At 38.3% G+C, this 144,179-nt stretch overlaps 1 protein-coding gene across 1 annotated transcript; it reads left to right on the top strand.

The window, feature by feature from the left end:
- The first annotated feature begins 38,226 nt into the window (after window positions 1–38,226).
- Window positions 38,227–119,502, top strand: CPXM2 (carboxypeptidase X, M14 family member 2). Its single transcript, XM_085299096.1, has 13 exons — window positions 38,227–38,722; window positions 65,732–65,841; window positions 71,706–71,845; window positions 85,885–85,969; window positions 86,530–86,680; window positions 94,680–94,768; window positions 100,491–100,614; window positions 102,800–102,996; window positions 103,897–104,073; window positions 104,733–105,030; window positions 110,016–110,155; window positions 111,264–111,363; window positions 117,764–119,502. Exons 1-13 carry the CDS (start codon window positions 38,377–38,379, stop codon window positions 118,015–118,017), a joined length of 2,211 nt encoding a protein of 736 aa, XP_085155222.1. The 5' UTR covers window positions 38,227–38,376; the 3' UTR covers window positions 118,018–119,502.
- Window positions 119,503–144,179: the final 24,677 nt, after the last annotated feature.

Raw genomic sequence — 144,179 nt, 5'->3', positions numbered from 1 at the left:
TAAAGCAGATGCTGCCTCCAGAAATATGTAAGCGCAGAAAACAACGTGTATGATAATTTCACTTTGTGTATTGTTAAACTGTTCCTCACATACAGGACTATAGGACTGAGCATTATATTTACAATTATGGTGGCTTAGCGTCTTTTGCTATAAGACAGATCCAGCTCTGGGTAACTTTGTCGGGCCGTTAGGACAAGGATAAAGTGATATGAGTCAGAGATCCATGGTCATGTGTAAGAAGCCATCGCAATCATCTCCTGTAAGGTCCTGTCTGACCTGAAGAGGCCAGCAAGGAGGTTCTGCCTTGCTGCTCACATTCGGATACAGTGCACACGGGGGGAGCTCTTTGGGAAGCTTTTAGGCTGGCATTTCCTAACTTCTGAGGCTTTTAATCAGAATGTTATTTCAGTATGAGTGTCATATAGCCACACTATCCTTGGAATTTAGGTAGTTATAAAGATCCTGATCAAAAGGTCACTGGAACCTCTGGAAGAATTTTCTTTGCTTTAAAAGAACAAGATTCTTGACTCCTTCACATAACCCACTTCTCCAAGAGCCTACTGGTGAGAGACTGCTCTCCTCCTTGGCTCAGCTCTTACAGTAGTTGCCACCTGCGGCTACTCTGCTTGCCATTTTTGACAATTTTCAGAGCCTTTGGTATGTTGGTCCTCACTCAACTACCCGATGAACCCAGAAATTATGGAGTGCTGGCGACTGGGCAAGTGCTTGGGAGACAGCTTGCTTGAAAAGGCTGGGTGAGATTTCCACCTTCTGTTTCATCCGAATCCCACTCGTCATTTGAAAAAGTTTTGATCAGGCTGTAAAATCAGTTGTGCTCCAGGTGGTCCTGGAGCTGGGAACGGACATGTGTTTCCTCACAGCATTAAGTGCTTACGAAATGGAAACGCTGCAGAGGCTGCCAGTTGTCGTTTGTTCAACGAGCAGAACGGTCAGCAGTGATTATAATGCACCACCACACCTTGGGTTTAATCCGTGAACCACAAGCAGAGCCCCTGCAATAAATATAAATAAAGCTGAGAAAGGGCTGCTGATACATAAATAAATAAAACCATCTGCTAAAAATTGATCTCACCTCCCTTTCAAGAGCCCCCCCCCACAAACAGACAGTAGCTGCCAAATGCATGTGTGCTGCTTGCCTCTCTGTCTAGAGAGCCATGGTGGATAGCATTTCCAGACTGGCATGAGTGGATCCTTCGCGGGTCACTGGCTCGGTGAGTGGACCCTTTTCAGTTCAGTGCTCGAGCCTAAGTCATAACACACTCCTGGGTGAATTGTGGCAGAAGTCTGGCAATCAAAAATGAGCAATGGGATACATGTGCTGACAACAGACTGTATGCCATGACTATTGCAATAGAAAGTTTGATAGGCTTTAAATTTTCTCTTAAAATTTCTAGTGGCCAGCTCCAGTCTCAAGTTCTGGGGTTTTTTTTGTTTGTTTTTTTCCAGAAGACTTTTTTATATGTTGCTAGTAGATGCAGTGTTACTTAGACAGAGACACCTTGACAGGTTAACCAAGGTTATTTAAGCCAGCAGGAATATAAGGTCTGATGAGAATGAGGTCTGTGTGCATTGAAGACCCATTAACTTGGCTATAGGTTTGGATTATTCTACACCAGCAAATTGTTTGCATCCTTTGGCTATGTAAATACTTTAAATTTTTATGGATGTCACATAGAATGAGAAGAGACAATCAAAGAAACTGCTAACCCAAGCTAGGTAATTAGAAGGAGTTTTCAGATTTTTGTGATTGAGAAGCACAAGACCCTTTGTTAAAAAAAAAAGTTCACCCTGAGTCCTTGACCAAGATATTCCCAGATACTTGGGTGCTGAGGAGGACTTACAAGACTGCCCAAGCATGATGAAGAACTGGGTGGAGTACACATAAGTGGCAAATAGATGTGACAGAGAGCATAAAGAATTTTTTGATGGAGCATTTCAACCTCTTCCCTGAATGAGAACATGGCCCAGGGCAGGCAGATCTGCCTGGCTGAACATTTGCTGGAGGATAAGGAGATGAAAACAGAAAATAACTGTGTGGATGTGTTATGCCCTCTCCTTGGGCCTTTCCATCTGCAGGGCTGAGGGCCATGCCCATGCCTAGAGGATGAGTGATACATGCCCTGGGTAGGATTACCCACCTCATAGCCTCCTTGCCCTTCCTTTCCTGTCCACACTTCAGCCTGCTGCACAGAATAGATTATACAGCCAGGATGGAGATCAGAGCATTTGTAGCAGTCAAAAAGGTATTTTATAGCAAAGTCAGCACACATATAGACTGTCTTAAGAGAAAAAGCTATCTACCATAAGTATCTGTGATCAAAGGCATTTTTAAGATCCAAAATATTCAGAAGTAGCCAATATAAACAAGAGAGAAAAAATACCTGTCCTTTTTCCAGCCTGATGTGCAATTTGAACGAGGCTTGCACACCTCTGCAGTGGGCCCGTGCCAGCTTGGGCTTGGCACCTGGACCAGCTGGGGGGAGCAGGTCATCACGGTGAACCCCGAGGTCCTGGGTGCTGAGGGCTTTGCAGTACCCGCCAGCTGGGTCACAGCTGTACGACTGCTGAAGGGTTTTCAGCCCCTGAATTTTCAGGCTGAAAGATGAGGCTAACTTCATGAAAAGGCTTCAGCCACTCTTCAGCCCCTCTGTCCTTCAGGAGAGAGGTTAAAGAATGACTGAACTAAAATACTTCTGCAGGGCAGCTCTTCCCTTCTACAAGCAATTCCCACCATAAACTTCTGAATAATAGAACATGGGATAGCAAAAAGTCTCATATCAGCTCTGTTTAATGAAAGCGTAATTTTAGTGGCAAGTATAAATTTTAGTGGCAATAGTTCCCCTTTTCTACTAAGTACCACAGCCCTAAACACATAGCCATAGCCTCCCCCCTTTTAAGTACTAAAAATTTCTGTTTGAGAGGGAACAGTCAAATGTTTTCAGGCTGTTTTGTTGCATTTGTCATCTTGCTGGTTATGGTATTTGAAGCCAGTATTTGTTTCAGAGGCAAAGAAAGTTAGTTTTCCATCAGTTCCTCTGCTTGTTTCTGGCACTTGGTCTGCTGGAATTAAACTACATTTCTCTCTTTGTTTATAAGCTGTTCTCTTTTTCAGCTTCAAACTGTAATACAACCTACTATAACTGACTACTATATAAACTATTATACTAAATTAAAACTGTTTGTTTATGAATTTCATTGTGAAACTGATATTAGATTTGGGGAAACCGTTTTGTTTCAGTCCTAAGGATTCTTTTCTATTGAAATTTCAGTATTTGGAGAAATCTGTCACTGTTCCTATCTTTGTAAGAGTTGCAGACAGGGTTTGGTTTTCCATTTACAAGGAAGCAGCTTTATTTCATCAGGTTAATATTGCCTCATTTAGATTTGATCTTGCTTGTGTTTAACTCTGAAGTCTCCTGAGATTATTTGAGACCCACCATGGTTTTATCTTAACTGTGATTGAACAGTGCTTGATATCTTTTCCAATTACTATTTTCCTCATTATAATTTTGCCTATCACCCTCAATGTACTGGCCATTAGTAGGAGGAATTAGACGTAATTAGTATATCAAATAAGTATTTTTCAGATGTCAAACAGCAAGAGCAATAGGTCTGCAAATCACCTCTGAGTACAACCTAACTGAAAGCACATGCTAACTTCTGGTCTTCTGAGAGTGAAGGAGGAGAGTGCTTTCATCAGAACCATGTACTTTCCGCACATTGAGATATTTATAGGTTCAGCTTTCTCATTTAGTCATTCTGTTTTTCATCCAGTGAGTGCTGTGCCTTTTCAGCTAAGGAAGAGATATGTTCTGCATCTGTTATTTTTTGGCTATTGTTACCATTAATAAGAGTCTTGTATTTTTATTTTCAAGGACAATTTATTGTACTATATCTCCACGCGACGTGGCTGATAGGAACCAGCTTAATCAACCGCTCATGGAAGAAAATGCATCTAGAATTTTAACTAGACTAAGCAAATGTGAATTACTTCACTGCTTTTAAGCAGAATGCATATATCCAAATTAAAGAAATGACTTTGCAAGTTTATTTGGTACTGTTGACACTAGACCAATTTCATTCATCCATCCACATCCACATCCATCCTATCGGATTTTACTGACATTATCAAGTACAAGGCTAATGCCTCTTGCTGATCCTCAGCTTTAGCAGTCTTTACTGTCATGCATTACCTCTGGGCTTGTCTGTGAAAATCAAGGAAGGTACCTTAACTTTTACAAAAGATGTATTTCAGGCAATCAATTGGACATCTCATTTGGTAAAGGTAATGCTTCAGACTTCCGATAGCAAGAAGTCATGTTTCAGATGACTTTTTTTTCCTAAAGAACAAATTAAGAAGAATTTCATGTTCTAGTCTGGGTTGGGAGATGCCAGTTTTGCTGAGTAGTAGATATGGTGGGGGACCTCCCCAGTTGTACCCTGGTATATCTCACACTTACGCAAGAAAACAGGGAAACTCCAGAGTCACACAAGAAATCCTATGCTTTTGGTTGGTTCAGGTTTAATTAGAAGAAAAAATATTACATATTGCACGTGCACTGCTGCTAATCCCATGTATTGAAAAATGTAAATCCAATTCCATGAAATGTGAGATTAATTAAAATATTTAGGCTTCCTCTGATTCTTGGAGTTTGAGCTTTTAAGACATCAGAAGTTTCTTATTTCATTTTCATATTTGCCTTCCCAGCCATGTGGGCCAGAAACTGCCTTTTTTAAAAATAAAGTTGAGATTCTTGCATATTAAATAAGTTGAGCTGATGGGCCTCCAAAAAAAACATTCATTACTGTGTGAGTGTAATAAAATCTTTCCACGGTGGCATTGCATGCTTAGTCTTGTTCCTTGTGGGCAGGCTCAAGTGTTTGGAGGACGTTGCTTTTGGGTGGCCGGCTGATCTCTGTCCCTCTCACAGGGGTCCAGGGCAGTGCCGGAGGCCAACGCGTTTAACACAACCCAGTGGATTCTCCTCATTATTGCTGCAAATCTACAGTTGAGTTGGTTTCCTATGTTCCTCAGAACGCAAGTGTCTGCATTCATCTGTTTTCAAGATATACTTTTCTACTTTATGCTTCTGACCTTAAAATAATGCTTTTCTATGCTTTTACCATGACAAACACTATACGAATAAAAATGCAGTTTTCTCTAACACCTGAGAGTCTCGGGAAATATCAAAGCCGTGCTGAGCTAACCAAAGAGGAACTGCCAACATAACAAAATAAAGTAGGCCTCCAGCAGCTTAGCACCACGTGTTTTCATTTCATAGATTTAGAATGGTTTCTATTAAAAAACCAGCATTTGCCCAGTTACATAATACTATCATTTTGTGGACAGCAGTACTGTAACTGTCCTTATAAAATATGGTATTATTTCAGTTCATTTTCCAAGAACAACTTTTTCGCTTTACGCCTGTTAAGTCTAAGCAAGCAGAATGAAGCTGGTAATTAGTTTACAATGAAATAGGTACACATTTTATAAAACAGTAGTTCAGCACTAGTCGTACAGGTGAGGTGAGATGTGCAGGAAAGCACTGGCATGCTTAGAGTTGCTGTAATGTTGCGTTGGACCCCATCGACAGGGAAAGTAAAGCAACAACATAACTCAAACTATACCGGTGCGCAGGGTCTGCGACACAGCCCAGGAGGGGTCCGGGGCCTGCAGCTGCTCTCCTGTTTGCATTTCCTCGCACTCTGGGTTATGCGAGCTCTTCACCTCTCTCCAAAAGAGCGGGCTTCTCTACAGGACAGATGTTTGTTAGCACCGGTGGATTTCGTCATGAAAAAATTCCCTGTGCTGCAACTGAAGCTCACAAAGAGGCAATTTTCTCCAGGCTGCAAAGGTGACTACCGTGCGCTATCTGGAAACGACAGGCTAGAGTTTCCGCAGACTCTTTAAATAAAATCCAGCCTCTCCAGATTATCAACACTAAGGCCTGCAAAATGCTGCCTTGGCACTGGCCAGGGAACTTCAAACCCCAAACCTTTTATCGTTGCACACTGCTGTCACAGTCAGTGACATCCCAGCGATATTCCGGTTTCCGGAGGACGGAGGGGCTGAGGAGTGGCGTGCTGAGAGTCCCAGAAGGGTATACGTAGGTCATCTGGATCGACATTGCTGAGCTGATTTCAATGGACGCACAGAGATTTATGTCATCTGAAGATCAAGGCTTGGAAATGTTCCCGTCTCTTAAGAAAAAAAAACACGGCTCATTGTGCTCTTTTCCTCCTCTTCTTCTTTTCTCTCACACTTTATTTGTCCCAAATTTTTGTTGCAACCTTCTCCTTCCCCTCTTTGGTATCATTTTCGACAATCAATTGCATGATCTTTATTTTTGGTTTTGTACTGCTACATAAAGTCTTCTACCTGGTATATTTCCAAACCCCGATGAACATGAAAAATGAAATGAAGTCAGATATTTGGTGAAAATTTTCAAATTTCATGTAAAAAAATAAAGAAAGAGGACACATTAAAAAAAAGTAGAAGAAACAACATTTCAGCAAATAACTGTGAAATCTCCCATCTCTTTGCCCTAATTCACAGTCGGAGCATTTGTTAAGTCCCTCTTCAAAATAGTCTTCTGTGGATCTCCCTGGTTTGCAGAGCTGTCATTTTGCATCTGAAAACAAAGGCAGGCCCTGGAGTTTGTGTTTCCATTGGACCAGTTCCACTGATTTCAATGGTACTACTTGAGCAAAACACCACTGTTTATTGAAGATTAAAAAAAGAGAGGAAAATTCAGATATAAAATCTGAATTCAGATCTATTTTTCTCTGGGAAAATACTTATAATGTCTGAATAGATACTGTTTGGCGCTTGAGAGTGCTACGGAGAATAGTCTGTACTACCAAGAAACAGTAATTTAACTCAACACAAAATAGCAAATGTCTACAAATTGACGACTTACGGCTGTGTACCGTTCAAGACAAGAACCATACCATGTTGGCCTGAGTTTTTAATATATGATTTCTTGCCACTATCATTCTAGATGAGTTAAATAGAACAGTGGAGTTCTGAGGATATTGTCTCTGTGCTAATAATCACAGTATTACTAAGTGGTAATTGTTTTAAAATGTAAGATAAAGATTCCTGACACACAGCCAACTACAAAATTACCTTCTTGTTAATGCTTTAGCCTGAGAAGAAAAAAAATGACTTGGGACTCATTAAATCATTAAGAAATATAACAGGATTTTTCTTCCTTTGCATATGTTTGCTTCTTCTGTCTCATCATTCTTAGGATTAAAAATAATAATAATAATCACAGGGTCATTTGGCTGTCATTTATGATCTTGAAAAGTTTTTCTTGATCTCAATATAATGACTTCACTTAGCTTTCCTGGAATCAACATGGCATTTGATTCTGTAAATTTTTATTAGAGAAGAGCCACATTTAAGATTAATCATCTTACTTTTTTCTTCAATAATAATAATGGATTGTGGGCTTTTTTCTTATATGAGGAGGAGATTTCTGTCCCAAAGAACATGATGGGAGATTTGTCACTGACCGTAACGCTGACACCACGAATTCTAGATGCTGACCCCTCTCACGTACTGCCCAGCACAGCTACAGCACGAGGACCCAGTACGAGACACGGGGCCACGGGACTGTCACAGGGCCGCCTTGGGATCCCCAGGCTCCAGGGAGCGATGGCAGAACGATGACCCACCTGCTTGTGCTGACGGGTTGCTCCTCTGGGGTCGGGGACCGCAAGGCGGTGAGGGGCAGGGTCAAGCAAGGGAAGGTTCTGGGGAAAGTGTCACCAACCCAATACCAGAATAATTTGTGTACCTTGATAACCACTTCCTGAGGGACCTCCCCAGCAGCACAGAGTGCATTTCCTCACCTGGGCTGGATGAAGCGATCAACCATCACGAGCCAAAGCTGCACAGAATTACTAGTACCCCTGAAATCTCTCTGCTGGGTCGATCTCTGTTTTTCTTCACTTAAAGAATGTATCTGGATGTGCTATTGTTACTGGAACAACCTCTGGAAAGCATATGGTGACTCCAAGCAACAAAACATATTTTATTAATGTACCATGGGTGATTACCAAGACATGGTTGCAAATTTGGAAAAATCTGTTCTTATTTAAATGTTATAAATGAGGCTTTAGGAATGACTCAGATTTGCAAAAACTGTTTTAAAATATTTCTAAGTGTGGTTTTTTTCATGCTGATGGAGATGAACAATAACATCATGGAAGCAGCACTGCAGAAAAATGAGTACATGAGGGAAAATAAGGAAATCTGAAGCAGAAACCACAGTCTCATGGTTAAGGGAAAAAAGAAAGTATTTGCTGCAAGTTGTAAGGGAAATGTAACTGTTGGATTGACATTCTAAGTCTGTTGTTGGGGTACTTTGAGAGTAAATGTTATTATACCAAGAAAAAAGAGACTGTCGGGTCCTGACAAAACTAGATGCCAGAGATTTGATTCATCGAGCCCTGAGTAATTCTTAGGTGTAAATAGAAGCCCCCAAACCTACTCCTACGTATTACTGAAAACTTTCACTGTTTTGTTTTCTCAGCTGGATGAAAGTTGCATCACAGTTTGTCTAAAGAAAGAGCTTTTTATGTCAGATAACATATTCCCCAGTAAGTCGCAAGAGACCAGTCTGTATAGCAGAAAATGCAATAAACTGAGATCAAGGGTAATCCTTACTCTGAGAATACAATGGTAAACACAGTATATTTTCTAACCTAGAAAATCTCTAGCTTCCTTGGACATACTGAGTGATTAAGCCACAACCTTTTTTGCCTTCTAAAACAAGAAAAGGGTTCTTTAAGAAAAGAAAGAAATAGTTCCACTAATTTGGTTATTTTGGGTCTGTCCTTGGGGTGTTATTTACTTGTGCTGCTGCAACTACACCAGCAACATTTGAATTTAGTGATGTTCATACACAAAAAGTATTCTGAGAGCTCTAAATATCTTTCACAAATGTACTGGTGACATTTTTCGTGGCACTTGTGATATTTTGCCTTAGTCCTCCTTCCATCTCCCCAAATATTTACATTCAAGTGCTCTTTGGGATCTGTTGCATATATTTCAGACGCATCTTTTCTGCATTTGATGGGAACAGCAAAGAAGAAAAGGTAATTCAGCCAGGAAAGTCCAGCTCCTCAAAGAGAATGGTAAATAAGGCAACTCAATTACCCTATTGTACCTTGGCAAGATTTTGAATACTTCTGGCTTGGTATTTTCCCAAAAAGTCAAAATTGTCCAGACATAATAATGAAAAATACAAAACAATCCATTTCATTTCTAACTAGAGCAGATCAGAAAACATGCTTGCATTTATTTTTCTTCTCTAAGTCTCAAGTGCCTCAACTCTGTATTTTGTTTTTGTGAGACTCAAGTCAAAGGAAGAAAGAAAAGTAGCCAAATATTAAATAAACGTTTCTCAGAAAAGACGTGACTGTGATAGTCAATCATGATAAGTCAATCTGAGGTACTCCCTGGATTATCTTTTTTTTATACCAAGAGGAAAAAAAAACACAATGATTTTTTAGAGATTTTCAAAAAAATAATTTTAAAAAATGCAATACATGTTCACCTTTTACAATTCTATCCAAACTCTGTAATTGTTAAAGACGTCTTAAACATTCTCTGGTAAGTTGACACCAAAATTGGATGACTAATGTTTTTTTCCAATTAAAATGTGGCTTTACTTAAAAATGGATGTACCCATTAAAACTTTTCCACCATTTTTCTTTTTAAGATTGATTCTCCTGCTGTGAAGAGAGCTGTGCACCCATAGGCCTGAGTCAGAATTCTGTCCGTATATTTTCCAGTAAAGTGCTTCTGTAAGACATATCAGTTGTATCTTTACAGTGCTTCTGTAAAGAATACATCAGCTGAAAAGAACTTCATTGTGGGTGTTTCTGAAAAAACAATTGAGACAAATCACCAAGGTTAAGGCACAGTGACCTTCTAACTGAATACACTAAAATTAGAGATGATTTCTTATCCACACACCTAAAATTCCAAGTTGGCAAGGATTTGCTGTCTTCACCGTTGTATTCAAAGCACATATACTGCTTGTTTGTATCAAAGGCTAAAGACCGAACGCGTTGCAGCTAGCACGTTGAAGTCGGTATCTTGCTATGCCTGCTTCAGTAGCAATCTATGCCACCGTGTACTGACAAGTTGATTTCCACTCCCAGCGAAAGCAAGAAATTAATGTTTGAACATGGCACTCTCTGAAAAGGCAGCTGCCTCTTTCTTGTAACATCTTCAACCTTTTTTTCTTTTTTTCTGAACCTGAGATTTACTCATTAATGCCTTAACTTAGCCATTGGAAAAATATACTGAATTACATAGTTAAAGCATTCCAAACAGAAAAGGGGAGAGAGAGCAAGAAAATAGAGACAGAGGGGAAAATTCCTTTGCCTAAGCCTTACTCATAAACTGAAGTCGAGGGCGCTTGCTGTCTCACACCATCAGACCTTCCCGTCAAGTATTTCAGCGAGATCCGCAGACTTTCTCCCCAGCCGCAGGAGAGGCCAGCTCAGTATCAAGGCACGCGAGGCCTCCTGGCCAGCCACTGTGGTCTCTGCTGAGCTCTCGGGCTGGAGCGGGTGATCGGTGAGTCCGTTTCACGCCAGGATAAAACCTCTTGGCCCAGCAAGTCCTAATGCAGCAGTTTGCTCCGAGGGCCTGGGAGAGGCAGGTTTCAGGGAGGCGCGGCAGGGCACGGCACTGCTCCAGCTCACCTCAGTTACCCGGGACCAGCAGCCTCGTGGTTGCTTCCTGCTGCACCTCGGCCGAGAGGGAGCCAAGACCCTGTATGTAGGTGCCGCTTGCAGAGCTGCAGCCCTCTCCCCACTGTGAAAAAAGTCCTTTGAATTCTTGGGGGTTTCACAAATAGCGCGAAGTAAGGGGAAAAAAGAGAAGGCAAAAAAATATGCTGGCTGATAAGGACAACCACAGCAGCACAAAGTTGACAGGAGATGTAAAGTAAGATTTCCCTCAACTGCAAAAACCTATGGCACTTTGACAAAAGTTGCTATTTTCTTTCATGCTTGCTGATGCTAGAGAGTCCCTAGGGCCTACTGGGGCTCCTGGCTGATGAGCTCATGATACTTACACTTCTAATAATCAGAAGTTATTCCCATGTGGATGGGCTGATAGACAGACTGACAGAATCTACCTGCAGGGTAGAAATTGCTGTGAAACCATAACAGCAGCACTGAGAGACTGATTTAGTGAGCTGCTGTGTTTTTCACTACTCCCCCGGAGTCCTGTCCACAGGGATAGGATTATTCTGTGCTGGTGCAGAAAAAGAGGTGGGCTGAGAAACTGAGCTACAAATGAACCACTTTTTTACTTTTTATTTTTCCCATGGAAGTTGGAAGGACTCACCTGGGTCCTTCAGTTGGAAAAGCTCAAAGTAGTGAGATTATTTAACTTCTTGATATTAGTTTGTGGACTTCTGATGCTTAAGTCACCTGGCCCAGACTTCTGCCCAGTATAGCCACAGTAGAGTGGCTGCCATGAAATCGCTCGATCTGAGGGACTGTCAGCTGCTGTGGGGCTCCCGGCAGTGCCCTCTGGTAGTCTTTGAACCATCATAGATCTTTAGAGGAGCAGAAAACCGCCAGCTCTTCCCATTTTGGACACAAGGAGATAGTACCAGTCTAGGCTCTGGAGCCTAACCAACTTATGGACAAGGGGGTGGCAGTGCTCTTTTCTCCTTACCTCTATCTTTGCATTTAGCCCTGGCTTCTGGAAGCAGCTAGTTTCTATTCCTCAATTTATTCCTTGTAATTTTCACCATTTTCAGCATGTGGTATTATTGTTCACACTACTGCTTCTTCAGCTATGGCGCTTGCTTTTTATCCCCTGAATTCCCCTGGGCTTTACATCCTAGGGGCAGCTGTACACTTTGTGCTGGTAAATTTAAATTATATTTCTAACTCTATTTGTATGGAAGATTAGTAGCGAAGTAGGCTGAAGAGAGGCAGTAAGTCAATCAATGAATTAACCTCCTGGTTAAATGCCTTAGCATGTGACAGGACAAATGCATCATGATCCTTCTTTGTTTTAGAACCGTAAATTTCAATCAGGGAGATTAGTGCAGTTGGTAATGGCCTAGTATGTTTGCCTTAAAAATGATACCCTAGATGTTGGCCAGCAGACAAGGATTCAGCCTCTAGAGGCTCAACAATACGCTCACAATATGAAAAATGTGCTCTTATCAAGGAGTGGAGACTCCAGGCTCAGTATTGATTCAAATTTATGAGCATATTTCAAAGGCAGCAGAGGGTTTATTTAGTGCAGACGACTGGCTGAAAACAATATTTAGCTTGCTTCGTAGGGCTGGGCAGAGAGGTAATACAGCAAGCACCAAATTTTCAGCCTCCTTTGGTATACGTGCAAAACTGCATATGTAGAATTGCTCTCACGTTCTATAAGGGAGAAAACCAAAACCCTTCCATCTGAATGACAGACCGGACAGATCACCCCGCATCCCTTGAAGGGGCAGCTCTGGCACAGAAGCACCCCTTGGAGACAACCTGCAGTGTCAAGGAATTAGCTGTGTGACAGCTAATATCCGGGCAACTCTGCAGCTCTGTGCCTGGGAGGAGAGCAGACCCTGGTTCCCCGGAGAGAGCTAGATAAGCTTCTCGCTCATTAACGAGGACTGCAGAGGATCTGGTCCCTTTCCATGCATTCTTGAGGAAGTGACATTTTATGACAATAACTAATTTTGACTAGAGATTTACTGTAAATGTCCTGGTCTCCTTGTGGACTAGCCAACTTTGACGGGGTCTTTTTCTGAAGACATGTTCTTTCATAATTGCCCATCATGGATTAAAACTTGTGCCATCCTCTAATTCTATCGTGACTAAAGTAGGCTCATACCTTTTAACATAGCTGTGTATATATTATCTCACAGGTTAATGTGGCAAGAAAAAAAACTCAAAACCACCAGCTCAACTCCCCTCCCCCTTTTTTTTTAATATTCATTGACTGTCTTAGACTTCTTGTTTCTACTTTAAGCCAAAGATGACGCATTTTTTATGGGAATGATTCCTAGACTTAAATGTTGCTTGAAGCTTGCACATCCTTATATACATTTTTAAAGCTTAAGAGAGATATTTTAGATTTTTTCTAAAAATTAGAACCTTCTCTTCTATTTTTTATGACCTTCAGCTATTGCTTTCTCCAAACTCTTTGGCCTTCTAGATGTGCCTTATTTCTCTCTATTAGATCATATACAAATTTAACCATGATAAAATAGTGGAGTTAAGTTCTCTCAGGAATTAATCTGAGTATTTTTTTTTTTCATTCTCTGATTTGCATTTTTAATGAAGATATATAACCTTATGATAGTTTTTAAATATGAAAAGCATTATATATGTTTAAAAAATCTGTTAAAAAGATCTGTACTTTGTTAAATATGATGGCTAAAAGTTCACATGTCTTAAACTCAACTCTTTATATAATTCATACTGACAAAATTTAGAAAGGTGACCTTGATATCTGAGCCTGTCTTGGACAGATAAATCTAAATGGGGTTTAGTAATAGCATCAGAAGTCTTCCTCCTTCCTCAAGATAACAGGAGGGGAAAAGGAGAAACAAAAATAGAAGCTACTGAAAAGAATGTATATAATTCTCCCAAGAGAATTGTAGAGAGAAATTATGTAGAAATAAATAAATGAGGGAGCAACCATGGGAATAATGACATGGTCCTTTAAAATCATAACAAAGTTTTCAAGAACCGAATCTTGACACCATTTAGAAAGAGATGACTATTGCATTTAAGTAGGATTGAAGCAGTTACAGTATAAAACTGGAGATAAGTAAAAAGAGATAATAACTTAAAGGCATAAGGAACCTTCCTGGAGAAACAGATTTCAGTTTGGCCATGGTCTGAGCCCTGGCACATGCAGAGAAAATTGTTTGAAGGACTCCCAATCTAGGGTGTCCCCAAAGCTGTAGGTCTGCCATTGGTATTCCTCAGTATCCAAAAAAAAAGGCAACAAAACCCTCAAAGGCAGCAGACAGTATTTTTAATGCTCAAAAGTCATTAAATCTATAAGTGAATTTAAAAAGATTATAATTAGAATTTTAAAAGAATTTTAAAAATTGGAGCCAGACTTGACAACACAGCAATTCAGTGCGCAAAGGTCCCATGTCAATTAGCAATGTTAAGACAGAAATAGTAGATGACACCAGGAGAAGAGTAAATACTGTATATTCTTTAAAAGTAATATGGTAATAAAGAAAAATGACGTGGGTGATACTGAGCTTGGACAGAGCTGAGCAGAGTGTCCTACTCTGTGCTTTCTGTGAGACCTCTGCCAAAGACAAAGCTTTTGTTTGTGGTCCTGTCACCCAGACCTCCGTTACTGCACGGGTTAACACACAGTTCCCTGGTAAGCCTTGTAACGTGCATGTTTGTCAGCTTCTCCGCAGCTCAGAAAGCGCCACTCAAAACTGGCTTCTTGGTTTGTAGGGGAAATCCACTGCTGCTTAAAGGACCTTTTACTGAAGAAGTTGCACATAAGCTGGATTTTGAGGGCTTGTACTTGTCCTGCATAGGAGAAAAACTGTAACTCTCTTTACATCGTAGGAAATAAGGGGAGAAAATATAAAAGAAAAGTAATGGTTTGGACTTTAACTTAGATTCAACATCTGATAAAACAATGTAAATACAGACTTTTGGAAAAACAGAACATTTGAAGTAAAAAGGGAATTGACGTTTCTAGGTTACTCTACATTAGTTTAGTGTTATTAAAAGTATTTATTTACATTGTTTACGATTAGAAAAATAATTTGGCATCTTGTTAAAGGCATATTTTCTTTGCTCTAGGTATGTGAGTAGTTAATACAGACCAAATCCCCTTCCCCGCAAATTATTTGTGGCAATCCAACAGCAATTTAGAGGAGTAGACAAATGAAATTAAAAACATGGCACAAAACATTAAGCTTCTTATTTAACAATTTCATAGCAGAGGTGTTTGCTGCTCTTATGTGGGGTTCATAAGCATGACAGGAGAATGCAACAACTCTGTGAAGCAGAAAGTACAACGTGTGTGTCTTTTGAGATAGGACCATTCTTCTAACCTAACAAAAAATTACAGCATAAAGATTCTCTAAACTGAACTATGCAAAGATGTTTATATTGTGTATTATACTATATTTAGCTGATAGACCCTGAAGAAAGAATTTCTCACTTAAAGGGAGACCAATTATATAACCTTTGTATTTGGAGGATCCATCTGGAGAATTTTAATCACTCAGACAGCATGAATGATTCATGTCAGCTCGGCTTACAATCAATTGCAACATGTAAGCAGCTCTCTCATCGGCACAGGCCAGCAAAAAAGGCACCTTGATAGAAACAGTGCTGCTTACAGTGTATAGTATTATGCATATTAAGATTTCTGTTTCTCCTGATATTCATCAGGAAATCAGGATACCAATAGCACCAATCCTGACAATATATAGCAGCAGGGACAACTTTAGCACAAGCTAAGATTTATTACACTTAGAAACAGTGTAATATATTTTCCAATCTAATAACACTGACTTTTACCGATTGATTTTTAAAACATTTTGTCCAATAAGCTGTGCTCTTTTATGCAGCAGACCAATGCTCTAAACCTATTTAGCATCTTTAGTGAAATCATCCTCTTACTCAAGACAGAACATAAAACCCAAAAGAACTCACAGGAGGCAGAGCTGACTGGAGCACCTTGCAAAGGAGGCAAATGCATTATTTGAGGTTTGTTCTGAAGGAGCTAGAATAAAGGTATTCTAGGGTCATCTGTCATGTAAGATAGATCTTGGCATCCTCCAGGCTGTAAATTACAAAGAAGCATTGCCTTTTAGTCCATTTTGGACAGAAAAACATAGTCAGATGAGGAAGGTAAAGAGGGAGATGAGATGTATAGGAGAAAGGCATTGGAGGGAGAAATTGCAGTTTGGATGGAAATACAAAAGGAAAAAGAAGATGAAAGACATTAGCAGAAGCGTTACTGAATGCGTGTGCTATCTGTACTCTATGGAGATTTTATATGTAGCTGTGTAGTTCTCACTGTCATTAATAGCCACCAGACTCCAAGAAAAGCTTTGTATGTTTTTTCATTGACTTTCCAGCCAAAGAGAACAAGATCTCTTTTCTAAACATAGAATGAATCATCCTGTAAAATTTGCAAAGATGGTGTCACTGCAAACAAGTGACTCTAAATCTTCATTTTGTTAAGTAGAATATACCCAAAATTTCTCATTATAAGGCATCTCCTCTAGGCTTTGAATAACTTACATATTACTTGTCCACATTTGATTTTTTTTAAAGCTTTACTTCTTTCCCTTTCTTTGTTGAACTTCTATTTTGCTGCACAAACTGAAATTAAAACCGGAGATCATGTGACTCCCAATGCCCATTAAAATTAGGAGTTTGCATTACTTTTGAAAATCCCAGATTAAGAGCTCCCAGTTTTTACCAGGGCTTATTGTGCTGCTTTGGCTGATTCACCTTTCTCTTCTGATTTTCTATTTGTAAAAGAGTGATAACATCCAGTCATCTCAGCAATGTGGTCTGAGATTCACTGATTTATAGCTCTTTATCTTATTAAATGCCGTGAAAGATACTAACTGTTACTGCTACTGCTTAACAATAAACTACTATGTTTTTTTGCATTCTATTGCCCTGTTCTGTTAATGGCTTTGTTTGTTACTGAACATACCATAAAGGGTAATCTGTATAGGGCAAAGAGCCCTTTTCACTCTCGGTAATGTAAAGTTGCTGCAGCCTTTTGTTCTGAAGCATTCAAGTAAGTTTCCCCAAAAGACTAAGTTATATTCCCTGTATTTATAAAAACGTCTTGGATCTTAGACCTTTATAAAGATCTTAGTGTGCCTGTTCATTCTCAGAGAAGCAAATACTCAGTAGAATACAGATATGAGAAGGCCAAAAAAGGGCAATGCTAACCTTTTCCACTTATTGTGAGCTTCATATGTACAAACTATTGCATTAATATTGCACTAATGATGAATATGGGTTTAAGAAGCACAAGACAGGCAAGGCTCTATCTGCAGCCTGAATAAATGGCATAAAAATACTGCAGTTGAGGTCAGCTCAGCAACAACGGTTATCTGCAGTTATTTGCAGGATAAGCATAACCCAGGCTTTATGTCCTTATTGTTGATAATGTTGGAAGGCATGCTGGTATAGCTGTAAGCCTTATAGAAATTTGAGTCCTATTTTTCTATAGGGGAAATTTAAATAAATATTTTTCTATTTCAACAGCTGTAGTAAGCTTAGCTGTATCCTTTAATTTCTCTCATCAATCAGTTTGGATTGTTTTTAAATGGGGATCATAGAGAAACCATATGCTCAAATATATTCTTAACACATTGTTCAGCCTAGGAGAACTGAATTTGCTCCTTAGGAGGTTAATTTTTCACTGTAATGTTGCATTCTGATTGAATTTCCTAGCAGTAGGCGGCCTGTTACATTGTACGACAAGGGCCACTTCAATGAGCACCAAAATAAAGAGGCAGAACAGCTCTTCTTTTGAGTGCTTCATTGCAGCATATGAATGGCAGCACAAAGGTTTTGCAGAAAGCAGTGGTAAAGGCAGATGGTCAGCTAAAGCAGAAAATTGTTATGAGATACTGAACTCATTATTTGAAAAAAGTTTTTTGTCATATAGACTCAGAGTCAAATACGTAGCTTGACCTGTCTTTCACTCTCAGAGGGATCAGTGGTCTGTTTTAGGCCAGGTTCTCAACTGTCTGTGCAGTCACCAGAGTTATATGCTATAGCTTTTTTAATCTGTAAATTCAAATTTTATGAGGTCCATGTTCCATAGAACTAACAGTTTGAAAGAGTCCATATGCACAGGTCCTGTGTCAGATCCTTTTGCATGTGAAAGACTGTATACTTCCAAAATGAGCAGACAGCTCCAAAAAGTTGCTGGCATTGAAACAGCCAAGGTTGTCTTGAGAGAGAAATATTAACAAAAGTTCTCTTTTTTTCAGTCTTGTATTTGTTTATAAAGGAAGTCCTAGAAAATGGATGACAAAGAAGTATCTTGAGAGTCAATTGAAAAAGTCTCCACCTCAGTTCCATAAAGTCATCACTTTGCCCTGGGTAGGTTAAAATCTAGGTTGTATTTCAGGTATCAGCTTTGTCAGAAGCCTAGGCCGTGGAGGGGAAGCAGATCCTGCAGCTCTGCAACAGAGCAGATAGGTGGTCTGTAATCAAATGCCCTGAAATGGACACTTTTCTGTTTTCCTCTTTGCTCCTTTGCTCTGTACAATTGAAAGGGAAGGGACTCTTTTTTTTTTTTTTTTTTTTTTTTTTTTTTTTAAGTAGCTGTGTTTTCTAGCAAAAAGACATTGATAGGAAGTTCCCTGATCAGTTCCTGTTTTACTTTTAAAGTTTTCTGTTATTTTTTTACTTATCAAAATGAAGATTTAGTAATACCAGATGGACTTCAAACTCATGAATATCAATACTTTTAAGTAACCTAAGGAATCTCAAACCCTCCTTGGCTGCTGACTATCCAAAAAGTAGAGAAAGCAGAGTAGGTGAGCCCAAGAACATATACTGGAAGAACTGCAAATAAAAGTACGGCTCATGTTCCAACTGAAGAGCAATACAGTGTTCATCTTTCGAGACATGCAGTCTCAGCTTGTTGCCTATCAATGGTTGTTCAGGTGGGAAGGATAACCACTCACTTGCACTTGTTCTTGAAAGGCAACAAGTTTCCAGACAGACCTCAGCTTGATAGGCAGCAGCAGAAAGCTCTCACATTGCCTAGAAGGAAGAGAAGAATTAGGAGTCTTAGGACTAATGGAAATTTTTGCACTGGGCATTACATAAATATAAATAAGTTTTTTCATAACAGTGTAAATCAGGATCAAGTCCATTCTAAGTCAGCGCTAATGTGGTATAAACTGGTGGGCACAGAAGGAAATAAAACCCAGGAACACTGCTCCCTGCTAACTGCATATGCTCTTTGCAGCCTCCAGTAACAACTCTCAGCATGGGAGATATTTTATATAACAACATCTGGCAACATAATCCAAACAAAACAGCAGTTCACACAAGGGTATGTGAGCAAGCTTGACATGTGCTATTTATTTATGAATTTCAAAGAGGTGCCTGTATTTAGTTTTCATTCATATATTCCGTATGCCCTCTGAAGAGGCCTTATGTGTGGGCTGCGTTGACTATCAGACCATGTTGTATTTAGGGATGACATGACCATAGCTAAGGAAACCTCCAATTGACAGATACAGATTAAGGAGAGATTAATCACAATTTCCATACCATACAAAGAGATATGGCAATATTTTCGATAATAAATACTACTAACATATTCAGCAGTGAGGAATATTTACCTAAATGTTAGAAAAGGGTTATGCACTAGATACATACTGTATAATTGATTGTAAGAAACATCTTGACATAACATTGAGTATCAAACATAAATAGCATGTTTTGATCTAGGAGTGGTGCGCAATCTCCCATTAAGTAGATCTACCTTTCACTGTTTAGATGGAGCATATCTCAAAATCTAATGCCTTTCTTGATGATGGAAGACTATGCATGCCTAGTATCATAGAAATCATATCTATGCCAGTCATTTGATTGAGATCATGATGAACTCAAGACCACAACAGTGTAACACTTCTGTATCTAAACATGTATCTGTTCGTTTCCTCTCCTATCTTCTAAGATCCTGAGTGCACAAAGAGACCTCAGAAATAAAAGATACATGACTAGATAACTTTGTTGTTACTAAATTACAGATCTGCAATGTCAACTCCTTGCCCCCTTTGGAAAAATAGTATAGTTTTACAGTGATCAAGAATCTTAAGGTACCTGATTTTGACTAATGCAAGATTTCCGTATTAAGATCTTATGGTCAACACTTTAACTAGATTTCTCTCCAATTTTTAAATTAAAGCCTCAAAAGGGATTTCCAGACACTCTGCAAACACATTAAGCTGGTGAATTTACATATCTCCAATCTAAAACCCAACGAAATATGAAAACACTGTGGACAACACTTGCATGAAAACAGGTTTCTAGAATACCAAGATATAAAGCCTAAAAATTAGAATCATTTTATCCCCACATACTGAACTCATGACAGTTTCCATAGCTGGAATGAGAAGTTATAAGGCTGGAAGGGATATTTACGGTTTGACCTGCTACACAATACAGACTAGGAAGACAGTTTTATTAGGTTATTTCTACACCAAAACTCGTAACTTTCAAAGGCATTCTCCGTTCTCTGTCACACCAGTCACCAATTAAGTTGTTCCAATAAAGTTTAGCCTTGCCATGAAAAATTTGTAGCTCATTCCTATTCTGCATTTTATTTGTTTTATAACTAGGTTTCAGCTACTAGAGCTGATTATTCTTTCATTTGTTGAGCCAAAAGAGCCCTCTACTGTTAAAAACCTATTTTCACTGAGGGAACTTCTAGTCTACCGTCAAGTGTTGTGTTACATGATTGTAGAAAAACAGTTTGCTTTAGTTGTTGGAAAACAATCTTGCTTATGCTGGCATCATTGTTATAGCCCTCTTCTGAAACCCTTCTAAATTGCCAACAGTTGCACGGGCTGTCATTGCAAACACTGGCATTTCAATCATGCTAAAATTCAAAATACTTTCTCCTCTGTCCTTAAGTCTCAGATCTCACCTTGAAATAGTTATTCTTCAAAACATCGCAGTTAAAAAGGGCTCCAGTCAGACATTTTCTTTAGTGTGAATGAAGTAACCACAAGTAAAGACATGTGTGTGACACCATTATAATAGAGAAGACACCTATCTACAGTACTGTTTTGGACTGCATGTCATAGCATAATCACTCCATCCAGAACACAAAAAAAGAAGGAAAGTTTTACAAAAGTAGGATGACAGTGCTTGCAAACATATTCAAGGTTTCCAACAGTACAAAGACTGAAGCTTTTTAAAAGCGTAATTTATTTTAATAGCTCTCATTAAAACTATGGTTCCTAAAAACTTAGTACCTTTAACAAAAAACTCTGCTTCTGTAGAATGAAAGAAATTTGCTTGCTGAACCCCCCAATTTTCATTCCTTGAAAGTTTGTTATGAGAGTTAGTTATATGCTAGCTGCTACTATCCCTCTTCTGACAGGAGGATGTAGGTCCCTCCTGGACTCCCCCCTGAGTCACCAGGCTGAATTTGCCACGCAGCCCAGGGTGCTTTGTGTGGGCTAAACCATGCACAGCAATCCACGCAGCCGCTCGAAAGGAAGACGTGAGGACCTTCTGACAAGGAGCACCAGTGTCAAGGCGATGGCACGTTACGTCCCTCTGCCCACCGCAAACGTAAGGGTTGTGCTAAGAAAAAGAAAGGAGGAGCAGACAGGGCAAGCTGGCTGTCACGGCGGGTGCCGCAGATACATCATCACAAATAGTCTTTTCTCCCTCTGACAGCAGAGGAGGTAAACTCACTCAGTGGAAGACTGAGTCCAAGAGAGTCAGGACTAGGCCATCTATTCCAGAAAACCAAGGCAGGAAGAATGAAATACTAATTTTCTCTGCGCCGGTTTTGCATCAGTTAATTGCTACGCGTGCCTCACATTCTTGCCCGACGAGCCGAGAACAGCATGCCCTGTGTACTTAGCTGTCGCAGTGCTGGTGGGTCTCAGCATGAACTGTGCAGGAGGCCGGGTAAACGAACATGCATGTTTCTTTCAGCTGCTTTCATTATTAATTATAATTGGCATTTATGTACCATTTCATTTAAATTGATCCAGCACATCTGAGATAATTTTAAGGAAATATTCAAGAAGCTGAAACCAAAGAGGCTCTCTCAAGCCAGACAAGCGAACCTCGGTTCAGACACTGCCATTAGCGGCCCTGCAGAACTCGTTGTGGATCTCACTGAACAGTGCAACCTGCATTAATTTATTTCCAACAGCTGATCTGTAGAATGCCCCTTTTCCTGGTCACTAGATCTTCCTCACCTTTTTCTGGCATTTCTGACAAGGAAGATGCCCAAGTTACAAATTATTAGCCCAAATCTTAACAGCAAGTTAACTGTGCACACAAGATTGGTTTTATTACTCCTCTGGATATTGTTACCAAATCTCAGTTTGATTCTCTAATTAGTCTGTTTTGTTAATTAATTAGGCTTATATATCCATACCGTGAGAATGTTTTCTCAAGTAATTTGTGTTCTAGTTGGCAAGGCTCATTGGAATTCGACAGAGAACCTGAACGATGCAGAGATTCAAAGTTCCTGTTAATTTACTTTCCTACCTTCTTGTTTTTATGAAATACATATTACTGGTATTCTGGATGAGGAACAGGCCAGGGCTTCAACTGATTTGTTAACAGACAAGAGAATTTATGTGGGGAGATACATTGTAAGTATCTTGATCACAAGAAAATGTTATTTATCTTAATTTTTATTGCAATGGATTAGCATCTAAGGTAAAGTCATATTTTGACTTTGAAACAGATTTTAGGCTTTGTCTTGCAATAAACCTATTTCTTGGCTTTTCTTATGGCACCTGACTTCATGCAGCCCTACTCAGCATGGCCTATTGACTTCAGGAGGAAATCAGCCAGGCTAATGCATGGGGGAAGCTCTAAGCCACCACTGTGCGCACGCTGAACCCCACAGAAATCTTAACACCCTAAGGGAAGTAAAACAAATCACAGGACAGGTGGGAAAAAGCATATCACGTGCACCTAGTGTTTAGCACCACAAACCCTAAATTGCCACATTTATTGCTCTTGAAAGGGTGAGGTAAATGAGATGAAATGAAACAACTGACAGCGACTTTCTATAGCACAGTCTGACCCAAGCGCGTACGTGATCCTCGGGAAAAGCCGGCATCATGACGGAGAGACAGCGCTCCCAGGGAGGCAATCAAAAGCAAAGAAGATTTCACACTCCTCCTGCTATTCTCACAGGAAAACCTCTTCTAAACTATTCACCAGGCCCATTTGCTATCAGTCTGCGGGATACAGTAGCATTTTCTAGGCATCTTTTTAGATTTCCACTTACAGTTTAAATTAATCTATCAGTCTTGGACTTTATTAACCGTCATGGAATACAGGCTGGTATAGATCCAGGAAATCAAACAGGCCTCAGCAGGAGGGATTTTTTTTAGAACAAGTAGCACAATGATCAGAAAGCAAGAAACCCCCTGAAAGAGTGGCTCCCAGTACAGGGCGAGAGACCCACACTCCCCTTTACTAGTCAGTCGGGATCACTCTTTGTCTCGAGCGTGCTTGCATGCTATGCTTAAAGGTCAACTTGGCTGTTGTTGCTGTTTATTTCGTATTATAATTTGCATTTATTCAGAGATGCAATAGCAGCAATTTGAGCTAGTCCATTCTGACCACTATTGTGTGTTAATCATTAACTACTCAGAGCCACACAGAAAGAGGAATTAATTAACTCTGTAGCACCCACACATATCACCCTTGCAATGACATCAGCCTTTGAGATTGTCATCAGGCATTTTTAAGATTTTTTGCTCTTTTTGTCTGAAAGCATACAGTTCCCCTCAGCTTCCATAAGGAGAGTTAAATATCCAATTATAACAATTTTTACCATCTAGATCATGAGCTTATTCTTCAGAACTGGCCTGAGTTAATGATAAGTGTGGAAAAAGGAGAAGTTACACATCATTATCAGCTGCATGTTTTTCAGGACAAAACCAAATCCCTGACCCCATTTTTTAAACCCTCATTAGCAGCACTTCTGAAGAACGTCAGCCCGCTCCGCGTCTCGCCAGAGAGCCTGTCCTGGCAAACGAGGGGATTGCTCTGTCACAGCAAACCCTCTGTCAGGCTCGGGAAGCCACAGCAGCTCTAAATACGACACCTTCCTGATGCTGGGCAAAGGTTTAGCAATCTATCGTGCGTCTGGAATGACAGTGATTCACTACCAGAACCTCAGAGAAATTAGCACTGAGCCAACTGTATTTTACCTGTGAGAAGTCCAACTTATACAGACACAGTCCTTTTCCCATATTAACCTTAACTTTAGGAGCTATGAAGCTTTCAGAAACCCCCTAAATTTTCCTTTCCCTTCTCTTTCTTCCTTATATTTACACCTTTCCCTCTTCTGGAGTTGATCAAAGACCTGTCTTGCAACAGCAGCTTTTACAATGTGATCTTCTGACACAGTCCACCTGTATGCTCCCAGCTTCATGCAAACTATTTAGTACATGATGTGTTTCCCACTAGCTGGTATTTTGTAATTGTATACAATTACATATAATACACATTATAAATATTAATGTATACATGTAAAATAGAGCCACCATTGTACAATTAAATGTTTAAGTAAACACTACACACATGCAACTTTATAGCAACCCTATAAAAGCACTGATTAATCCTACATCTTTCTATTAAAAGTACATATACATTATTAAGTTATACTGAAAGTTATATATTAAGTGTAACTCAAAATTTGTATGTAAAGTTTGCTCCATTAGGGAACTAGCCCAGCTTCAGTGAAAAGCATAAAAATTCAGCACTGCCTTATTTGCTTTGGAAAGTAACATTTATGGGAATCATCTATTAATTGTCATCTTTTTTTGTGATGAAGTAAAAAAAATAAAAAAGGCATGATTATGCATTATCACCATTTTAACCAGGAAATTTGCTCTGAGATGAGACTTGAAAAATGATATTAGGTGGAGAGAGACTCTTACAATCCCTTTTATAAACAGGATGTTTGTAAAACTGGTTCATAACTTGCAAGTTGCGGGTTCTTTAAGAAATAATGTGGAAAGCAGACCGCAATCAGATGACACTATTTCAACAGTTGCCAAGATGTTTCTATCATCTTGTCTGCTCCTCTTAGGATGTTGGAACATCATTAATAGTCAACCTATTAATGAATCTTCCTAATACGAATTTTCAGAACAAAGTTATCTAGTAATATTGATTCTATGTAAAATACACAACTCCCGCACATGTAAGCACAAGTCCACACTGCTATTAGCTCTTATCAGTTGCATAAATAGGATTTTTTTCAAAGGAGAAAAAATGGAGAGGGTGAGTCACACAACGTTTAAGCAACATAGTCAAGTTCACACAGTAATTCGGTGACAGAGCTAAAAGTAAAAATCAGCTCTGCTCTTCCTTAACATTCTGATCTGGTGGCTGGACCGTGTGTTGTTGCTTGTGCGAAGAGACTGGTCAACCAGCAAGTGTAAAAAGACAACTTCAGTGACTGGGGGAAAGAGAGAAACTTAGAAATAAGATTTTGTGTCTCTCGAGTACTAAATCTGATCTTGTCAGAGCGCAGTTATCTTCGCTTATATGCTTAAAGGTGAACATGAGCTTCTGATTCTCCAAGATTAACAGCATTCGATAGTTTATTTATAGAAGCACAATCACAGTCCATTCTGAAGAGACCAAAATCACAAGCATTCCATTTTAAACCTTTCTCTATAGCACAGACATTGAGTTTCAGACAAGTAAATGAAAGAGACCGACAAACCAAGCTATAAAGGTCTGTCAGTAAAGACAGTGGTACCTCAATAGAATGTTATTAGACTGATAATCAATTTTTCTGATATACTGTGGCCCTTTTCTTAGCAAAACCAGCTATTTGAAAAATTCCAGGAGTTGAAAACTTCAACATTGTAACAAACGGAATATGAAGCCATGTGAAATGATGGCACAGGAATTAATGACCAAGCTACTAAACACCTCAGGTGCCTAAGAGGGAACTTAGAATTAGGCATTCATTAATTGATAGCAGAAGCCAAAATGGGAAAGGTGGAACATCAACTAGAGGACAAGAGTATACAATCCACAACTGAGAATTCATAAAACCAAGAGTGGCTTTTTCCCTTCTCTCTGAAAGGTAATCTCTCCGGACACCCTGGGGGAAGTTCACTGGGAGGTTTGACCCATTAACTGCAGCAGTTGCTTCTGCTTTTGGAAAATACAGATCTGTAAGCTGCACATTCCCACCTTGGTGTGGCGGCCTGGGATTTGTGGCCTGAAGACTGGATGTTTAGACTCACCAGGCTGGCTCCGGGCCCTGTAAATGCTGGGCTCCTTGCAAAATCCCCACAGCTGCGCTTGGCCGCTGGGCACAGCTGCAGAACCAGTCTCGGGGCTTCCAAGAGCTGCTGACACTGACAAGTGGTGCTGTATAAACACCATTTCATTAGGGCTTTTTAAAGGGAAATTTTTGTAAATTAGAGCTGGGAATTTTGTTTGCACAAGGTTTACAGCAAATGGACTTCACATTCCAGGCAGGTCATAAACTGAATTAGATTGTGGTTTAAATGTGAAACCTTGCAGTGGTTCACCTCTCTTGCTGTCACTGTGGTGGATAAGCAATGAGGAGGCTATTTATGCAGAGGTAAGTGTTTAAATACTAGCAAGATTGTATAAAAAACAACCACAAACCCATCCCAATAATCTTAGAAATTGCAAGGATTTTTTTTCCAGATTAATGATTATCTGTGGCATTTGGCTGTCTGTCTGGAATTTAGTGTATCTTGCTTTGCCTTTCTCTATTCTACTGTTTTGTTTTAAACTTTTAGTGTTTTCCAGGGCATTTTCAACATTGCCTTATAAGTATTTTTTTTCTTTCATACCCTGGACAAATAGGCAGGAGGAATTTATACACGACTGGGCGAAATAAAAGGAAGCAAATATTTTCCATTGCAACTCTGAGGTTGGCCTCCTCATGTAAATCATTTATGGAAAATTATGTTTAATGCTGTTACCCAGATTCTCCAAGATAAAGGAAGATGAATGCTAAAGCTGCTGCACTGTAATCCATTAGTCTGGTATGTATGATGGATTACAATTAAGTGAGCCACACAGAAAACAGCTGTAAGTGATCCTCCAGCTGACCTTAACTTTTGAAGCTAATTTTCCACCATCAAGGTGAAGATACATCTGCTACAGCAGTAAAAAGCCTTCTATGCACATCACATCCATCTTTCCCGCTGTGCTCTCCCTCAGCTTGCTTAAACGCTGTTTACCACGCAGGCTAGGACACAGTATATGTCTTTTGTGGGTGGGAAGGTCTCAGAAGGCATTTCCACAGTATTACAGCAAGGCATGGCAATCCTGTTGGGACGTGCCTTAGGCAAAGCCAGCAGGCAGTCCATCCTCTTCCACTGCTGGTGACCCTCTTTTCAGGGGCCTTCTGGCTCCTTCCCTGTGATGGCCCTGCGGTATGCAATCCACTGTCATTAGATGTACACACCTTTTCAGTGCTCCATGGCTTACTGCAAATGTAGAAATAGGCCTGGCCTGTGACAGGAGAAATGGACTGCCATCTGCTAAGTTCAGCACACTGAAAAATATGATACTGAAAGACGCTTAGTTATTCTGAATAGATTCCTGATCATCCTGAATAACTAGCACTGACTCGTAGTGAATCACGGGGACATACGAGGAGACATACAGGCCAATTTGATCCACGACCACTTAGGACGCCTGCTAACCTTGCATAACCGAGCGCTCTTCTTGCGTGCATGGCTTGCAGCCCTCCCCCTGCGTTCACAGACAGCAGAGTCACTCCGGTCAGGGGAAATCCTTCCTGCCCTGCTCAACCTGCTCACACTGAAAGCTCAAAGAAAAGGGCCTGCTGATTCAGAAACTACAATTATTGTAACTGTGCTATTAAAGAAGTGGCTGACAGTAGCTGAGCTCATCATAAAACATCAGGAAAGATGTCAGTTGCCCCAGATTGTATCCATATTAGTTTACAAAACTAATCACTGTAGATATTCACAGCTGTTAAAAAGCCCAGAAATTTTCAGCTGCAATCTACATTCCACATATGGCAACTTCATTGGGAGGACATACATTGTTAGTGCAGTTTCCTTCTTCCTCCATATTTAAGAGGAATATACGTGATTTAAATCAAATATGTCTATAAAACTCATAAAACTCCCAACAGTTTGGTAATGTGCTGCCTGCATACCTGGAACCTCATTCAGGAAAAAAGTTTCAACAGTCTGCTCTACTCTTTTACCTGTTAACCTTGTAAGGCATGTAAAAATCACATCAGATATGTTGGTGCAGAAATACCAGCGTTGGACCATCGCTGGCTCATGCATGAAAGCAACAGCAAAACTTCCTCGCTAGAGATGGCGCATTTGCCCCCCGACAAAATGTGTAACACAGTATTTTGGTTAGTTGGGGGGGGGGTGGAAGGCCATGACACGCTTCTGTTAGCTTCTCTTTTTCTTTATGGTCAAGGAAGAAAATGTTATGTCACCCCTTCTGGGACATCACGCTGCGTGAGTTAGCTGACTAAAAAGAAGGTCACACAATCTTCTTTTATACCACAAAGTATGCACAGAACTGATTTTAAAAATTCATAATTCAGTGACATCTTGAATCTCTTAATAATAATCACTATGTTTCCCATGTAAGTCTTTATTCCACACAATTTGTCTTTTTAAGTTCAAAGGGAATAACATAGGATTTCATCTGTACACAGTGAATGTTCTACACAACTGTAACCTAGCCCTAAAGTCATTTGTTAGGAAATCAAGCAACTTGCCACGTTTTCGTGTCAATAGAATATTTACTGGCATTTAGAAGACAAGCTGGTCTGTGAGCAGTAAAGTTAGTGAAGTATGATTTCCTCTGGATCTCCATCCTATGTCCCCTATACAGGCTCTCCGTAATAACTGGGTGCCTATGATGCCCCATTACAGTGAGCTCCGCTTGTCTTCATGCCTACTCCTCCCCACTCCTGAGCAGTGTCTTTGGCTCTTTTTCACACCATCTAATTGCCATTTTGTCAAGAAAATTTATGTGCTTTGGTTGGTCTGAAGTATCTGTACCTTGATAAATCAGCTAGCTAGCTAAACACAACAGAATATTGTTCAACAGTGCAGTTTTCCATTACTGCTTGCTAGTTTGACTGTCTTTTCACTGTTCAGCCATGGATTTTTGTACTATGTGAAGGAAATTTATTTGCCATCTCAACTTTTCCATTTGATTCAAATGAAATGAGTCAGAAATTCAAAAATTAATAAAGAAGAGAGCACTGCAGATGGACAGACGTCTTGAAAACAGAAGAGGAAGGCGGCTACCTTGGTGACAGTGCAATACAATGGGACAGGAATTTCCAAAGACCTTACTACACAAATTACTTCCAAGGAACTTGAACGAAGATAGAAACATAGTGCTTCTGTGACACCCTTGTCAGTTTGTATTTGTCAGAGATAATCCAGATGTTTATGAAGGATGTAACGTTTTTTATATAATCACAGCTTAAAGATAGGTGTTTACGAGTGACTTCTACTAGAGATAAAATATCATGACCTGATATGACTGTAATCTTATTTAAGATACATTAAGAGTACCTTAAAACCTAACACCATCTCTCAGCCTTAATAAATAATCAAAATGTCTAAGTGCATGACGGAGTTCTCTGGAGAGAGAGAAGCTAAGTTTTCATTTTTCCCCAGTCATTGGAAAAGAAGTCTTTAGTAATGTTCCTTGTAATGATCTTGAGCCTTTTTGAGTTTCTGATGGGATTTTGACCAAAGTGAATGAAATAGGAACAGTGAATGGATTTGAAGTGCTTATTTATATTCAGAAAAAGAATCATACTCAATATTGCTTCAAATCACCTGTAAGATAAAATGGGAAAATAATTATGTTGCAGTGTTATGCTTTCATAAGAATTAGGCTAACCTCAAGGCTTAGGAAGTTTTCATTCCTGCTGATGTCCCATTCCCAGGGTTACCAGTCTTGCTGCCAATTCAGACAGGAAGTCTAATGACCTCATTCAAAAACTGCGGCAAACCTTATGAGATTTCTCATGAAATGGAGCCATGAGACTGTGTCCACTGAGCTGAAGAAAAGAGCAATGAAGCATAACACAGTCACAGGTGTGAATGCAAGTCTCAGCAGCATACGTGTATTAAAATCTGTGAGAGTGACAGTGAAGATTAGGGAAGCCTACTTGACTAGGTATCACATAGGCATCTGGAGAAACAGCATCGTATCTGCCGCGGCAGCCCTCTGGGCCTCTGCCTTTCCTCCGATCCTCTGGCAGCGAATGTGGAAACACGTCACAGCTCAGGAAAAGGAAGCTGACTCTGGGGCACACACATAAGGAACATTGATAGGAAAAGAAGTGAAGCGTCACAGGCAATAACAGCCCATAACAGCATCTTTGAAATGCCAGGAGAATTCTGGAACTGCTTTGTACCAGTTTTTGTTATCAATTCCCGTGATAGCAGCAAAAAAGTAAACAAAAAGCTCACTTGTCTGGATAGTATTCCAAAGAAGACAGCAGTTATTATTAGTCATGAGTGATTTCCTTTAAAAATATTACCATTATTTCTGAAGCTGAGATTAGCTGTTTAAATCCTGATGAATGCTTCTGGAAAGGACTCTGTTCAGCTGACAAGCTTATCTGGCCTCATATGAAGCTGTGATATTTCACTTTGCCTGCACTTCCAGTAAACAATATGAAACAAGCAAAAACAATCTGAACGGCACTACTGAGTGTGTTTGTCCAAATTTCAGTATTCCCAAAACTCAGACTCAGTAATGTAAATGTACTCTTAATGAGATAATTCTACCGAAGTCAATATTATCTCTAATAGTGTTATTACCATTAATACTTGGTGCTATATAATCACACCATAAAAAAATAAATCCTGCCTTGGATATCTTCGAGCCCAAATACAAGGGGCGGGGGGAGAAGAAAATAGGGAAGCTGGTCCATCTGAGCTCCTTTCAGGAAGCTAAATACTCAAGATATTAAAAACTGCAAGGAAATGCAGATGAGGCAACTTGGCCCACTGGACACAGCAAAATATAGGTTTCCTGATTACTATGCATTGGCCTATCCTTTTCACCATGATGCCTCCCAGAAGAATTAGTCTGAAGAACATGGAGAAATATGTTAATACATTTCTCATTGGTGGGCATTTTTGATATGAATTGGAAAAAAATCCTCTTGAACTTTTTAATTCATGTCATTTCATCCACTAGTAAACATCTGCATAACCTTAAAGCTTCATTGCATCTTTAGAGCCTATCACTCCTCCTTTCAAACAGCCTTATCCAACATGCTAGCACAAGTCCTTTTTTAATGGCTGTAAGTCAGGTTCGAACAAGTTTATTACATAGCTGTAAAATTATATTGTCATATCCGTTAATGTAAGTCTGACATTAATCTTTGATGCCTGCTAAATGACAAGTGAAAACTCATTTCAGAGCTTGTCTTTCCCATAAATCCTTGCATTTTCAGTGTTTTAGTAAGTGAATGCATTATAGAAGGTACTTAGAGTATATTCTCAGCAACATGATTATGAAGATTAACAAAATTAGCTCTTCTCACTTTCAAACAAATATACCAGCCATAAATAATGAAACTTCAATAAATTACATCAAATCTGTTCAGATGTGGATATAAGCTATGCAGGAACATACTTATCATATGGAAGTATCACATTATGTATTTATTAATCCAAATGAATCACTATGAACACTACTTGTATCTGAAAGGAATCATCCCTTGCTTTTCCCTCTTTAAAAATCAATCCTTAAATACAGGAATATTTTAAGGACTGCTCTCTGATGATCTCACAGTTCTATTACTGCATTTGGCACAACCAAAACTGCTACGTTTATGTCATCTTCAGTTCCACCTGACTTTTGTCCATGACTTCTCAGGCTGCTTAGGCTATGGATAGCCAAGAAATCCTGGCCTTTGAGTAAGTTTCAGACAAACTCCACATCACATTTCCCTGCTGCTGCCTGGGATGTGTTAAACATACTGCTCACATTCTGCATGGCACATGTACAGCAATTTTGGTCCAGGAAATACCAGACAGAAATGTGAGAACCATTATTTTTTGAAATTCAAGTGTTGGCAGGTAGACGATGTCCACAGGAATCAGATGGAAGTGACTGTTTTCAAACAAACAGAAGGAAAAGGAGGTTCCAGCACACATCACCCTCAGCCTGGGTGTGGGTACCGCAAAAGCATGTTGTCCCATTTTCTCTAAGTGTTGCATAAAGCTAATGTCATCCAGTCATTTTTGTTGTCCCATTATTATTTCCATATTAGACTTAAAATAAAATTCATATTTCATTTGTCTGTTCTTTGATTGATGCAAATAACTATTTAAAATCATTAACTAATGCAGATCCAGGGTGTTTCAAATGCTGATAATCCAGCCAAAGAAAAATAAAATTAGTAGTCAGTTCCTGTTTCTATATTGCTAGTATTACAAATTTTTGAATCAGTCCCTTTTCTACTGTTATTCCTGCTGGCATTAATCCAGCAGTGATTGCCAAATGCCAGGGTAATGTGCTGTCAACATTAAATCTACAGGCATTCAGGGATACGAAGAAATGTAGTTCCCATCATAAAGAAAAATGATTGAGTTCTTTGCAAAATGCCAGATTTTTTTGTTGTCTTTATTTATGTCATAAGCACACTGCTTAATGTTGTATTTCTTTAAATGCTATTTCTCCTCATCTGTTCAGCATGCAAGGGAAAAGTAAAGAAAGCCCTGGAAAAGAGTACACAGAAAATTTTCACTTCTCCAACAAAGATGGACTGATACAAATATATCCGATCTAAATACGCTGAATAATAGGGATGCTGGCATCCAGTCTGTGCTCCACATTCGAAAGTATTTCTGCCATGAACTGAGCCATCACTAAAGACAACTTTGGGATGCGCAACACATGAAAATTCTACAGTTCCTTTTCTAGCTAAGAAAAGCATTGATATAGTGAAAATGATATCACAACACAGGGAAGTGTAAAAGAACAAGGAACTATTGTTTCCATGGCAATTCAGGCTCCTTTTTTCAGAAACAAGTGAAAAGGCAGTATGATGAACGATTATCTGAAGGTCATGTTGTTCTTACCAGAAAAGTTAAAGAGAACACACTGGGCTAATTTCCCCAGTTGGGGTGCATGCTGCATTTCTAAATAATTAAAATAAGTAATTTCTAAAAGAAATAATTGCCTCAAATGCCATCTGTTTATTTTAAAATCTTTTTTTCTAAAGGAAATAGCAGCCTGCTCTTGAGGGAGGGGAGTATACCTGCCTGTTCTTTAGAGTCACTCATATATTTATATGCTCAGAAGACAAATGAGAAAGTTCCTGTGTATTTTTGGCATCCCTAGCTTGGTAAAATAATGGCATTCCTTTAAACTCAAACACCTCTTAAAAATGAATAAAATGTGTCCATATGAGATCTTGTTTTTGTATCCAGCCAGTTTTTGAATAAGAGCCATTTTTTCAAGGCTCTGTCTTACCAAACAATGCAAATAGGCTTTTAAGTGCCTATATACAATAAGGATGGATGCAATATATATTGAAAAGTAAGCAGAAGGGCTCCTAGTAAGTACCCATCTCAGTTTACACACCTAAGAAGTAGGCATTTAAAATATATAAATGTTAAATGCAGTTTAGTTTTTATTTTCCCAAATGAATTTTATGTTTCGATTTCCTCTGAGATGTTTTGACCTCACTGAAAGCAGGAGTTAAAGCTTTATGTGAAAAAGAATTGAATGTTTAAAAAGTGTAATTCCTTTTTCTTGCTCCATTTTGTTGTCTGTGATTTACTACAGATCCAAAGTACAGAGGGATAGAAACTTTACTGGTGTTTGGAGGAAAAGTTATTTTTAGTGTTGTTTTGTTGCCAAGGCATATAGAAACCGTATGTACTACCCTAGAAAGTTACCATGAAATGGTTGTGAAAGGCTGCCTATTTCTTCATCTTTTCTTCCCAACCACAAAGTTTTTCTCCAACTAAAAATACATACGTTCAGAAGAAAAGTTGCAGGAGTCACCGAACAGTTTAAAGCAGAATTGAGCAATAAACGTTTGATCATGCACTGTGTAATATAAATACAAACGAAGATCTTGAACTAGGACAGTTCTCACACATACAACTATATTTTTCTTTAACAAAAATGCATTCCTGAATCAGAACTTCTTGAGGTTATGTTTACTGACAATGAGATACAGAGAAATAAGGCTGCCTGGGGCAAGAGGAGAGGAGTGCAATGCAAAGAGCCCTGTTCTCCCAAACACCGGTCAGAAGCAGTTCAATTAAAATCAGACAATTTAATAGTAGCAGAAATGAAATCGGAGCTGGGAAAAAACAGCTCAAGTCACAGAAAAGGTGGAAAAGGATGCTGCTTCATGGGGGAGAAAGGAGAGGTGGAAATAGATAGTTGCTGGAGATCCCAGAACGGAGTGTGAATTTCAGGAGTGTTGTTTAAGCTGGCTCAAAAAACATGTGCAAGTACAGCCTTGATAAGCTTTCACTCAGCTTAGAGAGAAACATCATCTTTCAGATAAACACTTGTTAGGAACAGAAGGGGAAACCCTTGCTCATTTGCAGATAACAAGTACTTTGTGTTAAGCTTCTGCAGAAGAAAGATTTAAAGCAAGAGGTAGGTGACTTGTACGTTATCATTGGCATGATTCCATTAAGGGAAGACAATGCTTGTTACAGTTGTTCTAAAAAAAAATTAGTTTCTTTTATCTCCTTCTAAATCAACTGCAAGTTTTTAAAAGCTATTGTGATATTTTACAGGCAAAAATAAGAACCAGCCTTTCTTAGACAAAAGCATCCCTTGGTTACATTAATGAGACTTCAGTGATCTTAATACTCCCATGCCACACTAAGAAGAGAAAATCTCCTTTCTTGTAAATTGGATGCTGCTAGGACTATTGAAAAGAAAGGTGCAAACATCTTGTACTGAGAGAGAGACAACTCCACTTAGAGAGGGGCTTTTGCATGGTTCCAGCTTGTTGGGCCATTCAGGTATGCCCCGAAAGCACAGTTGGACCTCGTAGGAACCAGCGGTGTGTGCATATTTATACGCACAGGAATAACAGGCATTTTTCTCAGAACACTGAGCTCAAGGGACAACTCCCTCTGTGTACTCCGACCATGTAGGTGGAATATACGAATTAGCAGAAAGTACTAAATGCAAGAGAAAGTAAGTACAGGAAAACTAGATATAGAAACAGGTATAGATATAGGAGCAGGTATTGATAGAGATATTCTTGCATGAGTAAGCCTGGGCAGATAAGAGTCAGAGGTTGCTGCCAAGAAGAGCTAGATATGCAAACACAGAGGGAAAAGAGAGCGTTGTTTGATGTTATTGAGGAAGGTAGATGAGCGGTTGTTGCACTGTCTGCGGTTCTGTGACATCCTGTCAACCGCAGAAGTGGACGTACACAAGAAAGCCAGTAGCTTCTTGAGTATCTTAACTAATGTAGCCTGCTGGATACATGTCTCACAGCTGATTGTGAATTCCTAGCAAAGCTTTTCTTGTGGCTGAAATGCCCCCAGAGGCATGGCAGAGAATGACTTCTGTTTCTAAGAATGTGCAGGTTCACACTGGGGCCTTGTTTCTCAGATCACTTTGTAAGGGGCACTTAAGATCCTCATCACTTTGTTGAATTTGCTTGCAACCTGTCAGCAAGTTCAGAAATTATTAGGGATGAGATAAAAGCACATAGACACTGTTGTGACATGAGCCCTGTTTCTTAGAAAGCTACGTTAAAATCTGAAGAACTGGGGAGCACTTCATATCTTTGCATGTCAGAAATGACTTGGGTTCACTGAGATACATAGTGGTAACCACATCTCAGAGGGCCAAACGTAGGAACTACCTCCTCCAGCCCAGGTGCACCAGCAATTTGCATACGCAAATAGCATGATCATCTCACACACGCAAAAAAGTGAATATATATATTAATAAGCTGTTGGCTACATAAATACTGATGGATGGTCTAGCTAATGTTTGGGTAGATATTTGTGAGTCATTTAAAAACATATCTATATATTTATGAAACGAGCACAGGTCTCATATTGGCAGTAGAAAGTTTTTGCAGCCATACTATATGCAGCTATATTCATGCACCTATGTATACACACATATTATGTATACTCTCACCTTTTAAAGAGGTCAAATTCCAAGATTACACATTGTTAGAATAGACATGATGAACTTTAAGAATTTAACTTTTTATAGAAAAGGTAGTATTTTATAAAACTGTTGTATATAAAAAATGTTTACACACTTACATTCTTGAAGCAATCACATGTAAAGCTGCTAAAAATAAACAATGTAAAATTCTCCCAAATCACATTACTCAAGTCTTTCACTAATGTACACTTGACTGTATTTTATGGAAATACTTCTTGTTATGCTTGGAAATGTAAACCCTCTTCTGTTTCTATATACACTAATAGACAGCTGGAAAGAGTTAAATAATCATTTGCAGCTAAAACTCTTTGAGTTACTGAAAAAAAATAGCTCATTAATACTGACATAGAAAAATCTTTTTTTCTGTTGATTCTGTAGATATATGAATGCTCACAATATTTGCAAAGGAGAACTGTGCTGAAAATGGTAACAAAATTATGCATAATTTCTGTAGCTCAGGTTCTGCCCTAAGAAGTTAGGAACAAGCAAAGACAGGCAAGGATACTTTGGAAAGGGAAAAAAAAGTTAAGAACATCTGTGAAATCGCTAAGACAGAATATCCAGGATATTTAGTCTGCCACTGAATATAGAGAGCAACCAACTATTTTACACAGCATATTCAGTGGGTCTTAGCTTCCACACTTTACCCAGTCACTGTCCCCTCGTAACAAAATGTGACAAAACCACCTATTCTATACAAAGCTCTTTGAAAAGCTTGATAAAAAGTGATTTTTCATGAAATAAAAAATGTTTAAAAATATGTATTTCAAGACAGGTTTGAAAAAAACAAGATTATTTTATTCTGGTTTTGGAAAATTAAAATAAAAATTCCCACTTAAAAATGAAAAAGTTACAGTTTTCAAAATTTTTAAACTCTAACCCTGAAAAATGAAATCAGAATTGCTGGTTAAAACACTTTTTAATTAATTTGTGTATCAGTAAAAGGCAGGATCACAGACAAAACATAATCTCTAAGCTTTTGAGATAGTGATTAAGAAAGCAACAATAATAATCAAATATATGGGACTGGATTATCCATAATATGGAACCTAAATATACCAAAACACATAGTTACTGACATATGAAATTATGTTTATTGCAGTAGTAAGCTTATGAGAAACACACACAAACTATCATTGTAATAGAGAGTGGATGGTAACAGATGTAGTACTTTCTCTTAAATGACTGGACAACGCCAAGGAATACTATACACATGATGAAAATATAACCCAGTACTTCCAGCACAATAGGAAGGAGAAAAATTCATATTTCATTCAAGCCAATTGTTGGGTATTTCCTTCAGCACTATAAGTTATTTTAGAGGTATGCAAAATATGAAAAATAAGATTTTATTCCCAGACAAATCGATTTCATTAACTACACTGGGGTGCATGTGTGCAGCTGTTAGCACAATATTTCCTAATGTGTTTAGAAGATGTTTCAGAGAAAGAGTAAAATTCAGGATCATTCCCAAAAAGAGAAAAAGAATTGCTGAAGAAATGTGTTCTTCCTGGTTTTCAGTTGGCCTGAGTACAGTTACCCCTAGAAGCATCTTAAGAACTGCCTTGCACTATGTATTTAGTCATGCTAGCTAGGGAAACGAGGAAGGCTGAGATTATTTCACTGCTAGAAAATGATACTACACTTGTGAAAGGTAAAATATATATATTAAATATATATATATATATATATAAAAATAGAGAGAATTTAAAGGGAATATAGTGCAACAGGTACAGAATGAGGATTAGTTGATCCAGATACACAACGTATGTATCTACTCATATGCCAGTGTCAAAGCACAAACCAGAAGCAGGTAGGTTTCATGCAGAGCTCTGTGTGCACACCCACCCATCCCATGCAGCCTCTGCGGAGGAGAACCATCTATACGTAAGCAGGGAGGCAAGACTTCTTGCCTGTTTTATTTTTCTTTGAATAAATGTTGTCTTGGATCAATTGTGTGTAGAAAGACTGAAGACAAGCTTAGAGGATTTAGCTGAAACTGTCCTGTAACTCTGTGATTTTGGAAGAAAACATAAAAAAAGAAAAGAAAAAAGAAAGGCAGGAAAACAAAAGCAGCAAGCTAGCGCTCTGGAGAGTCACACCTGCCAAATGCCGGCAGAGCAGAGTGCTCTGCCTTCCCAGCGTGTGTTTGTCTATGTGTCTGGCTGGTGAGTCCTACGATCACATGCATCCCTGCTCCTGCCCCCTCCCTCCTCAGCCCTCCGTCCCACTGCACTCCTCGCAACTTTTGCAAACTAGCCCAAAGCAGAAGCAGTTATTGCAGACAGGCTTCTTTATCCTTCTTCGTGTCCTGGGGACTTGCCAGCTGCCAGGGCACTCTGTTTTCCGTGTTTCCAAATAAAGTTCTGGGACTTACAAAGGAGATTTATGCAAAAACAAACGATAATGATTGCCCTTAGCAAGAATGGCTTATGTTCTCAGCTCTGCCTTGCTCTCTGTGCCTTTGGGCTGATACTGCTGGAGGATTTGTCCCAGGCTCTACTTATGGAGGATCAGGATTATTACCTGCAGGAGATTAGCAACAGGGATCATTATTATTCCTTTCCGTATCCTGGTGAAGAGTATTTCCCTTTCACGGAGCAACCCGGAGAGGAAGGAACTATCCGTGCTGCAGAGACAGAGGAGGAGCACCCAAGGTTCAAACCAAGCAGGAAGGAGTTAAAACCGAAGAAAACCAGCAAAAAAGGAAAATCTATTCTTGAAACTCCACCAGGTAACTTTCCACCTCCTCCTCCAGAACTTGGAATCTGCTGAATCTCATGCTGACTGTGACTTTTAACATTAATGAATATCCAGTTAATGATAGTCTTGGTAATAATAACAATCAGTGTGCTTGTGTGATGATGATGACGATACATTAATTTTTAATATTCCACAGATCAGATCCTCAGCAGTTGTACAGGCATTTTTAACCCCTTCCTCATCAAGTAAAGAGATTTGAGAGAGCTAATGTATCAATTATGCTGCACTCTGGCTAGTGTATGGACTTTTCCTTCTTAATTACATCTGACTAATGACCTGCCATTAAAGCTACAGTTATATAAGCTGATGAAGAAAGGCAGATTCTGTAGTAAGAGCTGGTGGTATATGGTGACACCTTGTATTATTCCTTGTTATTTTAATCTAAGAAAGGCTTCTGAATTAATTTTGCTTATGAACTTGTGAATTACTTTGATATTTCATTTTAAAGCCCTCCAGAGGAAAATATGTAGACAAAGACCTTCCCTGTAAAAGACTAAGCCATAGCAGACTCAATTTAATTAGTGACCTGTTAAATAAAGGAATGAAGCAGCAATAAAACTGTATTTAAAACAGGACTGCCCCTAATTCCATCTTTCTATTGCTTGCATTTGTTTATACGGAAACATGCAATTGTTAAAATCTGCAGAAATTTGATCAGTTATTACAGTACAGTTGCTCCCATTAAGAACTAGTTGCACCTCTCTGAAATAAGAGTCTGTTCTCGTGTTCTCTGAACGCGTGGTAAGCTCTTTACTGTTTTGGCACATTTAGAAGTAAATTTAGCCCATGTAATAAACTTAGGAGTTGTAAAGTTAGGGGCCAAATCCCGTTCCCCTAAGGCTGAACTCTAATTTACTTCAGAAAGAATCTTTTAATATTAACAGCTGCAGCATATGGCACAAATTTTGCAAGTAAGTCATTAATACATGCAGTACAGCAAAATAGTGAATGAGGGGTCATGTAGTGACATTATCTTTTCCAGTTACATGAAGAAGGTATTAAATGTAGAACTGTCACTCAATTATCCTTTGATTAGCAAAGATCTGAACTTTCATAGTAAAATATGGTTATAAGAAATTACCATTTCTGAAATCTTGAAAATTGTTTGTGGGGCAGAAAATTTGGAATGCCAGTATAACTCAAGACAGAAAACACAGATGACAGAAGATATACCTTCTCTGAGGGGCATAGAGACATGAGACATCTGTAGCTCTGGCCCCCTGGCCCTGTTAGGGGCCAGCAGCTAGACAGCAGCTTCCAAAGCAGATGGTACTGCCAGGGCCATCTGAAGTACTGCCTTAAAATGCTTATTATCTAACCATGGGTAGCACATGGATTTTAAAGCTGCTTCAGCAGAAGCCAGGCTTTTTCCGCTATGTGGCAGAGACAACCCTGAATTCCCACTGCTAGCGGGATGTTCCCATGAGGTTTCTTGTCTGTATGCAGGATTTGGTTTGTAGCCCTGTGCACCTCGCCTCCTGCTGCAACTGCACATAGGTGCAACACAATGGGCCATATTGCTGCCTTCGAGCTACAAAGATCAGTTGAACAAAACACATTTTCACTGGCAGAATTTCCTATGCAGTCTTCTCTGGGGACAATTCTCTGCCAAAGAAAGGGCAGATGACCAGAGCACTAACTTGGAACTCCTGAAAACTGCTAAGATTCATCACTTGTCCAACAGCTGTTCTGCAGTTCAGCTCTGCTTTCAGGTTCCCTGTTGGCTCCTTCCCCATTTCCCTGTCATTCTGGCTTCACAGATACTCCAGTCTCCAGTAAACATAGCAGCACCATAACAGGGATATCACCTAATTTGCAAGGACAATGTTTATCTTTACTGAGACATGCCTTTTGCCTATTCCCTACCCAACAGGGAACACCTTACAGGTTTTGTAGCAGATAAGTGACAATGCAACCAATTAGGACCTCGGACTTCCTTCCTTATGTAACACTGATTCCTTCCAGAACTGTTTTTTTCTTTTTTCTTTTTCTTTTTTTTTTTAGGCACTGTGGATAAAGTAGCACAAAATTCAAACTGTATCATACTTCTGGCTCACTGGGGGAACAAAACGAGGTCTTACAGACAGTCTGAATTTAGGCATTTCCTAAGAACTTTTGGTTTTACAAATGGAAGCACATTTCTTTATCTATAGAGGAGTTTATGGAATTAAAAAAGACAAAAACTCCTCAGATCTTCCCCCTAAAACCCTCCATCATGTGCCAACTGATCGACACATGCAGGAATCACCTTCTAATTTACTACTTTTTAACTTCAATCCCACCTTCAATCACTGAGTCCAGTGAGTCTTTTTTCTTCTGCATTCATTCAGGTAAATTCTTTCTCCTCATTTTCCTCCTCTTGACAAGACCATGTGCATGGTCAATGGAGAAGCTCATCACCAACATCAACTTACTTTGTGCTTCCACAACTCTTTTGAGACAGCTGAGCAACCAACCCCCAAATTTTCAATAACATGTGCAATAAGAGCTTTTAAAGGTTATAATGTTGTCAAGTCCATGATTTTTACAAAAAAAAAGCCAGAGGTACAACTGATTCCCTCCACTAAACTTTTGATCATTGATCCAGAGAATGGAAGACTGATACCTACTCAACAAAATGGACATTAGATTTATTTTTATGTCCAGAAAAGCAATGTATTTGCTTGGGAGCAGCCAAACTATTTTAACTGAAATAGCCATAATAAACTAAGGCAGACACTCAGCAAAGAGAACGGTTATCCTTTAAGATGTAAGTAACTGAACAGGAGTCTTTTAACAGGAAGCACTAGGCGATTTTAACTGCAGACAGTGTTAGAAGTTCTGGCTATAATACATGAAATCTGTCCTCTTTACTCTCCCAAAAGCAGGCAAGGGCACCATGCAGCAGTCCAGCAGCTGTACAGATTACATGTAAAATTCCAGCCAGTGCAGTAACACTAATGCTTAGTTGTGTGGAATCAGTTTAAAATGAATACCTGAAAACCTGGCCCCATGCAGATGTGCCTAAAAGTAATACATACCTATAATTTTTCACATTTGGACTGTTAAGAGGACAGCTAGAAATACTAAGTGTGGCTACTAAACAGATGACCACAAATAGTAACTATGAATCTAGTTGTGTAAATTTATGTGGCTTGTATATATATGTATATATGTATGTGTTCATACACATTCCCAGAATTGGGCTTAATTTAATGGACACGTAGTAAATACAAGAATCTGTTTTTTGTGAGGCTCACTGGAAGCTGGGCATGCTGGATTAATTAGTTTTTGTAACAAACAATAGACTGGCTCTGAACTGGAATGAAGAAAGCAGAGGAACACGAATGTATGATGTGCCCTTTGGCTGAGCAGCTGGTACTGATCAGCTTTGTATCAAAGTTGAAATCAAACACAAGAGTCTGAAGGATGCAGCACATTACAGAAGACATTGACTTAATTTATTCAAGCTAATTACTGCAGATGAGAGAATATGGATATTTTCAAATTGTGAAATATTATTATAGGAATAAATTCTATGGATGCTAGTGGGGTTGCAGTGACTTTTTTAACATATTGTTAAAATCAGTATTTGCAAATACTTGAATCAAGTAACAGTAAAAAGTTTCAATCTGCTTTCTTGTCCCTTAAATGAAACAGTACTAGGTCACCCTTGGAAGGTAAACAGTTGGATTAGCAGATCTCTTTACATCTGTACTTCCATTTTCTAATTCCATTCCTGCTTATTTAGGTCTTGATCCAAAGCTTGCTCAAATCAGCAGAAAGAGTTTCATTAACTTCAATGTTTTTCTTTTATGAGGCCTTTAATAGAGCTTAATATATGCCTTCTCAGTGACCATCTGTAGGGCAGATCCCTAGAGATGGTTTTAGGACACTGTCTGCATACAGGCAAAAATTTACCAGGGAGAGGTTTATGGGGCTGTGGTCCCCATCAGCACTGCTTAATGTTGCATATTTGCTGTAGGTCATGTGCCATGGGTGAACAGCTCCCACTACCATTCCTACTGCTGCTGAATCTGCCACAATTAAAATCCCTAATTACGTACTGTTGCATACTTCTATTGCTTTTCAGTAAAGCTTTGAAATGACTTTGGAAAGACAAGGTTATAAACATTGAGGTGACACAATTCTATTCCATATCTCCTTTTATATCTAACATTATACCACATGCTCCAAAGTTTCATCTACCCAGCTTTTGTTAATTTGAGACTACCTATCAGCCTCATGAAGAACAGATAAAGTTGCTATTGACTCCAGTGATACTGACCCAATTTGGAAGTTCAAATGAATGAGTATCAATACAAAAAGTGAAAGTATGTGGCAGTTACTCATTTTTAACCTCTATATGTTTTCTGTGGTTTTATTACTTGTCCTTTGTCCTAAGGTGTGATGATAGTACACCGCAGTGCTAGATTCTGAGAGGTGCTGTGCATCCAAATTTACTAGCTTCAGTAGAGGTGATGGGAGTGCCACACTGAGGGAATTAGGCCCTGTTAAAATTTATACTTGTTATAGTGGTTCTTGTTCTAGCCATAAAATAATTCTGTCTGTGAAATTTAAGAAGCCATGCTCATTTATATGCCAGTGCTCAGAATGGTTTTTAATACAAATCTATTTCATATTTCACAGATCTTTCAGTGCCTGAACTCTAGGTGAATCCAATGCGTGCGTGTACTAGTTATCATCTACTACGCCCTTTATCTGAGGCTTTCCCCAAGCTTGTTGAAACTCTTGAGTTTTCAGACGTGCCACTGTTTACTTGCCTTGCCTTTGCTTGTACTTGTGCAATGTGATTGAATGTTCAATAATGTTTCTGTAATTTTTTTCCTTTTTTCAATTTCTGTAGTACGTAAGAGAATCTCACAGGCGGGTCTCCCACTGGAACAGGTGTCACTTTTGAACATATGAGATAGGACACAGTCAGCTGTCACAGTGGACAGAGCCTGCTTGTGTGTCATCAGGAGATTACCTTCATAAGTGTGAAAAGCAGTAGGATGACCCTACTAGATCTCTGCTTTCTGTCAAATTTCAAGAGACACCAGGGCAAAACCAAGTATTAATCAAGTCTGAAAACAGGTCAAGCAGTGGGTACTTATCAGGACTTCCTCCCAGGCATGAAGGAAGCCCAAAGGCAGTTTTTGAACAAATGGGTGCTGAAAATTGCCTTTGCTGGGAAATTAGCAGCAAGAGATGAATTATGGCACTGTTCCTACTCATGCCTTTTGGCAAGGTGCTACACATGGTCTTAAAAATTAGCACTATACCTTAGTTTCTAGATGCCTGCCATTTGCCTCCCCTTTTTGCTGGTTTCCTCATGTAGTTTGGTGTGAGTGCAGTTAGTATCACCTCATGTCCTTATATCTTACCTACTAAAAAGCTAGGAATGTGGCCATATAGCACAGGAGGATGCTAGGATGGGGAGAGAGATTTGCATTCCCTGTCTGACAAGGAGACAGTGAGGGAAGGCAAAGAGAGGATAAAAGGGTCAATGCAAGCAACCATGAAAATTATTTTGCAGAAGGAATTTGTATGTATAAAAGCAGAGTCAGACTGCATTTATTGAGGCATTTATCAGGACAGGAGAAAATCAAGAACTTGGGCAGAGTTCTTTGAGTGAATGAAGAGAGATACTATTCAGGAAAAAAATGGAAAGATTTTGGTGCAAAACAGTAATGGAGACCTGAAGAGAGCATGAAACAATAAACAGTTTATGAGCTCACTGGCAATTGCATATTGGTTTGTTTACTATTAACAAGATATGAGACAGTGTGAAAGGTTGAGATTTATAAGAGGCCACAGAAATATACCAGGTTTCCACCTAGAATTGAAGATGTAGGATAGAGAGACAGTCTGTGAATCAGCTATGACAAAATTGTGGTTTTGGTTGGGACTACCTAGAGAAAAGACAGAAAAGGAGAATGGGTAGGATTTAAAATCAGGGCCTGTGAAACTCTCCCAGGAAGCCAAACTGGCAAGAGGGAGGTTCTCCAGCTGATACACTGAAGAAGTACCTAGAGAGTTAGGAGGAATCTAGGAGGGAAGAGAGTCATAGTAGTAAAAGTATTCGGAAAACTTGAAGTCAGGAGTGTTGAACTTTGCTGGCAAGTTGAAGATGGAGTAACGTCTCAGAGCTCTGGCTAGAACGAAGACATTAAAAACTTTGGCAAGACTCATTTTAGTGAAATGCAAGGGCCAAAAACCAGACTGGCCCAGAGGCTAGCACGAGTCTGTAAGAGAGCAAAGCCAGGAGTGTTTCAGACAGTGAGCTTAAGAGTGAAAGGTGTGAAAGGAAATGGGGCAAGAGCTGGAAATACAAAAGCAATTCAGATAGATCAGGAAATAAGCTTTTAGATTAGGGAATGGATTCAAGAATCATAAGGTAAAATAAAGTTTGGGGATAAATGTTCATGGGCTGATATTTAAAAAGACTATTGGTGATAAACTACTCTTATGGCTACTAAGAAGAAATAAGAAAGGATCTACAGATATTACTAATATTCTTGTTATCTAGTCTGTTGGTATCCTCTCTGTTAAACCTTGAGATGATTCCCATCTCTGAGAAGTTCACAGGGAGAGGAACCCTCTTTTGACCTAGAATGTGGAGTGTAGTTTTAAGAGTTTTGCATGAAGTTTTTATACCAGTAACTTTTAATAACCAACTCATTGGCCCTAGATGCTCCTTGGAAGATCTCCCACAAATTTTAATATGACCTCAATCATGTCCTTTTTGCCAGATGTTTAACAAGTAAAGATGAAAACATGTGGCTTTTAATGAGCATTCTTTCATCTACCAGCTTCTATTGTCTCCTCAGCACATCTACAAATAGAATGAAAAAATATATCTGTTTCTTTTAACAGCCCATCTTTTATAGGATGTCACACTGAAAGAGGCCAAAGAATGATTAAGAATGAATAAACAGCAATGCCTCTCACCAAAAACCTTTCTGATTAACGTTTCCCTTAGCCATGCCTTTACTGAACAATATAACGTTAGAAAACTTTAGAATAAATACATTTGATTATGCCAGAGAAGATAATTTTTCACTATGATTTGCCCAGCAGTCTTCTCTGTATTCACATTAATTTTTAAGGTGATAAAAAGACCTCTTTAAAAGAATAAAAGTTCCACTGAACATATTTTAATAGTATGAATCTTAGTCTAGACTTGTTTCGGAAATGACAACATACCACAAATCACTCACTATTTGAATTTGTTTTTATCTTTTAATGTTATTCTCTGTTCAGTGGGCTGGTTAGCTCAATGATCCACGTTCAGATTTCACTTACTTCTTTTGGTTTTGGAAGGAAGACTTCTGTCAGCTGTGTGAATTAGACTCTATAAAAAAGATGAAGTATTTGAAGTTGAAGGTATGGTAAAGGAGTAGCACTTTCTTTAATTTTCAGTATCTGATTTTTTTCCTGGGATTTATGAGCCATACCCCATTCACTGTCTTTGTAAAAAGCAGACTACCAGAAGGGTTAGTCTTGTTCGAGTACAGTCAAAATTTGTAGTTTGTGCTTATTCTATATGCAAAGGATACCTCAGATCTGGCCCTGTTGTCAGGCCTCTGCTGTAGTTTAGGAAGCATTGTTCACTTGTTCCATCTTGTGGCAGGGCCTGTCTTATAAAGCAGGGTTTTCTAAAATAAGTGTACACAAATATGTGCCTTTTATACTTATTTTTGGGATACTCATGGAAACCAATCAAAAAAACTCTAATTTAGCTGAAATCATCTCCTATTTAAATTGATTATACATGCCAAATACCTCATGGCCTTCATGCAGATCAAATAAACACTCACAGAGAGAAAACAGTGGTTGATAATAATAATCATCATTAATAATAGGTAACTTTTAACCTGTCCCTGAGAGCTACCTTAAGATACAGTTTGGTATACTGATTAATAGGCCATGAATTAAAGATTGCATTAGAATTTTTTTCATGTTTTGATGACTTTTCATTCAAGAATGGTTTTGGCCATCTTATCTTCACAGTTATGCCCCTAATTTGTAAGTTACTTCTCTATAATGTGCCTGAACATGCTTTCCATGCCCTGAGAGAATAAAGTACATGGACATGAGAATGAGGACGTTCAGAGAACCCTGTGGCTAGCAGAGTAGGGTGCCTAAAAGTGCAGCTTTTTGATTAACTTTGGGAGTCCTTCCCTGAGCCATGATACTGGCAAGAGTCCATGCAGATACTGCTCACTAAGCAATAAAGCTCTCTCTTCAAGGATCTGTCTAGCTCCTTTGAAAGTCTTTCTCCGGGGAGTCTTCCTGTTGACTTCAAGAGGTGTTAGGTGTTTTGTTTGTTTTTTTACATATATTACCAAGTAATGGAAAACACTAGCAAATCTTTAGTAAAAAGCAATACACTCTGAATTCATTACTGCTGAAGCAAATACATTTCTAATTTGCTTGTAATACAGCAAAAGGAGCATTTATGATTTCAATCACCTAGGGTTTTTTGTTCTGGTAAGTGGAATAACAGGATATTCTAAACATCTGTTGTGTGTGTTCGAAGAGTTGGAGCACAATCAAAAAAAAGCAAGTCATTTTATTCTTCATCACTAGCCAATTCTAAATCAACTTGACAGGTGCAAAAGGAAAGCTGTTTCTCTTTTCTACCCAGAGCTAAAAATGGCAACAGAAAGGTGAGAAAAACAAGTGGAAGAACGAAAAGATGCCAGATGGGATAATCCCTCTAGCCCTGTTTGAATTACATTACAAAGAATTTTCTGGAGAGTTCATTGATAGGTATCTAAGTCCTATTCTTGACATAAAGTAGTTCCTTTCTGCTGAAATAACATACTAACATTGACAAGCAATGATTTGCACTGTGTTATTATCGTTAGCATGGAGACCTTGAAAGATAAGCATTTTATTCCTTATTTACACCATGGCTTTAAAGTGACTTTTTGGTTCTGGAGTGGTGTTTAAAGGAGCTCTTTTATAAAAGCATATCAGGCCCAATGCACTGTAAAATACATTTTGCAAGAATGTCTTGTAAAAAAGTTATATGAGATATCACTAATATGTGAGAGCTGGAGAAATACATTTTATTCTTGGATTAGCAAGAGTGAACAACTTCCTATTCTGATAGAGTAGTAAGCCTTAACGTTGCACTGCATGGTCTTTGTGTGGCCAGGTCAGCTGAAGGACAGTAGGAAAATCATAATTATGGTTCCTGTGCTGTGGGTTCGTGTCCACAGTGGTTTGACCTGATATTCCAGAAGATCACATAAAAGCCAGCAAGCTTCAGGAGAGTGTAATGACTTGCAGTAACTATTGATCATGGGTGAAGCTGAATCACTGATTTAATAATGAAAGTACCTGGATACAATATTAATCTTCTGTTTATTTCTGGTTACTTACAGTATGAGAATATTGTAAGCATACAGTGCTGTTAAACAATAAATACATAGCTCTGCTATATTCACAAGCGTTAGCAAGACGATGTATCTGAAAATGTGCTGCTGCATCCAAGAGTCCACACAAGAAGCGTTGTGAATTACATAATGAATGAAATTACATGAATACATAAATTAAACATAACTCATGTACTGAAAACACTTTTTTCTTAGTTTATCTACTCCATAGTTTCTAGCTACTGACATGGAAAATATTACATTCAAACATTCAAAGTGAATAGTGTAGCTGATAAACCTTTTTTTTTTTTTTTTTTGGTTAATCACTTACAGATGCATTTGGGTTTAACTTCTTTCCATTAATGTGACTTGTCTAACAGACTTCTTGTGTCAGCACGTGTCAGCTTTAGACTGTGAATTAGATGGAGTGTGTTACTGGCAACAGTATTGTTCTGCTATGATCAGCATTATTCTTGAGCACTCAGTTCAACAAAAAATACAAATTAAATGTTCATGAAGTTGATATTCTTTTTTTTTCCTCTTTTTACTTATATTCTTCTAGAAATAAAAGAGTTTTGAAAGATGGGTGGTCTGGTGTTCAAGACAATGGACTGCAGTCTCAGAGAGATGCTTCTGGCTTTTCCATTTTATAGACTCCGGTAACTAACCAAGGTGACACCCAAAGCTATGGAGATTTTCTATATGCAATGCCTGTGGAGAATTAGATGCCTGAGAAGGCGTCTAGCCAGTATGTAGAATGTGGAGAAGACCAAGGAAGGGTGTATGTCTTGCTGACTTTCTTCACTTACAGGATTGAAGACAGACATATGACCTTAGAAATGTGGCCACAGGTAGGAGTGATTTTGGTAGTGGTGGTTGATAGTGCAGTTGATATTTCAGTACTTCATCCCTCAGGAGTTAATAAAAAACTAAACTAAAATAATAATCTTTACCTAATCCTTAAGTTTGAGAACAATCTTTGTTCTCCAGCCCTCATTCAGCACTTCCTGACCTTATGAAAAGTGGAATAGCTCCAAGAGTTTGGGCTGAGAGCACCTATGCCTTAGCAGCTTGATGTTCAGCAACATTCCCTGTGAGATGTGCGTTCATGTCCGCAGTGAGAGTGGTTTAGCCACCTGGGCCGTTTGAAGTGAGCTGAAGGAAAACAGCCTGTGCCACTAGTTTGACTGATGGCCACGTTTGAGCAGAGCCTGGTATGTCGGATATGTTTAGAGCATAATACCACTGTTCTCTATGCCCAATACATTTTACCTCTCACCTCTAGGAACACATATTAAAGAATTCTTTGACTATATTGCCATTACCATCACAGACTTAATATATATGCACTATAGACTTTCTCTCTTTCCCCAGACAGCAGGGCCTCACACTCTACCAATGCATACACACACACTGTACATGCATACATACACAAGTAAAGCCCTACCGTGGTCCCTGCGATCGGACCAGCGCTAACACTGTAACAAACTGAACCTCTGTTGATTATGAACTTCACCCTCTCGCCCCTGTAAAACACAAAACCAAGAAGGCTACATCGGCTACATTCTCCACTCCTTGCCTCTATAGACCAGATTGCTTGGTTTAACATCATAACTTTAGCTCCTATGACAAACTGCAGGCCTGGTCCCTGTAAAACACACAGCCAAGGTCATTACAGCCATTTGGGAAGTCACCGCTGACAACCCGCCACTCTGTCCCTCCCTCCCTGCGGTATCTCCTTTGTGGGAAGGGCAGGCTGAGGCCATCGCTTCACACCCCCCCGCGCCAGCCGATCCCTAAGCCCTCCTCTCTTGCACAGCCTTTGGCACCTCCCCGTGCCGGCGGCCGCATTTCTTTAATTCCGCTCTGCGTGAAGGACCCTCGAGTGGTGACGCTGTGGAGGGCAGAAGGTTCCGTGTTTAATTCCTAAAGGGCGGGAGCCGCCGCGCAGCCGGATTGGAAGCCGGCCGCGACCGGCCGCGACCGGCTCGGGGCGGCTCCCTCTGCCTGCAGGGGGAGCTGCTGAAGCCCTCTCAGTCCTTCACAGAAATGAGAGTTTCTGCCCACCTCATTAGAGATACTATATTTTATTGTGAGAGGTTTATGGCTCTGCCCTGCTGTCAAGGTTCTCCTAAAACATCTGTCAAGTGAGGGGAAAAGTTCAGCATATCTTTAAGGAGTTGATTTCGGATCTGCGTTTAACACTTCCTTCCACCGCCACCACTGCTACTTTCCCTATCGCCAGTTTTGGCTTTAACCCAAATGATCCAAGCCATGACCGAGGTAGTAACATATGGAATGCAAAATGCTGCAGGCCAGTTTGATTTATTTGGTATTGCTAAAAATAAGCAAGCAACAAATATGCGTTTGGTGTTCTTTGGTGCTTGAATGGCAGTCAAATACCAATCATACTGCCATTTTGAGAGAACTGCTTATACTTCTACAAAAGGAACAGCATGGGAAACTTTTCAAAATACGATTAAAAGTGCTAGTATAGGAGTTATGCAGCTAAAATGCCACAAAGCTCTTTGAAAACACAGAGAATACCACAAAGCTATTCCTCCAGAAATGCACTCCATACTTTTATTCCATAATGCTGAATCAGGTTCTGTTTCTCACCTGTTAGCACGTTGAGAAGTACTTTTTGTGCTCAAGGAAGTTTGCCTCAAAGTTTTTCCATGCCACCTCATGCATACAGTGCTTTCCACGGTGAAGAAAGTCCTGCTGTTGCGGGTTGGAAGGAGGACAGGCTGTCCAAGGCAGCAGCTGAGTTAGCGATAAATGCAAAATCTTAGCCTGCATCCTTCCCATCAGCCCATTCACGTTGCAGCAGAGATGAAGGCTGTTGGTGGCAACATATGTTGTTGATAGCACAACAGTATTCTTCAGGTGAAGGATGTCAAACCTCGGTGGGCAGGTGGTATATGTTTGGATTTATTTGAATGGGTTCCTGAGCAGTCCTCATTGGGTCTGCAGGTAAGTATATCACTTCAGGATGAATCTTCGGGCTTTCGTCACTGAGCAAGCATACTTCTTAGGATGCATGCAATTTTGAACTCACTGATAACTCACAGGATTTCTTTTGAAGCTTCTGACACACTTAGCTTTGCTTCATTGAGACCTCCTATGTGCTAAATGTTTAGCCTGTAGTTATGAGCCTTTGCTGGACCAGGGTTGATTGTTAATCAAAGCAGAAAAGATGTTTAGACAGAATGGATTTTGGGAATCTTTTGTGAACTGCACAAAGCAGCAAGCTCACAGGAAGCTGGAATGAGGAGGAAGGACCTCCAAACACTCAGTCATTTGATTTGGAGAGTTGCCCACCCTTTGAGATATTTGCCTAAACCTTGTTTGAACTGCGTCGGCGCCTTTGCTCAGTGGCATGGCTCTGGAAGCTTCATAAGAGCTTCCCTGCTGAATTTCCAGTTCTTTCCTCTAAAATATTGAGACCCAGGCCTTTCTCAAGATATTTTTAGCAATTCTTTTTCTGCAGACAGGAAGCATAGAGGCTTGTGAAAATGCTGAGCACTCAAAATTTAAGAGATATTGACTGAGCTTTTAAAACCACAGGATCCTGATGCATGCTTTGGCTTGAGGCAATTTTTTTCTTTTTTTTCTTTTCTTTTTTTTAAGTTCTCTAAATTGGCTCCCCCATCACTAGCTCACTAGCTTGAAGGCAGGTATAGAGGAGGAGGTAATGTGGAAGGACTTGGGCATGCGGGAAGTGCCATCTTCACAACAGGACCCGAAAGCTGAGAATGTTAAAATTCTTCAGGCAGATTAGTAAAGGATGCCATGAGAACCACAGCTAGTGAAATGTGGGAAGGACGGAGGATGACTACAGAGTGCTTGCATGTCTTCTGAACTCCTTAAAAATCATGCCTTTTTCAGAAATGACTTTAAGAAATAATTAACTGACTGTGCAAACTGGGCTCTGTGCTTAGATTTCTTCATAGCTGGTGCATTTTTCAGCAAGATTCCTCTGCTATGCTGGGTTTTGTTTTCCTGCAGTGGACCCAAAGACTTGGTCATGGGCCTGTTCCCACACACCCATTGCTTACACCCCAGCAACTTACTCTTCTGCTCTTTATTTATTTTTATTTTTTTGAGCCTGGTCACATTTCAATCCCTGTCTGGATTTTATTTCCTTAAATCTTAGAGATTTAATTGTTTCTTGAAGATTTACTTCCTGTTGCTTTGAACTTTTAAATACTTTATTAGTTTTCAGAGTGATTTTCATGGGTGCATCAGCTTCAGCTTAGGATACTTTAAGGGAAAGGAGAAAGCTTTGTTATATGAATTTCTAAGTCTTTTGCTTTTCAGGACTTCGGGGTATATCAAAAGAATCTCTGGTTATTTTCTGTGCGCACTTGGCTATTGTTTTCATCCCCTCATTTGAACAGTTTTCCACTGGGCTAAAATGTATCAGCTACTTCTGACTTTTTTAGTACTGTATTAGAGCTGAGCCTGAATCAACAAACCTATTGGTTTGTCAAAAACAATAATTAAGTAAAAAGCAAAACAAACCACCAAACTTATTCCTTCTTTTACTGTACTCCAGAAAATGCAAACTGATTCCTTTTTAAGGGTTGAGAAGGAGCACAAAGTTTGAAATCAGGTTAATTGTAACCACACAACTTTCTTCTGAAATTATTGTATGAGCAATAGCTCCAAGCACTATGATGACTATGCTCTATGAGGAGTGTTTATTTTTATTCATTCTTATTATTATTTCCTATGAAACAATAATAACAGATGTGTTCTTTTTTAAAAAAAGCAAATGTCTAAACTTATTGCTAGATCAGACACACCAGATCTTTATAAAATTGAGACACTTTATAAAAGGTTTTAAAACCAAGCTGGATTGATTTTAGGTATTTCCTGTCACAGGCTCCCTATATAGGTCAAGTATTTAGCCCAGATGTGGAACCTGGAGGAAGGATAGACAGGAACTGAAGCCAATCTGTGCGTGGTGACAATTGCGGGTGGAACACATAAATAAACTCTCTTAACATTGAACATTCATTTGTACCACTTCAGTGATTCTTCCTTTTATTGGGCAACAAATTATTGTTACAAGAACAGAGATGTTAATTGGAAGGGGCTGGTTTAAGCAAATTTTGGTCTCTCCTCTCTCCTCATTTTCGTATGAATGTTTTCTTGGCAATCTCTGCTGAAGTGCTCAGCCCTCATTTGAGGTTTTTACTGCTTTATACATAGAGGTGTTTGTGTGTAATTATATGTTTGTCTATATGCAGGGGAAGTAAAAGTTAATGTCACTTCTAATTAGCAGCGTTTTCTTTGGTAAGATTTTAAATTGACAAGGATTAGTTTTTCACAAATCAGCAGGAAAGAAAAGACACTAATAAAGATTGTCCTGAAGTATTCAGCCCGGTCTCACTGCACATACAGATTATTTCTAATCTATGTTTTGTTGCTAAATGCATATTTTTAATTTTAATCATGAAAAAAAAATGAAAGTAAGGTGGCTAAAAATGACATTTCAATTTACAGCTAAGATCATTAAAGACTGTCTGTGGCCTAGAAGGATGGCTTGTACTACTTCATCACCATACTCTGGCGCTCAGTTGTTCCCACCATGAGCCAGGTCAGAAAGCTAAACCAACAGAAAACCCATCTACTCAAAAACCAAGAACTGAGTAGCAAAGTGATCTTATCTTCTTCCCTGATTGATTTGTGTTAAGCTTTGGACTGCTTCATGAAGGAAGATAATACATCTGTTTCATTATCGTATCTAGCACACTTTCTACTTTTTAGGACAGTTTGGTCAACGCTGGAGCTTAAACTTGATTAAAACTTGCATGGCCCAGGAAAAAGCTATTTCTGTTTCCTCAAGTGTGACAGATTCCTACTACTTAGGAATGGAGGTGATTACAGTAGAGGCAATTAAAAGTTAATGGTGCATCAGCACTAATGAGAACTCTTTTACAATCTTTGAAGTTTTTCCTGCTCTATGTGTATGGGCTTAATGGGTATGTGGGAGAGAGAGAGAAGGAGAGGAGTGGGGGATACCATTGCAGCGTCATTCATTTCAGTGGAATTAGGCTTTTCTAAGAGAACTAGTGGAGATGTTCATGTGTGTTTCACCACTGAGTCTATTGCAATCTCAGGTATGTAGTTCTGATCCTTGAGAAAGAGGATATGTGATCTCTTTCCTATGTCCACCCACTTGGATGCTTTTTTTGTGCCACCTGGGATTCCTGTTATGCTCCAAAAGGGTGGCTCTGCAGCAAAATCCTTAAAGTAGGCAGAACTCCTGACAGAGTTATATTTCTAGGACCCAACATTTTGGAAAATTTCCAGGTTATATATGTCTCATTTAGTCAACTGGAGAGGCAGTACCCTGTTCTTCAGAAATATGCTGCAGAGATCTTGAATTAAATTTACCTAATTGGCATGACTGAAGATTGATGGGAACAGTCTAGGAAAAGAATCCAAGGCTGTTTTGGAGCTAATCAAATGGAAAAGTTTTTGATGAAGGATAATATTTTCAGATTTCTATTAATTTGGAAATTTGTTACTTAATTAGTAATCAAGTTACTGTTTCTATTCCATGTCAGGATTTGATGTCATAATACCGTCTTCTTACAGACTACACACAAACTTCTTATATTAGACATTGATATTGATCTGGGTGGATGTATTTTTTTTTCCCTTTCCCCTCATTTCAGTGAAAGATTGTGATATCAGTCAGGATCCTGATCCTATAACAGATATATTTCCTAAACTCTATTTAATTCTTGATCAAATTAAGGAAAGACATTTGCATGTATGTGATGGTGTTAAGGAATTTCCTGCTGTCACTCTGGGCAATTGTGCAGTGTGTAAAATTGCTACTATACTTTTCACAATAAGGGGGGGGGAATAACTGTATCATCATAAATCAATTTTATGCCTGTATAATGGTTTTCATGCAGTTGTATAGTTTTGGTGAAATACGCGCAAATGGAAATATAAGAGTGGTTAAACTTAAGTTCTTTAAAGGTACTTGTTTATTCGCCAGAGTAGTATCTTAAGATAGTAGTTGTCTTCTTTCTTGATTTTGTACTTGCTGATAGTATTCCAAGTTTAGATGTTTATTTTTAATAGACACGATTAATGTTCTTATTGCAGAATCTTCGGTCTTGCAGTATATCTGAGCAATCTGATATTTTCAGATATTTCTGGCATGAGCACTTTGGACATACCCATTTAAAATAGTAATTTTAGTCCTACATTCAGCTTTTCTGAAAGCAATCTGAGTCAGCTTTTGTCTCCATTGTTTGGCTAAGTCTATTTGTTTCGCTCTGGAAAAAAAAAAGAATGGTTCTTATTTTTGATGGCTGTACTCAGTTTTGTGGCTTTTGTTGGAATTGCAGAAAGTCTTCATCCTGTGCTTCAGACAAACATTAGAGGAGACATTTTAAAATGACTAGCACATAAGTCAGCCTCACTCAAAGCTCATAATAAAAAGTTAAGAATTGATCTGATATTTTTATAGCTGTATTTTTTAGCCATTAAAGGGAATAATATGTCTTTTTCAGAGTGACTAAATGCACATACTGCTTTGTAGAGAATATGGAGGATTCGTCAGATTTGGATACAAATGAGTGGATACCTTTTATTACAGGCATCTGGATACTTTTCCTGGGACTATGCCTGCAGTGATACTTAAGGACTGTCTATGGTGATGGTCAGTACTGTAATTCAGCTTGCTCTCCCTTCAGGTTTTTTGTTAGGGCTGGAAGCGTCGACCAAGTCTGAAATACGAGATGCTGTTGAATTCCCGCCCTGGTCCTTTACACAGGCACACAGCAAGGCAGTAGTTTCGCAGCTCCCAGTTTCCGATTGCCCTATCTGCACCCCCACCCCACTTTTTCCTCTTCCTTTCTCTTTAAGTAGAGAGACATAGGGAAGGAGAGACAAGGCCAATTTTAGACACATCCTGCTTTATAAGTAAGCAGAAGAAGCAAATAAACAGGGAAAGGCTGTTCAAGCTGCAAGGTGAGCTTCCTGGGTATCGATGCAGGTAAATTTACCAGTGATCTGTGCCCCTCTTGCAGTATTAGGGACTCCAGATTGGTTCTGATGGCCATTTGTGCAGTATGCATATCCAGCTGCAGAGACTCAGTGTATTGGCTTGTTCACTGTGAGCTGCAGCTCTGAGTCATATTTCTATACATACCCACTTTTCCTCTTTGAAGAGGCTGCTGTCTGTGGGCACGTATGGTTGCTACTTTCCCATGAACAGAAAGGCTACAGTTAGCAAGAGTCAGATCTGGGAGGAAAACTGAAATGCTGCTTGTGCCCAACATGTTGGTTTTATGCATGTTGGACAGAGGTTCTGCATTGTCCACATCATAAATCACATCTCCTTCCAGGTAAACTGTATGATGGAGGCAGCAGCGTGCTGCTCAGGGAAGGTTATGTGGTGTCTGAAACCTCTGGAGTCTGAAAACTTGGCTAGAAAGCCTCCAGAGAACAGGCTTTCTGAAAATTCCTGCTTCCAGCTGTGCCAGGAATAATAGAAGCTCATCCTGCTGCAAGTGTTATTTATTCATATCTAGATTCAGTCACAACACTGGACGTCCCAGGGAGCAAAAATGTGAAAAAAAAAAAAAGTAAAAAGAAAGGTGTACTTTCTGAATCTCAAAAACATTTTATGTCTAATGTTACTTAAAGGGTCAAGATAATTTATTCTTTACTTGCCTTGGATTACTGAATTTTCCTCAGTGTTGGAAGCAGGCAAGGGACACTATTACCCTTGCAGAGAGTCTATACCCTATAACCTTTTAAAATAAATTGTATGCCCACTTCTGCCATCTGGTGCACAGTGTACAAGTAACATAAAGTTACAGTGCCACCTTTTGAAAAAGCATAAATGCCTATAATGTAACTCACCTTGTTCCCCTATCACAATGAGAGCAGGAATATACAAAATATATTCATCTGATTCAGATTTTGTGGCTTGTTGACTGTGGTCATGCAGGAAAGTGGTTCGGTTGTGCCCAGTTATGTTGTGGATACCTCTATTCTCTGCAGAAGCAGAAGAAGAAAGTTAAAAATGAAGCAGAACATAGACTGAATTAATAAATAGTGCACAGAAATGGAGAGTGAGAGAGAGAATATGGTGTGATATATATGAGGCATAATCAGTATACATCCATAGGCCAACGTAGCTTTGTCAGACCCCCTTGTTTCTGCAACACAATGCAAAAAAACAAAAGAAAAGTAATTGTGTGAAAAGTTTTATAAGAGTTTATAAAGTGCTCTTAGCTCTGATTAGGGCACTATTTCTGATATTCCTGAATAGCAACATTTGAATTTTAAGGTCCAGTCAAGAGCTGAGGTAGGAGAATAAGAGAGTGTTAAGCGTCTTTGCACCACAGAGCTGTGTGTTGCTGGTAAGAGGTATGGTTGGGACACAACATTTTTGGCCTTGCCTTTGAATAGGGAGTAGGCAGATCCCTGGTTCTTCCTCATAATGCGCGCATCTACATTTCTGCTGTGTGACATAGATAAGAGAGGTGTTTTGTTTGGATAACAACGGCAGTGAATAATGCAGCGGAGGAAGGCTTCTCCGGCCATTTGCTCTGAGTAGGACGCGGTGCTGGGGCAGCCGTATTGGCTCATACCTTTGGCTTTGCACGCAGGGCACCTCTAGCTGCAGCTGCCTCTGCCTGTGGATGTGCTCTTGGTATCAACAGCAGTCTCATTCGGTTTTTGGCTTCATCTAAAGCCCATGAAAATATTCTTCCTGATTTAAGGAGGCTTTGGACCTGGAACCTCATACCAGAGTTGCTTTTTGTGGTTTCAGATCTAAAGCACTTTTGTTAGTTTTTTTTAATCTTCAACAGCAACCATGAAGAGAAACGTGTGTTATAGTCTTGTGATAATACTACCCTTTCCTTCCAAGGGAAGTCCCCAATGTCTTAAACCTACGCAGTATTTGCTGCTTATGCTAGAAAAATGCATGGCTTTGATACAACATTAGAGCACAATAATGTTGTCTTAGGATAGAGAAAGTTTTAGTTTCTATTTGATCCTTTGAACTTCAAACTGGGACTATAATTCGGTATTTTAAATTCTATATTGGGGATTTGTTTTAAGTGTATGTTGTTTGCTTTGTTCCTTTGCTGCTCTGGGAATGGGTTTATAAGAAAAAAAAAATAAAAGCAAACTGTGTGCTTGAAAAGTCTTCATCTGCCTATAGTGCTTCAATTAATCTGGGGTGCATAGGTGCCAGTGGCCTGAATTCAGACTAGGAGAGAAACTAGTTTGTATTACTAGCAGTACTTTGTGCATGAACAAAGTCAGAAGGTGGGAAAACCACTCAGACTGAAATCAATAAACCTGTTTTCAGGGAAAAGCTGGGGCAGACCAAGTATAGAATGTGACTCATGAACATCTGTCAAAATTTCACACTTCTGTGATCACATCTTCAAAACAGCAAAATTTAGCTAGACTATATTCCCTCCCCAAATGGTTTAAGACTGTAAATATAAGAAATTATTTAGAAAATGGAGAAGCTTGTTCTGTTTAATTCAGCCCCCACAAAGGCTGTCCATAACAGCAAAGCAATCCAAACAGATATTCAACAACTAACTGCTTGGTAGAAAAGTGCATTTACAGTTATTGCACCACTCAGGTACATTAAAACACTTTGCATGTCTGTTACCTGAGTATTATTTGAGACATAGGAATTAGACTGTCAAAGTTTCCATTAAAATTTTCCACTATTAGAAGATGAATTATCAACTACAGTTTTTACAGGAAAACCTCTAAGGTTAGCTATTACGGTCAAACTTATTATTCCGACCTCACTAAGAATATTTGTGTAAGACTATAATGATCTAAAAATTGGATCAAAATAGTATGAATAAAATAATAAACTTCATGTTTTTTATCCCTAAAAATATAGGTTTAATTGTGTGCTTATCTTCCATATGTCAGTAGCTTCACAGGTTTGCAGCTTCTTAGTTAACTATGTTTAAGTATTTTGCTTAAATGAGGCCTACATTCTGCACCTATCCTGAGATGGTCCAGAAGAAGAAATAGAGAATCAGAAATGAAAACTACACCTGCCTTATGAGAGATGATTTTGCTGTGAGTTGCCTGACCACACTGTTGACAAGATAGGTGTTGAATCTGCAGGGAACAAGATTTTAGGAGAGAGGATTAGACCATATCCAAGTGTGATAAGCAAATGTGTAGCCATTTACAGAAAGAAGAAACTGATAATGATTACAGTAATAGGTTACTACTAGACATAGAAATAGCATCCTAGAGCATATCAAACTGGCACCATCCTGATTCCCTTCCCAGCATAGACAAGTCATCTGTCATCAGCTGGCACATCCTTGTCCTTGTCACTCTCTCTTTCTGGGCAAACTGGCCAAAGGCTGAGATATGCAACGTACGTTTTCTGACGCTGTAAAGTGGCCTGCATGAGAGGGCCTGATTTTTAAAGGAACTTTAGTCTGTTGTTACTGAAAATCATACTTGCAGTGTATATTTTGACAGAAAATACACAATTTACAGAAATCAGCTACACTGGAAGGATCACGAGGTGATCATGTTTATCACAGTGAAAATCTCATTCATCTTCTACTAGTCAGTAGGAGTTCTACTTTTGACTTTGGTGGTGCAGGCATAAGGCCCAAATGCATAGCTGCAGATTTCAGTGAAGAAGAATACCTGGCACTAAAACCATTATTTGTATAGAGAAAATTCTCTGTCAACCTGCTGTCAATGCTGTCTGGACTTCCACTTGTCTCCTCTGGACTGTTGTATCTCTATAATATAACTACCCTTTTGCCCAAATAAATGTTTTGAAGTGCAAGTGGATTCATACCTGCTTAAAAATGACAGAGCTCCTGGAGCAAAAACATATTTGAAATAATAAAAAATAAATAGTCAGAGTACATTCAGCTTCCAAATGTCGGGGGACTGTCAGACTGCAAAAGGCTGATATTTCTCTTTTACAGATCTGAGTATCATTGTGTGTGAGGAGTTAGACAAGCACAGACTTGTGGGAATTAAAAAGGATTATAGGTATGGCTCTTAAAAATATAAGTAAAGGAAAACATACTGCTTTTTTGTATGAAAAGCAGAACATGCTCCTAAATTGATTGAAGATATTCTTTAAATAAAACAATCATTTGGCTGCCGTGCACCCCTCAAACAACAATAAAGAATGATTTCCTAAATGCATCCTTATTAGATAAAAGAGCTATAAAGACAATCAGTGCTTATCTGAAAATCTTTATTTATAGCAGAAGAAAATAAAATAAATAAATAATTTAGGCAATAAAGATGAACATGAGTGTTTTCCCTGCTGTATCTTCTGCTGATGAAATTAATCTGCATTTCTAAGAATGCCTGCTAATAACATTGTATGATGGAGAATAGATAATATTGCAGCAGAGCAACTATAAGGGCATATTTATACTCTAGGTATAAAGATGACCAAGCTGGCTCTGCAGAAGCTGTGCTTTTTAAGCAGAGCTTTAGTGGAAGGCATCAGTAGGGTACAGCCATCATGTAGCTGCAACTGCTGTCAGACCTGGGCTAATATCGCTGCTCAGTGCAGAGCCATGCAGAGACAGTAACTTGAGTTAGTGCTGGCCTGAGAAGGGGTCTCGGTACCTCCTTCAGGTAGTCCCATGATATGGGTAAGCCCTAAAATGTAATGCAGCTTGTTGTAATGTTTGATTCAAGAGATGAGGCTGTGATTGAAGTAATTCTGAAGTGTTTCTCCCACTCCCTATGTCAAGGGACGAGTGATGGCTAACAGTATTGAAGCATAAGAAATGCCTTACCGACCTTAGTTGTGATAAAATCATCCATCTGGCTGGAAGAAGCGTAATTGAAAATATTAGACATTGAGATATAGCCATTTAACATAGCTAATAGGAAAGTTATTTCAAAATGGAAACCTTACAAGAACAATGTTCAAGATACAAATTTTATTAAATCTGATTCCAAGCCCTGTCTCTTTTTAGGCCTTGGAATTAATTAACTTGATCCAGACGTTTTATTAGTGACTCATTTCTAAAATGAATACCTATTTCTGGTTGAAAATCATGCATGTCCTGGCTAGACATGGGCCAGGAAGAGAGAGTCCATACCTACCTCTTTGAACCTCTAAGTTTAATGCTTGCTATTCTTTTGCTGTAAAACATAAGTACTGTGGTTAGATATGGATAGATTTTGTTAGTAAGTTATTATGTACATAGTGCATGGATTTAAATGTCATGCAAACCCAAAGTTAAATTTCCTGTATTTACATGATTTCTCTTTTAACCCATTAAAGAAATGACCAAATAGTTAAATCATTTCCAGTTAAATTTATAAGGTTTGAGCTGGTCTGACTATTCATCTTACCTGATTTCTATAGCTTGCGTATTCATTTCCAAACTAGTATGAAGAGTACAGAATCATTAAGGCAGTCTTGTAGACTGTGTGACAATTTTCATTAATATATGGAAGTTTTTCTAAAATTACATAAAATATATTAAAACAGTGCTTTAAGAAGTACCATTTTTATGAATGCCATAAATCAATTTCTTTTCCTTTATATTTGTTAAAAATAATTAAATTGTCCTGGATATCTCTAGTAAAGACAGAGTGAAAAAAAAAAAAAAAAAAAAACTAAATAATTTCTCTAAAACTAAATTTAAAGTATAACTCAGGAGCTATATATATATATATATAGGTATATATATATGTATATATATATACACACACACATAAATATATAATATGTTTTCTTTTTGTCCTGTAGTGAATTGGCAGCTTTAGGTGGATTGTATTACATTATAGTGCGTAACTGGGCTGTATGGGAAAGTTTGCCTTCACCTTCTCTACACATTACACATCAAAGTTTATATTTAATATTTTGGTATAACACACTTCTCTTTTTATTCTATTATTGATGATTAAGTTCATATACATGTGGAAAAATCAATATTTCTAAAGAGTTCGCAATAAGATATTATGGCTATTTATAGAAGACGTAATTACATTTAAAACCAAAATCAAAGATTTTCTCATGTAGAAAATGGCACAGATTTTATATTTTGCTGCTACTGCAAACAACAGACTTGATGAGTGCCAGATTATTAGCCTTATGAAGACCTACATGAATGGAAACATCTAGAGGTCAATGGTCTTTCGTGGAGACGCCTGCTGTTCCATTCTCTATTTGGGATGGTCTCTGGAGAAAGAGAGGCTGACTGTGAAGAGAATGTCTTTTATAAATTTTGAGTCAGGTGCTGGAGCAAAATACTTGATTTTTCTTATGAAAATAATAAAGTCTTTAAGTGATTTGGTAAATTGGTAAGTTAGTGCAACAAATTTATGGCTAGAAATGATAGCTTAAATTCTAGTTCTCATTTCCAGAGAAAGCATGTTAGGTGTTCTCATTCTTATTTACATAAATAATAGTGCATATAGAATCCTATGAAATTGATGGTAGAGATCTGAATGATTTCACCTAAAATACTGTAAGGCTTGAGGTCATTAAGAGAGGACAACATACTGTTAACAGTGTATTGCATAGTTTTCATCAGAGGTATCTATATTATGTATCATAGATAGCTTTTGCCTGCCCTTAAAGCCTCATCTTGCTTTCATTGAAAGCTCCCATTAGATTGAGCATTTCATAATATTGGCCTGTTAATCTAATGCATTTACAGACAATACAAATAATTCATACTTAAAAAAGTAAAGATGAGTCAGGCATGTTTAATTGAGATGCATATGACCATTTTGGAGATATTATTAGGCTTCAGTTTCTGTAGAAACAGAGATAATAGACACAAATAAATGCAGGCATTTTTTTCAGTCAGTAAATAGCCCATGCTGCAGTTTAAGGAACTCTATCTGAAATTCACAGGCAAGCCAAGAATGTTACAGCTTTATAATAAATTAATAACATTTCAGTCTGAATAAGACCAAACCTGCTTCTTGTATGTGCACAGATAAATATTTTTTGCTTGGTTTTCTAAAGAATGAGGCCTGTTTGGCATGGTTGTGTGGAGAGGGTTTATACGCCTGCCAGTGGTGTCTGTGAATGTCTTGCGCTCCAGCAGCACTTGAACCCACTGGATAATTTCAGCCAAGTTTGACAGACAGCTAGCAGCCTCACAAAGAGTGTGTTCCTGCGGGTTTCATGAAAAGAGATCTCACTATGGAAGAGAGAAATTCTCCTAATATCTCTTTGGAGGAAGATGGGACTACAAATTGCGTTGCTGTTGTTCATACAGAGGAGTGGTAGGAGGAATACCAAGGCTGGGATAGCTCTGTAAGCATTTGCTGCTCGCTATTAAATAACAGAAAACTGGACTCTGAAATGCAGTTTAGAAGAGACCACGCTTCATTAGATCTGTTGCTGATGGAGCTGGCTATTCACTTTGAGGAAAATTGTCTACCTTTTTATTAAGTTATAGTAGTGCCTGTAGATTGCCCTCTAGCCTTATGTTAGGTGCAGCGTATAAACATCAAGTTAAGTGAAGTTTTGTGAAGTCCTGAGTATGTAAAAGCAGTCTGCTTTTATTTTAAGCTCAGACTTGTTGTCTGATCTTGACAGTACTTTCGAGTAGTGTTTGAGTACCTGAGAACTGTGAGACTGTACATAGAAGAAAATCTACTGAAGTGCAAAAGAGTTTGCAGGATTATGCCCTTAGTCTGATTTCCAAGTACATCTTAATAACTGAGCTTGTTAAAGAAAGGCAGGAAGTTCCCAGCTATATAATTTGCTCCCAGTAGAGCTCTGTCAGGGCCTAAGACTTGTTCTACTCAGAGTGCAATGAAAGATGAAACACTCATCTAGAAGGAAATAAAATTAAAACAATTAGCCAATGAAACAAAAATCCTCTGAGCTACTCCTATCTCTGTTTTTCCTTATGAGTCCTGTCTCTTCTCTATTTTGGATAATTAGATTGAAAGCTTTTCTAAATGAGGAACTGTCTACATTTTGTCTCCTGTGTAATATGAAGATCATGGGTGGTACTTCAAAAATATATTAATATTTAGCATTTGTCTTTCCTGTCTTTCCTTGATGAAAACATAGAATTTTGGCCATGGATTCTGCAAGAATTTTTCTAAGGATGAACAAAGAAATACCAGTATGAATTGGCAGTTTGTAGTATTTTTCCTGAGAGCTAAAGAGGAGAATATGAAATCACATACATGTTCTGCCAGTTAGTGCGTGGTAACACAAAACTTTATGTGAGGGCTAGACATGGCCAGGATGATATTCTTGGGTACATACTGTCATGAAGTTTTGATGAGCAATTATGAATATATGTAAGCAGTACACAGGTATAGAGCATGAGGATAAATTCTTTCACAGTTCTCCAGCAACTGTGGCACAAGTAAGTTTTCAATCACAACTTTCAAGCAAGGCAATAAATTAGGATGGCGTAGGGATTATAAATAAGGGTGGTCTAGGGATCAGAAATGCAGTCAAGGATTCATGACTGATGCCTCTTTCTGTCATAGCCTGTTGTGCAAATTATAGCAAACCACCTGCACACACACAATAGACTTCTTGCAAAAAAATTCTGGCCTGTTCCCAAAACCAGAGGTGTTATGATCATGGCGCTACAAAACCAAGTCTAACCTAAAAAGTACCAGAGCTATACAAGCATTAAATTGCTTTCTACTTCTGCCCTATACAGGCTTTGCCATTCCAGCTGGTGCTGGCTTTATTTATTACAATTTAAAAGCTCCCCAGATGTCTCTCTGTGCTTTTTGTTCATGTTCTGTGAAACACTGATAGTTGATCTTCCCACTCTCATCCTGATATTTTAAGGAAAAATATGCTAAGGACTGTGTGAGGCTCAAATACTGTGGTGACTGGGGTCATCTTACACCAGAATGTTTTTCTGATAATAAAGAAATAGGCTCTTTCTGAAGTCTTATCTTCCAAAGCCAGAGCTCCAGGCTGGAGTTTGCTGCATTACTGGCTCACTGTAAAGGCAATGGCATCTGCTTTTCTCTGTTCAAGGCTTTGCACAATTTGGAGCTTAGAGAGATGGCCCCTTGTTTCAAAACTGCCCTGTTTGTGCTTAGTTATTACCTCTGTGGAGTTCTGTAGTCCGGCCTCCTGGACCTTTGTAACAGATGCTATTGTGCAATGTGAGCGACTGTGATTGAAGTTTCCAGAATAGATTTTAATTAGAAACATAACTTCATACAGTAGCTTGGAATGAGCACAGGGGAAAAAATCAAAACAAGAGATGAAAAAGAAAATGCCAAAAGAGAGACAAATAAAAGGCCATTTTATTGGCATTTTGTACTGAAAAATACTTGACGGGAAATACTATGTATATCTGTAAAAAACAAAAGCATATAGCAAGCAGTAATAACTATATTATGAGGACCTCAAAGAACCAGATCCTCAGCTGGTGTAAATCAGCATTGCTTCATTGATTTTATGGGTGCTGCCACTTTGCATTGACTTCAGTGGTGCTATACTCATTTATACCAGCAAGGACCCTGGCCAGTTTGGCACAAGTGAAAGAGAGAAATGTTGAACACTTGTTTATGGTTTGCTTTTTTTTTTTTTTTTTTTTTTTTTTTTTTTTTTTTTTTTTTTTTTGTAGATTGTCCTCCACTTGGTCTTGAGACATTAAAAATTACTGACTTCCAGCTCCATGCTTCCACAGCAAAGCGATACGGCCTTGGGGCCCACAGAGGAAGGCTTAATATTCAGGTAACATCCATTTTTCTTCTAAGTAGTAGAATGGCTTAAGTTTGTATTGTTCTATAAAGAGAACCAATGGATGGTTATTGCTTCTGACTCCTTTGTCAGCTCATGTAATTCAAATGAAGGGGAAACATTGGAATCACAACAGTGAATAAGGTTGATGGATTACTCTTAAGGTTGTGGGGCTTATTTCCTGGTTCAGAAAATGCTCCACACTGAATGTGCTGCAGATTCAAATCCTTACAGAACTCTCTGCCTAAGTAACAGTGGAGGTGAGGTGGCACAGAAATCTTTCTCAGCTATAGGGAAATCATCCCAGGTCTGTTAACAGTGAGAATGAAATGAAGCTTATGGACCAAGTTGCCTCTTTTTTGTTGTTTGCTTGTAATTAATGACAGTGGTTATTTGAAGTTGTGGTTTTAAATGAAGCACTTACCCTAAGGCAGCTTTTCAAATGCAATGAAAATGCTACAAAAAGTGCTGCAGTTTAGAAGCCACTAGCATACAACATTTGTCTGGTTTATTTTATCATTAAGATAAGCTGTTTTTATTTTATCATTAAGAGTTGTGCATTGCAGGACCAATTTCTATTTCCTATGTTTTGTGTTTCTTTTTTCTACTTTATTCATGCTACTTGCTGAATTACAGCTGATTCCAGTGTAAAAATATTCTCTTTGCAGATGAAAGTAGAACATTTAAAACTCAAATTCATGTACTAGATGTTGGCCACCAAGTCAAGAGTGAAAAGTCTATTTAACTTACTGGCTAGCTTTTATTAAACCTCCATTAGACATTTTTTCTCTAGCTCAACAGAATTGCTAGTTAATGAAATAAGAAAGGAAGTAGGAACCATGAACTCCAATCAGCAGTACTATTTCACATGTTGCCCAATTCAGGATAATGGTAGGCAGCTGCTGGAAGGCAACAGCTGTGGTGCAATTCCTCCTTTTTTTTGAGCTGAAACAGTTCTGTGAGTTTATCTAGAGGAGAACTGCTCTATTTTTTTGTTTGTTTGTTTTAATGGGTTGGCTTTTATCAGAAAAGCTCAGTAAACCTGTTCACTATGCTGCTATGCAAGCACCAGAATTAACTCAAGGTTAAGGCAGGAGCATGCTGACAACATGGAACCAAGTTTGGGTTTGATGTGAGACTTACTTGCAGCCTTCATGTTTAATTTCTTTTGAGATCTGAGCAAGATTCTTTGCTTCTTTATTTCATATTCTTTGCTAGGAAAAAAATAAACCCTGATAATCACAAAAAGAGTATGTAGATGATGTTCAAGTGTGTTCTGTAGGAATGTTTATTTTCATAGAATCATAGAATCAATAAGGTTGGAAGGGACCTCTGGAGATCATCTAGTCCTCAGGCAGGGTCACCTAGAGCATGTTAGACAGGGTTGCATCCAGGCGGGCCTTGAAGCTCTCCAGAGAAGGAGACTCCACAACCTCTCTGGGCAACCTGGTCCAGGGCTCCGTCACTCTCACAGGGAAGAAATTCCCCCTCACGTTCAGGCGGAACTTCCTGTGCTTCAATTTTTACCTATTTCCTCTTGTCCTGTCATATGGGACAACTGAAAAGAGTTTGTCCCCATCCCCTTGACACCCTCCCTTCAGATACTTGTACACATTGATAAGATCCCCCGCAGTCTTCTCTTCCCCAGGCTGAAGAGGCCCAGCTCTCGCAGCCGTTCCTCACAGGGCAGGTGCTCCAGCCCTCTGACCATCTTTGTAGCCCTACGCTGGACTCTCTCCAGTAGCTCCATGTCTCTCTTGTCCTGGGGAGGCCAGAACTGGACACAGTACTCAAGATGAGGCCTCCCCAGGGCTGAGTAGAGGGGCAGGATCACCTCCCTCCACCTGCTGGCAACAGTCTTCCTGATGCACCCCAGGACACCATTGGGTTTCTTGGCCACAGGGGCACATTGATGGCTCATGGTCAACTTGTCGTCCACCAGCACTCCCAGGTCTTTCTCTGCAGAGCTGCTCTCCAGCAGGTTAGCCCCCAGCTTGTACTGATGCCTAGAGTTACTTCTCCCTAGGTGCAGGACTCTGCACTTGCCCTTGTTGAACCTCATGAGGTTCCTCTCTGCCCAGCTCTCCAGCCTGTCCAGGTCTCTCTGTATGGCAGCACAGCCCTCAGGTGTGTCAGCCACTCCTCCCAGCTTGGTATCATCAGCAAACTTGCTGAGGAGGCACTCTGTCCCCTCATCCAGGTCGTTGATGAAGAAGTCGAACAGGATGGGGCCCAGTACTGAGCCCTGGGGGACACCACTAGCCACAGGCCTCCAACTGGACTCCACGCCACTGATGACGACCCTCTGAGCTCTGCCTTTCAGCCAGTTCTCAATCCACCTCACTGTCCACTCGTCTAACCCACACTTCCTGAGCTTACCTAGGAGGATGTTATGGGAGACAGTGTCAAAAGCCTTGCTGAAGTCAAGGTASACAAYGWCYACTGCTCTSCCCTCATCTACCCAGCCAGTCATTCCATCAGAGAAGGCTATCAGATTGGTTAAGCAGGATTTCCCCTTGGTGAATCCACGCTGGCTATTCCTGATCACCTTCTTTTCCTCCGTATGTCTGGAGATGACATCAGAATGAGCTGTTCCATCACCTTTCCAGGGATGGAGGTGAGGCTGACAGGCCTATAGTTGCCTGGGTCCTTCTCCTTACCCCTTTTGAAGGCTGGAGTGACATTGGCTTTCTTCCAGTCCTCAGGCACCTCTCCAGTTCTCCAGGACCTTTCAAAGATGATGGAGAGCAGCCTGGCAACAACATCTGCCAGCTCCCTCAGTACCCGTGGGTGCATCCCATCAGGACCCATGGATTTTGTTATAGTTTTGCTTGTGTATATACATAGAAACCGTGAAGTATGTGATATAACTTCTCTCTGAATTATTTATATCAGTTCCATTTGTTGTGATCTTTCACTTTCCATGGCTTTGTAAAGGTTCAATTATTTAAACACCGAAATGACCATACTTGTTCAGACTAGGTGTCCTTCTAGGCCCCTGTCCTATTGTAGCCTTAAAATAAACAAGGAGTGTAAAAGTCTTGCATATATATGATAGTGGTGTCCAGAGCTTCCAGTGGGAAGCAAAGAAAAGGGTCTTTTGCTGGGAAACTAACAGAAGAGAGGCGCCAGGCAGCTTGTACTTCCAGAAAGCCCTTGAGGCTAGAATTAGACTGAGTTTCCATACGTGCATTTGTTTCTTATGGTATCCTGTTGCCAGTTAAGATCTCAGGGGCCTGCCTTTATCTTGCTCCATGTTCATCTGCCGCCACCTCAGCTGCTGGTTAGCAGCAGTGTCCAGGCACTGCTGATTATAACAGTAATGCTTCTGCCACTTGTTTGGCAAAGCTTTCATTTCTGTTTACTGTGAGCATAGTGTCTCTGCCTGTACAGCACTGCAGGTCTTATGTCAACTCCAGAGCCCTGCACAGAAGTCTCAGATGAAAAGACCTTTAGTCCCAGTGCCAATTAAAATAGTGTTTTTACTTGTTTGTTCTCTAATTTCAGATCTCTGTTCAGAAAAATCATTCTTTTTTCCTATGAACAAAAGTTTTCATATCATACTTGTGCTTGATATAGATTTTCATTTTGTTGTTATTCTCTTAAAGTGCATTAATTCCATAGCTTTCACATAGTAATCAGAATTTCTATGTTTTGATTCTTTTCTGGTATATGGACTAACCTGACTTAAGAAAAGTTGAAATAAGGAAAAAGGGATCAGGAGGAAGTAGTAACATGGTGGGGGGGGAGGGAGGATGCTCTTTCTTTAGCCCTGTTATTTTAAGGCAGTGCATAATTGTAATCATACCCTTTAGACTCCTCATATTCAGTGTATAAATTAAATATATGCCAAGCTTTTTATCAAGCCCAGCTGAAATCATGGGAACTTAAATATGAAATTTAGGGTGCTTTTTTTAAAAAAAAAAAAAAAAAAAAATTACACACACACATACAGAAAAGACATAGGAGTGAAAGAAGAGCTTATCTGCAATGTAGAAGACAGATTTACACCCTGATGTGTACACTTATGTGTAATACCCTCATTCTGAATAAGAAAGAACCCTAAACCAAAAATCCCCCTTGAAGCATTGTCAGTGATGTATCTGGTCCATTGAAATTGGTGATATTTCATCAGTTTAAGTGGGATTAGTACAGTGCTGGTTCAAGGTGCTCTGTGGATCTTAATACTTTCTGGCAAGCACTGGTTTTAAACCCTAAGGCTGCTTCAAATTCCATCTTATTTTAAAATACTTTGAAACCTTTTCTTGAAAAACGTTATAACTCAGGTCAGCGATTGTATTTATATTCTCTCTCATTTTTCCTTATTCAGGTCTCCTTGAAAAAACTGTCTTCTGATGTTAACAGAATTTTCTTTTGCATCTTCAGTTTATATGCAGACTTCACTTTCTATATGTCAGAGTTAGTGCAGAGAATTAGGTGACTTTATGTAAGTTTGGCAGATGCAGTAAAATTGAGATAGCACACCTGAAATTTTGTTGAGTTTTCATACTTTAGAAAATGAGAAATTTTAGGATTTGAATATAAGTCTGTATTTTTCAGATCTTTCAGATCCAGCTAGACTTGGACTGGCAAATGAGGTCAACAGCTGCATCCTCTTTTGTGGCTTAGGTCCACCTCAAAGTGTATTTTAGTAGAAACTCTGTAAAAATGTATGTAGACAAACCCATCAATTTCTGCCATTCTAACACTGCTGTGTCTGTGTAGTATCTGCTCAGTGGGAGACTAAGGGATGATTCAGACAATTTAATTAACAGCTGTGTTCTTGGGTATTTATTTTGTTATGTATGCAATAATTAAGGTTATATCAGTGAAGAAACAACAACTATATGCCAAAGTTTAAGGTCTTTGTCTTTAATGTAGATTTACAAAATTTTCTGTACTCTTCATTTATAACTGGGAAACATTTAAAAATATGTATTCTTAGGATTGCCTGAATGGCAATGATAAACCCATGCAGAAGATAACCCATGCAGATAAACCAATACAGAAGAAATGCCATAATAATGCATATAGCTTTTGAGGGCCATATGGAAAAGCTTCTGTGTATTCTGTGACTCCTATGGTGCAAAACACTTCATGGATTTTAGTAATGGGATGAATATCCATAGACCTCAGATGCTACATTTCTTTAAATGCTATTTCAGGTGTGGTTAGAACACATCTTACTGAAAAAATCTTGCTGCTTTTTCTTTTTTGAAAAAATTTAAAAGACTGTTTGTGTTGTTTATTGCCAGCAAATTGGGATGTAGGTGGGTGTTTGTTGGAGTAGAGTTGGGAGCTGGGCATTCCCGAGTTCTTATCCTCTTACATTAATTTGCTGTAAGACCTGAAAGTCTCTAGTGATGAAAACTTTTTAATTCTAGGACTGAGAATTGGTAGAAAATGTTCCCATGTGCCCTATGATCTCCTTTGCTACTTTCAGTGAATAAGGATGTTTTTCCACCTCTAACTATTCTCTGATGGGATTGGAGTTGGCTTTTTAGGACTTGCATAACTTGGGGGACCATGCAGATAACTTCTCTGGATAAAGAGTCTGTTAGGCCACCATCAGACTAAAGTTCTGTTTATGCCCTTCAACTATATATTAAATGTATATTTCAAGTTCTTACTTTTTAAAGAGACTTAGCAGTAGATTTTTTTTGCTTTGAGTAAGAAAAATATTTTGGTAGCTCCGTATAGCTGTTGAGAATGAAAGTCTTGGGTGTCTTGGAACATATGCTTGAGTAAAAAGAAAAAGTGGAATGAATGATGACTTCATATTTTCTTTTCTTTTTCCCATGAAAGACCTTTGGTTTTGTGGTTCTGATTTATGAAGACAGCTTTGCCTTTTTTTTCAGGCAGGTGTTAACGAAAATGATTTTTATGATGGTGCTTGGTGTGCAGGAAGAAATGACCCATATCAGTGGATTGAAGTAGATGCTCGAAGGCTAACAAAATTCACTGGAGTTATCACACAAGGAAGAAACTCTCTCTGGTCGTAAGTACATGCTTACTTTTCCTCTGTGACTGGAGGCTTTCAAGCCAAGGAACTTGCATTGTATTGTGTTTTCTTTTTCTTTCAGGAAAGGGGAATAATGGAAATATAATGTTAAATAGTTGAACAGAAGAACAATAAAAAGCAAAGTGTTTATATGTGCCATACAACACAAACTTGAATATAGCAAACTTCTCTAGTCATTATCTATATAGAGAGTAAAGGAAGCAATACAATTTACAGGCCTTTATTCTCACTTCGTTGAACTTGATTGTATTACATTTCCTACTTCTTTGTCACTATTTAACTTGGTTAGTTTATCATACTAATGAACAATGAGTGATTTATGACATTTATTAGTACACAGGTAATCACTAGATAACTAGTAAAATTCCACAATATGATTCTTAAATTAACAGTTAATATTTATTTCTGTATTATTTTTTAAAAGAAGAGTTTACAACTAACCAAACACATGCAGTATGTTTTGATCAGAGCTTGAAGAACTTGAATGTTGCTACTAGATATGCTGTGCTGTATTTATGGATGGTAGGAAGACTCCATGGAGTTACAGCCTCATTGCTGTATGGCTTTTAGGAAGGACTGCTTTTCATTAGAGGCAGTTCTCTTGTTGGCTTGCTGAAAAGAGAGAAAATACAGTACTGTAAAGCCCAGGAGCTTGGCTTCTGGTCCTGTAGTGCTACTGCTTTCAAATGCTGAAAGCACTCTTGAGCTTTTTGGATACTGCTTATTTTACAGAATTAGAATATTGATCTGTGAAATAACTATTTTGCGTGGAGCTGGGTGTATTTGTGTGCGCTTACCAGGTTGTGACCTGCTTCTCAGAGTAGATGTGCACTGTGTTTTAGAAATCAGTTCTTCCATTCATACCACTTCTCTATGGACATATTGGCCAAAGACCAATTGCTCATGTTTAATATTTAGTTCACCAAAGTGTGAGGCTCCTGAAATGCAAGAATTCCCTCACTACCCCCCAAATATTCGAATCCCATTTTGCACTGATGTTAATCCTACTAAGGAAGAAAGCAAACACTGTATGTGAGAAAATTAAATGAAAAAAGGAAAATTTTCCCCTTTGCTCTGCTAGAAATCTCTACATTCGCATTCAGCTTGAGGTTATAGTTTGATGCAGTAGGGATGTGAAAAAGGGAGTGTGTGTTGTTTGTTTGTTTTTAAATGCTTCCTTCACTAGCTCTGACCCTAGCTAGCATTGCTATGGAAGATACCAAAAGTACTCTGCTGACATCAGTGGAATTACTCTGTAACACAGCCCATGTGAGTGAGGTGAAAATTATGTGCTAGGAATAGAGTAATCAGCTGGCCTAAACAAGAGCTGGAAGTTGTGGTTTATTTTCTTCCTGATCTTCACAGTGTTCATTCACAATCTCTTTTAATTTCTTGTTGGATCTTGCTGCACTACATCAGTGAATAATCCCACTCACATTGCTAAATCTTCTTGGCCATGTAGGTTGGGGATGCACAGCCTTAGATTCTTTGTGGCCAGATCCCTCAATTAATAAAATATGCATGCTGTATAATAAAGGCAAACCCGAAAAATACCACTGTAGTTGAGAAAAAAGAAAAAGAACTTTTTTCCTTTCTACACTATAATTTCTGGTATTTGTTTTACACATTGGGGTGGGAGCAGGAGCCCTTTTGGCAAGAAGGTTTCTATATTTATTCCACATTGTTCTGTGTTAGGTAGATAATTATTCTAGCAAAGGCTTATTCCTTTCTGTATTTGTACTCTTGACATCACTGTTCCTTTCGACACCAGTACTGCTTTGCTTTATTTTGTGTTGCTATTTTTAGTTTAGCTATATTGTGAGTTTACAGCAGGACTTGATGCTCTATATTTGGTATTCACTGTATTTTTTTAAATTTATTTTCTTTGATGACTGAGTCTTGTTTTCACCCTCTCATCTGTGCAGAGTCAATTAGCAGAACTGTGAAGGTCTGCAGAAGGAGCTGGGTCAGCGCTGGGAGAACAGATCCAGGTTCCTCCTAGGTTGTTGTTCATCTTTTCAGAAAAAAAAAAAATGTGTATTTCTGCCTCAGAGGAGCAAAGGCAGGTTTGAAGAGGCTAGCAGTATGCATCTGCAGCTAGGGCAGGCTCGTGTCTGCCAAAAAGGATGTCCTATAAGACTGGGCTCTGCACTGTGGGAAAGAGTAGAGTAAGGTCCCTGTCAGGGATAGTGTCCTATCCTACCTGCAGGTTATAGATGAGGGACTGTCGTGGAGGTGGTCCCTCTGATTAGGATGTGGTGGCCTCTGTCCGACTCAGTTGTTCAAATCAGGTGCAGGATCTCCTTTATACTGAATAGTAGCAGTGACACCAAAACCTGACAGCTGGCTGAAGTGACAGCTTGGTAGACTTTCTGCAGTGCATGATTAGGAAGATGTGATGTTGCTGTCTCATAAAGTGTGTGTATATATGAATGTATGTATATAAATATATATGTGAATATATATGCACACATTTTGCATGTCCAAGATGACCAGTCCTATCATGCATAATCCTTACTGTAACAGACGTGGGTTAAGCTTCCACCAATGGTGTTTTACACTTCTGCTAACTGCCAGAGTTTTTGCTGAACAGCCTAGGCAGTGGGACTGGATTCCCTGGAGTACACCTCATTCATTTTCCATCCTCTCAAGTTGTATGGGTAAAATCTATTTACCTGAGGTTTCTGTGGTCTAGTTCTGCATGTGTAAAGCCTTAAATTTTGAAAATAATTTAGTTCTCAAAGTACCAAAGTAGGTGTCTGCATCTTCAAAAGAGCTTTGCCTGACATAGGCAACCCTTATCTGAGCTAAGAGTATTGTTCTGGGATTTGCCAGTTTCTGAGCATTCTGGGATGTGGTGATGGCAGATGCTACTTTTTAAATTTTTTTGTTGCATCTGAACAAAAATGTTTTTTTGTTGCGTCTTTTCAGTACGACTTTCTTCCTGAATTCTTCCTTCAGCCCAGGAGGTGAGAAGGAAGAAAAAACCCTGTGAAATCATGCTGTGGAGACGAGCTACACAAAGAGAAATTCAATCTGGATAATAATAGAAATGATAAGCATGGAACAGACGTTGTGTTAGAGTGGAGTTTGAAAGCATTTGGTGGAACCTTTGGCAACACAGGGAGACAAGAGCTTATGACGTTAGCTATGGGCGTTTCAGGTAGTGAATTGCCTTTTATAAGCTAATCCAGGAGAAACAGGCTGATAGGACTTTTATTGGTGTGGATGGGATCTTTTGTAGTAGTTTTGGATAAATGTGTGCTAGAAAAAAAGAAGGTTCATTAGCTCCCGCCTGTCAGTTTTAGTGGCCACAGTGCGATGGCATCAAAAAGCACTATTTATTGTATGAGTTTGTGCAAAAAGATACTATTCTGTTACCTGAAGGACCTTCACAACTTCATGAAAATATGTGACAAGAATATAGTGCATTCACAGCCAGTAGAAGAATATGGTGGAAAATAAACTTACTTTGGGTAGGAGAGCCAGAAAACACCCATCTGCTCTTTTGTTTTGTATTAGAAGCAAAAGCTTGCCAACCTTGAGAGACAAAGTAAGATTTTATTTAATCCTTGAAACTTTTCCAGCATGAAATAAAGAATGAAGACACTAGGATATATGGTAAGTTTTCCAGTCCTATTATATGACAGCGATGAAAAAAAAATCAAAAAGGACTATTTTTTTCCTTGCATTGAGCAAGAAATTTAATATTAAGTGGGGAAAATTTGCTTAACATCCACTATGAGCTTCTGCCTAGATCAGGCCTGTCTCTGTCGCTTTGGCTTCTCGCTGCTAACTTGAAGAGTACACATAAAATGACAAGGGAAGGCAGGTGAGGACACCTGACAGAATGCTGCAGCAAATTACTCTGCTTCTTGTTGCAGAGCTGCAACATTTGAGATAGCAGTCTGGCCTTCGAGTCTCTTTGTATTACTGATGCCCTAGTCAAAGCTAGTGTACTGATACAAAGCAACCTGTTACTCCTTTTTGCCAGCACTGGCAATTGTAGCCTGGGTCTGCTGATGACCACTCCACCTAGACAGTTTCTACAGGTAGTCCCTTAACATCAGCGTTTTTCATTGGCTTTAGAAAATTTAAGACAATGGATGAATTTAAGATTACTGTTAGTACTTAGTGCCATGAATTTGTGCATTTGTGGTCTAATTTTTTATATGAATATATTATATTACATTATATTTCTGTTCTAAGTCACTATTTTTACTTCTCCCACAGAATGCTTGCATGCTTCTCTTTTGCATGGTCTCATCCTACTTCTTTTTTTTTTTCCCCATTAACGATTTGCTTGGAGATACTGTGCACCCACTTCCCTAGGACTGTATGTGGAGTACAGAGAAGATATAGGTGGTCTTGAGCCACTGAGAAATGACCTGAAAACGATAATAGCACCAGGATGAAGGTAGAGGGAAAAATGAAAAGCTATTAGGGTAACAAGAACCAGCATTCATCTGTGGCAAATGGATAAGGTTAAATACTGCTCTAGAAGCAAGAGTGCATTTGCCCTGCAGAGCTATATAGGGAGACCATGATCATCACAGCTCAGCTCTGTGGGTGAAGCACCAGCTAGTCTGCTTACTGCTTCTTATGAGCAAACTCAGTCTTCCATGGTTTCTTTGGATATCTTTGTGTGGCCTTGAGAAGTAGAAGCATATCAATAAAGAGAAGCGAACAAGTTTCAGTGGCCTAAGTTAAAGTCACTGTTTCCTGTTGAGCAAGCATCTCCAAGTTCTAGAACCAACTATGAGAAAGCACTAGTCATTCGTATGATTTGAAGCTGGCCTGATCTGTGCCAGCAGCCAAGAGATAACTTACCCATGAAAATTAGTAAGTGAAGGAGAAGAGAGAATGACTAACAAGGGTTGCTGAGCAAGAGATGGTATGGAAAGGAAAACTAAATGTGATAAATAAGGGAAGGGAGATGAATGAGCAGATGTGTGGGCAAAAGTAAAAATAAAGGAAGCAATCAGGAAGGGAATAAAGAGTCAGGAAAAGGAGGAAGAAGGGAGGAACAGAACAGAGACAATATAGAGCAGGAGAGATTGCTAAGGGTAGATTAAAAAAAAATGCAGCTGCAGATATGATGATAGGAGCTCTTCAACGTCAGTTTGTCTTTCCCAGTGCTGCTTGAGCAAGTTGCATGTGTTGATTGTGTTGGTTATATTTTTTTTTTCCTTTTTAAACACCTGCTGCTGCCCTTTGCTCTGCTTGCCTTTCCCAGGGCTCTGGTGCCTGAGCTCTAGACCTGACAGCATTGTGGACAAAGGGGCCAAGGTGCAGAAACAGCTTTTTAAAGTGCAGGTAACCAAACTAGAGAAAGAAGTCATGCTTAGTTAGTACTGAGTACTTGTTTTGTGAATCTTTTCCTTCATAAAGAAAAAATGCTTCTATTCTGAGTCCAATTCTGTACTCAAACTGCACAGCTATGAATTCCATAACAGTCACTTGGAATCAGATCATTCTACTTTTCTCTTTCCCTTTTGTAGCAAGCACAATTGGGCCTTGAAGGAAAATTCCTGAATTTTGAGGAGTTCTTCCTTTTACCAGTCAAAATAAGCACAAGGACTCGATGACTGTAGCTCTTCAGACACCTGAGGCATTTTTAGAAAATCTGAAACCATGCCAAAACACTTTTTCATCCTCAAAAATGGCAAATTCTGCTTAGATTTTCCAGAAGTTGTGCAGATGTTTTCATATTCCCCAGATAAAGTGGGGCCCAGCTGCAAGAACCAGGACTGCTTTGACTTTTGTGCTGAAGATATTTGAAAACTCGGAAGTGACACAAATGTGGGTTGATATGAATAAGAGTTAACAACTTGAGAGTGAGCAGAATGTCAGTTCCTCCCTAGGATGCTGGAGTATAAATGAGAATATTTTGAGATTAGTGTTTCTGGGGAGTTATTACACTGTTTCAGTAGTAATGGAAGTTAATAGGAGGATATTAGTGGCATCTCTTTGCAGAGCTGTTTTGCTTCTCTTCTCAGGCAAGAAGAGCTATGTGAGTGATGTGACCTTTTAGAAAGGCATGTTACATCCTATTCTTACAGAGGGCTAATGCTAGCAGCTGGGATTTAGCTGGGCTACAAAGGGGTTTATGGCTGAATATTTGGGGGAGAAATATGATATGTAATTCTTTTTATTGCTGCCAAGATGTCTTTGTGAGTTTTCATGAACTACATATATTTTAAACAACTATTCAAGGCTGTTCCGAGTAGGACACTGAAAACATCATTGTATAGTTGTGCCATATATTTAAAGCAATGATGTGATAGTTAAAAATATGCACTCTTTTGACAGAAGGAAAGAAAATATTAATCACTGTTAGCAGTTTGGCAAGAATCTAAAAAACATAGGAAGCGTATTTCCCACAACCCAAACAATCTTTTGGTAATTCAGCACTATCTTTTGTATCAAGAAAAAAACCACATGTCTAAACAGATACAAAATGTACTGAGTATTAATACAAAGCTTCAGACTGTTTCCAGTCCAATGTTTGTTGGTAACATGCATTGTTATCCTTGATAGTTCTAATAAAATGCAGTCTTTCTGCCACATCAAATTATGCACTATTGCTACATGTCATGAAATAATAAAATGACAATATAATGTGGAAAATCACGAATGAAATATTCTATACAAAATGCTCAAATTGCAAAGCCAAGTTTTGAAACTTTCATAAAGAAATCCAAAATAGATTTATTTCCAAATATACATTTATTTCTGGAGCTTTAAGCTAAAGGAAAACTTTAAAGTGTTAGTTAATCCTTTAGGGTACAGATTTTCTAATTGTAAATTGGGTAGAGGTTAATCTGAATGTCTTGCTGTGAGTCTGCAGGATGGTTTTAAGTGCAAATATCTCACCTGACACCTCTCCTCAAACATGGCAGGCTATCCCACTGCTCCAGGAGAACATGATGGTCGGACACATCAGGCAGCCCATCCCAGACCTTTTATACACAGTTATTCAGAGCATAGCATCAGCCTTATTAGTTTCATATCTTGATGTTTTTCAAATAAGTCTCTGTTTAAGGGGGTTCCTTATCAAGTCTCTGTATTCAGAAGAACACTTGCTCAAAAGTATAATTCCTGTTTAACTACTCTGACTGGAGGCATCCCTTTGTAGACCTGCACAGGGACTAACATTATTGCGGCTTTCCTGGAGTCACTGGGTCTCTCTAAGTGAATTGTTCCAAAACCACCGAAATCATATAGAGTATGTTGATGGGATTCATTAAATAGTCTGAATTCAGTGTGTGCGTGTTAAAAAAAACCCTCAATGTTACTGCAATTCCATTTTATACTAATGTTTCTGAGTGGTTTTTTTTATCAGTAATACTTTCTGTTAATTCTGGTTTAGTGGAGTCATCTCGTGGGTTTTTAGTTGTTGCAATGTTAAGTCAGCCTTTATCAGCTTCAGCCTAGAGTGTTCTTTATTTATTCAGCTTGAGTATTGCCACTAATTCATCTTCCACCACAGTTCTTGTCCTGTGTAGAATTTGAAGAATGTATGCCATACAGCCCAGCAGGCATTTATAATGAATATTTGACATTTATTCCTGACTTTAGGAAGCTTGTTTTGTGACCTGCTTAGATGACTCTGTGGAGGTGGAGTTCCACGACAGCACACCCAGAAATGTATTTATACTTCCACAAGTTTGCTTGACAAAAATGTCAAAAGTGATCACATTGTGTTGTGAGTATGAGTTGTCATGGTGTTCTCACTCAAATTATAGCTGTTTTGCCAGAGAATAAATGACTCATCATGCTAGAGCTGCTAAGGAATAGGTCACTGCCATGCCCACAAGCAGTGCTTCTGAAGGGTTAATTGGTACTTTGCACCCTGGAAAGTGCGGCTTTGCGTGGAGAGAACTGACTTTTTACAGTGAGGCTGGATGGAGATACTGAGATAAAAGAAAACCCTGCCAGCATAGGCCTCTATCACTTCTAACTTAACCTCCATGGAAGGGGCTAAGATGGGGAGTTTTAAATTAATGAACTGAATCATTTAGGAAAAGTGTGTGTCAAGTGAATACAGGCATCTGTGACCACAGATTATTCACATTTAGTAATCGCAGCCCTAAATATAGCGATTCCTTTATACTCTGTATACTCCTTTCCCCTCCCTCCCTCCCTACACTGAAGAACAACTTTTCCAAGTCAGTGTTCCTCTAGCATGTACCAAGCTGAACTTAGCCATATCTGTGTGCACTTGGTAGATGTGATCCCTTTCGGCATTACTTTAAATATACTCACAGCTGTGTACATAAATGGTGGTATTTGCTGCTCACTCAGAGTTTTTCATTCTCCAATGCTTTAATATTTACAGGCAGAAGACAGAAAGGCATAGTGAGGCAGTGCCGAGCTAGTTCAGCTGGATACAGTAAGGGGCCAAGCAGATACATCTCCTCAAACATATAACCAATATGTAAAGGTGTGATGGACACAAACAAGAAGGAAAATTAAAAATGTCACCCCCAAAAAAAGAAACTTGGAAGAAAAAGAATTGCAGCTAGCTTGTGTTTAGCAGATGTAAGAGATCTGAAAGGGAAAAGGCTGGTATAAAATGGATTTCAAACACGTGCAGATATTTTTGGGGAAGGGCAGCCTGTAAATGCTATATGTTACACTGTAAAATCTTTGGGGCAGAGACTATCTGACCCACACAACAGGCTTCTGGTTTTCAGATGCTGGTAGTATCTTAATATGAAGTGACAGAAAACACCAACTGTTAAGACCAGATTTTCAAAAAAGATCAAAAAATTAGAGATTAAAATCTCGTAGACATCTTAATGGAAGTGAGAGCTGTTGGGTGGCGAACACAGTTGCAGATCTGACTCCTCCTTACTAAGCAGAGCTTTGAAAAATTTGTCCATAATTCATTTTGAGCATGTGAAATTCTGGCCCTGAGCTCTTCATAGGGCCTCTGAAGAAACAGATTTCACAGCAGTATATTCATTTAGGTCACCAAGGAGCTATTTTAAAAATTAAACATTTAGTTTTCAATTTTATATATATATATATATATAAAAAACCTTTTGCTATGCCAGCTCCATGTTTTAAATTGCATGTATTTTAATTAGTTTGTAAAACTTTGCTACCTGTGGGTAGCCTGGAGATTTTTAACTTGTCTTATCTTTGAAACTGTTGGGCAGTGGGTGCTTTAAAGTGTTATCAGCGTAAATATTGTATAATATTAAAGATTTAAATTTAGTTTTGTGAGACTACAAATTATTTTCTCAAGCAGAAAGTCATTTAACTTTCAGGGCACTTTTTTTATTGTATGATTACAGATTAATGTAAGGTACCCTTTTTTAAGAGATTCTTCTATTTCAAATGTTTTGACTTGTCAGTTTATGTTACCAGAGGATACAAATCTATGCAAATGCCCATTTTTATTAATTTGAGGGGTTCTGTAGTGTGAATAAATCAGATTATGATAATGTTAAAATAGCAATATGGTCAGCTGGAGCCAGGTCCATTGTAGACAGTGCTAACCTAGTTTTGCTGGTGTTCACTAGTCTGATCTGCAGCATCTCTGCCACTGTGGGCTTGAGCCTCTACTGACCGGAATCTGCTCGTCTTCCTTAGTTGTTTTAAACCATGAAGTGATTTGGTGATATGGACAAGCTCCCTTAGAGAAGGGGATGACACTGAGATTTATTTTACTTTTTGCTTATTTAACTTTCCATAAGTGAAAAACTTTGCATTAAAATACTATGGACAGCAGATCCTATTGAAGCGAGATAAAGCCATATGCAAGTGCTCAGAGTTCTGAGCTGATGTGCTTGCCCATTGGAAGGAGGCAAACTAACAGTCTGGGACGTCTCTCTGCCAGACTTCTAATTTGGCACTCACTGTATGTTGTGGTGCTTGTGTTTGTCTGTGTAACTTATAAGAAAAGGAAGAGAATTATACTACACAAGGTAGAAAGATGTTTTGGTGGTATCATGCTTTCTTTATGTTCAGCAACCATACAGTATAGATATACAAATAGTTCGTATTTAGATAATGGAAAGCAGATTCCCCTAGACTGGCCTAGGTTGTAAGAGGTCTGCATTTAGTTTTCTGCTTTGAATCAGTTTCTCTACCTGTCCCCGGGCAAGTTACTTAGTCAAGTTTACCTCAGATTGCCTTTTCCTTATGGAAATGGTCAAGCTGGACATTTCCTGAATTTAAAATTAGATGATGTTAAAATATGCCTCATCTAAAGCTAATCTATCATGGATAAAAATGAACTATTTATCAAAAAAATGCAGCATGTTGAGTAATTTTCAATTGTATTTTGATTTTTGCATTTGATTTTTGCATTTACTTTCTGTGAACCAAGTTGATTAATCTTTGCAGTAGATACCGAGGCTTTTCAGATAGGCTTCTTCTGAAGAGATAGAATAGTCTGACATACATTTTGAAAAAAGGTTCTTAATGGGAAGCATGTGAATCAAAATGATTCCTTGCGGATCTGTATCTTGTGATCCATTTCTGGCATCAAAGAAATTTTTGAGGCAGTTATGTAAGTAGTCCTTAAGTCCATATAGGATATAATGGACTAGAGGTAACTTCTAATACTTTCAAAGACAGACTGTCAACCAATCTACGTTTTTCTTTATAAGAAAATAACTCGATAATTAATACACTATTTTATTAATGCTACTTTAGAGCTATTTGCGGAGTTATGACTTAATAAAACCATAAAATCAACAAATATCTGTGATTTTGTCTGAGTAATGTTATGGTAGGTAAGTTTTGGTAGAGTGAATTCAGAAGAGCTTCTGTACAACAACAGTAGGGATATGCTAAATAATTTTAAGCTTTATAGTTTTCTTTCAAGCTTCCTTAGCGATGTTATTGTTCAATGCTAATATGCCCTGAAAAGATTTAACATGAATTGCTGGAGAAATTGATGATGTCTGCAAATCTCAAACCTGATAAGATGGATCTTTGTGTCATCAGGTACCAAAACAGAGTAGATGAAGTTCCCTGATACTTCTAGAATAAGACTTCACTTTAGCTGTCATATTTCTGTGATGGATTTCCCAGAAAGCTTGGGATTTCTGTATATAAATGAATAAACTGGGCAGCATGTACATATTAAGTTCTTCAATTCCAGGAAGCATTGTGCTTACTGTAAACAGACTGGCTGTTGATTCAAGTATGTGCAACACATCCATCTGCTTTCTGGAAGTATCAGACCTCCTAGGCTGCACATGTGTAGAAAATCTGCAGCTTTCAAGAAGATTTAGCATGTAAATGCTGTTCTGCTGGTCTGTAGCTGCAGCAATGTCAATGATTTAAAGATGTTCAGCTGCCTAGTCAGAAGCACTGTGCGCCTACTAGTTTTCCATTCTAAAAACATGAAGATGTTCCCATTCCCCATCATATGGAATGTAATGTAATGTCAAGGCAAGATGATGTCATTTTTGAGGAAAAACTGAATTTATGACAATCTTAGTACAGACAGAGATAGTTTTTCTTATAGCATGTGGGGAAAAAAAGGATAAAGAATTTAGGCCTCTAGAGGCAGTTTTGTTTTCAGTGCTGATGGGAGAAGTGCTGTGATATTTGTACTGCATTTAAACAAAAGCAAAGGACGTGTTTATTCCTTACAGGCAAGCACAGCCAATAGGATGTTGTATACATTACCCTGATTTATCCGCTCCATGCTCCTCTGTAGTCCTCTTTCACTGCAAATGTGCAAAACTGCATGTAGTCCCATTTGTATTTTAACTGGCAGACTGCCTTTGAAAAGTATGTCACTTGTTATCACTCAAGATGGATTACATGTAAAACTGATCTATGTAGGTTCTCCTTTGGGACAAGTGTAAACCTTTACAAGTGTATGGAGTGAGAAAATTGAAATACAGAAAATAAAACTCCCAGCTTGCAAGTATTAGTGTAGCCATCACGTATTTTCTTATGTCAGTAAAATCAACTGTCTTTTAAGACATTTTCTATGTTCTGCTCTTCTTACAAAATTCTCAGTTGCACAAAACATCAGGTGTGATCTTGTTGATTTTTTTTGTCATCTTGATGTTCTATTTGAGTTTTTTTCCAGTGTTAGAGTAAAGAATGTGGATGTTGTTTATCCTCTTAGTTTTATTTGTGTAGGTCAATTAAAAAAGGTCTGAAATATTTCAAAAGCAATGATATCTTTTGGTTTATAACACTGCCTCTTTAAGTCATTCACCCCGATCTTGAAAAATGACCAAGAAGAATATTAAAAAAAAAAAAAAAATCATTTAGTGTGCCCTGAATAGGTACAGCTCTCAGTCAAACCTGTGAGTTTTCCTCAAGTGTACTTTCTTGTTCAATCTAAAAAGTTATTTTTTCCTTTTCCTGGAATTTTGATATTGGCCATTCTCTAAATTCTGAATTTCTGTCTTTGCTAGATGTAAATCTACCTGCCTACCATTAAATGATTACAGTGAAATCTTTTAGTGTAAATGCCAAGTTATTGCAGAAGTTGAAACAAGGGAGGAAAGTAGTTCATATAAGTTAACAGAAACTTATATAGTGTGCTGAAGACATTGGCTGTATTGTTGCATGTCGTTTTACAGCTAGAGTCTCAGGATGCCAGCATGGCACTTCACAGATCTCCAGCAAAACCTCTACCCCAGGACATCTCCCACTGACAGGTAGAAAATGGTATCTCCAGAGCACTGCTAGCTCTTTAAAGTTGTTTAACAAATGCTGCATGTGTTTGTGCATTGTGGGTGATAGTCAGGTATTCATGTTTTCAATACAGTAACAAGAAATTCAGTCAGCTTGGCAAAAGTCAAAATTAAGCAATTTAAAATAATGAGTGGCAAAATCCATTCATTTAAGAAGTCTGGTTAGTGATTTGCAAAGGACAGATTTAGTGTACAACAGAGCTGGGTTCACACAGTCATTTTTTTTCAAAATCAGAGTAGACATCTAAATTTTGTTGACTCTTTTCAGGTACTACTGTACTACCTGCAAAAGCACTTGTCTAAATCCTACTCAATAACCATTTAATCTTTGTTCTTTAAATGTCATTGTAAGTCTAGACTTCAACTGGAATCTTTTATATAAGTGAGACTACTTCTACTGTAGTAATAGTAGTTAGTTTAGTAATTATTCTAATAGTTTAAAATCTAGGGTTATAACTTTGTGCTGACATGCATTGACGTTATTTGGATTGTCATTATTTGGAGGTCACTTTTTTGTGCAAGACAAAGTTAGATCAATGTCTCATCTTGCAAATCTGGATGAATTTGTGGCTATTGAATTCTCTTTTGCTGTCCCCTGCTTCTTGGGCTCCACTAGAAACCTGACTGTTTTCCAGGGAATACTTGAAGACTTGTTTGTCCTTCTAAACATAAGCACAACAAAGTCAATTCCTGCATGTTGGTGGTAATTGATTAATGTTATTTGTTGCTTATTTAAAAAAAAAACAAATAAATTTGCACTTGTTTGGGTGCAGTATGACAGGAAATTTTTCTAAAGTATGTCTGTTTTAAAAAATGAGGACTGTTGGTTATGCGTGATCGGTTTACATAAATGAAAGTACAAGTTGTAGCATCCTGAATTGACTGAAAGGTACAGAAGTACCTCTGAGGCATGACTGTCCTCCAATGCACTGCCTTTCGAGACCAGATAGGTGTTAGGAAAAAAAATAAACTACTATTGCCATTTCAGACCAGTGAGTTTGAGGGAAGAAGCAAGGCATTAAATCTGCTCTAGATAAGCCATTGATCTCAAGACCCTTTGTATATAAAAGGAAAGGAGAGCAGTACTCCTTTCTTCTGGAAACATGGAATGTTATCTTGTTGGCATGTTTTCTTTTCTTACATGTGCTAGGGTTTTTCTAATCATCTGTTAAACCTAGATTTGCATGTCACTTTTTCAGCCAAGTGTTGACATGACTTTGCCAAGTGGGATTTCCATTACTAGCAATCTTACAAGCTTTATCACATTAAACACAATTTGCAGTCATTCTAAGTTATAAAAAAATAACTTAGATGCTCTCTGTCTTTTTCAAGGAGTAACTGGGTGACCTCTTACAGAGTATTGGTGAGCAATGACAGCCATGCATGGACTGTTGTCAAAAATGAATCTGGAGATATGGTGAGTATCACAAAACACACTTTTTATGAAGAAGAGCAGAGAGGAGGGAAAGGTGGGGGGGGCTGTCCACATGGAGATTGATTTGTCAGGCTGTTTTATCAGTTTAAGACTAAAAGGCAACATCTCCCAGGGGCCCTACTACTCTGATGTGACTTTAAGAGCAAATTATATAATATAGAGAGGGACTCAGAACATACTCATATACTTATATCACAAATGTACATGTATATGACTTTGAATGTGAATTCCACCTTGTCAGGGATCTGGCCTGTTTTGAGAAATGTTTCTCATGTGTGGCCTTTGCAAGGGTGAGAGTTGGTCTACTGCTCCCTCTAAACATCTCATGTCCATGTCCAAGTGCACGTGGGCTAAGGAAGGATGTGGAGCTCTGACTCCTTTGCCTCTCTCTGAGGGGTGCTAAGAGATTGCTCTCTTTGAAGAGCAGTTCGGGACTGAACTGCCATCAACCTGGGGCTATACCAGATGATTTTGTCTGATTCTGTTACCAAAGGTCCCAGTAGAAGAACTGATCTTGCCATTTTCATGTTTGGCCTGCGTAGATTTTTGAAGGAAACAGTGAGAAAGAGATCCCAGTTCTCAACATGTTACCGGTACCACTGGTTGCACGCTATATCCGTATAAACCCTCGATCATGGTTTGAAGAAGGTAGCATCTGTATGAGATTGGAAATCTTAGGGTGTCCTCTGCCAGGTAAGAATCTTTCTCAATTGATGTTAACATGGCTGCTTGTACCAACACATAGAAACTTTATTTCCTTATATATCTTTGTTCTTGATATAACCACTCTTTAATGGCAGAGCTATTCAAAAGGAAACAAAAATACCTGTGCAGGTACACAGACAGTATCAGGATAGTTCTGTTCAAATGCAACAATATAGTAACTATAAGTAGTTTATTAATAAGCTGAGATTGCATGGATGATCTAACAAGATTTTCTGTTGTGTGGGCTGAAGTGCAATACAATTAGTCTTACTGAGTGCAAATATACTAGATAGGCAATAGAATTAATGTCTCAAGACAGTCACTTGCAGATATCAAACTTTTAAGGCAAGAAAGAACCATTCTAATTATGCAGTCTGAATTTTTTCCATCGTATAGGCCATAGGGCTTCCCTGAATTAATTTCAAGCTGAAAGCTATGACTACAATAGTGCTTATCCATGGGGGGTGGGTGGAGGATGTAAGAATTTCTAGCAAATTTCAAATGTTGTCAAATCCAAAATGATCCCTGGTAAGTCTCAGATGATGGCAAAAGATCTCATGTTTTGTAAAGACTGTGGAAACCACACATCCCAATAGTTAGCACAAATTCATGTTACATGTTTCTTTTATCAGATGAATGCAAAATACAGTTGGGGTTTGCTAGATACTGTATACAAAGTAAAAACTTATTAAAGGTCACTTCAAGAAAAGGGTATTCAAGATTTCAGATTTTGCCAAACCTATGTTTCTGTTAAGCATATTTTATGTAGTTGCATGATGGATTTGTGTATGTGTGTATATTTAAAGACCTGTTTGTTCAAACATGTTCTAAATTGCTAAATTGTTACTAATCATTCCAGATCTTTCATCTGCTTTTTTTTTTTCCTTTGATCTTAAATTCAAGCACCTTGGGGATAGCTCTCTCTTTTTTTTGCAGGGGGCTATGAATAGTATTTTCAGAAATACTAGAACCAGAAAGAGAACTGCCTTTCCAGAGCCTATCATTACTGCTTTAACTGTTCCTGCTGCTGTTCAGAGACTTGCTGCCTCCAATTCCACTGTTGATCTAGGGTCTTCACATGCCAAGCAGAGGTAGCCTGATTTTTGTCCTTTAGAAGTTTAAATACTCATGGGGAAAAAAAGAAGAAAAAAAAAAAAGGGACGAAAAAGAAAGGAAAAGAATACAGGGCATTGAAGGGATAATTCTCTGAAGAGAAATATGGGGCAAGTATTGCATAAAACCAAATCAGTAGATGTATTAACAGTAAGTAATGGAAGTTTACAGCATTATGCAACTGTGGGTCAAAAAATACATAATGGACCTGAGTGGCAATGACAAGGAACGTCCTGTGTATGTGAATATTCATGTTTTCAGGAGAATTCTAATCTGTTTCAGCCATGGGTTTAGAAAACTCCAACCTTGTTTCCTACTGTACCTTTTACTCTGGAGTGGCAATTCCAGACGCAGCATTTCCTCTCAGCTCTTGAAAGGATAGCTGAAACTGGTGGACTGTCAGAAAGCAGTAATTTATCCCAAATTCCTATATAGGCTTATAGAGAATAAATCAGCTCCACTATTTAGAATACATGGTGTCAGAATGAAGTAAAAGCAGAGCTTTCTTTGATACCATGGCTCTACTGGTATTCAGGACACACACAGAGGTTTCCAAGGAATACTTAAGATGACACACTAACCATTTCTGAGAGCAGCTTACAAGGAAATTCTCAGAATTATTCTCAATTCCAAATTTCAAACTTAAGTCAAAAAGGAAAGAGTGAAAATGTGGATATTATGAAAGGTGCTTTTTGTTAAATGCAGTTTTTATTTATACTACATTTGGTATACACACCTACAGGGCTGAATTCTACTTTGGACTGTTGACAAATATTTGTCTCCCTTTGACTTCATCAGGCTGTATCAATGTGTGAAGGTGTTACTGAGATCAAAGTTTTTTTGCGTTAAATACAAGTGCACTTTTGCTGCTGAAGTGGATGCTGTTAGAACTTACTGTGTACCTTGGATTAGAATGGAAGTGATACCTAGCTGCTACTAGTATCATTTCTCCTGGTAGTTGTTTGTTTAGCTGGTTCTCTGCAGTGGCTAATTCAGTTTAGTTTTGAAAGAAAATACCTTAATCATCCTTTGAGTAACACAATGGGAAGGAGATGTATTTTGTCAAAATGTAATTGGACTGAAAGAATTAATAGGTTTTGATAAGCTGCTACTAACCTATTTTTTTAGCTCAGAAAGAAGTGACATTTCTCTCTCTCAGCTCATTTTATTCATTGTGTGCAGAACTCTCTAAACAAAGCTATTCCCCAGGTTAGTGGGCCTTTCCATTTATGATTTTCTCCTCTGCTGTAGGACATGATGATGACTTTTCTGCAGTTGTCTGTAACTGAATTTCCTCACCCTTTGTAGGCATCATCTTACCCATTGTGAGTTGGATAACTGACTGGTTAGGCCATGGGACCAGCCTCTTTGAAAGCATTGATCTAATACACTGTATTGACTGTGGGATTAGAAATCAAGGGTTCTCTTGTGACAAAAGGTTTCCTGCATAACATTGGGCAAGTCTCAAAAATCCATCAAAATCAGTAAGTGGAACTCTGTCAGTTCACACGACTGTAGCAATAACATTGTGGGTCAAATTGGACATAGTGAGATACTAAAAGAATAAAAGTCTGCAAAAATACAAGGTAGTTCTGAAAGTTTCTCATGACTGTGAATTTGCTTTCCTGTCTTAAACTTGTAAGGTTAGGTTTCATATCTTTATTAAACCATGAATGCATTAAGTGGGCTTGCATTGAGTCCATAGTGTGTATCAGCTTTCCATCCTGTAGGCTCACAAGGGAGGAGAAGAAAGGAGTATCAGATAAAGAAAAAACCTGAGTAAGACATTAGCATTCCAGGAAAGCTTATTAGCATTGCCAGAGTGCTATGAAAATGTATGGAGCCAACTAGGACTTTGAAGCCGTAAAGCTCCATTCCTCCAGGACATGTTAATAAACCCTACTACATATGTTACATGCGCAAAACATTGGAAACATTGTGAGAAAACAGTAGATAAATGCATCAGAGGAGTTATCGATTATGTAAACTGTAGTAAGATGCTTGTCATCTTTTTCAGTGAAACGTTTATATTGTTCACAACAAACATTTTGGGGGCATTGTAGGGTGGTTTTGACAAGCCGTCCTGTCCAGAGGAAGATTTTACTATTACAGTAGTTCTACAGAAAAACTGTGTTACCCAACAGTATTAATACTATCTTTCAGATAGCAGAAATGATTTGTTGTTTCACCACTGGAAAGACATTTAGCTGTAGAGGAGAGATGCCAGAATATCCTACTTACAGCAGAGGATCAGTGCTGCCATTACTAGCTGGGGAGAAAGAAGAAGAAAGCACCAGCATATAATTCTGTCTCTAATTTCAAAAACATTACCATTTACACAGATGTAGAAGGACACACGCAGTCTTTTGTAATTGCCTCAGAGGGTTAGATGTACTTTCCTTTGCTGTTTTTTCTCAACTCTAACAAAAATCTGAAAGAAGTTGCATATGATTAAAAGGAGAGACAAAATTAGCTGGGTGTTTCATGCATTTATGTATGTTGTAGAACATTCAAAGCAATAAGCAATTATTTTTAATGGAATAAATTTGTGATAAAATTACTTAGTTTTTAATAATTCTTATTTAGAAAGCAGTATCACTGGTATCATGATTATATCATTAGTTTCATCACAAGATAAAAACTGATTTATAATATTCCATGATGGTGTACTGTCTTTTGCAGTGAATGCATCATTCAGTGTTATTTTTATTGTTTGCATTATCTTCCTAGACTGTTTGATTAAGTGTTAGGAGTGTGCTCATTCTGTATAATGCAGGGACCTCCTATCTATATCTTTGGTTATAAGTGATTGTATATGCAGCACTGTTAAATTCAGTGAATTACTCAGGAGAGTATATTTTTGCTTGGAGTGCCGGTCTGTCCTTGTGTTCCATTTTTACCATTGCCAAGGTAGAACTTGATCTTAGGAAATTTAAAATCTTTTTTGGAAGTTTGAGCAAAGACTGAATAGAAATGAGTCCAAATTCAGTAAGGCTTATTGGAAAATGGCCAATGTATTATGTTTCTCTATGCTCATCAAGACAGATGTGTAACATCGCCCAACAATACAGTGGTTGTCCTTAAAAGCTTTTCTTTCATATTTTTTGTCTGGAGAAGTATTGCCAATGTTTAGAAGTACCCTTATTATTAGAATCGGACTGTATGAGCCCATTTGAAAGATCATATGTTAGTACAAAACCTTTAGGGGGCAAAAAAACCCCTATCAGATTCAGAGTTTAGTTCTTCTCTTGCATATTTTTATCATTCAGTGCGCTTAGAGTTAGTTGTGAAATATTTGACTATGCATCAGTATATATAGAAAAGGATTAACATATATTTGAAGAATACCAAAATCACATGTTAAATCAGCAGTGGAATACTTTTCATCACTGCCATGAAATAGATGATGTGAAAATAAACTTACGATCATCTGATGTGACTGTCTAGATTTTTTCAAGATTACATGTACAGTTTCTGTGATATGTTCAATTTTATGAAGACAAGAAGACAAGTCAAATTCATTTATGTTGCATTAAAATGAAAAAGTCACTCCTTTGCAAGAGGATATGCTGATATTTTAAGGCAGTCTAAAGGATTTAGACTATTCTCATTTTTAGTTAAAATTTATCTAAGTCACTTAGAATGACTTAATTATCTCAGCCATTTGTAGTATCACGTAAGCACCACTTCTGAACTTGCAAACTGCATCAGTATGATACTATACAATTCAACGTATGAATTCGGTGAGAATACACAATGAACAAGTCATGTTAGGATTTTATAAAACAGTATGACCAAAATTCTCTCATTTAATGAGTGTTGATTTAATCTCCTGAGCATTGCAAAGCTCATTTCATACCTTTTACATGTAAGTTAAAAGAGCATCAGAAACCAAAGTATGTGTAGGGGGAGCAACATGCTCTTTTATTGTTAGCATAATGACTGGAAACTCATTGGAAACATCAGGATTCCACTGCTTTACTGCTGTGTAGAGGTGTAATATACCTGAATCCCCATCTATATGTCAAAGTGCTCAGCAATCAAACTTCTCTGATATTAGATTAAATTTATGGAAAAAAACATGGAGTTGTGATGCTGGAAAGTAGTTGGACACTTTAGAGCCAATCTCTTTCTTTCATGGAAATGCAGATAAGAAAGACTTTGTAGTCATTTGTCCATCTTTACAGAAACTATAAATAGAAAGATGAATAAAATGAGCTACCTTTATCTGCAAACTTATAATTAACATGTCTTGTAACTTAAAGATAAGTTAATAGAAAAAAATTAATATATTCCTCTATATTCATGGGAGTGCTACACTTTTGCAGGATCTTTTCTCCTTGGAAGAAGGAGAGACTGTCTTGCAGTGGTGCCATGAATAAATGAATGTATTTCAATTTAAATTCTTCTGTGGTTTTACTTTCTTGGTCTCTCTTTTATGAAAGCAAATAATTTTTACCAGGGTGGACCTAACAGAATTTTTATGCCTTTCTGCATACCCTATTATTTCCTAATCTGTATTCCTGCTGCAACAGAAATTCAGTGATCCAAGCAGACTCATGGTAGACGCTGGCAAAATATGAATGTTAATTCTTTAGAGAGCTGTCAAATTGTGCACACTTCTGGGGAAGGACCAGAAATACAATCATCTTCCATGTAAGAGGATTTTCTTTTAGTTTCTAAACTGTTTACCATTTCTACTATACTCACCATCATTCCCATGATATTAATGGTTGTATGGAAAGAATACCAGGATTTGAAAGGAGTGGGTTTAAAGTGTTAGGAAAAAAAATCAGTTACTGTATGTTTTGGCTTCTGGTGATAGAGAAAGCCTTCAATATCCTGGCAGTTTTATGATGTTTATATTAACTTTTACAACAGAAATATTTTTAGGAGGGTAAATATATCACTTTGACATTATAAACACATTGTGACTTCCTAGCAGAGGTATTTTTATGATTTGCATTTCTTATACATTTATATATTAATAAATTATTTAATAATAAATTATTTATTTAATTTAAATTAGAATGGGTTGACCTTTAAGCATTTACCATTCCAGAGTGATCTTCAGTGTTACTGCAGCATCACTGCTGTCAATGTACTTGTGTGAATTTAGCCTGCAGTTAGGTTGGCACGAATACCTAAAAATGTAGATGCATTATTTGAAACTTAATCCTCTTGGTTCTTCAGAACAAAGAAATTGCATTTCCTCACCTGGTTAGGCTATAATTCAAATCAATTTCCAGGTGGTTTGCTATACGTATTCTCACTGAAAGGGACAGAAGGCATAGAGCAACTGGATTTTGTAGGACAAAATGTCTTTTGACTTTTTTGTCAAACTTAAAGAGCAATGCTGGCCTGACCTTTTAGTATGTCTACTATAGGTTAGTGAATGGAAGTGGAGGAAAGTACGAAAATGGAAAGTAAATAAAATTATTAGAAAACATAGGCAATATTGCAGGAAAGCTTAATGGAACTAGCACATTGCATTTTACAGAACATAAATAGTTCAAGTTTTGCCTTCCTGACACATAAGAAAGAAAAGAAATACTTGAAAAATTTCATGGGAAGAGAAAATACTTAGAGATTTTAATGTCGGTTGAAACATACATATGTAAACTTATGGAGTCTTTTTACATGTTAAGAGTTACCTAATTTCATGACATGTTTGCTGCTGTAAGTATTACTGATGTATTCCTTTAATTTTCAAAGTAATCAACTGGTATGTGANAAAGAAAAGAAAAAAAAAATCATACTTTCTTCTCCAGAGACAGAATGACACTTTAATAATATTTGTTTAATTTTTTTTATTGCTGTTCGAATAGAATTTTGAACTGAATCAGGATGATTTTATGGGAAGGGGAATGGTTTATCATAACAGCCTGAGAGCCACTGGTCCAACAGACTGTTACTCAAACTTCCAAACATCTCAGATACAGCAGATAAGGAATTCTTCCAATGTTTTCAAAATAGGCCTGTTTATCTCTAAGATAAATCACAACAGATTGGGCCATGGACTTGCTAACAGGGAGTATAAAACTGAGCCCTCACAGTCTTAGCTTTTTTTTTTTTTTTTTTTTTTTCCCCCAGGTGAATGGCCAAAGCACTCACCTGAAAAGTCAAGAAAGATTTTTGTTCCATCCACATCTTCTGCTTTGATTCTGTTTTTTTTAATTGGCACTATGTTTCTTTATTTAGATAGCTGATGTTTTGCATTCTGCCAACAAGTGTTCACACAGAACACAGAAACTTATCAGTTATACCCCTGTAAAACTGTGTTGCTAATTTTAAACTAAAGACCTCAGACTTCCACAAAAATGTTTAGGAAAATAGTAAGAAATATTCAGTATCCACAGTGCTTCCTTTCTGTATTTTGCAGGCAGTGCATAGACTCTGAAAATGCTCATCAATAATGCTTCAGGATAATGCCCTATTCCTTATCATAGTAATTTATCAGACATAAGGCAGTCACTGGGGCTTTTTGCCTCTGATGTGATTTTTTTTTTTCCCAATCCTTTTTTCTTGCCTCTGACTCATCATTTTCTGATGTCTTTTGCCCTTTTCTGTAGCCTTAGGGTGCCCTTTTGCTTTTCTGTTAAAGTTCAGATGTTAGTGCAGTGTAGTTGTCTAACAAGCTGATACTTGCCGCCTCCCTGCTTCTGTCTGGTTTAACATGGCTTGATTTGTGCAGTAATTAGTAATGTTTCAAAGCTTTTGTTTCTTTGTGTTTTGTTTTTGAAAACCTGCATTAAATTTGTATAGGACATTAGAATTCAGATTACTGCGTGTTTCTTGAATGCATTGTATTTAACCATCTTTATGTATGAAGTGGCTAATAAATACATAAAAACTCTTCTATTTCTTTTCTCAGACCCAAATAATTATTACCACCGAAGAAATGAAATGACAACCACAGATAATCTTGATTTTAAACATCACAACTACAAAGAAATGAGGCAGGTAGGCAAAGAATGTAGTATGCGACCTTGTAGGTGGAGGATGGATGGGTATAGTGTTGGGCTGAACCCTTAAGAATTTGATTTCTACTTACTAAAGAATATTTTAAAATGGTGTCTTCTTTAGTGCATCTCTGAAATGTGATCTACTGGCACCTGAGCCAACTTCATTTTCCTTCTCTGTAAGAGATGAGATTTTCTAATAACATCTCTTCTATGTTCCTTAACAGATGTTTGGAAGGCAATTCAGTGTTCATCAGAAAGCCTTAATATTTTTTTGTCTGTTAATTATACGTAAAACAATTGGTATCTTCTACAAATGATGAAAGGAAGCAAACTATGAACCTCAGGATTAACTAAGTACTAAGACTCTTGTGAACAGTGCATATTCCCACATAACAGCTCATCTAAGGCTCTTGAAACCAGTAAGAGTCTTTTGGCTGATTTCAAAAGGCAACAAATAAGGCTTCTAATGCTTCCATGCTCTATTATGTTTCCGCATTGCTTTTATAATAAAATAGATGAGCAATAGCTGATGTTACAATAAGATGTGCAATTCTACAGCCATGGGTGGATGTTTTCCCTTTAAAAAAATTTGGGGAACATTAGCAACAAGATTAAGATGACAATATGTGAAGGAAGAGAGTTTATATGTGGTAGGTTGTTACCTTTGAATGGAGTATATAAGAGATGAGCAAAAATACAAAGGGTATTTTTCTTATAATGTGGCAAGCATATTGTTTGAATTTGTTTGTTAATTATCAGACTTTAGCATTCTAGTAGAGATGTCACAGTAATAGAAACTGCATCTTGTATTATGCTAAACTATGTGTTTTCTTCGCTAGCAGTATGATAGGAATGATCATGCTATCAATGAAATTATTTGGGATTTAAATTGATGTGGATGCAAATAACATCTGACCCAGAGGCTCATAGCATATAAATCACCAGGAGTCTTTTTTTAAAAAAGACAATTCCATTGGTGTAATTTTAAACCTACAAACCTTAATCTTGTTCCTTTAACTTCAAATAGGCAATTTTGTTGTTGTTTTAATCTTGTTTTGTATCACCACAGAAATAGGTGTGGGTTGTGCTAAAGAAATATTTCTTCCTGCTTTCTTTTCCAATAAAAAGATAATAGGTTTAGACTTGAAGTGTGTGAATCATTTGCTGAGCTGAATTTTCAGGGTATTTATACTGCATGAATCACTATTCATTTTTATTGAGCAATTGTGTACTGAGTCACACGTTTAGTTCAGTAGATATTTCATAGCCTGTATTCCTTACCACAAAGATTAGACAAGTAGAAACTCAATTGGCACAATTAGTGTCAAGAACAATAAAATAAAATGTATTTTAGATTCTAATTGCAGAAAGACAGGTTGGTCAGGTTAGAAATATCATTGGAAAAAATACAGCTTTCAAACAGGATGCTTTTCTACTTCTCAAACAAGGTGAAAAATTGAGACTGTTGGGGCTGTGAAGTGGTTAGTTGTGTACCCTATCTTCCGCTGGGCTCTCCCAAGTTGTGTGTGTTAGCATAACACATTTATTTAGAACTCATTGGGATAGTAGGCAAAAGATTGTCTGTTGGATTGCAATAAGTGTTATATCCTCAAACCAATTCTTTTGTGATACCATTGAACTTAGTAATTTCTTTCCCGAATCAAAAATGGAACAATAACTGTCAATTTCCTCAGTGAACCTGAGGGGTTTTTTGTAATGCAGAATAATATTGTCAGTTTTGTTATCTACTTCACTGCCAACCATCTTTAGAAGAGAGTCACTCTTCACTCACATTCCTTATCATAAATGCTAAAGAAAGAGGAGGATGTTCCCTTAGTCATATTTTAGAAGCGTTATATTACATTGCAATGTGTCAAGTATTTATAGAGGGAGGGTTTTCCGTAGTGTCAGATTATTTTAATAGACCTCTCAGTTTTGGAAGATCAAATTTATAGCACCAATTTTTTCTTTCAAAAGAGCCTTCAAGATTCTTGTTTCAGTCGGTGGGAACACTTGCTGTATCTCATACTCAGAAGTAGAAATTGTCTTACAGTTCAAAAAGTATTTACATGATATGTTTGAGTTTGTATAAGAAACTATTAAAGAAGTTGACAGATATCCCCCAAAATAGTTAAGGAGGTGGGCATTTGAGTATACATATTGCTTGAGTATAGTACAGTCATGATGAAAGAGTGGAACTCCTCTCCATTTTCACAAAATGAAATATTTTATTAAATTGAAAGCTGGAGAAAATCCTGTCAAATAAGCTGAAAATATTTTTTTGTGTGTTATGATGACCTATTCTGAAATAAGATTTTAGTCAGCTACACTTCACTATATAGAAAGTCAAATCTGAATCAAGACTGAAGCTTCAACCTTGTTTTTGTAATCAGCTGATATAACGAACCTGGATCATATTTTGCTTAGGAAATAGCAGAATATTTGAACAGCTGTTGTTTCTTCCCTTGGAAAGAGGCAGACTCTAAGCATCCCTGAAGTCTTGAGTTGCTCTTTGTGTCCATCTCTGTCTATGGAAGTGATGTAATGCTAATGCAGAATGTTCTGAATTCAAGATCACTGTGTATGTTACCAATAGAATAGGTTTATTTGATGGTGAAAAAAACAAGTCTGAAAGACTAGAGCAAAACCCAGCAAATATTTGACGTCCTCTAAAATACCATGTGTAACATACAGCACTATCAGAGACTTATCAAAGCTCAAGAAGGAGGTAACTTGTAGTTTGGCCTGCAGCAGAACAAGAAATACAGAGACCTCTGTACCTGGCTTCTTGTAGGATTCAGATGTCCCAAAGCTCTCTACGGAAGGTAAAGAATAGCTCTAATTGACTGAATCCTTCTGCCTCCTCTAAGTTTAGATGGCACTTAGACCTACATTTAAAACACACTTACTGCAAAAAGGAGGAATTGAACCTTTGGAGACCAGTCTTGTGGGGCTTCTTCAAAGATTGCATGCAGTTTTTGCGGGGTGCTAATAAGATAAATAATTGGTAGTGGCAAACAAATAAGGACTGTCAAATATGAATTACTACTGAGTGTAATTGTGGAAATGTTTTACAGTCCTGCTGATTGTTAATAAAGTCATGACTGACTATTATCATCAATTGTATTTGACAGTTTGTACAAGTGCATGGAAAACACTGTGACATTGTAATGTGTACTTGAAAAGATACTCAGGTAATAGTATTTAAATATCCTACAATGAAAATTTATACACATTGAATGGTAGGCAGATTAGCCATTAGTTTTATTGAAGACCTACAATTGTCACTAGAGCTAAGCTAGGGAATACTGTGTTAATTAATATTAATTCCTCTTCTCTTCCTTTCCTTCCTCTATTTGTTTCACAACTGTTGTGTTTTGAGATTGTAAATGTTTTGAGACAATTACTCTTTTATTGTGTATTGACAGCTCAACTGTTGTTGAGCACAATGAGATTCCACATAAATATTTTGTGCACCCATAATATCAGTGCATTGATTATGATAGTGCTGGTGAAAAAGGTAGAGCTGAAACTAGCCAATTCATTGAAAGAGCATATCTAATTCCATTTTCCAGTATATGTGTGTGTGTGTGTGTGTATATATATATATATATATAAATACATATATGTGTAAGCAATCTCTGAGATGAGCAAATGTACAAAAATAACGTCATTTTGGTCTCTTTGCAACATGATTGTAAATGGAAGTGAAGTCTTTTATGAGTGGAATTTTAATGATGTTTTTCCCAATGTGAATTGTGTTTCCACCTAGATTTGTTAAGTGGTAGCATGGGAATTGGACGCATCTAATTATTGCATTTTTAAAATAATCAGCCTTGTTATCATCCAGTATTGTTTCTAAATTAACACTCTGTGACCAAAGAGTTATGTTACGCTACAATACTTCTTCAATAATGTATGCACTATTATTTATGAAAAGACTGTCTAATTAATATTCCCCAGGGTTCCAATTCACAGTAAAATCCTTATTTCTTCTTTAATTCTTTCAAATGAAAAAAAGATAGATTAATTCTTATTATTTGAACCTATTTTTAATAGCTTGTTATTAAGACTACATAAATTTTCAGATGCATGTTTCCTTTAATCTACACAAATGCCCAAACCAAAATCAGTTGTTTCAAATGGCCATACAGGACTTTAGCACAGGGTCTATTTGCAACAAACAAATTTTAGAATACCAAAGTCATCTTTATTTTGTTCTCAGATGGGTTACTTAAGAATGTCAGTATTTTATACCCAAAATGTTGTACACACAGACCTAATGAATATTAGTGGCTTTACATAGTGTTTGTCAGTATTACGCTGGAAATGAAATAAATGCATGTCTACTTCAACTATTCCTCTTCCTTCAACAAGAATGTGATGTAGATATTGGAACTGGCAGCTCAGAAACAATGCTTAAAAGTTTTTCAATCGTTCTTGACTGTAGTTCGAAATGTATTGGAGAAGGGACGGAGTATAGAGCATAAAATTTAGAAATTTTCGGGAGTGTTTGCAGACAACTTACACATTTTGTTCATATTCAGGGAGCCTGATTCAGATGTCTGTAATACCATGAGAAAATAGAACAAATTGTTTTAATTTTGACCACTCATGTCTGTGAATTTTAACATTTAACAGTTGAAGATCATTTGTAGGCCAACTTAGGTTCCAGATATCCTTATCAGGATGACATCTGCATAACTACATGGATTTAAACAGAACTGTACCCTTTGCCATGACCTTCATTATGCACTTTATTGAGCTGTTTAATTATGTTTTGGTATGTCATGCCGTATCTGTAGACATGATGAATAGAATAGATTTTGACAAAAGGTATGTTCTTAAACTGGATTATCTAAGGTTGTTGGCATTTTCATTATTGATTTTATTTTTGCTAAAACAAAGTAAGCAAATTCTGAGGAATCTAATGTACTACTTATTTGCTGAAGGAGTGTATCCTGCTGTGTTTATGGGAGTCTTTCAGATGACATCCAGCTTGTTATTTTGACCATAACAATACTGCCTAAAGTAATGATTTTACTGTATGAAATTTCAGATTGTAATACAAGAAGATTGGGCTTGGTTTCTTCCTAAATAAAGATGGCAGATGTAATCAGAGTTCTCCAGGACAATAGTGTTTAATGGATGATATCCTTATCTCTCGGTTTGTCCCCCCACATAAAGTGAAGGAGAGAGAAGTCTGGGGAGACTGCCCTGCTGGTAACACACTAGGTCTTCTCAAGTGACTTCAGTGTATTAAATCACAGAGTGCACTGAAAGAAATGTAAAGGTGGTAAATTACCTTCCAATGCACAATGTTTTCAAAGCCTCTGTTTTTTTACTACCTCTTGGTAGCATAGGCATAAGTGTAACTGATTGTTGTTTTAATTGTTATTATTCCTGTTTGACTTTCCCCCTCATGTTCTTAATTTTGTGTTATTACAAAAATATCTCGTATGTAAGGATTTTGAACCTCATCAACACTGTGGTTCTTCATCAGGCAGCATTCAGTTTGTTTTAGCTAAACAAATATTACGTTACATGGTAGCATAGCCGTAACACCTAACTTAAACATAAAGCTTTTACAACTAAAATGTAAACAGAACAGAAGAGAAAATGATCAGCTTTTGCTACAACCAATTTGGAATGAAATAATTAATACTGGATATATTTTGATAATGCATTGTCTAACTGTATGCCATTTTTTTCTTTGGCAGTTGATGAAAACTGTGAATAAAATGTGCCCGAATATCACAAGAATTTACAATATTGGAAAAAGCAACCAAGGACTAAAGCTGTATGCTGTTGAGATTTCTGACAACCCGGGAGAACACGAAGTTGGTTAGGATTTAGTCTAACTAAATCTTTTGGAGGGTGTTGGGCTTTGGCTTTTTTTTTCTCTTCATTCTGTATATCTGCAGCAATTATCACTGATGAAATTATATTCATGGCAGCAGTGATTTATAATGTGTGTGGGAGGAACTTTAATGCTGTATTTCTAAATTGGGAAGAGGACGGTGAACACAAATGGAAGGTATTTTGAATGTAGGATCAAGTTCTTTAATGATGATGACCTTTATTCCTTACAGTAAAAAAATAGAAAGTGGATTTTAGTTCTATGGAATGGATTTTAGTGTGGGGATTTGTAGAGAGCTGGATGGAAATTTCATTTTTTTCATGAGGTATATGCATTGCAAGCAAAGATGGATGAAATCTCCTGGTGAGTGTGGGGATACAATTTTCTATGGTGATATAATGCATAGCATAGAAACCCATTCAATCTTTGGCCCTTCCATGAAGACAAATAAAGATGTTATTTTGATACTGTCAAGTACAACTGTCGGAACAGGAGAAGATTATGTTTTGCTACACCAAAGGGATTCCCTGATACCCCAAGGAAGAGTGCTGGGATGCACTCCAAAGACATCTTTTGGCTCTAAGTGATGGAGGGCTGCATGACTATTTTTAGTTGTGTTTTAGATGTTCTCTGTCAATAGATTTGGGGCCAATCTTAGACCAGCAATATAGAGGCAGATCAATAGTTGTTATTTGAGTTTACTGCAACCTGGTAGGTCAGCCTTCATTTTCTGGGACTGCTTGTCAATACTTATATAGAGCTTGGGATTTTGAGAGAAGATGATAACACACAGGTTTTCAGGCGTGCTGAAGCTTGGAGTCTTCCTGTGTGAGTTAGTTTAATCCTTAATTCATTAAGTGGCATTTTAGTTCTCTATTTCATAGAATCATAGAATGGTAAGGTTGGAAGAGACCTCTGGAGGTCATCTAGTCCAACCCTCAGCATAGCCCATATGGGGATTGAACCCGTGACCTTGGCATTAGCAGCATCACGCTCTAACCAACTGAGCTAAACCTGCCTGTTGATTTCCCAAAATATATCCTGATTTCCCAAAATATATCCTTAAAGATGGGTTAATCTGGGTAACACCAAAGAATTGCAAGTAAGACCATGACATGTTCAAATTAAAAAAGTGTTTGGTTGCTGTATGCACTAGCTCAACAGCAGCATTTACCTATTCTTTAACTGGAACAGGCTTCATAACCTCTTCTGGGGGCAGTGGAAGACTGCATTCTCTGAATACGTCACCCCCCATTACATGGCTGGGAGCGGGCCAGACACATCTGCCACACCAGTGGCTGCACATTGTCTGCTTGCAGTCATTCGGTAATGGCTTTCCGTTCACGTGCCAGGGGATTGCCTGGGTTTCGCTGAGGAGGAGAGCAGCAGGAAAAAACCTGCACCACCAGAATATTTCAGCTGTTCTGCCTTGCCCTACCTTACTGTCATCCGAGAATCCTGCACTGAAAAATTGCAAGGAGTGTACTCTGGGCTGGACAAAGTGTCTGGGTAGCTGGGATCCAGCCACAAGCTGTACATTGGACAGTTTTGGGCTAGTGAAGCAGGTGTTTGAGAGTGTTATTGCTCAACTGTCTTTGCTACAGAATGCTCTTCTCTGCATAGCTGGCATCATTCCTAATCAGCTCTGAAGTATTTAGTAGCTGAATGCAAATCCTGTGGCATTCCTTATAATCTTGACAAGTAAATACAAACCTGATTTTTGATTAGTGAAGGGAAAGGAGTGTTTGAGGCCAGAGAACAATTATATAAAGTCATTGACTGTTATCTTCTAAGAGTCTTAGTATCTGTCCTAACAGACTACCACTAAGCGATGTCATGTTATTTTTAGACTAACAGAACTTCTAAGACCTACCTGCGTTATGGTGAAATTTTGAGTGTAATTGAAAAATGTGTTAATGGAAAATGTATCTTAGAGGCTTTATACAGCAATTTCAAATACTACTGGTATATAAGCCTGTTCTTATGTAATAGCAACAGAAAATAATTGTTTTTTGTAAAGTTATAATTTCAGTTATTGTTTGTTCAGTTAAGGTGTTTCTTCAACCCATGTTAGATTAGGTGAAACATTTCCTATTGACAGCAGTGGGTTTTGATTACATCCTTTATTTGCTGCTCTGGTTACATTTCTGTCCAACATGTTTTCAATAGGTGAACCAGAATTTCGGTACGTTGCAGGAGCCCATGGGAATGAAGTGCTTGGACGTGAGCTAATCCTTTTGTTAATGCAGTTCATGTGTCAAGAATATCTGGCTGGGAACCCACGCATTGTGCATCTCATTGAGGATACTAGAATTCACCTCCTTCCTTCACTCAACCCAGATGGATATGACAAGGCGTATCAAGCGGTAATATGGTTATCAATATATCAAGGAATTAGTTTAGTAATATTAGATTAATGAAATATGCTTCTGTTGTCATTACTTTTTCAAAGATCCTATTTTTAAGCAATCAGAATAAAGTAAAAAATAAACACATAAAAGCAAGCATAAGCCACTGAAGCATCTTACTCAGAAAAAGCTGTAAGAAACCATACTCTTTGTGATTTTGACTAGTAGGAGAGTATGTACAGAAAGGAGAGTCTATGAGACTGCCAGAGCAAACCGTGCTAAAGTATGCAGATCAATGTGAACACTGTTATGTGAAACGAAAAATCATGCAGTCTGTTTTATCTAAGGAAACCAAGCTATGAACATGAAAATTTGCATTCCTCTGCAGCTGAAATTTAATAGTGCCTCTTTAAGGATAATATAACATGTTGGGCATTGTAGAAATTCAGTCTGGAAGAAAAAAGAAATCAAGAGGAAAAATTACAGGGGCTGTGGTCAGACGCATTGGAAAATCTTCCAGGGTAGTCTGTAGTAGCAGACTAGAATACAAAAGCTGCACTATCAGCCATGAAAGAAATACATACTGTCTCTGCTAGAAAGGAGTCGTAATAGAAAGTTGGAAAACAGTCTTAAATAGAAACCTGGAAAACAACAGAGTATTTCAGCTAATCCCAGGTAATTTTTCATTTGTTTTGCTTCACTTTGTTCAAGATTTCATACAAAATTAAAAAGTCAATTTTTCATTTCAGTTAATGAAACATCTGACTCTCTCTCTCTCTTTTTTTTTTTTTTTTTCCTTTTGGTAAAGGATTATTCTGTATCAGAGCCTGTATCAGTGGCTCATCAGAGCCACTTTGCTGAGGGCTCATAGGTTTTTGTATTCTGAATGGCCATTCTTTTTGTTTTCTTTGTTCTAAGGGTTCAGAATTGGGGGGCTGGTCTTTAGGACGATGGACTCAGGATGGCATTGATATCAACAATAATTTTCCTGATTTAAACTCTTTACTCTGGGAGTCTGAAGATCAGAAGAGTAAAAGAAAAGTTCCAAATCATCACATTCCAATTCCAGACTGGTACCTGTCTGAAAATGCCACAGTAAGTAAAACTGGCTCCAAACAGAGAGAAACAAAAAGACTGAAAGGGTGAGCTTTAGAAAATATCTCAAAAAAGAAGCAGCATGTAGATGAAATTATGTATCTGATGTAATTGTCTAGGCTTCCTTGTATAAAAATGGCACCACAAAAGCACATTTCATCGTCTTATTTTAAAAGCTTCCCTTGGGTGTAATGAACTGCTTCCTGAAGGATTCTGTTCTCCCTGGTGTACTGAGAGAACCTAGAGGACTTGATACCCAAATTTTGAGAAGCAACAATTAGACAAAGAGAAACCCACTTCAGGGGTCAGTGCTATTAGTCAAACTTCTCCCTAGGTTTATAACATACAAGAGCTCTTCGCAAACCCTGTCGCCATACAGATTTCTCATGGGGTTTCTTTTGATTTTCTTGCATTAAAATAGCATTCCTGCGTAAATCACAAACATTAAGGTTGTGTTACTTTTTATGGGTTGTTGGTGGCCTCTAAAACACTGCTAACAGCCACCGTAAAGAAGCCTTTCTCTTTGACAACATTTCTTGTGCTGGCTGCGCACTCCAAATTAAACAGCTCAAAGTGGGACACCTCTGTCTCATCTAACTATGAAGAAAGATCATCAGATTTCACCTCTCCAAACAAAGCCTTTTTTTGTTTCTTTCTAGGTAGCTGTTGAGACACGAGCAATAATAGCATGGATGGAAAAAATTCCTTTTGTGCTAGGTGGCAATTTACAGGGAGGAGAATTGGTGGTCGCATACCCCTATGATATGGTGCGTTCTATGTGGAAAACCCAGGATTATACACCCACCCCGGATGACCATGTCTTTCGCTGGCTTGCATATTCCTATGCTTCCACTCACCGGCTGATGACAGATGCTAGAAGGAGAGCATGTCATACAGAGGATTTCCAGAAGGAGGACGGCACTGTTAATGGGGCCTCATGGCATACAGTGGCTGGAAGTAAGTATCTGTAGAAACTTGATTCCCTCTAGCATTAATTACCCTGTTAAATATGATAATGCCATACCTGCCTGGTATACATCACAGAGGTAACGGTAGGAAACGTTCATTGAGAAGAATATTCTTCATCTGAAAATCTGCTTTGTTGCATTTCATCAGGTATCAACAGACTGACAGAAGTGCCCAGTAGCCATTTCATTTACTACTGATGTTTCCAAAAGTGCACATGCAATGCATTAGTTATTTCATATGTTTAAGACTGTCACCAGTAAAGCATAGTGTGTGCCAGATAATCCTAGCCAGCATTCAGACTGATTCAAAAGAACAGGCCAGTCCAAAACCCCTAGAATGAGGGAATCTGCCAGCCTTGGCCATCTCGGAAGGTACCAACAGAAAGTACTGCAGACAAAGAGCAGAAGTAACCAGTGCCAGGACTGGTGACTCCTAAACTGGCCAGGGATGCTTGGACTCCAATGGCCCTCAGATAAGAAAATCTTGATATCAGATCCTGCTCACAGAATTCAGTAGCAGATCAGCCCCCATTCACATTTGCTTCAAGTTATAAAAACATGCCACAGAATGCTGCTGCTTGCCTGCTACTGTCCTACTTTTAAAAGGCCTGAACATGCTTACACTTCAATTTTGAATTGGCTCTGTAGGCATTTCTGATGCCAGAATAAATTACTGGCTGCATCATTCACCCTATGCCCAAGCCTGTCACCCTGTCGAACAGAGCTAAAGGGAAGCTATGTCCTGTAATACAGACAGAGCATCAGTTTCCAGGGAAGCCCAATTAGAAGCATACTTTTTTTATCAGCAATAGGCTCCATCACCGCTATGTGCCTATACTTAAGCAATCCAGCAGACTTGGAATGGGGGCTCTGCTGATTCATCATAATTCTCAAAATCTATTTTTTGTCTAAGTTCTTAAGTTAGACAGCATATTCTGTGAAATAAAGAAACAAGCTGTGTGCCTGTCATCAGCTGAATGATGGTAGGAACAACAACTGCAACAGTAATGGTAAATAGGTGTAAGTGGCTGTTCAGACCAATGTTTTATTAGAGCTATCTCTTGTTTGTAATTTGCAGGTCATTTCACTGCGTAAACATTTCCAAGTTTTGGACACAGCTTTTACTGTTTTTACCTTGGCCTATGTAAAGTTAATGATGGCCAGCCTTTAAAGGCTAGAGCCAGGAACTAAGTTTTCTTTTCAAATGTTTTTTCACTAGGTTAAAAAAGCACTGGGTTTAATCCAAGGGAAACAAGACTCAACCACTTGGATCAGAAGTCCAATGCCTGACAATACATTTCTATGCATTGTGCAAATTCTGAAAAACTCAGGATGCTAACTTGACTGCTTAATTATTTAATTTATGAGTTTAATTTTCCTAAGTGCCATAGAAACATGATTATGAATTGATCCAAAAAAGATGACACTGGCCATGTCACTAACAGATACATATTAAGTCACATTAAGTAATGCTCTGCAGTATAGATTCTGAGTAGTAACTTGGTTTCTTAGTAACAGTTACATATTGGATTTGGTTCATCTGATTTGTTTTATTGCTTTGTGATGTTTCGCATTGCATTTTACATCCTACTTTCTGCCATTATAATAAAACTTCCAAAACTGTCTTTGAGAATCACTAGAATATTGTTTTTACCTTTGTTCTTTACACCTCGGACTTTATGCTAAACTTCCAAGAGTATGGTTTCAGACCAGCAGAGTGGTTTCAGACAAATCCTTCCAGGCCCCTCACCATGACTTTCTCTTCTGACTTCTGTGAAATCATACCTTTTTTAATCTCTGCTTTCTGCATGTATGGTGTTTATTTCCTTGGAGAGGGGCAGAATTTGAACCAAAAGTTATTAAAATTTCAGGTAATTTTCTTACAATTTTAATGAGTTTTAGATCATGTCAAAAATGTCAGAGTGTCTGTAACAGTGGAAAAAAAAAAGGAGAGCTTGGGAACAGTTTCTTGGAAAACAAGAAGCTCCTGTTCATCTGCATAAAGAAGTGGAAGGGAATGATTTGTGTGGTAAGGAGAAAAAAATCCGTATGTATATGAAAATATATAAATACATAACTTTTTAAACAACTGATAGCAAGTTAACCACTCACACCTTCCATTGTGAAGGGTTGTCCAAACATGATTCAAGTATCTTCAGATTTGATGACAAAGAATTGCTCTCATACTGCTTCTATTTATTTCCCTCTATAATGCCTTAACTATTTATATCTAATTGTATTGGTCGTTAATATTTTTCTTTTCTGTTTATTTAACCTTCAGCTTGAAGTGTAACATGCTTTCTTCTCCTAAACAGCTGCTTAATGTCTGCTTTCAGGGTGATGTACGAATATATTGCTCGTAGAAAGCTTTCCTTCATTTTGAGTATTTCCTTGAAAAAAAAAAAAAAAAAAAAAAAAAAAGGCTTGAAGCTGTCCATCCTCTCTGTCCTCACCCACCTGCTGCATTTTGTTACAGTGGTAATCCATATAAACCTTTCACTACTCATGCCTGAGAAAATTTATAAGGGAGGGTTGTGATCCCTTTTCAGCACTAGAGTGTTCCTGGAGAAGTATGTGCGCCACACACATCTTCCACAGGTATCAAACACCTCTATATACCTCTGAAACCCAGCTGTACTATTCCCTGCACATATTCTGGACTACAATGACTGCAAATTCTTCAATAATTTTAAATATAACATTGCTGCACTGGGTGAACTGCACACAGGCAAAGAACATAAGAATTTTTTCTTTTTATTCCCAGGGCTTTCAAGGCTGGATTTGCCTGTTCAGACACCATGGGGAGAGTTGCTCTTGGCAACATTAAACCATTTTCTTAAATGCATGTATTAAAACTGAGCAATTACTGCATATTGCAAAACATTTCACAATAGATTAATCACGATGCAATACAGTATGTGAAGAGAAAATATTTGTGACTGTTTCTCAAATGGAAGAGAAGCACATTTATATGGAGTATTATATGCCATAGTCTGATATTTTAGTCTTTCACCATCAACAAATGTGAAAAGCTTAAGATCTGTGTTACATAATCCTCCTGCTTTGCATCTAGAAGGCACTGAGGGGTCATTAAGTCCTTGAATACTGCTGTATGGTAACTGGACCAGGCTAGATATTTTCAATCAGAAGTACTTAGTGAATGCATTTCCTGCTAATTTTGCCACTGTAAAATACAATAATTAATGATCATTAATAAGCATTTTCTCAAGTTTATTTTTTATTGTAAATATAAGTGAATGATAAGAAAGAAACTCCTATTTTTTATTCCTCCAGCATTCATTTACTATATCATGTTATCTCTGTGATTGTGGAGAACTGATAAATGGAGCTCCCCAAAGGAAAATAATTTTGAGAATCATGAGAGAAACATGATAAATAGAAATGTTTCAGAGATCTGTATTTAAATACAGTCTTGCCTAGTGCTATGAAGTGTCAGGACTTGGGCTTTGTAAAGGAACACAGCTATCTCTGTAATGCAGTTCATCAAAGGTCAAAGGCATTGAAGCTCCTTTTCTTTTTATTAGAGCATATTTCTAACAGAAATCCTTATTACAGAACAATGGTGTTGGTTCCAATCTTCTGCAAAGCGGTGACAGAGAGAAACAGAATTGATCATTTCATTGCTTACAAACTAACAGATACCACGTATAGCTTATAAGAATTTTTACTATCTTGATTTTTGTGCATCTTCTATCACTTTTATTACTGGAGTGGGAAAATAATTTGAAGCAAGAAAGCTATTTATTCCGTCAGCTGTTCTGGTAACTGTTTTTACGTAGCAATCACCGTGTGCTCATTACTTTGCATCCTGGCATTTAGTGTTGGATAAATTAGGTTAATTGCTCTATACTCATGCAAGCTACTGTACACCATGCCATTTCTGCTCAGGGTAGTCATAAGGATACTGCTCTAAGAAAATGTGCTGAGGTTTCCTTCTCTCAGCTGGAAACCAGATTAGTAGTTTGTTTTTGTGAAACTGATAATGTGGAGAGCTATATGCAGAAGAAGAGACGGCAGTTCAGTTATTGTCTCTTAGTTGTTAATGCATAAGAAGAATTCTGCCCTTAGAGTTTTGTAGGTATAAACTGCAGTACCTGTGAAACCAGAGTTATTCCAGTAAAAGAAGGGTAGAATTTGGAAGCAGAACTTGAACTGCATTTGTGATTGAATTGTCAGTCAATCTGCTGTGTGGGTGCTGGCATTATTTATTCTTGTCAGTACTCTCCACTTGGGAGACAAGACTTTGCATGCCAGACCGTCTATGTTTTATGGCTGCTGCCTGGCTGGGCTGAGGTGAGGAGCCTTTTGGCCCACTGTTGGCACCTGCTGGCATTGCTGTGCCCAACACTGCGACAGGGAGGACCAGAGTCCTCAGGTCAGCTGGAAGTGAAATCAGACCTTCAGGGGAATAGCTGCTCTCTGGGATTGTGTCCAGGCTTAACAAAACTCAGCACTTCCTTTTAAGGCGAAGCACAAGCTTTTCACTGCAAAGAGAGGCCTCCTACCTGATGTGCATCCATATTTCCCATCAATATCACAGAAACTAATCTAGAACAAGTTTTTTTTTTTTTTCTTTTTCTTATAGATCTCTAATTCCTTTAAATTTTTTGATGGCAGAAACATACTGCTGTTTGTACTGAAGGAAATCAGAGACCTGATGCTGGAGTGACTAGTGAAAAGGTAGCACAGGGGCCAGTGCTATCACACTTCAGTCTTGTGTGCTCTGTTTTAAAAACATTGGCAGGACTCTTGTTTTGTTAAATGTATGGCTCTGATGTTACTCATGGTGCTTTGTTACAGGAGACGTGGCGTTCTTTAAAAAGTATTTCCCTGTTAGATCTGCAGACTGAGTCAGCTGGATAAATAATATCTGTTATTTACTTTGCATGGAATGATCTCATCAGCAGACTAAACAAGGATATATAATTGTTTCTTTTCTTCCCTTATTGATAGGCATAAATGACTTCAGCTACCTGCACACAAACTGCTTTGAGCTATCCATCTATGTAGGCTGTGACAAGTATCCCCATGAGAGTGAGTTACCTGAAGAATGGGAAAACAACCGTGAATCTCTGATAGTCTTTATGGAACAGGTATTTGACAGAAGTATAACTTCTGAACAACTTATTGTATCCTTTATGATTGTGATGGAGTTGAAGTAGAAGCTCGGGCTTTCCCTGAGTTTGCTATGACCATCCATGTTTGGCTTTTGGTAGGGCTATAACCTGGAGGAGCCGCATTGCTTCTGGAGGCTTCTCCTAGACACTGTTGACATTCTGCAGGCTGTTCCTGCAGAGCAGAAATTAGTTTAGCACCACATAGTCGAGTCACCCCTTATTGTGTTAGATGTAGCCTTTGCCTTTCATGCTGTACAAACACCATCACTGAGGTTTTCAAAGCAGTCTAAGGATTTCTGATCTGTTTCTTTCATGACTAATTATTTTTCTTCCTTTGGTCTGGTAGAAATTTCTGTGAAAACCTACTAGATAGCTTCTAAAAGCCTAGCATAGCTTTTATGCTTCATTTTCTACAAAGTATCCACATGAATTAGAAGCTAGGCTGCTTTGTGCAAATGTTCCAACTGTTACCTCAACTGTTACCTGCATATAGCTTATCACTTATATGAAAATCAGAAATGGTCTCTACAATGCAAAGTCTGCCATTAGCCCTGTGAACCTCAAGGATCACATGTTCCCTTCAGCCTGAAAAGCTTTACAAAGAGATTTCACTAATGATTTGTGGTTTAAATGGTAGAAATTACATGATTTTTTTGGTATATGATTTTTGGTATTTGTGATAGAAACCTTACCTATAAGAAATAATGACATACCACTTCTATCAGACTGTTTTAACTTAAGATGACAAAATAATGAAGCTTGTTAAAATTTAATGTGCATGTAGAGCTTTCTAGGAATGACTACCTGAAAAACCCTTACATCTACTACTTCATCTGTTTGTTTTCTCTGTCTGTCTTTTGGACTTGATGCTTCGGGAATCCTAAAAGAATTTGTAAGCTAATGCAAAACTAGCTAATGCCTGGTGGGTTAACAGTGTGTTAATAATCATATTTCAAAGTTGTATGAACCATGAAGTAGGAGCAGAATAAATTTAATTCCCACATGAAACTAATGATTTACTGTGCCCCTCTAATGATATTACTGGATATTGTTGTTGTATAATGTTTGTTTCTTCTTTCAATAGGTCCATCGGGGCATCAAAGGCATCGTAAAAGATATACATGGAAAGGGAATTCCAAATGCCATTATTTCAGTAGAAGGTGTTAACCATGACATTCGCACAGGTAAAAAATAAAATGTCAGTGCAAATGAACAGATCTTTTTTTTAAAAAAAAGTAAGGAAGAAATAGAACTACATTGCAACTTTGAAGTTTTTTCTGAGGAAAAGTCAACAAGTAGTATACAATCCAGAGAGCACATTGCAGAGGAGTAGTACATGAGGAGGGAGTCACTGCTTTCCATGGAGCAGCTACTTAGACAAAAAGAACAGAGCAGAGGTAGGGTTTCTCCTTCCTGCCCTCTCTTCCTCACACTTGCATTACAGTATTGAGGAAGTAGCCTCGTATCTGCCCAATACCAACAGGTTGAGAAAGGCCATGTTAAGAAAAAAAAAGAATCCTTATTTCCCCTTTTACTATGTAAAAATAATGAGAATGTAACCCAGAATGATTATAGGACTGAATAACGAAACTGTAGCAATACCTTGCTGTATGAAGAGTGCTTCTGTGGCTGTTAACTGTTAAGAGAATTTAAACGTGATTTAGAGATTTGTCCAGAAGAGGAACAGCTGTTACGGGAAAGGAGTTTCACACACTTACAAATCTTCTGCAAAGCATCACAATGTTATGAAAGATTTCAGCCCAGAGAATTAGTTTTCAGTATTTATAGTTTTAAAAAATGCACAAGTGGGCATTTATCATGTTTGTACAGTCTTGAGCTCTACCTAGATATTGGTAAAGTATACTCAGTGTAAGCTCCAGGCCTATTTAAAGGTCTGGAAAGTAGTTATGGTACTTTTGTGCCATGTTTAAAGTACTGCTTTAAATAGATACTAATAGCTATAAGATTAATAGTAATACCAGTATAATTGTTGTAGGTAAGGGCCTGGACGTTGGCCAACACCCATTACGTTTGTGTAAGCACTTAAGACACACACAGACATCAATGTGCTTGTGAGTGCTGTCACTTGAGAAACAGTAAACGGGCTATAACGACGAGTGTCGTGTAACCACCGTGTAACCATGTAACACTCAAAGTGAAGGTGGCACAAGGATAATAAGATGTTTGTTGGATGTTTATGGAAAGGTAACAGCGTGCTGAATAATCAAACAAATCATATTGCTGTATATTCCAGGATTGGTTTAATATTAGGAAAAAAAGAACACTGATTTTATGTTTGTTTATACCCTAGCTTGCATTCTGGGTCTTTCATTAGCTGCATAGTAAGTGAGGTACAGTAGGGCATGCTTTAACATCTTAGCTGATTTTGATTTATGGAATAGTATGGCTCTTTAGGTAAGAGACTTCCAAATCTTTAATGTTTGCCACGGTTAATTATTTGAGCTGATAATAAATCTTGAAATATCTAACTTAGTTTACAGTTAATTTTATTTCAGTGCTACTGCGTCTGTTGTAAAAGAAAACATTGAATAGCAGATATTTAATAAGGCAATAATGTTTCTTCCTTAAATATTTCAAAACGGGACCACTGGGAAATGATAACAGGAATAAAAGTAATCAATTGTTTTTCCCTATTTTGAAAGGCCGCCATAAACTGTGGGTTGTATTACTCTGGTAATGGAATTACTGTGTTACTCTGGTTGAGATCAGATAAACTCTGTAGGTGATTAATCTCCAACTCTCAATATACTGGATTGCCACATGAAAGAAAAATCTCTTTAAATGACAGCAAATTTAAATGCATATGGAAAAGAATCCTGGTGGCACATGTAATAACTAACCAAAAGACTAGAATCCACCTTATAGCGCAAAGGAAACTTGGAATTATTCGAATTAGATTTACAACTGAACTTTCATGACTCAAGGCAATCTGCAATTATTAGTAGAAATAAAAGCACCTTTTTTGTTTGTTTATTTCCTTAAATAAGAAATGTTATAGTTGAAACTATGCTTGAGAATCACTTTATAAATGGGGACATAAAAGTTCTATCTTGTTTTATATAGATAACGATGTATATGTCATTAGTCTTTGAAACGGGAAAATTTATGTTGGAGCCAAAAGCTGAAATGGCCTGAATAACTCCACAGGAGGAAGACAGATTGTCAGCATTCTCCTTTCATTTATACCTTTTAAAATGAAAAATGCAGCTGTATAAAAACAACTGGTTTCCTTGGTGAAAATAATTTTAAGTGGGATAAGAATTATAGCCATTATCTTTATTCATATAACTTTTGCTTAAAGTGAGTTGGGCTATAAGGTAGCTGCTATTTCCTTATAGTTAATGGTTAATGTGGTCAACTACCCTGTAAAGCATACAAAATTGTCTACAAAAGCCTTGTTTTAATATTTATTTGTTTGTGAAAATTTTTCTGCTTCTGTCCGTGCACAAAGGAAGTGCACAGAAAGCACTTTTGTTACTTTCTCTTGGAAGTACAATATTTCTTACGGGAAAAGGAGACTTGACACTAAGCTGATAGTATTAATAGGCTAATTGAAATCATTGATTCTGTTGAGAGTAAGGGCTTTGTGGAAGATTATTCCATTTTCTCTTGATGCAGATGTAACTATTGATTTAGTTAGAGTGATTACATGGTATTATGGTTAGATGTGAACTATATTCTGTAAGATAACCTTTGGAAAAAAGTTAATCAATTGGATGAACAAATGCACCTGGACACCCATTTTTCACATTTTACAAAGAGAGTTTTCTGGGTTGCCTTCTCGCTCCCCCTAGCAGTGGTCAGTGGACTTTCCATTACTGAGACTGAAAGGAGTTAGAAAATACTTCTGATTAGGCTGCTGGTACGATGGCCTCCCGAATATCAAATAGATCCTCTCTTTGTTCCTGAGTTTTGTGTAGAGGCACAGCATAATCTTGAGATCAGGAAAGCCTTGAGCAAGATGGGGTGCCATCTCTAGATTTACCGGGGAGACTGAACGCTAGTGGTGTCTTCCTGAGCACAGTTTCTTTTCATGCTTGCCATTTGAATCTTTGGCAGAGGGTAATATTTGCCATCTAGCAGCTGCTCATTTTTGCAGTTCTGTAGCTCAGTAGCTTGTAGTAACAGTTCATTACATTAGTCCTGCCTAATCATATTTCTAATGTTAAAATTGTTTGGTCTTATTGATGGCTGCTTGTTCTGTAGAGAAAACTAAAGTAAATATTCTTACATACACTGGGCATGCAGCACTATGGTAATTTTTTCTGGGGAGCTTTTTGTAGGTAACAGAATATTAAGATAGATTTTTATTATGTATTTAAATTCATGATATTTGGTTTGTTTAAGCTTAAATGTGTCTCTTCATTCTAACTTAGGATCTAGCCTATCAGGCTTAGGGAATATTCCTCTTAATTGAAGTGTTTCATGGAGTGTACTGACACATGTATTTAATTTATAATAATACCATCTTTTTATTATTATACATTATCATTTTATCTGAGTGGACATGGCAATTCTTTTCTAGACCCAATAGGTGGAGATAGATGTTGTCTGCCTCCAGGCTGCTCCAACTGGAGCCTATTGTTTTAGTAAATATATTATTTACTAAATTTATCTGTATCTTTAATTTTGTTTCTCCTGCCATCTGCTCTGATTTTTTTTACCTACTCCATTTAACAAGATTTTCAGAAAAAACCCTTTTAGTCTGGTATTAAATTCTGGGTAATGACAGCTGACAGAGGGACTAATGTCTAGTTATGTGTAAATTGAAAGGAGGTAGATAAAGTGCATCCTGCTAACAGTTTAATATCTAGGTCTGTTCTAATTTCCTGATAGTGCCTGAATGTGTAGATTTTTTATGGTGATGTGCAGAGTTGTGATGAGCTGCTTGTTAAATATATGTTAGAAAAATGTGGGTCAGTTTTGAACCCCAGGGGCTAGAGTAAGCCTCTGAGCCACAGCTGTGTTCGTAGTCATGCACTGCGTGATGCACAACCTTTGCCAGCCCTGCAGTATCTGAGGAGACCCTGGTCTTGGAAAAATACTTTGAACCAAACTTCCCTTCTTTTTTTCCCTTGGTAATGAGGTGCTGCTTCAGCAGAGAAGCATGACATTGCGCCAGGTTGGCAGTCCTGGCACAGCAGCGAGCTGAGACCATCAGCCCCAGCCATCGTGCTAACACACTAGCTGTAGCCAAGGCTTCCTGGTCCTGCAGAATACCAACCAGGTGGCCTCCCACCTCGCTGCCAAGCACTTGACAGGGATTATGGAATGAAAGCTACTTTGGCTCTAAGTCCTTCTCTGAGGTGGCAACATATAAAATACAGGCACAGCCAGAGCATGAACTTATAAGCATTTAGAACTAAGAATGAGCTCCCAGGGCTAAGTTCAAGGAACCTGGGCAACTTTAAGTTCTGACTTTTGGCTAAGGTCCCTGATAGATCCAATAGTGAGGGCAAAGATCTACAGAGCTCCTCAGAAAGCCCCTTTTAAGCCTGGTAGGACTCTTTCCTACTTGAGAATGAGAAACAGAAAATCTGGACCATTACCATCACCTCAAGTAACATCAAATTACATGAAAGGAAAATCCAAGCAGTTTAGTGTGCAAGAATTAACTTGGTCAGATGTGCTTCTTGCAGATGATTTGCTCAGTCTTGGGCAACCTGCTCTAGGTGATACTCTCTTGAGCAGGAAGTTAGACTAGAAGATCTCAAGAGGTCCCCTCCAACCTCAGCTATTCTGTAATTTTGTACTTGCAGTCAGAAACTGCAATATCAGACTGTAATTGATATTAATCTTTTGCTAATACTTGCTATTTTAAAACATGCTACCTGTTTCACCAAGTCCTAAATTAAAATCCTATTTCTTTAAGTAGAGGCTAGATAGTCCTGTTTCATCAGTGCTAATCTGGTCTTTTTCAAGTATAATATTTTTATCCAAACTAGTTTTAGCAACACAGTGCATTGCAAGTGACCCAAAGCTAGTAATAGTAGGGTTGTCTGTTCCCATTACTGTTAAAAAATACCTCTTCCAACCATAGATATTACGTTTTCATTTATATATAGAATTGCATATCTGAAAGTGCACTTTCATTACATGGAGGGTTTTCCCAGGATAGAGTATAAAATAAATTTTAGATACTAGTTTTCCCTCACCTTTCTCCATCCACAGATAAACATACTTGCTAGTTAAAAATGGTACTACAGAAGAAGTCTAAAACATCATAAATGTATGTGAGTAACCTGGATAACCTGTCATCATCTACAGAAGAAAAATGTCCTGATTCAATGAGAAGTTAAAATATACTTTACTTTATGCACATGAGTAGTTTAGTTGGTTACAGTAGCACTGTTCATGCATTTACAGGCAGGTAAGTGGCTAAGTACTCTGAGGAATTATGGTTTGCAGGAAAATCAGTGTATTAAAGCACAGTGTAAGATATTATTGAAAAGGAAGAGGATATTTACTTATGAAGATCTGTGCATTGATGTTATGCATTTACTCACTGGCATACTCAAAAACATCAGATCCTGTGTGTCCAGATGGTCTGGCAAGGATCACTTGTCCCCACTGTCCCTTGGTTTCTCTTGACTGGCAATGACAAATTAGCTTTGGGGCAGATCTTTTATACCCCTCAGGAATTACCTGCTGTTACAGAGTGGTCCCTTTCCTCGGGATTTTGCTGACTTCAGCCTACAGAAATCTTAGGACAGATTGAAGTCCATTGTCCATTTTTTGCCATTTTGAATGTAAGTTTTTGAAATACATATTCTCAGTATGTTTTCTACTGGGTTAACAGGAAAAGGAAGGGTATATTTGATATAGAGTTACGTAGTTGCCACCTTCCTGCTAAGAGGAAGCAGGGTTGTTTTCAGTGCTGTGATCTTACCAGAGGGTAGGCCTTTTTGTACTCACACTTCAACACCTTCCTAGACTCTACCCTGGTAATAGTGTCCTGTGGACAGTGTCCTTCACTATCATTATAGGCCATTCTTTTAAACCTTTTTTCCTTTTTCTCCCCATGTTTGCACACACATACTGGTTTTATTTTTTGCTTGATTTTGCTCCAGTACTTTATATTGCCCCATATGTATTTTACCTATCTAGGCAATTATGTGGGGGAAGTAGGGTTATTATTTAAAATTACAGAATGTTGAGACAGGAAATAAAAATAATAATAGCTTTTCAAGATGGCATTTTTCTTTCCATTGCTTAGCAAATGGAAGCTTCATTTGTATTTTGACAGAGCTAGTTGTATTTGCAAATAGCCAGGTCCCATGGTGCTGGTCCACGTTATTTATTACCTTTGAACCAAGAACATGCCATGAGTCTGGTTGTCTATGAGGTGATCTCTGGGTTGCTGTGAAGGAGGGATGTGAGGGATGCAGGATGTGGAGTCTGGCATGGCACCCCAGCTTTTAGAAATCATATGTTCAGCTAGCCAAGTGGCATGTAAGTACATAACTGCTAAGGTCACGACTATGTTAGATAACGGTTTAGACTGAAGGCACCAAAAGCCAAAAGCACTGTTCTGAAAATGGTCTCTTCTGATTTTCCTAACAGGAAGTGATGGGGATTACTGGCGTCTTCTCAACCCTGGGGACTATGTGGTTGGCGTGAAAGCAGAGGGCTATACTGCAGCCAGTAAGACCTGTGAAGTTGGCTATGACATGGGAGCTACTCAGTGCGACTTTACAATCTCCAAAACCAATCTTGCAAGAATCAAGGAAATCATGAGGAAATTTGGGAAGCAGCCAATTAGTCTGTCAGCGCGACGGCTCAGGCAGAGGGCTAGGCAATGGCGCCATCAAAGATAGACTCCTGCCCAGTATCACAAGGCTTTCACAAGCTCTGCTTCTATCAGCCTGACTATAGTAGTAGTAAGAGTTTCATAGCCAATCTTTTAGTACATATTTTTCTGTACAAAGTCTTTCTGTTAGTAGAGCTGGATGAATAGTGGATTTTTCAGTTCGGTGAAAAATCAGAAACAAGATTCCATTCAAATTGAACCAGAATAAGCCTCAGGTTAGGGGGAGAGGCAGGAGGAATGAAAAAAAGATGTTTTGAGTTAACACGAAATGAGATACTTTGCTTTTGGGTTATTTCTATATCAGTTTTCTAAAACAAAAACAAACAAAAAAAACTCAAAATTATTAGGAAGAAGTATTATTGGGAAGAATGAGAAGCTGAAAATTACTATTTTAAAAGTAAGAAATAGATATTTTGCAATTCAAAAAAGTTTTGACACTCTTCACTCTTTATTCTCATATAAGAGGAAAGCTGGGAAGGGATAACTTCTTTTGAATATCTTTGAAATTTTTGTTGAATTTTCTATCCCGCTTTCCCTGAAAATCCATTTTTTGACAAGCACTGTGGTCTTCAGGGAAAAAAAAAGCTGAAGCAAATACTGCATCTCAGCCTTTTGGATTGTTTGTATTTAAGGATATCTGATGATTCCAGAACTTAGTACCCAGAGTGTTTTCTTCTCTGGATTTTTAAGGCTATATTTTTATTCTGTGAACTAAATATAACTGAAATGGCATTGGACAAGGGCTACTGCAGTACTGTGGAATGGCATCTCCTCTGTAACCCAGGAGAAGGACTTGAAATGAAGCTTTTCTTGTGGATAAAGCCAGTCATATAATCTGTATGAGATGAGAGGCTTGGTCACTGGAGTGTGCATAGTTCACAAATCCACTGACAACATCTTTTTCTTGATTCTGGCCTACCTACCAAGTATCTTCTGTGCTCCAGCACACCTTGTACCACTGTCTTCCCTGACATTTAAAGGATTTTGTGGTCCTCTCTGTGATCTGCTCCCCTATCTTGTGATATTGCCACTACAGCTGCTGCTTTTCAGGCCTCACTACTCTGAGAGCTGGATTTGAGCTTTCTTACCTTATAAGTAACAAACTTGTACAGCAGGACAGGGCTGAGGTTCAGGAAAGATGCAGATCAACTTTAGGAGAGAGTGAGCTAAGCAAACACTGGTCAAATCATCAGCTGGTGAAAATCAACTTTGTTCTGTTGGTTTCAATGTTATGACTGTAAGTTATACCAAATGAAGGTCCAGCTGTACATTTTTATCCAATCAAAATTCTATGGATAAACAAACACCTCTAGTGTGCATGGTAGCATGACTGCAGTATACATTTCCAAATACAGTTCTGTTTAAAACATTTTCATTGCTATTACAGTTCTTGCCTAACTTGATATGATTCTTGGAAAAGATATTCACCAAAGTATCATTCAAAACTGAGGAAAAATAAATTGCAAGTAGAAAACTTACTGTGAAAATACAATGTGCCATCTGTATTTAATTTCTCTTTTTCTTATTGACAAAGAATCTTGTAAACGCATAAAAGGCAAAAGTTTGCAGAGTGAGTAATATAGCGTGAACCCTTGCATGCTAAGTAGTCCTTTTCTTAATTATTTTTAGACAATTCCAGCCTGTATTTTTTCTGCAGATACCATTAAATAACAGCAATGTATTTGACAGTAAGGGCACAAAGAGAGTAGCAGGGTTCATGCATAATTTTGTATAACTGAAATTATGGAACTCCAGCTCCTTGCATCATTTAAATTGTAGAAGTAAACAAATAATCCAACCATTACATTAGCATTTTGAATTACATTTTATTTTATTCTGTTCACCACCCTTACAACATTCTGTATGCCACCTATTTTTGTACTGAAAATGTAGCAGCAGAGCTATCAAGTAGGTGTTTTAGCATTTGAGAAGGTAATAGTGATGTCATTATTTGCCCAGGCAGTGATGAGAAATAATTTTGGAATATGGGGTGATGACAGAAAACAAATATTCCTGCTATTTTGTCAACATTTCAATTACTTTGGCTTATTCATTGGCATGTGCAGCTTTCCTTGTCGTCAGGATAAATTGTACAGATTTTGCATGCTATGAACTGGTGGAGTTTCTTAGGTGGTTTCTCTCTGGAGTCCTGTGAATGTTCCCCCGTCATCTTACTGCTGGTAGTCTGCATGCGCAGGCAAACAAGGTAGCAAACAGCCAAATTAAAATCACTCTGCTAATCAGTTTGAAGCTAGAAACCACTAGTTGGACAACTGTAGTCCAGACAGGTCAATTCTTACTTTCTGGAAATAATATTTCAGGCTGTCTTCAGATTTGCTTTACAGTCCTAAAGATACCTATGCTCTTTTCTCAGGTATGAGGTTATCTGGACAGGAAGATGTGTGTGATTCGATAGTATGAAGTGGATTTGGTGGGAAATTCTGTGAAGTCTAGTAGCTAAAATTAAATGTACTCTGATTGCTGAAAACCTCAGTAACGTAAGTAGCCTAAGGTAGTGGCCTTGGTCATGATTAGTGCTTATGAACATGGCAGAAATGTGACTAATGTAGGTGACCTTATTCCATTTTAGTGCAGGCATTGCTTAAAGCTAATAGGCATCAAGCCTGCCAGTGTATATTTGTCTGTGCAGATTATTACTATTTTTTGATTGTTCAGGACTTTTAGACTGGAAAACAGTCAGGTTCAATGGACTTCTGCTATTAACTTCAAGTCTGTAAATATCTTAGCCCAAGATACCCTTGCACTAAGCACATCTTGGGCTAACATATTCACATGCTTCTGCACTTATTCTTGTACTTATGTGTGCTCTGAATATAATAATACTGAATTGAGAAGTTTCCTGTTTACTGCTATAATCATGCACTTAGGAGTTAAAATATTCCTTTTCTTTGAAATACCTGGCAGTGCTATTTAATCATGGCTGGAGAGAACCAGACCAGAAGCCAATAAAACCAGATACCAATATTTTCTGTTCATCTACCTTTTCGATGTCTTTAGAATAGGTAATTTTTCTAAATTTTGTGCTTTTTATCTCTTTTCCTTTTAGTGTTGTAGGAAAAGAGGGCAACCATGCAAAAAAGATAGGAAATAAAACTTGAGGATGTATACACTCCTTTTATAATCACAGATCCATTTTAACAGCTACATATACGAGCACTTCCATTAGCTTTGATCTTTCATGATACAAAAGAAAAAAATACAATCTTTTGCAAGCAATAAGAGATTCAGCTACACAATCTCACCTACACAGTACAGGTTAGGTAAATAAAAGACTAAACCTGGACATATTTCCCCTTCCTTGATAATACCAGCCATCAATCATCTGTTTCCTTGCAAAGCCCTGACAATCATAAAATACAGTGTGAACTGGCTTCTTGTTGAGTATCCATGTCCTGCTATCCAGTTATTCATTTTTCATCTATTTAATTACCATAATCTTTATCATTATGTATCTTAATTTTTCTCATCCATGGTAATAACTACACATATTTACAAGTACACTCGCTTCTTGAAGATAGATCTTGGTATGTGCAAATCAGCATGGGAATGCTAAAGCCAATGAAACAATATCTACTTACAAACATTGATGCAAGTGCACTGAATCTTCATAATGTCTAACCCAAATTTAATCTCCTTTCTACAGGAGACTTGTTACCTGTATTTGAGTGTCCATTCCATTAGGACATTGAACTCTGTGCAAGTAAAACATACTGATAAAAAACAAATGTAAACGAAGTTAGCAATTATGTTGATAAAGAAATGCAGTATTCGGTTGGATATTTTAAGCCTGTTGCATCTTTTCAGACTCTTTCACAAACTACTTTCTCTTCCTCTTGTCTATGTATATTACATTTTTTTTCTCTTTTACTTTAGCTCATTATTTTCAGTGAATATCAGGGATATCCTTCTAAAGTCTGTGTATTTTAGCAGTCAGTGATAGTTATGTACCCAAATTTACTTACCTCTTTCATCATTCAAGAGCAGGGGCTTGACCTTTTTGAGAAACACCTGAGTGAAGATGCACTGAGACAAGTAGTTTCACACCAGATTTTCATTAGTTAACCTTTAGCTAGGTTATTAGATTGGCATCTAATATGTTTGCTATAGATTTGTACTAGCTGATAATGCCTATATGTGGAATCAAGAGTGCCTGTTTACCATTTATCTTCGCAATGAGTCTCAGAATGAAGTCAGTGAGATTATAGACACAAGCCTGAGCTAAGGAAGTGTGGTAGCTCCTGCTTCAGCATACTGCTGCAGTCCTTACCATAAGATTATAAGTGGTTTTAGGCTTCAGGTTGTTAACTTAAAGATTTTTAGGTCTCTATTCTAGTATTTCCTTAATTTTCTAAGCTTAAATCACATCTCTACCATTAGTATAATATACTTACTAGACCTAAATTTCTTTTTTAAGGTCATTTAACTTGAGATCACTTTTTTTTTTTTTTTTTTTTTAATCTCACTTTGATACTGTTTTATATTTTTTTGAGCAGTGAAATTTGAGTTCAGTGAAGCCATCACTGTGACTGCAATCTTGTGCCTGGAGCAGTAATGCATTAACTAACCTTTCTCTGCCATCTTCTGCTGATGCAGCCTTCATTTACCCTCATGTATTGCCAGTTTGAGTCTTCGGTGACTTACAGACCCACCAAGTCCACAGTCCTGTGGGTTTGTTTGTGAACTCTAAGTTAAATGTGGTAGCTCTCCTGTCTTCTTTCCCCGCTAAATTACCCACTTTATTTGATGGAGATTTGGATTACAGCTTCGCATGTAATTTTAAAAACAGTGCTCTCATGCTCATTATATGTTTCTTGCTCATTAGGCAGCAAAAGGAACTTTTTACGCCTTCCATCAATTCTAGAGAGGCTGTATTTACTAGGCTGTTTGTGGGATAATATTTCAGTTCGTTACTGTCTGAAATGAATACATTTGCCACTCATTTTCTACAGGCAAATATATCTTTATTCCTTCTGAACCAACATAAAAGCAACGCAGCTGCATATTACTGAGTGTGAGTGATGATGAATATTAAAATTTAATCTCAGCATTTTTTCTTTAGACACTCTTAAATATTTGGGGATAAAATCTGTCAATGTATCAGGTGAAGACGGGCATCTCTGATGTTCAGAAATGATTCAGGAGCTGCTAACCTTTAACGATCCTAAAAAGTTGTGGGTTTTTGTACTTTTAAGTACATGCAAAAGTAGGAAGGTTTCTAAATCCCATTTATGTCAATAGAAAATGGCAAGAATGGCATTTTGAAAAGCCTGTTAAAAATATTTAGGCAGTGAGCTTAAAGGTACTTCTTAGCTGCATTTTTGCATATTTAATTGTCTTTTCAGTTATATGAGAGTACCTTTAATAATCTAACACAGTGGCCAGCTCCGAGAGGTTACATCCGCCTTCCCCTCCCCTGTGCCTGTGATTTGTATGGCCTGGTTTAAACAGCATCTCACAGTTTTCTGCGCAGGCAGCTTTGCTCCACTCTCTTTACCAAACTGACCTTCAGAGATGCTTCAAGCACTTCTGCCTCTCAGTTGCTCAGAGATGAAGATGAGATCTGGGTCATCTGAGCACAGCTAAAGCACTGGAGTCACGCTTGGATAAGGCACCTAGGCTCTTGAGGTATATCAGTGCTTCTGAAACTGTTACTGTTCTCTAGCAAAACATTACAAAGGAACATTGCACCGCTCTGCAAACGCCCAGTCTTTTAGCTTAGTACTATTCTATGAGAAAGTGTGGACAAGTTAGAGAGATTCATTTTCCTGGTCAGGAAATAGATAGAAAAATCTGAAAGACTGACAAACTACAGATGTTTTTTTTTAAATGTTAAATGATAGCTCCAAAAAAGATACTTTGTATTCAAGTTCTATAATTTCTGTGAGACTTTATAAAGAAGATACGGGTATATTTAAAGATTATTATCTTGCAATACCAATGAATCCCATGCCAAAAGCCCAATGAATCAGTGGGTTAATAGTAAATCACTCTGCACTTTGCTCTGTCCTGAGAAGTTGTGATGTTCAGTGTAAACCAGGGCTGAAAGCATCTGAATCATATCCTCTCACAAGGTAAAGAATCAATGTGCACAAAATGAATTTCAAGGCCAGCAAAAGGGATATGGAGTAGGACCTATCTAGATCTAAAGATACATACGAACATAGGGAGCCAGAATGTAGCTTCAGACATGGCAGCTTGATAAGTCCCAGATGGTGGGAGCCCAACCAGGCTTGTGCTAACACATGAGTTTAAAAATATATATACATAAGGGGCTGTTCTATGAGAATAAGTGTGAAAAATCAAATAACTTTAGCTAAGTCAGGATTTCAAAATTTCACTTTCTGAAAGCAAAACAAAAATGTCTTCTGCATACTTGAAATAATATTTATAAATAGTAATACCAATTCATGATTATTAAAATAAAAATTTCTCTTTTTTTTTAGATTCTTTTCCTTTCAAATCTGTATTGTATTTTCTGAAATACAAATGTTGTTTTTTTAAAGGAAGCAGTTAGTAATGATTCCCTCCTATCATTATATTCACTAATATCAACCACCTGATATTTTAATTAATTCTAACCATTAAATGTCACTTAATTTGTAGCAGCTGTTTTTTAGAATTCAATACAACGGTTATGTCAACATCACAATCATTCTTGTTCACTCAATACTATCCAGAGAGCTACAGAAATGAGCTTTCAGGGCAAACCATCATTTAAAGGTCTAACAAAATTCCACCAGCCTTATTGTCAGCAAGTAGAAATATGAAAAATGGAATTAGTTTCCGTGTTTTAGATGTGACAGAAATTCAATAGCTAGGTTAATAAGGATCAATGACAGCATAATCTCACTTGCATAGACCAAAGGGATTTAAATTCAAGATCTGTTTCTTACTGCAAGGACCTGGTTCTCATTATATGGCTTCAGGTGTTCTTATAATGTAAAAGGCTTTAAAATTGTATTCCTATTTGTTATAGCTTTGTAAGCTCTCTAATTCACAGGTGAATTGAATCATTATTTGGCTGTCTCCTAAAGACATGACACAACTCTGACCAAAGTTGCTGACCAATGCCTGTGGACTTTGTGGTTGGGTCAGGCTCTCAGAAGCAAAGCTGGTAGATTTACAGTATAATCTGGAGCTAGAAGTGAGTGGAAGCTGGATGAAAAACTCTATTGTTTATTGCTGTTATTGTAATTTTAAAATGCTAAAATGTGTTACTGGAGTGATAGGACTGTGGGAGGTATTTGCTACCTGCTCTGACTGAAATGCTGCAGTAATGTTTCACTGTGTATTTTATGCTTACTACTTGCTACTTCTGTCTTAAGAAGGTTGTCAGTGATCAGTTTAATGGGTTTTGGTCACTTTAAATTCAAGTACTAGTGGTACTATATTGTTAATAACCATGCTACCTTCAGCATTAAGAAATGTGCAGAACATTCATGATAGGGTGGAAATCCAGCAGTATAAAACCAGTTTCTAGCTAATAAAAGTGTTCTTACGAGTTAATTGATGAATTTCTGCCTTGGCTTCAGGAACAATCTATCATTCATAAAGCTGTACAAGTCTCCAGAGAGTGCTTTTTGGATTATCACATTCTTCAGATGTATTATTAATTCCTTGGCTGCTTGATGATTTGCTCTTAACAGACTGAAAAGCAAACGTAATAAGCACTTGAGAATGCATGGAGTTTCACCTGGCCACTTGCTTGGTGACTTACTAATGCTATTCCTGAGGACAATAATGAAGAGCAAGCTCTCCCCTTTTTTAAAAATGCACCATTAATGCTAGTTGAGAAGAAATACTAAGGCCCTGATCTGCATGCAGTGTAAATCAGCAGAGCTTCACTGAAACTTGTCCTTGTAATCTGTGGGGAACTTGTTACCTTTTTAGGTCTAGTGATTGAGAAATAGGAACAGAGGTAACTTGAAGCAGAGAAAAACTGAAGTGTGGAAAAGAGGTGCCTGGTTTGTCTAGGAAAATCTTCCCCAAACTTGCCTGCTCCTGAGTTAGTTTTTCAGATAGTGTTTGCTTTTGAAACAGAATGAGATCACGAAGAAAGAACAGTCTTTGCAGTGGCATTTCAAGATTTTCAGTCCAAACCAGAGAGTTCAGAAGCAGATGTTGGCATTTTTTTTCCTCCAGATGTTGCTAATGGTAACTTTAAATAACAGAAAATGTTTCTGAATTTTGGGAAATGGTAGGAGGGGGCAGAGGGTGCATGTTTTACACCAAGTGAACTGGAGAGAGTTGGGCTAGAGTTAGAGTTAATCAAAGCAGCATTCCTTCAGTGAGGTTTTGATTTAGACAAACATACAGGTGTGAAAAGAGGCTTAAGATCTCTGGACATTCCTGGGGAAAACAGACGCTAAGTGGAGCAAGCATGAAATAAGCCAAGTGAGAGCTCTGTTTACCTACTGCTGTGCAGAGCATTTGGCCCATAGTAGGCACAGGCACAGCTCTGAATTATCAATGTCCCATAGCAGCGCATCTGGAGAGAGGCGTTGAGTTTCTGGAAAGTTACTGCAGAAGTAATATAAACTGCTGAGGTTTTTGAAATAGTCTATTCTCAATTACAAAAAAAATGAAAGCTCCATTGCATTGATGGAAGGGGAAAAAAGTTCTAGGAGGAAAGGAAGGAGTAAATATGGATGTTAAAAGGGGAAAAAAGACAAAGTAATACTGAGTGTTTATGACCCACAAAAATCCTGGTGTGTCTGCATTTGTGTGTGTTTGTGTGGGCATGTTGTATACACTTCATAATGTTTACTTTCAGTAGACAGAACCGATTACGAGAATAGGCAGCCCTCAAGGGACATTAGCACTGCATAGCTGCCAATTGTTTGACATTAGAAAAAACAAACTATACAAATGTAGCCTTATTATAGTCACACTCAGAGCGGAGTGTAGGAGTCTGTAGTATTTATCAGCCTTCCTGGTTCTGTCTCATTGAGTTTGTTTCACTGAGATGAATCTCCAGCCTAAGAACTCAAGATGTAAAATTGTGGTTTTAATATCCCTCTTTGTCCCGTTCTAAAGTCCTTCTAAAACTGTTGAAAATAACTCCAAAGTCTCCTGTGACTTCAGCATCTGAAAATGCTGTTCTGAAATATTTTTTTTTCTTGGCTCTGTTGTTTGAATCAGGTTATAAAGAGTAAGACTTCAGGAAGGAAACAAGAACAGCTAGCCATTTGTTGAATCCACACCAAACCTGTTGATATCAAGACAAAATTGCCCAGATGCTGCATTTGATGGACGTTCTTATTAATAATTCAAGAACGCTAGTCATGGCTCAACAAGAGTTCATTTTTATATGGTTCCTATTGAGAAAGTATGATGATTTTCTGCATCTAAATATGTGACCTGTTCCCCACTTGAATGTTTGTAAAAGCTCCAGCACATTGTGGGTGCTGCTGTAAACAAACTGCTAATGAGTAATGTGTCATCTGAGCTCTGGTAAAATGTTGCCAATGCTTCCAGTTATACTGCAGAGCTTCCTAGGAGAATCTCTGCTTTTGTTTTTTAAAAGAAATAAATTTTTTGCCTTGTGAGTTGTAGAAAAAAGCTCAAAGTCAGATGCTTACAAGAAGCCATGGCCAAGTACCAATGTCCTCAAATATATCTTTCCCTAAATTTCATTATTTTAAAATAAACTCATGACTTTTATGAGCCACGCTAAAAAATAGAAAACATTAAGTAGATAAGATTATGAGAATATTTTGTCTTTCATTTGTTAAGATTGCTTTTCTTGTAGCAATTGTGTGTTTATCACTAATATTGAGTTTATAAGCACATTTTCTGGATTTTAGGACACCACTTTAGTCATGATATCTGTTGTTTCCCTTGTTCCTCCCTCTGTAAGTTGGATGCACAATAATTTAAGCAATAAAGATTAGCCTTGCAGTGATAGACCCACAGTCCAAGTCACTGCTGCAAGTCATTACATTTTGGAGAAAGAAGGTTTTGTAGTGTCATGCTGCTGGCAAGAGGAAGATGTGGAGAACAGCTCTGGTCCCTGTAGAGGTGGGCATCCCAGTAAAGATAGGCTGGGACTGATACAGAAAATCTGCACATCCAGCATCTCGCAAAAGCTGGTTACGGGTTTGTGGTGGTGTAGATGACTGTGAGAGAAAGAGCATACAGGGTAGGAGAAAGTGAAAGGCAAGTGCTGGCAGTATGCCCATGCAAAAATACTAGAGGGAGGGAAAGTGAGTGAGAAGAAATTGGGGAGCGAGGAAATAGTTTCCTTGCATTTCATTCCTCCTGTGCTCGGGCAAACAGTACTTCACGTATGAATGAACTGCATGGCATTGCCAGTGCTAGTCTCTCTTCCATTTTCCCTTGTGAGCACAAAATGGAATGGAAGGGAGTGCGGGCAGCAGGATTTGCATCAGTGTTTGGTATTTTTTCAGGTCACTCATATACTGGTCAAGGGCAAAGGCACAACTTTTGGACTGCTTCAGACCATAAGCTGAATTAGCTTTCACAATGCATGGATCTGCATGTTATAAAGAAATGCTTTTTGGAGGGAAAGCTATAAGAGTAATTTTAAAACAGTATCTTGTTTCTTGGTTAGAAGTGCACCAGAACCATTCCTAAATAGGAAAAGTATTCATAAAGTTATAGAGTTTTTGAAATATTGCCTACATCAGCACATTTCTTTCTTCTGGGCAAAAGCAGGGTTCCTGAAGCCCCAGTATAATATAGTTGTTAAACAATTTAAAAAAACAAACAGGAGAACAGGAGAGGTCTTCATGTTCAGTGTGGTAGCTAATATCTTAGCACTAGTTCTTAAGAAGTATTAGAAGATACAGGAGGTTGTCATCTTTATCCCTTTCCTCTGAGGCAGGAGCAGTGCACACCCCTCTACTCACTGTGTGCCAGCGAGCAGGATATTTAAAGCAAGCAGTAAGACCACATCCAAGTGACGCTAAGAAGCTTCCTTCTTTTACGTACATCGGCTATTCAGAACAGAAGACCAAGGAACGTATTCCCAGTATGGAAAGAAGAAAATGTACAGGCTCTACATAAACAGAACGGAGCACATATAGCCATTTTGCTGGCTTAATGCTTCACTGCTCTACCCATAGAGGCTGCTGCTGCCTGATATGTCTGGAAAGTCAAGGCCACACTGGAGCTATTTTCTTTTATGCTGCTGCCTTAGGAGTAATCTATCCCCCCTGCTTTTCTGACACCTGCGCTTGTGACCATGGACAGACTCGTTCCCAGGACTGTTGTTTACCAAGCCCTGTTAGTTACTGTAGCATGGTAAAACCCAGATGCCCCTACTGAAGGCCAGAGTTGCCACCAGGTTAGATGCTAGACACATGCAAATGGAAGGTGTCCCCGTGGCATGTCAGAAACTGTGTGCTCAGGCTAGCAAGCTCACCGTGAGCAGCAGTGCTCATATCTGCTGAGCCCAAAATCTCTTGAACAACTTCAGTGACTCAACAGCTCTGTAAAACTGTGAGCAAATGGGGGACAATTTGCAAACAGAAAACAGAGCTAAATTCAATCAGCTGTTTACAACAATGTGAACAGCTCTCAGTATGCAGTTAAAGCAGATTATTCTAATGTGAAAATTATGGCAAATACACAGTCACTTTAATAGGATGATTAAGAACTGCAGGCTCCTGGGGAAAGGCTCCTTTTGGCCATGCATGCACCTGCATCTATTAAGAGAAACAAAATACGCAGACTAACAAGCAATATCTCATCAGCTTCTCTGTGGTCATGGCACAGGCCATTTAAAACTGAAGAGGAATAGGGGAAGAAAAAACCACTACAAGGCAACCTAGGACTATATAATTAAAGTCTTGAACAAAAAAAATGCAAAGTCTGAAAGGACATTGCTGGTTCAGGAAGGAGGCCTTTCATCTAACCTGATATTGCCACAGTGTGGCAGATTTTGGATGACACATCTAGTTCCCCTCAAAAATATCTGTCATGGAAAACTAAATTGATTTGGGTGAAAATAGCAAACAGGCAGGGGAAGGAGCTCATGGAGCCAAGCCACCTGGTGAGCACCTGTGTCTCGCCCTTTCCTACTCCAGTGGTGGCTGATGGTATGCATGAGCATTGCTGTACAGAAGTAGTGCTACCTCTCTCAGATTCATTGGCAAGTGAGGCTCATAAATAAATGCCCAGAGAAGTTTAAATCGGACACTTTGAGTGGCTTGCTCTTCTAGTCAGGAAGAAAAGAAATAAGAGGAAAATCTGGAAGAAGGAAGAGTTGCTAGAAGTCAGAAAAAAGAGAAGGAGGTGGGGGGATAAGCGAAGGACAGTATGGAAGCACCAGGAGCTGCTGGCAGGAGAGGACAAGTCCCAACGAGGGAAGGCATGCGGGCTTGGGAAGTTGTGCAGGACACACTGAGCACCCAGCTCCCATTGGGGAACGTCTCTAAAGTTGATGGAGATTTTGAAATATCTGTGGCATTTGGGATGCATAAGAAGAAAAAGTAAAATCAGAAAGCTATTCTGGCCACCAGCAATATGTCCTGTGTCTAATCTGTTCAGTTTAAAAGCTGATCTACCCAATCCAATCCACTCCCTTTTACTGTGGACAAGAATATGCCTCAGTCCATGGAAGAAGTCTGGGCATCTTAGCCAAAAAATGGAGAAGCAAGCAATCTGCACTAAGTGGAAGTTCTGAAGCGATAATCTCACTTCATTATGTTTAGTATTTGCTGGTAGGTAGCAATATTCTTTGGTTCTTTTCACGTAAGGAGAAGTAAAAATAATTACACTCTTTATATTTTAATGTTTTTAATAGAAATAATTTAATGGATTTTAACAGATAACATTTTTGCCTTTTTATTGCCTTCTGGAGGAATACATTTGTAACATGCATATATATTTATCTGTAATATAAGTAAGTGTATAAGTAGGAAAGATGCATAGATATATATCCTCTTCCTTTTCTTTCTTTTGCTTTGCACAGGATAAACAAAGTACGATTAAAAATATCTTCAGACGAAGCCTGCCTGGCTCTGCACAATGGTCGTACTTTGCTGATTCTAGGATTGTAACAATGCGAACAATACAAGGCCCAAGAAACTTATTAACTGTGTTTATACACACGCAGTAATTCATAACTAGAAACAGACTTTTAAGCAGCTGGTTGGTGCTTCAGCCAGCAGATTATAAGACCTGACATATAAGCCTCCACTGAGGAAACATTTGGACTGAACACGTGCCCTGCTTTCCAGCCTTCTTTAAAAAAAAATACACTTTCATAAGGCATTTTGCTGGCTCGATTTCCTGTCCAGGCTCTCTTGCTCTTGGGTGTTTATTGCAGGTGCAGACCAGGGGATATGTGTTTTTGTGCTGCAGAAAGTACTCGTTCAAATGATGCCTTTTTTTTTTTTTTTTTTTTAATGAGGCTGACCAGCTTTCCTGAGAGCATGCTCTGAAATGGTGCTGACAGTTTTGTTGGATTTTAGTCCTGTTTATTTTCCCCTCTGAACCAGAGGCCAGTGAGCATAGCATGCTTACTCAGGCTACGCCACAAATAGACATATTAAGTCCAACAAGGTCACAGAAGAAGGTAACGTTTTATGTGACTACTGATGACAAACACTGCATCTAATGTAACTTTATCGATGGCAATAACGTAGCACGTGAGAGAGATGGGCAGAAAATTGGGCTGGAGGCCCTGCACCCCGTAGCGGCTGGTAATGAGGGGGAGCAGGCAAACGGGGCTACCCGATCCTCCCGGACAGGACATGCACCTAGCCTTGTCAAGCCAAACCTCCCGACACGGAGCAGCTACCTGCTCGTATATGTGTATATATGTATATGTGTATATCATTATTTAGAGAACTGTCTGAGCTCAGCGTCATTTACATTTTCCTTTAGATTTAGACACCATCTGCTGTTCTGTTTTCTTTTGCCTACTGTCGCAGTCGCAAGCATGTAATTACCATACTCCTACTCATATTCTTTTTCTCTCATTCCTTTTCACTACAAGCTTAATTTCGGCAAGTTGCTGTCTTTAGCTTTGTTAAAACCCACAATTATTAGAAGACACTTAATGAGATCAACAGCAACGTTTCGTGCTGTGCAGCTATTTTCGAAATGGATTAAATGAGGACAGATGACAAATAGAAGTACTGAAAGCAATCTTTGTGTCAGAAAAATAGAAAGAAAGAGCAGTCTTGTAAAAAATGAATGTATCTACACTTCGTGTGGATTAAAAACTTTAAATGGCCTATTTTTATGGGTTTTTTTCTATTATAGAGGTAAAACAATAATTTCCAATAGTGAGAAGGTATGCACCTGAACAAACTATCAGTACAGTTGAAGTGCAGGCCTGTCTCTTGCCCTTTTTCATCTATGCTAGAAAAGACGCAGCTCAAGCTGTCAGCCTCAGAATACTGCTGGTTTTGTTGCTAGCTTCTGATTTAAACTGGTACTGGTTCTTTTTATAAGGTTGACTGTTGCCTCTTGTGGAGTCTGGTATCTCTGAATCCATGGTGTGAAGCAAGATCTTTTTCTAGCAAAACACCTTGTGATGATGGGTGCGGTAGTCGTCAGCATTTTAAGCACCTGCTTTTCTTAATTACTATTTTGGTCTCAGGAATACCTTGAAATTTGCAGTAGCTGCAAATGCTGTGAGGCTGGCACCTGACATGCAAAGGCAGCTTTAGAGCCAGACTTCCCTAGGATCTGCAGTTGAGGGGTTTTCGCTTGACCCTTAGCTGCAGGAGTCGGGTGCCCTTCCTAGCTCCCTTAGTGTCAGCAAAACAGGTAAAGTACTCTGCTACCACACATCTAAGGGAGCGTAACAGGGTAACAGATGTATTGTACGTTACATATATTTTATATATAAAGTGTCATCCTAAGCTTACAGCTTAGGTGGTTGAGTGGGGGAAATACCAGATTTTAACTACATTTTGGTAACCAAATTTTGAAAATGTAGTTTGTATTTTTATTTTCAGAATCTCCTAAGGTCTCTCCAAGCATTTTGTGTGGCACTAATACTGGTGATTTGTCAGCAGCCTGGGATTAGTGCAACAAAGCTGTGCCAATATGCCATCCCACTACATGGAGTGTCTTATTGTACAAGTGTTTATCCACTTCAAAGGGGTTTTGCAGGAGAAAAATGACTGTGGCGCTTTCTTTTTCTGAAATTTTCGTTAATGTTTTTAGTTCCGTGTAAATGGAACTGATAAAGCTCTTCAAGTTCTCACCTCAGGTACTAAAATGTTTCATCTGGTAACTGCACATGCATAAGATATCTCTTTTTAAGGGCTAGATGGTTTGCATCAAGCTTTGTAGCAATAGGTCAGGTATCACAGCCTATATTCTAGCTCCTGAACCAATAAAACATTGAAATATCTGGAGAGGATAGAGGGTTCATGGAGCAACCATCACTGGGATTTTTTTAAAAAAATAGGTGAGATTATCATGGGCTGGAGCTGGATTCATCATAACTGATCCAACCTGAGGGCAGGCAGCCCTAAATGTCTCATTCTCCATAGCCTTTTCTTTAACAGTTACTTTCTGCTCCACTCCAAAGCATTGCAGCTGGAAGTGATTTTGTTACTGTACACATGGCAGACTGGCCATGATTGTAAATCTGATGTTTATGCTATCTTGATTGCAAACAGTGAATTCAATTGACCTGCTCTTTCAGATTTGAGACTCTACTCAAAGGCCCACTGGACTCAGGGGGAAGTCTCTGCAATGTTCCTTCAGTGAGGGTCCTTAAGGACTTTCAGCTGTCATTTGCTGTCATGCTTTATTTTAAATATGTTGTTATGGACCTATAGGAATTTCAGCTGTTCAGTACTAGTAACATTTAGTAATAGCAGAAGCAAAAGTAAACTGTGTGCTGGGTTTGTATAGTATGGTTTTTGTGATGGTACACAAATTTTAGAGGAAAAGTTTTCAGCAAATGTAGTGGAAGATGAGAAATTGAAGATTGAGTCACATCAGCTAAAGCAGGTGCCTCACTGTGTCCGCCCTGGGGTTGCTGAGCTGCCCTCTGGCAATGCTTGTCTCCACGGACTGGGGAAGGATGCCTAGGCACTCAGGCGTATCACCTGGCTGCCTGAATATGTCCCCAGCAGTGAACCAGGCAAGTCAAGCTCGCTGTGGAAAGCAGCTTATGTCTTAACAACTCTTCGAAAGAGAGGTGAAGGCTTTCATGCAAGTGCATGCTCAGCAGAGTTGCAATAAGTGGTTAAGAAGTATTGGATTTCCTGAAGGTAGGAGGAAACTAACTTCCTTGATTATCAAGGTACTGGATTTCCTAAAGGTATCTACGATATGTTTATGATTAATGATAACTCTTGTGCTGAACAAGAAAATGAAAGTGCCTTTAATAGATTTGCCATAATCCAAAGGGATGTGAGGAAGGAAAACTTCAGAGTCGGGGCTCAAGAACTTAATTCCATATGTGATAATGCAGAGAAAGATGGAAACCGAGAAGTTGGGGGAGATTTATCCTGGAACAAGATTTCCATGGGCATCCTAAATGCCGAGTCCTTCCTTAGACACAGTGATTTTGCTCTAGAGAGAGCCTGTGACATGGCCGTAACATGATCGTCCCCAGAGAGAGGCCAGAGAACGGGCGATCACTGAGGGCAGCGAAGAGCCTGAAGGGAGGAAATGCAGATTTACTTTCAAAAATGCAGTAACTTAAGTGTAGTTTATCTGAAAGCTTATAACTAATCACATCTGAAGGAGCTGGTAAGCTATCACTATGTTGGAATGGCTGTTCACAACACGTTTACTATGAGTAATATCAAGTTGTACAAATTCCAATGAAACCTGTTTTTAAATGAAACAATGTGAATTTGACAATTTGCCTGTGGGGAGCGGAGACTTTAAAGTAAAAAGAAGCAGGAACCATAAGATACTAATACAATCATTTTTGGCTGGATCCTGCCCCAGGTGTTCTTTTCTCAAGCAATAGCAGAATGAGAGGTTTATCCAAAGATGTCAGTGAAATCTTGTGATGGTCAATTTGGACAAAAGGTAAATTTAAAATTCTGGAAGTATTAGGTTGAGGCAAACTACTTCAGGAACAGAATTCATGCAAAATATGTCAAGCCAGCATTATTTCTTTCCGTATGACATGGAAGTCAGGATGTTTAATACATAGCATCAGGAATTACTACTGCATAGAAAAGGGTATCATCATTTATTTTACAGTTTAAGAAGCTTACAGAAGTAATGAAAGCAGTAGTGTCATCAAGTATAGGCAGATATAGGAAAACGCTGTGTAACTTCAGTTAATGAAATATGAATTAAACATGATACCTGTACAGAGGGAGTATAGCATTAATTTTTAAATGATTAAGTCGGATGTAATGATGAAATCATTAGGAAACCTATCAGCATATCTCTTGTCATTTTGGAAATGCATTCACTAAAGTGCTTTCAGGAAGGGCCTCAAAAATCTGGGGAGAAATATTTTCGATTTAAAAAGACAGTACTCTCTACCGAAACCAAACGGTGCTAGCTGTGTCCAGACATTGTAATTGTTTGGATTATTTAAGCTTAGACAGATATGCAGTGTTTCCTCCTGAAGCCTGCTGAAGCCTCTGCACTCACTTGAAATTACCATCCAAGATAACAGAACCTAATTAGGAAAGTTAATAATTCAGCATATGTATATTTAAATACAGGGCTTAAAGATTAATATGAGTAATTGCCTGGAAAATGCTGTGCTCCCAGTGATCTGAGCTCATGGAGGGTGGTGCAAAAGCGCAGTTCCTCACTGAAGGAGTAAGGTTGGCTCCCCGCGAGGCAGCTGCTGTTGGTGAGGGGCCGTGCACCCCTGCAGGCACCACTGGCCCCCAAATTTGCAGTGTAGGGCTGGCTGCAGCCACTGCTGCTTGTTCTTCGCTCTTGATTAATTGGAAAAGCATCTCCTGAGGTAGACTTCCCTCCAAAAGTGCTTATCCTGTGTTGAAAGGTAGTAGTTTACTATTCTCTTCCTCTGGAAAGCTTCTTTTCTGTTGACACAAAGCTAAACATGAATAACCATTTATTTGCTGTCAGATAATTCTCTTTCATTTGCTTTCTCTAATTTTACCTTTCATTGAAGTCTTTCTGTCAAGCAAGCTGTGACTATGTTGGGAGAGATGCTGATGTAAATGAGTGGAGTGAACGGCACTGATATACTGATATTTCTACAGTGTCTCCACACACATCTGAATGCATCTCTTGGCAAATGGCCCATGTATAAGGCTGGCCATATATTAGTTTAGGTCAGCCTGTTGTTGCCTAATGGCCCATGAAGCACTGAATGCTCAACCTTGATCCTTCAGAGAGGGATCTCTGATGGACTGTGGCTGATCCAGAGCTGCCTTGCAGGAGCGAGACCTCCAGTCTGGGATCTGCCTAGTAAGTGCCCTGCTCTGGAGGGGGTGCGCGGCAGGGGTTGGACCTGCTCAGGGCACAGCTTAGTCTGAAGGGGCGAATGGTACATCTGCTTATTCTGCACTGGGGCTCATACAACTTTGACCATTTTTTCTGTATTGCACATACCACTAAATACGAAAGAGTAAATAGGGACTGTTTTTGGTGGCAGTGTGGTTCCACATCAGAAATATGTATACAGTGCTGCTGGCATTTCAGTTGGTTTTATTCAAAATCCCGTGTACCAGAAACTGGCACTGAGCTTTTAACTGTGTTCTAGCAGGACACTGGCAAAGGACTGAAGTTTTATAACCATCTGGATGGCAGGCCCTTGGGAATGAGATGTGCATTTCTGGGATAATTATTCCATCTCTGCTAAATCTTCAGGCAAAACTTTCCAGGAATTAATATTCCTTTGCATCAGCCTTTGTAATATAAAAGGCAATATTTAGGTCCTTCTTAAGAATGCAAAGCAGCATGTAATGGAGACCAGAGCAAAATAAACCCTCCCACGGTCTCAGAAAGAGCCTCCCGGGACCGCTTGCACTGTCAGCAGGTTTCTCCAGGTATTTGCTGGAGCCTGGAGCCCAGGACGAGTGGGTGGAGAAGGGACTTACACAGGGAAAGGTGCAAGAAACTCTTCTGCTGAGCTGTTTAAAATAGAGGGGGGGATGAGAGCTAGTGACATAGCATAAAGTTACCATGTTGGTTAAAACAGAAATTAATAGATATCTGAGAACTCTTGGCTTTTTTTTTTTTTTTTTTTTTTTTAACATCTGTAAGGGAAGCAACAGCCCCCTTTGGAGGCTTCATCAGAGTGGTGTTTAATCTTCAGCTCTAATTGCTGCCTAGAGTTCCCAGCAGGGAGACTGGATAAATTCGTGTGGTTTCAGTAAGTGCTTACCCATGTATGTGCGCTGAGGTTCTGGTGTTGTTAGTAGTAGGTAGTGATGAAAGCCTGCAGGTCATCAGGAGAATAGATTTGGGGACCAACAGTCTGGACTTCACACAGAGAATAAAAGACATCTGCTGAGTGAGGACCACCAGTTATTCCCCCTTAAATAGGACTATATGTATTAGGACTAGATACAAATTATGCATTAAGGTCCTCCAGTTATTTCGCTTCTGATGCATATAAGTGCTGTTAATATTCTATTGCAGTTTACTTTGTGGCTATTTGCCAAAAATGAAGCAGAACTGCTAGGTTCACCTCACTGCAGCGACATTACGAGCTTGACTTTTGCAACAAGGAAGTGAAACAGACTTTTTAAAATGTAAGCTTTTATATCAAAAAATAGCTCACACAGTCATTTAATCATAATCACATTTCAGGAACAATAAATTTAACAAAATCACAATATACATATATAGTATTTCTTTATATATGTTACTTTGTATCAACCATTAACTCTATATAATAAAAATATATTACAACATTTGATATGTATTCACAAAGCACAAGCCATTGTAAACAGAATAGGCAGCACAGGCCTTTTATTCAAAAATCGGTACTCAGTTTAAAATTTATCAGTTTTATTGTATTTCTTTAAGTTGCAGGTACTAATGTAGCAGAATTTTATGCATCTGTCGTTACATGAATGAATCTGTATCTCTAAAACATATATTGGGAGTCCATTACAATCTAGCTTACATGTACAATTTGGGTTATGTGGGACCCTACAGTCCCATAGTGTGTATTAACCCATGGCACTCTTGAGCATTTTTTTCCATTAGAAATTGGTTTGTGCATCTCTGTCTCCATGGGATTTAGAGAGGTTTTGTGGATTACCTTCCCCCCCCCCATATAGATAGCCCTGCAATTGCATCCTGTTGTTAACAAAAAAGTAAAATGCAATAAATTATAATAGTATGCTAATATAATCAAAACATGCCCTATCTACAACAACTGTTATTAATGTTATTTCAGAACTACATTTTTTCAGACTGATTAGGTGTTTTTAGAAATTGGAAACTATATTTTAATATTTGCAAAAAAAAAAAAAAAGTTACAATACATAGGCTAAACCTTATAAATGTTGAATCATATGGATGATCCTTACTTACTCAAGCAGCCACACTGTACTAATTCCTAATTAGTAACTCCCTAATTCTCTCTCTCTCTCTTTTTTTTTTTTTTTTTTTAACAAATAATCATCTAACAACCTGATCTGGAGGAAAAGGTTTTTATCTCTCTGTATCTGGAAAGACTAGTAGTATGTTACATTCCTATAAGAATTCAGAAGGGACTGATTAGGGATTGCCAAGTATACAGGACTTTTTATGCTAAAATGATTTCAAGAAAATAAAACCATTGTGAAAAATTCCAAGACATAGAAAAATGCCTTGCGTATAAATGAAGGTAAGTAAAGGCACCTTTTAGTTACCTATTTCTATTTTCCAAGGCAATCTGTGATAGTGATTTTTCAAACATCTCGTCTAGGAAGCCCTGGGAAGTGTCTGCTATAAAAGACTCATTCTACACTAGCTAGATGCAGGCAGCTCTCTTTTACTGGCATGCGTTTGGGCCGGACGGCAGGGTATGGAGAGCTTGTCCCCAGCCTCGACACACAAGTGCTGTGTGACCCTGAGGACACCGCATATTTTACTGGCTTTTTCTTTTTACAGTGGTCATTCATTTCAAGAGATTTTTTTTTTCTCTGTAGGTCATTGAGCATCTTAACAAAGCAGGAGAAGCAGAAATTACCTTATATTTGCATAAGGATTTCATGGTCATAAATCCAGCAGGGTCTTGCGTTCGAGAACTCAGGATAGCGTAAACGTAAAATGACTGAATGGGGCTGTCTGTGATGGGATGGCAGGAAGGATATAGCCAGGTTTGCAACTGGGCCACGCGGCATTTACACTAACACCCCACCAACACGCACCGGTATTCACACTCTGAAGCACTGCTTTTCTTTTTCCTTGGGAAAACTCGCTGGATTAAATCTCAGGAAGGAGGGAGCTCATGATTTTCTTTTAATTATTTGTATTTTTTTAAAAAAATAGTTGATTTAAAGATATATTTGTATAACTACAGTGACTAGAAAACAGTTTCTCAGTATTCACTAATAATGCCAAATGGAGATCCACTTCCAGCTATACATTTGTAGAATATTAATCAACCATGTGTACTTGTGCCTTTGGGTATATTGAATCCATGTGCAATAGTATTTCTTCAACAAAAAAAAAAATATTTTTTCTACATAGAATTACTGCACATGCATGCTGTCATACACTTGAAACATCTGCTTCTCAACACACACGTTCCTGAAGTGCACTTACAGACTACAGGGCTAACCATCTCTGTTATAAATATAGATATATATATAGATAAACCATAACAACCTTTCTAGTTCATTAGATCAGCATTTGTTTAAAAAGCAACAATCCTAAATAAATATTTACATGATACACAGCGAGACATTTGATAAAGACTGCAGCAGCATTTTTCCCTGTGTAAACTTTTGTACCCACCAACAGGGACAGCTGTCTTTTTGAGCAGGATGCTTTTCATACAGAAAGTTCATGCATCAAAGATTTCAAGATACACTTAACGAATTAAAGCATAGAAAGCAAACGAGAAAGTAGATTTAAGGCTACAATGTTATCGTTGTCTCCTCTCTTCAGGCTTGAGTAGGTTACAAAGATACAGTCCCTGATTCTGCAAACACTTGAGCCTCTGCTTTGCATCACTGACTCAGGGCCTCCTCTTAAAGCAAATGCATAGTGATCGTAGGATCAGGACCTAGCTGCGCTTTCTCTACGAGGTGGGGTGGCTGTAATATTTAGTGATTTCTAGGATGAGTTAGCAATGAGTTGACATACATGTGAAGTCTCTGTTTTTGCACTGTTTGCTCATAATAATAAATGATCTGCATTTAATTTGGGGAGGAGGTGGTTCTAACGGTAGTGGAAAGCAAGCAGTTTCCAAAGGATTGTTTTAAAGGCATTCACGCACATGTGAAAATGTACAGGACCTTGTTCAAAGCCTTGAGAGCCTCCTTCATTTAGCAGTAGGAGCCTTCCTGGCCCTCAGTCTCTCATTCCCATCCATTTCTGCCTCAGTTTAGTGGCCTGTCAAGTTGTGCTGATGCAGCTGTTTTTGCACTCAAGTCAGACTTCGTCAAAAGGAGGGAAAAATCATTTTTTCAGGAAGATTTTGTTGTTGATCTGATGCGAACTAGGATCATTTCCCAGCACTGTCTCAGAGCAAACATGCACTGGCAAAACAGTTGGTAACTGCAGCAAGTGGCACTGCCTGAGCAGCCACCGCTGCAGAGACAGAGCCTCCTGAAGGGGTTCCCTGGGACTTCGAGCTGCTGGACCTGGTGGTTTCTGAGACAGAACTTGGGAGGGTCTAAAAAATCTGATTCAGGACCACCGAAAACAAGTTGTTGGGCTCTTACAGTCAGTCGGATAAGCCTGAAAATGCAGAGGCACTTAAATGCATGAAGATTTCTTTGCACTCTTTCATGTGCAAATACCTTTGAAAACATGGCCCTGCACATTTAAAAGATAGCTCAATAAAATGTAAGACAGCTCAATAAAATGTGTGGATATATTTATCTAAAGGGACCAGATCCTCAGGTGAAAAAAAAAACAACTATTATGCTGATTTATGTCAGGGCAGGGTCTGGTGCTAATTATTTGCTCAATAAATTCATATCAGTCTCTCATAGCTTTTGCACATTGCAATTACCCAAGTCTTCGCATTCAAACTGGCTCAAAAACATAACATAAAATGGGGTCCTAGCTCACAGTTAGGGCTTTGAGAATATAGAAATAACATGGAACCGTAAAATGAACAGAGGAAAAAAAATCAGGATCTACAAAATGGCATAGTGGACTAAATTTTCTTAATTGTCTGCCAATGTTCTGGCTGCCAATTTTAAAAAATATGAAGAAAATGTTAATTGAACATGCATGTGAAAAATAGATACTGCATATGGACGGCAGATACCAACAAATAGAAAACTGTATATTGCCTAAGCAGCACAATTTTTGCACATGCAGTTCCATATTTTGGGCACACATTGTAACCATACTTTACAAACTTTTTCAAAAACATTTACATAACAACTGTAAAATTCCTCCCCTGCCCTCTCCCCCCCCCCCAAACACACATACCACGCTCGTGTTTGTGTTTGACTAGAGGAGAACAGTTCCGCTTCATGGTCAGAGATAACAGAGTATTGTGCATTACATTTGCCATCATTATTCTAACGCACTGGAGTGAAAGTGTGGTATATTGTATATATAATACTCAGCAGACACGTAGTTACTCATATCTACATTCATCACTTAGACATACATTTTAGAAAATTTTGCCAGTTGCCTATAAGAAGTCAGCTGAATATCTAGCACTTAACAAGCCACAGTATCATATTTCTAGTATCTTATGAAATGTCACCAGGAAATATTAGGGTATTACTTTTATTCTGTATATTGAGTCAGTTGATCAAGCACCAGCATTTACAACTATCGCTTGCTTGAGATGGTAGAAATATGACAATGTGTCAGGGAACTGATGTAAGTATGGGGAAATTATTTTTATTCTCTGTTGTAAGATTAATTCTACAAGAAAGGCACTATGAAAGAAAGACAAATTTTTAAACATATACAAGGGGAGAGATTTATTGCTCATGGTGACACGTAAATCAACCAATGACTGATTGTGATACACATGAGACAAGTCCAATGCTATATCCTTCTCCATCTTTTACTAGCCATCCTAACAGTATCATAAAATTTTTCTGGGAAATTATCTTACTATGGACTTGAATGATGGACCGAAAATTTGACATCTCGCTGGGGCTAGGTTTATCGGCATGCAAACCTCCCATTGACTTTGGCAGCAGCCCCACATATAAACTGACAACAGTGGTGAACTTTAACAATCAGCTTGTTGTGAGTTACTCAAGAAAAGTAATCTTAGTGAAACATATAACAATCTGATATAGAGCATTTTATCTTTTTAAACTTAGTAATAATCAACCTTATTTCTGTTCAGAATACAATCAAGTCATCAAAATGACTTGGATTTCTTAAGAAACAAATACTGAACTGGGTGTTCAGTGAACTGGGTGTATCTGTTGCACCTGAGAAGAGTGTGTTACACCTAATAAGTGGAATGATTAAGATGAGGTAGACAATTTAAGCTGGTTCAGGGCTAATTTTGAATGCAGTGTTAGAAAAAAATTCTGTGACTAACCATGTGTATGTATTTTAGTGTAGCTAAATATACTACAGTTTTATAGCTAAAATGAATTGTTAAGCTGAAGGTTTTTACTGACATGGTAGCTGTTGATCTCCCTTATGGCACCTGTCCCATTCCTAAGGCAGGTGACCACGTGAGTTTGTACGTTAACATTTACCCTCGCAGCCGCGGTATCACGACAGCTTGGTGGCTGCGGCAAGGCTCCCGGGCTGCTCTCTGCACCCCCAGTATAGCGTACTTTGCTTGAGGGTGACAGCTAGAAAGCATTTCCTAAAAAAAAAAAAGTAATGATCCTGGCTTCTATATCTACAGGCAGAATATGAGTAAGGATAAGTCAGCTAGATCAGCTGTTATTAAGCTGCCACTGCATGTGTGAAGCCTAATTGTTCAGGACTGTTTGTAGTGTGGGAGTATCTGCTATTTTATCCTCACCAAAATAGCTGTTTCTCATGGCCATTGGACAGAAGCTTTCTAGACCTACCTGGCAAAAATTAATTTCACTTCTGATGTTAATTGGCCTTTGTGGTATGGACTTTAAATCACCTTCTGGAAATAAATATACACAGAATTCAGGTCAGTTGGTAGGAAGTCTTTTGCCAATTAATGGATTCGAACCCAATAGCTCTTTACCTGAAATTAGTTTTAAGAGATTAGGAAGAGGACGTGTTCTGACATAAGCTGTTTCAGAAATTGATTATTCCTAAAAAGACATAGCAACAGAAATGGCAACTGATTAGTTATTGCTTTTGATATTCTACATCTTAGTTAATAAGAAAACACTTAAAAAACTGTCTTACTTCATAGTGCTTTTTCACCAAATTGAGAGAGAAACTGCTAAGAACAGGAAGTAAAATTCCATGAATCATGGAATGATGACTTTAGCATCTGATGTCTACATGACATTTAATTATGAAGCCATCTACCAACTGTTATTGTACTTAGAGGAATATGATAAACTAAATAATGTTTAAAACATACATATATATATAATTTAAAGGTCGCTCAGGAAGTGTCACATGCAAGATTGTCCTTACTCTGGATATTTTACAGGTATGTAGGCCAATATTAGCTGCAGGCTGAACTGAATGTAATGTTAATAACATTATTGAGTAGAGTTAGAAACATCCCGAACCAGCATAGACACTGGTGTATGGAGCTACAGTCTAGGTGCTACAAAGATCCAAATCCAAATCTCCTGAGATGTCAGATGTGGATCCAGATTACTGACCACACTTCTGTGGTGAGGAGGGTTGGGAGTCATTATTTTTGCCCTAATGTCCCTGGAAATAGTACCTTTAAACAGCTTTGGGCTCTCATCTTTCCTTTAAATAGTGTATCTATAGGAATAAAAATCAGGATTAATGAAATTCTGTAAAAAGGAGCATATATTCCATGTTTTGTTTTGTCTTCTGGGCTCAGGACCTTGTTCTACAGCCTCTGGGCAAAATCCATCTCTTTATAGCTCAGACTTACTGGAAAGAGGTTTGAATGCAATAGGCATCCTAGTCTTTCCATCCTCTCTGCCATTTTTAGATGAAAAGTCCTCTGGAATTTAACAGGGA

Source organism: Rhea americana, unplaced genomic scaffold (assembly GCF_003343005.1).
Source record: "Rhea americana isolate MKP2758 unplaced genomic scaffold, rheAme1 scaffold_145, whole genome shotgun sequence".
Classification (NCBI taxonomy): Eukaryota; Metazoa; Chordata; class Aves; order Rheiformes; family Rheidae; genus Rhea; species Rhea americana.
This window is presented reverse-complemented; position numbering and strand designations above follow the sequence as displayed.

Excerpts from the sequence above, each read along its gene's own strand:
- CPXM2 (XM_085299096.1), top strand. The coding sequence starts at position 38,377 with ATGCAAAAACAAACGATAATGATTGCCCTTAGCAAGAATGGCTTATGT. Across the intron at positions 71,846-85,884 it reads GGAAGAAACTCTCTCTGGTC|GAGTAACTGGGTGACCTCTT; the intron begins GTAAGTACATGC and ends GTCTTTTTCAAG. Across the intron at positions 110,156-111,263 it reads TGATAGTCTTTATGGAACAG|GTCCATCGGGGCATCAAAGG; the intron begins GTATTTGACAGA and ends TTCTTTCAATAG.